The sequence below is a fragment of the Aythya marila genome, assembly GCF_965140915.1.
Source record: "Aythya marila genome assembly, chromosome: 4".
NCBI classification, from domain to species: domain Eukaryota; kingdom Metazoa; phylum Chordata; class Aves; order Anseriformes; family Anatidae; genus Aythya; species Aythya marila.
The window spans coordinates 27,713,472-27,857,650 of NC_139045.1; the positions used below are offsets into that span (position 1 = coordinate 27,713,472).

General features: G+C 38.8%; 4 protein-coding genes across 7 annotated transcripts; 1 reads left to right on the top strand and 3 right to left on the bottom strand.

The window, feature by feature from the left end:
• Positions 1-7,242: 7,242 nt before the first annotated feature.
• On the bottom strand, positions 7,243-14,787 carry MSMO1 (methylsterol monooxygenase 1). Of its 2 annotated transcripts, none has more exons than XM_082758736.1 (6): positions 14,653-14,787; positions 13,920-14,229; positions 12,713-12,861; positions 11,668-11,794; positions 9,756-9,910; positions 7,243-8,227 (listed from the first exon to the last, which is right to left on the bottom strand). In XM_082758736.1, the coding sequence occupies exons 2-6, from the start codon at positions 14,172-14,174 to the stop codon at positions 8,023-8,025; spliced, it is 891 nt and encodes a 296-aa protein (XP_082614862.1). In that variant the 5' UTR covers positions 14,175-14,229; positions 14,653-14,787; the 3' UTR covers positions 7,243-8,022. The 2 variants fall into 2 exon arrangements, with proteins under 2 accessions (XP_082614862.1, XP_082614863.1); XM_082758737.1 differs by lacking the exon at positions 14,653-14,787 and adding an exon at positions 14,598-14,650.
• A 607-nt stretch (positions 14,788-15,394) lies between these two features.
• KLHL2 (kelch like family member 2) lies at positions 15,395-72,927 on the bottom strand. 2 transcript variants are annotated; one of them, XM_082758739.1, is made up of 15 exons: positions 72,751-72,927; positions 70,408-70,533; positions 65,853-65,959; positions 61,276-61,397; positions 39,169-39,331; positions 27,869-27,978; positions 26,350-26,466; positions 25,237-25,386; positions 24,352-24,469; positions 23,541-23,738; positions 22,661-22,762; positions 21,611-21,739; positions 17,512-17,652; positions 17,195-17,338; positions 15,395-16,516 (listed from the first exon to the last, which is right to left on the bottom strand). In XM_082758739.1, the coding sequence occupies exons 1-15, from the start codon at positions 72,771-72,773 to the stop codon at positions 16,488-16,490; spliced, it is 1,779 nt and encodes a 592-aa protein (XP_082614865.1). In that variant the 5' UTR covers positions 72,774-72,927; the 3' UTR covers positions 15,395-16,487. The 2 variants fall into 2 exon arrangements, with proteins under 2 accessions (XP_082614865.1, XP_082614866.1); XM_082758740.1 differs by lacking the exons at positions 65,853-65,959; positions 72,751-72,927.
• Positions 72,928-83,105: 10,178 nt separating this feature from the next.
• On the top strand, positions 83,106-100,386 carry TMEM192 (transmembrane protein 192). Its single transcript, XM_082758874.1, has 6 exons — positions 83,106-83,180; positions 86,500-86,646; positions 90,478-90,742; positions 92,600-92,734; positions 96,962-97,064; positions 98,772-100,386. Exons 1-6 carry the CDS (start codon positions 83,148-83,150, stop codon positions 98,893-98,895), a joined length of 807 nt encoding a protein of 268 aa, XP_082615000.1. The 5' UTR covers positions 83,106-83,147; the 3' UTR covers positions 98,896-100,386.
• Positions 100,387-101,937: 1,551 nt separating this feature from the next.
• Positions 101,938-109,096, bottom strand: APELA (apelin receptor early endogenous ligand). 2 transcript variants are annotated; one of them, XM_082759136.1, is made up of 3 exons: positions 108,763-109,096; positions 108,410-108,522; positions 101,938-106,083 (listed from the first exon to the last, which is right to left on the bottom strand). In XM_082759136.1, the coding sequence occupies exons 1-2, from the start codon at positions 108,836-108,838 to the stop codon at positions 108,434-108,436; spliced, it is 165 nt and encodes a 54-aa protein (XP_082615262.1). In that variant the 5' UTR covers positions 108,839-109,096; the 3' UTR covers positions 101,938-106,083; positions 108,410-108,433. The 2 variants fall into 2 exon arrangements, with proteins under 2 accessions (XP_082615262.1, XP_082615261.1); XM_082759135.1 differs by having other exon boundaries at positions 102,203-106,106; positions 108,763-109,072.
• Between the last annotated feature and the right edge of the window lie 35,083 nt (positions 109,097-144,179).

The window sequence follows — 144,179 nt, forward strand, 5'->3', positions numbered from 1 at the left end:
CCTGGATTGCTCCATGGGGCTCTGGGGGAGCCGCTCGCAATAGAATCACAGGACCACAGAACCATTAAGGTTGGAAAAGCCCTCCAGGATCATCTGGTCCAACCATCACCCTACCACCACTGTCACCCACTAAACCATGTCCCCAACCACCACGTCCACCCTTTCCTTGAACACCCCCAGGGACAGTGACTCCACCACCTCCCTGGGCAACCCATCCCAGTGCCTGGCTGCTCTTTCTGAGAAGAAGTATCTCTTCATTTCCAAGCCGAACCTCTCCTGGTGCAACTTGAGGCCATTCCCTCTGGTCCTATCACTAGTTACCTGTGAGAACAGGCCAACCCCCAGTTCCCCACACTTTCCTTTCAGGTACTTATAAAGAGCCACCATCACCACATGCCACAGAGCTCCAATGCTGCAGGACAGCAGAAACCATCCATTTTTTTAACCTGCTTATACAAGTGTAGGCGTTTAGACTACATCAAAACTGCCCCAAAACAACAACCCATAAAAGAAAAATGCTAAAGAGCAATTTCCATAGCAGATTTGTTTTTAAAGGACACAAAGCCTTACTTGAAAATTTTCAGAGGTTCAAAATACTGAAGAGTTGAAAATCACACATCCAGCCCATCTCTAAAAAGAGAACCTCATCCCCAGTTTGACACCTCTTTTATCCCCACCTTCTAACTTAAAAGGGTGAGGCTGTGTAACATCCTTTTCCACTGAATCCATTCGCAGGCAGTTTTGGTAATAATCCTTTTTAACTCTATGGATATTATCCTGAATTACGGGTTGTCTAGTTCCAACCAAGATGATAATGGAAATAATATTTCTAGGAGAACATCTGCGTGGCCACTTGGCGATACCAGCTTGGAAACTCATCCTGCATCTGAAACTCACACCTAAAAATGCAATTACAATAAATAAATACTTGTATATCTAAATGTGTATATTCATATGCACTCAGTATGTTTCATTGCCCTGACTGTCAGCCCTGGGTTTTTCAATGTGTATCTTCCTAGCGAGAACCAAAAATCACCTCACCCAGTCCTTACCATCTTTCAAAGCCACCATGTTCAACTTCCCTGCCCTGTTTAATTCCAGGAGCACAACTGTGCACAAAAACACCTTCTGAGCAGTCCTTGGAGCCTTCAGCTCTCCTTTCTTACTGCTGGAAAACTGTGCGAGATGCCCATCATACCATATCGTGTTAGCGCTGGGTTTGTGACAACACAAATTCAAGCTCGCTTTAAGCGTTTTGCGGGATTTGGATGTAGAGACAACCCAGTATGTTGTTTCCTCACTCCACAATCTGTCTAGATCTAGAATCACTGAAAGCCATCCCTCTGACTTTCTCCTCCCAAGCAGCACAAGTTGCCTTACAAATTTGTTTTTGACTTCAGGCCACTTTAAAATTACATGCAAATGTGCAACACCCTCAGAGCTTCAAGATGAATTGCAAATACAGATAGCTGACAGAGCCTTCAAAAGATTTATACTCTTTATCTGTTTTGTGGGCTATGTACACTGCAGGCTAAATATTCTTTTCTCTGCCACTTTCCTTTATGCCTTATACATAAACAAATCTGCTGATGCTGTGCTTTTAGACTTACAGTGTCATTTCCTGGAGAACTTTCTGATCAGTCAAACAGAACTTAGTGCAGCGTAGCAACTCTCACTGGCTTCCCTTTGGATTTGTTCCCCCAAAATGCAATGTCAGTAGAAGACAGGAGTGGGCTCAGAAATCAGCTTTTTCTTCTAATCTATTCAAGCAGTGAATTCTACTACATCAAATTAGTATCATGACTAGACCTGAATGGGTTTACATTAATTTCCACGTTTGGTAACATTTCCCCTTCAAAAAACAAACAAACAAATCAGAGAATGAGTACTTATAAAAACACGTGCACATATACTTCTTTTGTAGAACAGGGCATCATATTTTATGAAATGTCATTTTGAGTTCACATGCAGAATTGAGTAGGAGGAATAAATTGATGTCTTCCACTCTATCCAACGTGTCCCCCCCACACACACATATTTTCCAGTTCAGAGACAATAAGCATCTTCACAGCCAATAGCCAAATTTATTTGTAGCGTGGAAAAAGGTTTTGCGCTTGCTTTAGTCTTAGAGGAATACTCTAACCACAAAGGCATTCCCAGGCTGTACTCATAACCAGGCTCCTGGGGCTGGCCTTGGTAAGTTACTAATACTCTTTAGAGCAGGGAACAGATCTCAAGGGCTCCCTGTCCAGAAAATCAGCAGATTTCAAATCAGTTTTACTTCTCCTTTATGTCTGTATATGACACTGAATAGTAGATTATATTTCATTAACAGATGCAGCCTAAATAATTTGGTAATGGTGAAAAAACTTCATTGCTATATATACATATATCTGTATATAGACATATCCATCCTTTCTTTTGGCTAAAACAAATTGGTGAATGTGATTCAGATTTTCAGGTATTTTTGACTTGCCTGAATAAGTTCTCTTCAGCAAATCATGACTCACCAGCAAGTATATAAATAAATGGTGTTAAAAATCTCCTCATGCTCACAGAGTTCTACTTACAAGACTTCAGCAACTGTGCTTTATTTCTGTGGCAACGTGCGAAGTCTGAGGCAATGATTTTATTTTCTAAACCCAAAATAGAACCCGAAAGCTGTGTACAGATTTTAAAATACACTAGGAATAGCAGAAATCCTAAAAACACCCTAAGATGGAGATCAGATGCTTACATTCTTAATAACAATGCTGTTAATAATGATTTTGTGGAAATACTCAGTATCTGGTTTATATTTGGACAGAAGTAAGAAGGTGCGTGAGGAAGACTCTTTTCTAGCATACAACAAAGTGAGTAGGATGCACATAACATGTAAGGGAGAAGCATGTTTGGAGTGAGACCGAATCACTAGCTGGTCTTTGATGAGTTCTTTCTTAGACGAGTTGCCTAATACTCAGTTATATCACATTCTGGATTCTTGGAAAAAGAAAGACTCATTAGAGTATTAACACTGAACAGCTATTCAGAAAGAACAGCTATAGGACATGTATGTCCTAAAAGATCAAGACAAATAACGAAAAGCTGCCAAGAGTTTCAATGGATCAAGACAATAATGATAGGAATAGAACAGTTCCAATCAATTTAAAAAAGGTTTCAGTCTTGATTACCAGGCAAATAGGTAGGGATAACTGAAGATGTAGAAGCTTTTATAAAACCTGTTTGGCAGCTGGCTGTACATACATATAGCTGACAGCGCTGGTCACTTGAAGGTATGCCTTCAAGGCAGCAGCTTTTATTACCAACCTCCAAATGTCTTCTACAACTCAGCTCTTCTATCTGCAAAACAGGGCTGAGAAATGGGACGTCATGGCTTCTGCAGTACTTTAAGAACAGGCTTAATACAAGGCAGGTCAACACAGATGTAAACACACATAAAAAGAATTTTTAAAAATCCAAATGTAGGAGCTACAGAGAAGGAATAAAATCACCTCCAAGTTATGTATTCCAAGACTGATGACTGACTCATTAACTGTCTCCACCTGTTAGGTGACTCACCCATTCTACTGAAACTCAGCCCTATCAGTTATTTAAGAGCTTACCATGCTTGCTGGGGCATGGAGTTGAACGCGCTATACGTGTAACAATTCTGGGCTGAGCCTTTTTATAAGCCACAACTTGAATTTCATACAAAATGGATCTGACACATACGTAGGGATACCTACACCACTGTCCAATTACTGCCCCATTTCGAATCACAGCAACAGCCTGCTTCTGGGATAATGCTAGGTTTTGACCACTGAAGTCCCGAGCTGTCTCTGATAGATCAGAGCTGTGCTGCCAAACACTCATACAGAGAACCTACCATGCAGCATCGTTTCAAGGGTACTCAGAACTGGCTGACAGCTTTGATTAAAAAAAAAAAAAAAAAAAGTGGTGAGTCATTATCTAATGGAGTGTTCTTCCACAGGGACCAGAATTTCAAGTCTGGGGTCTAATTTATTCAGTGGTTACATAAATATGAATCAGAAATGGTGAAATTTACAGATGGCCAAGGTCAGCAGAACAGTGACTAAGGATACAGCAGTGCTGGAAAGTGATTTAAATTACCTGGTAAGTCAAGCCTATTTAAATGAGCAATATTTCAGCACAGCAATTAGCAAATTACACTTCAGAACAAGAGATACAAAACACAGTTAGAGCACCCTGGCAAATGGTATTGGTAGGAGCACACAGAGATCACAACAGATGGGTAACTCACCTGCATTTTCCAGCACAGCGCTGTGGAATAGCTAATTTTATCTCTGAATGTTTCGACAGAAGCCCAGTGGTTGAGAAGAAGGATGCAATTATACCATCACGGTGGTATTAGTGAGAATTGAACCACCACCAGAACTGAGAGTCAAATTGGAAACAAGGTGTGGAAAACTCAGAGACAAAGCCACAGAAGAGAGGTGAGCAATAAGGGAAATGTCTTGCTGAGGACATGATGTAACTTGGTTAGTTAATGAGAATACAATTGAAAAGCAATTTGATAATTGTGTTCATCACCCTCGAGGACAGAAAATCAAGAGCCAATGGCAAGAAGTTGTCTCTTTCCTGGGCCTGCCAGTTACAGGCTTCAGTGGCTAAGGTTTACCAGTAGGCTAAAACTGACAGGGAGAGAGGCAGCACAAATGGGACACATATTTGGAGACAGTTATAATAGTAACTAATAACTATATTATATCTAATAACTATAATCTAATATCTAATAACTATAATAGTAACTAATAACTATAATAACAACTAATAACTATAGTTAGCAATAAATAGCTGTAGCCAGCCTGGAGATTTCACTGATACCATTTTTCAATATAAATTAGTGTTGAAAATCTATAAATATATCACTATTTTCTTTTAAATCATCTTGATTTAAAAGTCAGTGGTCATTAATTATAAACCAGGTGAGGAAAATAAAGTCTAACATTTACAAATATTGTACCTTATGGCAAGCTGTGCTGTAGCATAATGCAAGCTACCTTACTCCCATCAGCAGCAAACAGAGTTACTTCATTGTTGTGCAGTCCTAATCTTAACAGATCCTTCTCTCCAAGTATCCAAAAACCAAGCATTTACTTCTCATCACTCTCACAGAATTCAATTATTTATCACAGCTCGGAGGACGGTATGAGCTGTTACTTCTCACGGATAAGCCTTACTTAAACCAAGCTGGACTTCCAGGAAAAGATCAGGTTTTGAAAAATGTTGCTACCCTGCTTATTCTCCTTTGCTATCACTTTTAAGAGTTAAATCTGTCTCCTTGCTAAAGAGGATAAAGGAGACAACAGATTGTGTAAGGCTTTGTCAAGCCTTGTGAAGAGCCAAAAACTGTTCCCTGTATGTTGCTTCATTTTTTTTTTTTTTCCTACTGCACAAACTGTTAGTTTTCAGAACTGCACATACTAGTCTCCCACACTACATATGCAGGGGGAAAAAAAAAAAATCAGCAAATTCTTATTAAATAAAGGCATACACCCTCAAATATTTAATTACCTAACACCATTCTTGATAATGCACAGAAGATAAATAAGTTCATTTACTGGTGAGCATCATGTTCAGTACTAAATACAAGAAAGGTTCTGCATATGAAAAGGTGTGGTGCTAAAGGGAGAATGCAAGCCTATTTGAGTCCTGCAGCAAAACACACCCGTGGTTTTTGAGTGCAAATTCCTGTGTTGAGAGAGGTCCAGTAAGCACATTTTTTCCAAGTTGTTTTTTTTTTTTTAAACACAAGTTGCATAGTTCTCTAGGAATTCGTTAAAGAGAACCCAAGTAATCATATGCTTAAAATAATCCAAAACATAACCTATCAATGGGTATCAGAGAAAAATAGGAATCCCACTCACAAAAAAACAAAACAAACAAAACCAAGACATACACTGGCCAAACCTAAAGAGACTGTGTAAGTACTGTTACTGATGCTTTCATTACACTTGGAACTTTTTGAGGAATGTAATTTACAACTTCAGTTATCACAAAATTTTTACTGCTGTGATTGAGCTGTCCAACAGCTGATGAGACAAGCTTTTACAAGCAACTTTACCAGAGTATTTAAGCAACTGGCTAATAGTCATACATGGTGTGACAGCGTATGTACAGGCACAGACCAATGGGCTAAGAATCAATGAATAGATTCACGTACACAAGGAAAATCTGAAGCACTGAGAGCTCCTTGTATTTTTAGGGTAAGAGTTCAATACAGTAAGGCTAAGCATAGCTGCAGCTGCAGGATGAGAGTGGGAGTCGACAAAGGGGATAAAGGCAGTCTTTGAAACCAGATTAAAGAGGTTGCTTCCACCAAGGAGAGTTCAGGCTGGTAGTGCATATGGATTCAGGAAGTCTTAGGTCTGTGCTAAAAACTGAACAATACTGGGTTTTCAACTTTCACTCACCTGCCATGGCCAAGTATTTTTGCTTCCTTTCAGAAGAAAGGGGAGAAAGGGAGAACACCGTATCTCAGCAGGGACAAAGACAGAAGTAAAAGGTTGCATGTTTTTTAGTAAAAGGTTCCACAGAACAACACCCAGAAGAATAATCTGAACTACTCCTACACCTCAAGTATTATTTCAATCACTGTTTGAATGTCATTAATTTTTCTATTTTTTTGTTAGAAGCCTGATCTGATCTGCATTTCTATAGTTTTAACAAACTTCACAGGATTACAGAGGACTGTATGTGAAGCAGCATCAAGATTCAGGTGGTCTCGAGCATGGAAAAAAGCCTGCAAGCATCTCTGAAGAAATTATAGAGTAAATTAAATGACATTTGAAGTCTGAAAAGCATCTGACATTAAAATACAAAGTGCAAGATGTTTATAAGGCTTTAAACTCTTCTTAAATGCTTCCATGGTTGTTTCCTGTGCAACAGACATGTTTAGAGATTAGATTCAACAATATTAGAATACTGTTTCTATTACAACTTGAGTAGTAGATGTTAAGATATTGGTTTGTGAAAGCTATAGCTTAAGTTGAAAATGCACTTGTCCCAGAAGTTGTGGCTACACTGAATAGGTCCAAGTATTCAAGTCCCTCAAAACACAAACCAGCAGAACTTACAAGATGTTCTGTTTCCATTTCTTATTGCTGTCTCTGTGCAAGTTCCACCTGTAAACTACCTGTAGACTACGATAGAAATAATGCTTCCTTATTAGAGAGATCAACAAAGTAAAACACTATATCCTACATGTTCTTTGCCACAGTTTTGTATTAACATGAAAAGTATAATACACGTATCAAACCAAACCACATTTATTTCATCAGTCACAAGTGCAAATATAGCAACAAGTCAGTTCAGCAAATTACAACACAGAAAAGAATGTAATGTAAATGCTAAGTACACTGACAGAGCAACTTCCGAGAGCAGCAAAAACAGTTTGTTCAAATAAAAACTTCTATTCTCTTTATTTGTAATCTGAAAAAAACAGTAAGTCTACATCAGAAATGTCCGCTAACTCACGTTTTTATAGGTATTCTCGTATATACAGTTCGCATTATCCAGTGTGCAAACGGCCTGTCCAAGCTTCTTATTAACAGATGTTTTGGTTTAAAGCAAATTGGACCCAATATTTAAATAATATAGTGCTGATACCAGTAAATGTTCTATTTGATATTACAAATTTAAGTATCTATATTTTAAAAAATTAAGTTCAATTTTAGAGTACATGTACAGTTCTACCTGGAACCAAAGTGGCCAACGTTAAAGATAAAACTGAATAATTTTTGCAGAAAAAAATGGACAGACATGAGTCATTTCAGGTTTTTTTGCATCTTCTTTAAATCTGTAGTTAAAATATATGCAGTACTTACATATAAAATAGAAAGCATTCCCATTAGGAAGATACTGCAGTTTAATTAGCTTTTTTTCCCTACCACTTAGTAGCCAAGGAACATGATTTCTGCTTAATACCCGATCACTATTTTGCTTTAAAGAAAAGCAAAAGTTGACTACCAGTATTAGCATCAGGATTTTTACACTGGATTTTTAGTTGGCCTTCTTCCTCATGAGCTGCTGCTTCTTCTCTTTTTCTTTATAGGCAATGTATTGAGAGTCTGTGCCAAAGAGTCTGTCCCACCACGTGAAGGTTGAAGCATAATTGCCAATAAAGTTCATGTGATGGAAATCATGAAAACGGGCCCCAGCATAGAAAGGCACCAAATGAAGAGGGTTCAGTGGAACATCATAGCCACTATGGAGGGGAGAAGGAAAAAAAAAAAAAAAAAAGCAATTATAGTAAGGATTTTTTCCAGATCTAAACTACATAATATAGACACCAGCTTGTCCTTTCTCTAATATCAAAGAACTTTCATTTTATAAAGTCCTAAAGCAATCACGTGAACACTAGCTCAACAGGAAAACAAAATCCCCTCTTCTCTTAGGCAAATGCTTCTGTTAACTATCCCACAACAGCTTTGGCACTCAGTGACCTTTTTAGCTCATCTTTCTAAGCAACACAAAAAATTTAACCAAGACACCTAGGAGATCAGAGTGACTGAATTCCTGCTGGCTTAGTGAATTTAACTGGCTCAAGAGTGATGTTAGGAAGGCAGAACAAGAATCAAAATCTTAGCGACAGCAAGCTATAAACACCAATCAGCTCATCTGCTCAACAGCAGCTCAAATCATGTACAGTTGTAGTATTCCTGCTCTTAATCATTTTCTGCTTACTGCAAGTTGTTCGAGTGTTTAAAAACTCAAAATACAGAATTAAAAGATTATTAAAACCAGAAGAGTTTAATTTACAGGGATTTCAGGTCTTGCTTAGGAGTAATGGAAAGCATCTTACTACCACCTAGTGGGGAGAGCACGAGGCAATCTGTTATAAACACCTCATACGGACAACAAACCTAATTGTCAAAGACTCATACTTTGCACAAATTACTTCAGTATGTCACAACATACACTTCTCACTCTATGAGTGAGAAAATCCTAAAATGGCAATGATTTGTACAGTGAGCCAGTTATTAGCTCATGTTCCACAAAAACACTTGACACAGCTTACAATACGACGCTATAAGCTTCATAATGTATTTACAAGGTCAAGTGTGGTGCTAACATTTCAAAAGTGAACTCTTTCCTCTGGGACACAAAAAAGAAAAGGTCATTCATTTGCGGATTAACCCAACTAAGCCTTCTTGTGTTTGCATTACCATTTTGGAGCCAAATTTGAAATAAGTCAGTTTTACTACAGAAATAAGCAGTCTTACCCTTCACATCTACCATAAAGAAATAAATAAAAGGAGTTTTTTTGTTTTGCTTTGTTTTGTTGTTTTTTGTTTGTTTGTTTGTTTTGTGGTTTTATTTATTTATTTATTTATTTATTTTTACTTGTAAGATGGTCAGTTGTATAGCCTAAAGTTTCTCTCATCCAGAGACAAAGCACTAAAAATCTTTTGGCTGGAGCATCATGTTCTGTAATTGATTTCTGACATTCTAATATGCCTAAGATCAACCATACACCAAACATCTAGAACTAGACAGCCTGAGACACCTAGCTCCTGAAACCCTCCTCAGGATGATCTAACTAATGGTCTATAGTACTCTTTTAATCAACAAGATTTGCAGACAATGCTACCTCAAAAACAGTAGACCGTATAACTGTTCAGACTGTTATTCTGTGTACAATGCATAAAAGCATTTCAGTACAAAACAAACAGTAAAGCTTAAAAGAGACATGGGGAAAAGTAAAACTATTAAAAAAGCAATGAGGATTTCACCTGTGTACATCAATGGTTTCCATCAAGCGGCATATTACCCATGCCCAGAGAAGAATCACATGGTTGCAGAAAACAACAATTCCAATGAAGAAGCCAGTTCCGAGGATAAGCGTTTCCAGAGGATGTGCATATTCTGCTTGCATTCCAAAAGGAGACTACGAAACAATAACAGACAGTAAAACTGTCATCATCTTCCATTTTCCACACCCCCAAATCAGGATCACCACTCTGTGGTACTCTCCCCTCCCCATTACCCATCCCGCAGGACTCCAGAAGGAACAGCAGAATTATACTGTGGGAAAAGGAAATGGTCTGATTGAGCATGGGCCTTAACCCAAGTGTTCAGCTCCTTCCTTGTTGGCAAACCAGGAGAGCAGTATTCCAATGTAATGACTGTGATTCCAATGGTAGCAATTCCAACCACTTCACTATTACAGTCAAAAGCTTTTGTTTAGGCTTATCATGACCCCAGGCCGAAGAAAGAGTTATTTCAGGAATATTGAAGTGTTTGGCAAGCTCCCATCAGCTATGCTATGCATCCAGTCTTGGAAGCAGAACAAAGCAGAAGGAAGCCAAAATACTCTCAGCATCAGGATTCGCTTGGAAAGGTATTTAAAATATAAAAATTATATTATATATATATATATATAAAAAAAAATCTCTTTTAAATAAATTCCTATCATAGAAAATGTTATGAAATCTAAAAAACTTTTCTTATATATACACACCAGTCATTCCTATATTTGGTTTACCAGGAAAGAAATTCCACAGAGAGTTTTCAGCAGCGGAACAGATATAGAAATATAATAATTAAAAAACAAAAAAAAAGTCAAACTTACACCTTCAACATTAGGTTATTGGAAGAAAAAAATAATAAAGTCCACAATGTGGCTTAAGGATGGTTTAGAAGTAATCAGCTTTTATTTATCAGGGAAAGTTTTTTAGTGAAACAGCCATTAGCCTACAGATCACTTCTGTGGGAACTGCTGGACACACAAGAACACCAGCCAGAAACTGCTCCTGCTAGAAACCTGAGGGGCTGCCAAGAGAGAGAGAACAGTAGCTGCTGCTGCAGACATACATACACGGATGTGTCTGCTTGCACAAATCCATACCGAGCTTCTTTATTATGAGCAACCCATACAAAGCGTCCCAGACACAGCAGCCTGCAATTTACCTCAGGCACAGTATAGCTGATATGCTGAAACACAGCTCTGGGCAAACAGCAGCACTGAGCCCAGTGGTCCAGAAACAGTGCCACCGAAACAGAGAGGTATTAACTACACCGTGTAAGCTCAGCACAGTGCCACCTCCAGTCAAGCACGGCTCATTACCTTGTGCTCACTGTCAGCTTCAATGCCGGTAAATGCAGAACCACCCAAATACCTCTGTGCTGGGAGCACTGTGTTCTCAATGCATCATCACACAACTAACCATACTGCTTCCAGAGCTACGATCCTCACCCAGATCAAGTGCGCTGCCCAGGTGATGCGGGAACCCAAACAGTGCAGGAGCAGTGTGTGTGGACAGCATTCTGAGGGTTGCTGCACCCTGGATGATGCCCAAGGGGTGGAGAACTGACAAACAAAGCCAGAAACCTACCATCTCCTCCTCCCCTAACAAACAGGCTTATAATAGGTTTTTAAAAGCTTGCTTTCCCCCAGCTCAACAGATAGGATTCAACTTCAGTAAGAACTGAGTGCACCCTATCGTTCTCATAAATGAAATAAAATCACAGGAGGTGATTTCAGAAACAAAATGGATGACTGTTTTGACAAAGAGCTCAGGAAAAGACATCAATCTCCCTGTCAGAAGGATGTAAAACCCTTAAGTCTGCAACATAAACCCTTTAAACAAACTGTATAAATCTGCATATACTAAAAACAATTTAAAAAAATCAAGGAATACGTACTACAAACTCATGATGAACCTTATGGATGTACTTGTATATTCTCTTGTGATGCAACAATCTGTGCAGGAAGTAGTGCCAGGCGTCCTCAATCACTGCACATCCGAAACACTGGGCAAGCAGAACGTACCTTCAAAAAATAGAGAGGTATTAGCTGATACATACTAGCAGAGAGGTATTAGCTGATACATACTAGCAGAGAGGTATTATCTGATACATACTAGCAGAGAGGTATTATCTGATACATACTAGCAGATGCACAGTCTTGAAACATGAAACAGTTTAAACACTAATAGGGGTAAGAAACATTTATGCATGTTACTGACTAACAGTGCATTGATGCTACCTTTTTATATAAAAATACACGTTAGTCCTCTCACCTATCAGCTCATCTGTTGGCATGCTGGAGCTAACATGCAGCATAGCAAGCTGCCATTTCACTATTACACACATGGTCGGTAACAAAACTCCATGGTGTGTAGGTAATACCTAGATATAGAAACCATATTTTCTGTCTGGTGTAGACAGCTGATAACTCTAAAATGATTATAAAGAACTACTACAGGGGGGAAGGAGGGTATAACTTTTTTTTTTCTTTTCTTAAGTATCGAAACAGTATAGGACAAAAAAAGAGGAATGTGGAACAGGTTCCTCGCCCTGGAAGATTACACTGCTGCTATGAAATAAAACAGCATGGGGGGAAAGAAACACTGAGGAGGAATCACTGAGAATCAAAAAAAAAAAAAAAAAAAAAAAAAAAAAAGGCTAGATTAAGAAGTCGAACATTTACACCAAGCCATTATAAACCTTTCTTTGCTTCCATAAACCCCCCCCTAATTTCCTTTCCTCTCCAAACACCAGAACAATTTGGGGCCACTTAAAAAAAATCTACTAAGCTGTACAGCAGATAAGCCTGTGGAGTGATTAGCAAACACAGTTTGTTAGCCAAAAAAGTTGTGTTATCATCATGAACTTTATCACACAGTATTTGTTAAATATATAACTGTACTCCCCACTCAGCATGAATATAAGTGAAATATCCACCTACCATCTAGGCATTTGTTCCCATTCATATGGAATGTTAAAATACTCTGTGAAGTAATAGGTGCCACAAATTAGAGGAAGTTGAATGAAGAAGTGATTGAAGAGGAGCGTTTTGAAACACTTCCACTGTTTTTCCCATGTTTCTGGTTTATCCTAAAACAGAAAACAATCGTTTGTGTTAGGCACCTTTAATGTGTATAGCTGAACTGCTGCAAAAATTACTTCAGAGGCAGTTTCATTTCACCTTAACAGGTGAGTAGCAGGTCCTTCATAACACAGATAATACAAATTACATGGGATTACATTCAGATTCAAAGGCTCTCATTTTTCTAAGCAAACTTTTTGTAAAAAGTGTCTATTACCAGAAGCTGTCTTTGCCAGTCACCTCAAATTATTTTTGTTAGTTCAATATTTGTAATTAGCTAGAACATTTCAGATTCAAAAATTTAACACAAATATACATTAACTTTTCTTCTTCACGCCACAGAACTTATTTCCATAGCTTAAAGAATACAAAGATGAGTTGAAGACAAAAGCTTGTGAAGAAATACCCTGACATGAAAAAAGAGTTTTTGCAGGGAGACCTTTTACCAAGTATCACAGTAATTTCAGGAACGGATATTATTTCCTCTCCAATTAATATTAAAAAGAACCTGGGGAAGACAATCACCTTTAGATGCCAGATGCGCCTTTGCTTCTCATTAATAAGCAAAACCCAATTAAGAGCGTGCAGTCTGTTCTAGACTTTCTCCATCATTAAAACATTTCCAAGTCACAAACATGCGCTCTGACATATTTCAAAAGGCACACTTGTTAGCAAATAAGCACAACACACAACTCCTTTAAAATTCTAAGTCTCATCTCTACCAACAGATATTACAATCCCACTGTACCTTCCCCTGTTGAATTTGCTTGGGGAAAATTTGACTGGGTTACCACACAGACTGACATACCCTGTTCTCTCTACACCACCACAATGGACAGGTCACCCTCCCTAAAAAATATAAAAATAAAAAAAAAACTTTGCTTCTCCGAATCTCCTTATGTTCATCTCCTCACAAACAGTGCAATTTTTTGTCTCTCACTTCCAGGTTGCCCATAGTGATAGAGACAAACGTGTTCATACAAACTGGAAGCTAACTGCAGCCTATGCCCTACTTCACACACTCCACGAGAAATCAGGCAACGCGAAAACCACGGCCCTGCCTCACCTGTTGGATTTTATACTTCTGCATGTACGGTATAAACTGAAAGACAAATCCGGGCACGCAGAGCAAGAAGTACGAAGCCTCGTGAACTATGAGCGACCCCCAGGTGGCGATCTGGAACTTGGTGTAGTTGTCCAGCATGTAGTTCCACGCATTCTTGAAGGGCTGCTGCAGGGGGTTGTCGGGCAGGAAGGAGTCGATGTACTCCACCGCCAGGTAGGCAGAGTTGAGGATGTTCACGCTGTCGTTCGCTGCCATTGCTCAGGCACAGACCATCACAGTCGCCCTGCCCCCGCAGCTCTCGGCGAGCAACCTGCCAATTTGGAGGGGAGAGGCGCAGAGAGCGGTGAACCCCAGGGCAAAGCATTACCCGTTGATTACGGGTTAATCAACCGGGGGTGAGCGCGGGGAGGGGAGGGCAGGTTTGGGAGGCGACTGCCCCTCAGATTTCGGGATCTGAGCAAGGATGAGGGACGATCGGCGTTGTCGTCGCCCACGATTAACCAAGCGCTGTACCACAGCGGCGAGGAGAGCTCCAGACCGGGCTCACAAATGCCGCTATTCCCGGTCACCCCAGGCCGCAGGCAGGGGGCTCCCTGACACCCACCCACCCCAGCCGGGTCCCCTCATGCGATGCCCGGCGCCCGGCCCCCTCCGCCGCCCGCCCGCGGCCCCGCTCACCCGCAGCGGGACTCGAACCCGCGTGCCTCGGCCCCGCAGCCCCCCGGCCCCTCACCTGGGCGCCGCCGGCAGCAATAACAAGCGCCGCGCCCGCCGGCTCCTCAAGCGCGCCCGCCCATTGGCCGCGGCGTAACCGCCGGCGCGGCGCCCATTGGCTGGCCGGCGGCAGCGGCGGAGAGTCAGGCGTGAGGAGGGCCGGGACGCGGCCGCCGAGCGCGGGCAGCGATTGGCTGGAGGCGTGGAGTGAGGATAGTGAGACCGCGGCGCGCGGCCAATGAGGCGGGGGGGACGACGGGTGACGTCAACGACGTGATGGGGAGGAGACGGGGCCCGCTGCTGCGCAGAGGCGGGAGGGGCGGGGCGGGAGAGGCCACGCCCCCTTTTGGACAAGGCCACGCCCCCTGTGTAATGGCGCCTGGGGAGGCAGCGCCGGGGGAGGCTGAGGGGAGGCTGCGGGCACGGGCGGGGCTGGGAGCCGGCCCCGCGCCCCGCGGAGCAATGCAGGGGCGGAGGCTGCGCCACAGCCCCCGGGCGTAGGCGAGCAGCCGCTGGGCTCGTGCCTCAGCTGGCTCAGCCATCAGCCGGGTGGCACTGCGCACGTAGCGCCTCCTCCACAGGAGCTGACACGGGCCCGAAAGGGGCAAAACGTGGCAAAAACACAGCGTGCAGCACCAAGCAGCACCACACGCTAATGCCCCGCGATCCGCTCCGGTCACAGTGGTCTCCCCAGACCTCTCGTGGGGGAGAGCCGAGTGGTTGTGAGGCTCGTGGGGACAAAGAAAGCTTGAAGCAAAGTGTTGGCATTAGGAAACAAAATACAAATTTTTATTCGAAGAAAATATCTCGGATGTGACAATAACTTTGGTCATGGTAGAAGGAGGCCATCCAGGAACGAATCAAAGTCAGCTGCTCTGAAGAGCGTGGCCACATAACAGTATATGCAGATAGTAGGTAACAGAAGCTAAGGTTACACGCATAAATAGACCTTAGTACCATGCAAGTTTCAACTTAATTTCATACATTATAAATTTTCAGTTATTTTCATGCCAAATTGCCTTTTGCATAAAAAGTTAAGAAAAGTTACATTTAAAATGTGACCAAAATTGAACAGAAAAAAAAAATCGTAAGTACGACAACATTTTATTAAAAAGATCTTGAAATTACACCTGTTCAAGAATCAATAAGCCATCTCTGATCTCCTTCAGTGGGAATTAGTAGTGTTAAGCATTGTTAAATATCAAAAAATACAACTCTGTTTTACAACATAGTACCGGCATATTCAAAGTACTCTGCCAAATTTTAAATAATAAAATCAGGTTTTGAAGAACTTCAATAGAAAGCAACTTATGCTCACACATACATATGCACGTATTATAATTATGTAACAAAAGGTTTATAAAAGGAAACAAGTTTACCCCATGCCAGCTTGAATTACTGAGGTGGGATTTGATACCTAGTATGAAGACTGACGGTTCATTTCTTTAAATACATTTATTAGTCTCTGGAAAAAATAAGACAAAAATTTACTTTCACCAGAATACACACCATTCTTCACCGACGATCTGTTTCTCAGTCATGACTGACACAAGTCAGTCCTTATGAAAGTGGCTTTTGTGTTTGAAGACCTTGCAATAAAAAAAAAAAAAAAAATGGTCCACTAGACTTCAGAAAATTCAATCAGCTCCTGTTCAACCGCAGAATAATCCTACGCATTGCTTCTACCTAGAGTAATCTTCATCATCCGTCATCTGTAATTGTAGACAGTCACGTCTTCCACTGTGACTCAAGGTGCAGCTACAAGTAGAGAAGTGCTTAGATACTCAGTCACTTCAAATACACTTGTTGAAGACTGCTTCTAGTGCATAATCAAGTTGAAAATCCCTTTACTGATCATAATGGTTTGTCAATAACTGTAACACCTAGAGTGAAGAAAAAATAAGACATAAATCTTTAGGTAGTATTTTCATTGGAAAAAAAAAAAAAGTCAATTATATGCTGCAACTAGCATAGCATTGAAAAACAGCACATTGGCATCAAGTTTTCATATTTTCCATAATTTATCTGACAGCAAGTTGTCTGAATCAGTGCAGCATTTTTGAAAGTTTCTATGATTTGAAAAAAAAAAAAAAAAAAAAAAAAAAAATCAGCCATTGCTCAACTCTACTTACACTTACAGTTAATATATCTTTTACATGAATAACTCATGTGAGAGACTGCAGTTATTAAAGATTCCTGAAACAACCCTCATTTTTCTAAATAGCAAATCCCCACACAGAACTTCAGAATTGGACTCCCACAGAGTAAGACACAGTTGCAAAGCTCTTGTTTTAAGAAAAAAACTGGTCACACTACATTCTTCTTTCTGACTCATCACTTACGTGCTAAATCCCTCTTGAATACAGTTTAATACCTTTTTCATTTTAGTGAATAGTTATTTGAATTCAAAATTCAAAGTGAACCAGCAGATTCTTCATACCCATTCTAGTATCTTAGATTTTATTTTAGACAGTAGTTGGTTTGAAGATTTTGCCAAATATCGCAGCTACTCTTCAACATATTGTAAAAAGCCCATTTAAAGAACAAAGATTGTACATTACCTGCATAGCTCCTTCCCGTGCTCATACAAGATGATACAACTGTCCATTTATCAGTTGTTGGATTATAATATTCCACTGTTGATAAATTACAGGAACCATCATCTCCTCCAACTACATACAAGAGACCATTTACAGCACAAACACCTAAAGAAGACAAGAAACCAATTGTGAAAATTAATATTTGGTTTGTTCCCTTCATTGAATCATATTTCTATGCTGTGACATCATCAAAGCAGCAGAAATCCATTTAAAGGAAAAGGAACGTGCCATTCACACCAAATTATACCACTGGTATTTGAAGTAGTTGTTGTGTATACCTGCATTCCTTCTGCACATGTTCATATCTGCAACCTGCTTCCATGTACTGGTGACAGGATCAAACACTTCCACGCTTTTTCTTACCAAAGGACCATCATGACCACCTACTGCATACAATAAGTTGTTTAACACACCAACACCTGTAAATAAACAGTAGGACTCAAAATTAACTGGAGTATGGTTTGACTGATACAAAGAAGAAACAACAAATACATCCTCTAACATAAATCCCTCATCCAACATCAGGAACTATTTCAGAAGACATTTGAGAGAGGAAACATTAAAGCAAAGGACAGCAACTAAAGCAAGACACTGATAAAAATGTCCTGCATGCCCAATACAGTTGTAGCATACAATGACCAGAGCTGTTCTGCAACACAACATTTAGAAAACTTTGGACAAATAAATAAATAAATAAACAAATGTGCAGGAAAATTAGGACTGTTGAAATTTAGGACTAATTAGAAGTGACAGTAAATGACACAGTATGCTCGGGCAGCATATGGCAATTTGACAATATGATAAAGCATAAGTGAATTTTTAGAAAATAAGAGCTATACACTATGGAGGATAAAAACTGAATGCATAGACATTAAACAATAGGATTGTTTCCACTGAACTGCTGGAATACCTTATAAACACATATGAAACATATGTCAGTATTTTGGCATTAGAACTTGTGAGGAATGGACCACAAAGAGAATTAAATATTGCTATTATGAAAGCACACTGAAAAGTACATGTCCATATTTAAGATTATGAAACTCAAAGCATGAGACACAGATTTGTTAATTAGTTCTTAGAGGGCTCCATGGAAAGGGCACAAGTTACAATGTCTATTAAAAAGGAAAGGAAACAGCAAATATGAATAAAAAAAGATCAGTTAAGACTTTCTGAGAAAAAAAAAAAATACTGGGTTTAAAAAAAGTGTTCTGAGATCTTAAAGGCCAGGTGAAACATCTCTGAAAATATAACACTTAGACTGTGTTTACGGGCCATTCCTATATGGAAAGAGAAATGATTCCTGATGAAGTAAGAAAATTATGTTTTCTTACTAAAAGGAATGGTTTCAATAATTAGAAGAAAAGGGGAAGTGAACATGGAAGAATTAATTGGTACTACAAATCTGAAAAATAGCTTCTTAATATGACACTGATTTATAAATCACGCTATCTAAAGCTTCATCAGTGACATTCACTAGTGATATTTCCCTGTATCCATCCCAGTTAATTTAATTCCTCTGTGATTGCTATTATTTCTAGCTATCATGTCACAGAACAGTTTGACAGCTTTTCTTTCTCCCACTCTGATCTCACTTTATTCGACAGGATAATACAACATTCATCTTTTGTAGCATTAAACATTACAGAGATAGAAAGATAGCTTCGATTTTTAGTTTAAATGTGTGATGTGATATAGATCAAGTAGCTAAGTAAAAGAATGTGCTTCATTGTTATTTTTCCTCCCCATCTGTTTTTTGGGTTTTTGTATGTGTGTGGTTTTTTTTTTTTCTTTTTTCCCTGTATAATTACTGGCCTTCCTATTTAGTGTATATAGTTTTCCTTCTGCTACATTGCCATTTTTTATTTAGCAGTTCCTTATTTTTAGTAACATTCTTCATTTCTTGATTTCTTCATTCTCTCTTAATCCTACACCTGGGTTCCAAGTCCTACCTTATTTATTGCTCCTTCTGTCCGTACCTTCTTGTTGCTGTCTGAGTTCTGCTCTGTTCCTTTTCTTTCCTGTCCATTTTTTAGCCTTAGCTGTCTAATTCCTCCCAAATGGCCTATATCTGGATCTGAGGTTCCTCATCCCAGTGTGTTCCTATAAACAGACCTGTCCCCACACTGATCAACTGAGATGCAATTGGTACTAAAGAGTAACTTGGGGTTAACCTTTGAAGTTGCTTTTGAAAGAAGATGAAGCAGGAGGAACAGAAGAGATGGGTGTAAGTTCCTGGAGATGACCAGAGATCCATAGATTTAATGCAGGAAACAAAATTATCTTTAGCTGGTCCAACAGCAGGACTGCTGCCAGGTGAAACAGTCCTAGTGTTTTGAGATATCTGGTTGCTACAGCCAAGCTCAATCAACAGTCATGATTTTCACATTACCACCCCCTCCTCCCCCAAGTACAAATAAAATGTTCCATGTATTTAGCAGAGTGGCACTCTGAACATTGATTCTTTTCCTCAGTTATATGAATATGAAATAACTGACTAGATTTACCTTTTTCTTCTCTGTCTCTTTTTTAAACAGCAACAGAGCTGAGTAAACAACCAAGGTCCTGAACTGTAGGGCAAGTAAATGGGGGAGAGCAGCAGAAAGATCCCTGTAGTTATTGCATCTAAGGCACTACATTTTAGGCTTGTAGAATTAACATCAAAAAAAACAAAGTCAAATATCTAGACCTTTTTTTTTTCTTTTTTTTAAAGAGAGAGAAAACAGGGTTGCTGGCAAATTGCAAAATGAACCTTTGTCAGAACCAACCAACACTATTTGTCTTTACAATGATTCAAGTAATTTGCCCGTTTTATGTAAACATTTTCCTCAAAACTTGCCAATATTAGACAACTGCCTTACTGAAACCCTGGCTGTTTTTTAATCCAGCATTTATTAACAAGATAAACAAACTGAACTAGAAGTTTCAAAAGACAACCATGTTTTATTAAGATGCACTATATTGTGCTTCCTTTATTAATGGGATGTTTTGCATTTAAAAACAATCAAAATGTTAATTTTTAGCAATGAGACCTATCAGCTTGCTGATTTTGCAAGGATGTTAACTGAAATATCACCACCTAAGTATTTTCATTTTAGTAATGATGTTAATACTGTCATGTAAAACCTACTGAAATAATTTGGACTGACTTTAAACATTACTGCACAGATTAAAAACTATTCAGAGTTGATAAATAAAGAATAATGGGAGGCATTATTATAATGTAAAGCTGGGACAGCTATCAATCATGTACAGAGTGTACTGGAAGTTCCTCCAGTTTTATTTGTAGCAACATCTCTTTCAATTTTGAAGTACATTAACACAATCTGGTGATATTTGAAAGGTGTTGCTAAAAAGCACCACTGAGTACTTGGCAAAAAAAGCGATCTAAACAATTGAAAAAAATAAGTGTAGAAAAATATTACAATGCAACATGACTTGAAAAAGTTCATGTGAATGCATCTAGAGAAATAAATTCAGCAAGCTGAAAAAACCTGAAATACGAAAAGACAAATAGAGGACAGTGAACAGTAAATGCGACTTGAATCCCTAATAGATAATGAAAATGCTAATGTTGATTTGGAGCTCTGGAAACAACATTTCATTAAACAAGAGCAGAACATCACAGGCACTTTTGATGTCTCTGAAGAGAAATATGCATACTCATAATCCCAAGAGGGAAAAATATATAAAAATAAAGAAGGGATTTTTAAGATTATAAAGAAATAAATGGATATACCTTGGCTAAACGATAAGGAAGGATAACATGTAGTAGCCTATACATATCCAAAGGATGTAAACATCAGGTGATGAGAAGAATTACTGAAGATGAAACAAAGGGTACATAAGTGGAAGTAATAAGATGAAACCAGTAATACAAACTTAAGAATGAACAAGGACAAAATTTCCTGCAGTGAATCAGAATGCAAAACAAGTCCTCCAAGGAGATGGAAATCTAGTCACAATTCACATGTAAAGTCCACTACTAGAAAAATCAGACCTATACTGGCAAAGAGACATCTTTGAAGACATGATATTTTCTCATCCTGAACATCCAGATTTTGATAGTTCAGTATTTAGCAGATACTACATTGTTACAATCCATGCATGTTCATTTATAAGTTAACAACATCAGAAGGTATGGGAAGAAAAGGAATATTGAAAGAATGGGAAAGCAAGAAAAGATATCTACTATCAGCAAACTGAATCTTACTCTGTAGGAAGTTTTGTATTTATAACCTACAGTATATCAGCCATTTAAGGCTAGCACATTCCATTAAGCATCAGACTTTAGCTTACCTTTTACATTTTTAGATAAATTTTAAAACCACAAATCTGTTTCATTTTTACTATGATCACCGAGTCTTGTTCACCCACCTGCTCCACTCCGTCTAGTGCTCATTTCTGCAACATAGTTCCACTCATTTGTATTGGCATCATAGCATTCGACTGAACTAAGGCACTGACGTGATGCCCCATCGTAGCCCCCAACAGCATACAGTTTACCTAGAAGGGGAACCAACAGAAATCTGCAAATTTCTAACGCACACAGACTACTGTCACACATGCAGAGGGGAAATCATTGTTCTCTGAATTAGCTACTACTCAGTATTTGTCATCAATCAGTTATAGTGAGATTGTATTTTTGTTAGTTGTTTAGGATAGCACTCTATGGTTCTTGTCATTTTTAGGAGGCAAGAGGCAGCCTGTACCTTGCAAAAGCCAAGTGAGTCAAAAGATTTTGAATTGCCTAGCTGAAATGCAAAGGTACTTCTTTCTGTTTATAATTTAGTTGTTGTCCAAAGTCAAACTAATTCAAGTATGTCCAACATTGGAAGTTCACTGATAGGCTTCCTAGAAACGTCAAAAAATTTCCCATGAAAATTATCTGTACAGTTTGCATTTTCAGATGAGAAACAGCAGTGGTTCCTATGCAGTTAAAAAATACAACAGACCTAAAAATATTTCAGGACCTATTAGCCAGCCCATGCCTGCATTGTGCAAGTGATATCCAAGCTATTCACAACTAAGTTGCCCTTGAAAGTCAGCAGTTTTCGTGGCACTGTCCTTGACGTTGTTCTAGCATGTAACCAGCAAAGTCAGCCACAGATAACATAACTGACAACAGCACAGTGCTACATCACTATCAGGCTCTCTAGCTCTGCTGACATGCATACGTGGTTAGCACACTTTTTGTCAGTTGGCCTCTGACACACCTGACGCACAGTTCAAGCTCTGGAAAAAGATAAAGCACCTGTGCTAAAAGCTTGACAAAACAAAATAGAATGTTATGTATTTCTCCTACCATTTGAATGTCGAGGTTGAGTAGAAACCTAAATCTGAAGTACATTTTCTAAAATGGGGAAAGACAATAAGGTAAAGGATTGCATTTCTCTTCCTCCTTTTTAATGTAATTTGTCAACTTACCTCCAACAACACCTACTCCAACACTACTTCTTCTTGTGTTCATTGGAGCTACATGAAACCACTCATTAGTCTTTAAGTTGTAAACTTCGACTGACGATAAACCTATGAAAACAATATAACATTACTTGCTCCACAAATCTAGATGCAATGTACTGTCTACCTTCCAAAAAATTCATCATATCTGTAAATTCAAATTTTTTAGTTTTAAGAACTGTTAATTACTATGCAGAAGGCATAACATCTATCCTTTAGATAGTCAAATACAATCATACAGTCATCATAGTCCTGGTGTCTGAAAATGGGCAAATTAGTAAAAGCTTTTATGGTACTCTGAAAATATTCTCTCTTCTTTTTTTTTTCCTTTTTTTTTTTTTTTTTTTAATTTTTTTTAACTAAGTCACAACGCTCTCTCATACATGCATATGCTCATCAGTAATAGTTATTAAGGAAAAGGGTCATCTCTGCACAAAGGTTTAGTGCATCTGTGTATGTACATCTTCCCACAGTTTAAAGAACACTGTTCATAATCCTGTTTACACCATGTGAAAACAGAGAATCATACTTCATATGCAAACAGGACAAAAAAGACCAGAAAATTTTTCTGCTCACATGTTGCTTGAGGTAGGAACTTGGACTACTGAAAGGGAACTTGCCGAAGATTCACCAGTCATGATGCCTGATGCCTGAAGTCTTAGATTGGAGAAAACAGCCCACTGTTCAGTACTGGGTGGAAGGATATGACAACTAAGGCATGTTCCACACCACAAGGTGCTAGGCTACCCTCATGCTTGGTTTTCTCACTGCTAAGAGTCATTCAAATTTGATACAATTATTTTAACAGTAATGAAAAGTAATAGGCAGCGTATGAAGGCCGAAATACCTGTACTCCCATCAAATCCTCCCACAGCATAAAGAAGTCCATTTAATACAGCTGCTCCCAGTGTGCTTCTCCTGTCTTGCATATTAGCAACACTTGTCCACTGGTCCTTCACCGGATCATAGGAATCTACTGTGCGAACTCTCAAAGAACCATTGAAACCACCAACAGCATAAACCATGCCTCCCATGTACACCATTCCTAGAGAAGGAGAATGGTGAGGACAGTTAAGCATTTTTTTCTTTTTGTCAATTATTTTATTCCATACTATCTTAATCTTGCAGGTACCTGACACGATTTACAGTACTCACTACACAGGCTTTTGACAGTGTCATAAAGCCACACTCCCTTCAGATTAAGTACTACAAGTTCAGGTGGTTTTTTTGTTACTAATGTCTCATACTCCTGAAAACCATGCTTGCAGAATTTCTTCTTGATTAGGTATCTCAGCTATTTTAAGATTTTCACATTTTTAATATCAGGTGGTCACTTCTTCACATTCTTCATCTAATTTAATAATAAGGTATTTTAATAATAAAATTGCTCATTATTATAACACATTGATATTTTAGTACTTTTATCCCCTGTATCTATGGCAGGTAAAGAAGCAGTTTACTATAGATTACAGACTGAAACACAAATTAAGATCAAGTTTACAAACCTGTATAGATCCAGACTAGCAAATCTGTAATTTTAATTTGCAGGATGATCACTGAAGTCAAAACTTAGCCCTTGTCAAATAAATATCTTAATTAATGTTCTAAAGAACATGGGATGCTTTATATTGACGCCTTAATTCTGAAGCATTATGTACCTGCTCTACATCTTCTGGAAGGCAACTCGGCCACCTGATGCCAGCGTTCTTCTTTAAAATCATAGCATTCGACACTGCGAATCGCCTTTGGTGCCTGTCCTCCAACTACCATCATCAACTGAAAGGGAGATGATATTTGTTAATTATTTCCATATGTATGAGAGCACCTGAAAGATCAGAAGTTTTAAAAAGGAAAGGATGGTTCTTCTAAATAAGCAAGTTGAGTCTTGCAAAGTAGGCAACTCATTTTCTATTTTTTATTTTTATACAAGCCATTTGAAATTATTGTGTCTAGAGGAAATATTTGAGGTAGGAAAGCAGGAAGCAAGTAGAGGCTAGACAGACCTCCCATGAATGACGCAGATTATGCTATATCTTCGCATCCTAGTATGACTGCAGATATGAGAATTCACTATCTATGATATTCAATGTGAATATGCATCACAATATGTGAAAATCCATCACAATGGATTTGTGAATCCATTGTATGAATGTGAAAATCCATCACAGAACAGCCTTCTTTGGTTCCGTTGAGGTAAATGTGTTAAATCTGCTGAATGAAGTCTCTTAGTCCATTATTATAGTTGCCATAATACTACAACAAAACTTCTTGATCACTAGAAAGAAGACATTTGTTTTCTTCTAAAACGAAGAAAAGATCATACTTGGCAAATGAAATGAAATGAAATGAAATGAAATGAAATGAAATAAAATAAAATAAAATAAAATAAAATGCCACAACTCAGAAGCATCCATGATTTATTTTTTTTTTAATGTTTTTGTGACAAATAATTCTGATATGGGAATTTTTACTGAAATAAGTGATGGTAATGCTGTCATCAAATCTGTTGAAGTAGAGTTTAAAGAAATAAGTAAGTGTCTTACTTTTGGAAGGCTAGCAGGCGTTCTCAATTTTGTTCGAGTGCTTTTCATCAATGCTCGTTGCTCAGTTGGCAGCAAGTGATACTTCATAGCTTCAATGAGGTAATCTTTACAAGCGCTGCTGTTCTTAACCAGTATTTCCTCTTCAACTCTCTGTTTGTTAATAGAAGTTTAACAAGGTCTGAGCATGTTAAGAAGTAAAACACAAATCACAATCTGAAGTGTAATAAAGCCTTTATCACAGGAACAAATACATATCACTGAATTTTTAGAATGTAGTTTAACCACATTTAAACATGATTTTATGTGATGACAATATGCAGTCAAGAAATCAGGAGATGTAGACTCTCTTAATTAGTATGTGGAAGAAACAGTGTTAGACAACAATGAGACTGCTCACAATCAGACATGTTTCATGACTTTTCAAATACAAGACTGTACGGAACACTTGCAGGTAGGAGTGGAGGAGAGATTTTAACAAACCACTCCACAACAAAAAAGTGGAAGAAATTCATATCACAAAGATAGATTTCTAAAACTAAACACCTACCAACCATTCGATGTTAATGGTGAGCTGATTTTTTTATCTTAAATATTTGATCTAACACCAAAATAGTCAAAATGATGTCACAGAACTTTAAAAATAAAAATAAATAACAACCATTATATCTGAACCAGGTAAAGAAATGTTTACGCTGTCATTTAAGTCCTAACCAACTTAATAGATACAATTCTGAAATTTAAGTGTTGGATCAAACATCATGGTTGGACCAGATGATCCTGAACGTCTTTTCCAACCTTAATGATTCAATCCAATGATCATATTACAAATGAAATGTAACTTGACCTCAGCAAATTAGATCATCCAAATTACTAGTGTGCCATGACAAGGAGTCACCCGAACAAATTACATACATATGGCCTCCCCTGTTTGGCAATTCCCCGTTTGACTGTAAGAGTGCATGTGCACGCACATGTAGTGGTGGTTTCTTGTTTATTTTTACCATCAGTAACACAATACATTACACTGTTTAAATTTAAGAATATTCACCTGGCATTAAAAAAAATAAACAGAAATGTTCACATGCTCAAGAATCACTATTCCTTTTTGCTTACCTGAACTAAATATTCCCGGGAAAGCAAAGGCAGCCGAACGTGCTCCATCAGGCGTGCCATTAGCTCCTGCCTTACATCTTTGTCATGGTTTACCCATGCTATCACCGCTTCAAATACCTTCCAGAAAACAAACAAATGCGAGTCCCTTGACTTACAGATTCATGACTATGAAAATATCACCATGTCTTCAAAAATAGCTTTTACTTTACTACAATTCCTGATGTAATAAAAACAGCAGTTACAACTCCCGTTATTTGCATACTTATCCAATAAAAAGTTCTTAAGATGCATTAGGCAGTCTTTTTCTACACCACATCTCTAGTAGTGTTTCAAGGGTACTTGACAAAATGCACAAAACAAGTAATATATTAATACTGTAAATCCAATAAAAACTATGTAAATAAACGATAAAGCAGCAGAGATATTGTAACTCTCTTATTTTTCTTCCTGTCTTGGAGAATTGACATGCCACATCATCACCCAGATGACTGATCATCAAATCTTACCAGAAGAAGAGGTACCAAGCCTAGTTTCTCCTATATTGCACAACAGCTTATCATATGCTTTAGCATTAAAACTTTAATTATACTCCACAGAAGTAGCATTGCTTGTATCAGTCAGGCCCTTCAGAGTATTATGGGGACAGCAGTGTGACTTCACTAATTACAGGTTAAGCAGATCATTCTTAGATTCAGAGTTTCTCCAATGTATAAAGAAAAGAGTTCAGCATGAAACACCATCTAGCCATCAAATCAGTATTCAAACGTGCTTTTGAATACAGTTTAGGCTCATTTGAGCAGAGTCGGTACAGCTACATACTCCTTGGACAAAGGAAGACAGTGTATTTTTAATTTTAATATCTGGATTCAAAAGCTCAGAACAAATGCATCTACACAGAAAAATCATTAGAGGTTCAAGGATATCTGCTGGCCTCACTGAAGATGAGTTTCACAAATGAAATGATGAGATCTAGCTAAAGGCGAGCCAAGCCATATTCAAACTTAAGTTTGGCTATACCAAGCTACCTAGCCATCTCCTTCGCAACACATATTGTTCTGTTAATCTAAACAGCCCCATATATACAAGTGCCCATTTTTAATTCCTTTGTGGGACTGCTTACATGGAAGTTAGTAGAGTGCATATACTTGCTCTTCATACTACTAAGTTATTTATCCCTTGGTTTACCAAGGGATAAGTTGGTTAAACCTGTGACTTATATCATGTGTTCTCTGTTCTGCTGAAGCTGAGAGAGAACTTCCATTCAACTGAGCATCATTTTTTTTTTCACAGAACAGAGGATTATGTGATATAATACAGTTTTAGGATTTTTAAGAGTGGAGATTAGTTTTCAGCATCAAACTGACAACACTTTGGGGAAATAAATCCTTTAAATAAGCACAATACATGCTTAATTTCACCAAGGAAACAAAGAATGCATCCAGTCTACAGAACCAGTAGGAACAAGCTCACTCTCTTATACAAAAGGATAAAAAGAATACTGTGGAACAGGTGCTCTTACCTTCTCTTCTGAGGCAATTGTAAGCTTGTCGCTAGATATCAAACTGCACACCTGCTCCACACCCAGATTGAGGTATTCTTCACTGAGTACAACATCAGAAAAGTGCTGTTCTGTTTGGAGGAAAAAGAAAAGTACTCTTAACATACAGCACTATGTGTATACAAGAATGAACATTACAGCAGTAGAGGAAAAAGAGGAAAACAATTCAATATGCATGCTGTCTTGTCACATTAAGATGCAATACCTTAATACATTTTATATAGGTTAAAGCTTGGTCTTGAACACAGCATTTATATTTAAATATCAACTCAGAAGTCCCTGCCAACCTCAGCCATTCTTGGATTCTGTGAAGGTACTTTAAGAATGCAGGATGCTTCCAGATCATGAAGTCGAATTTTTCAGGGTACAACAGCTTTTTTGAACTTTAGTAAAGTTTATGAGCATAAAAAGATAAATCTAATGCAGCATGGCAACTCCTGTCCTCTATCTAGTTCCGCATCCTGTTCCTTCAAACAAGCAACATAAATTGCTTCAGACAAAAGTCCAAGAACACATATGAGAAGTATATATGGTAAGACCTCCTCTCATAATAGTCTCCCTATAATCATGACAAATTAGAGATTGGTAGTCAGAATGATGGTATTTTACCTCACCTGCACTTCACTAAACAATGAGTTTCAGTGAGATGCAATCCAGCCCCCCTGAACCTTGTTAAATACTTGACTTTAATACCTTTCTGCAGCAATAATCTCAGTTTCCTTCAACAAAAACCCACATGTAAACTTAATGCACAGTTTACCATTCATTAATCAGTCTTCAGTGAATATCACCGTGTTCTACTGCTGAACACAATGACAGGAAAAGCCACAACCTGTCTACTCAAAATCATTCATTATTCCTTTTTTCCTTCACCTCTATTTTAATTAGATAGTCCTCGCCTTTTCTCTTTTCCATCAGCTTTTCCATTCATGAAGACATAATCCCCACAAGTCCCTCCAGTTCTGCAACATTCTCTTATCATGAGACAGGTAGTACTTTCTGCAGCATTTCAAGCAATGGGAGAGAAAGGATGAGGAGAAATACTATCGAGTTTTGTAACACTACCCTTACTTTTCTACCCCTTACCAATCTTTATGTCCAACTCTCTGTTTTTCAGATGACAAATTTGCAGTTCATTGAGCTGAAGTAGAATTTTCTGAGATACACTTACTGAAAGAAATATCTGCTGAATTTTACTATTTGCACATTGCAAATAGAAATTGAAAACTAATTTGCATAAATTAAGCTTTATCATAAACTCCAAATTTTACGTGATGGTCCCAAAAAACAGCATATCTGACTGAACTCGGAAGCTGAGTTAAGAGGCAAGCAAAAAAGGGAAGCAAAACACATCCAAATCTCAGAAGCTTTATTCATCTTCCCTTGAGAAAGGGAACACTGCATCATATCCAACAAGATATGGTTCATAAACTAGAAATGCGTGGATAACTTCATATATACAAAAGCCTTCTATTTTAAAAGAGGATTTAGATTTATGACATGCTCTAACAAACAGGAAGAGATCCACTCCCTAACAAAAAGAGGGAAAGTTGAGAATCTACGTTTGTGGTATTACTTTTGTAAAGCTGAATTCTGTCTTCATGCTAGGAAGAGAACTGTAGGAGAAAATAAATAAATAAATAAATAAATAAATAAATAAGTACTTGAACAAAAACTAAGGGACTGTTTTAATGGATGCCAGCCTCTGTGCTTAAAGCATGAAATAAGGCATATGGCCAAGAGCTAAGAGATGAGAGGAGTGAAAAAAGGAGAAGCTAAAACAAACTACTCAGTCAATAGCTATAAGCTCAGGTTTTCAAGCAATACCTGGAAACAAATTCTCAGCTGAATGAAATTTAAAAAAAAAAAAAAAGGCGGGGGGGGTGAACAGGAGGGCAGACTGCAATATAAATTTTAGGCATCCAAAAAAAAAAAAAAAAAAAGAAGTGGGAGTGCAAATTGAAATCATTTGCCTCTTAAGAACCAGATTTCTTGTTGCCAAGGAGACCATCTTAACTGACTGATAGATAACCTTTTGGCAGAAGCCAATTGAAATTACAGCTAAATGGATTATTCAAAATAATAAGAAATGAAACAAGAACAAGGAAACTCAGAAACACCAATTAAATCTGCCAACAGCAATTTATCTAACACTGTTCAAGCACTGAAGAGGCTTTTTTTTTATTTATTTATACATACATAAAAATAATGCTTATGAAATTCAAACCTTTCTACTTCCCTTTAACAAGAAGGATATCAACATCTTATTTTGACATAATATGATTTGGTACTAGGAGTCATAAAAAAACCTTTATTTATATTTTTTTCCTATAAATTCTGAGAGAAAAACAGTATTAGGGGTATGTTTTTGCCTTCTGGATTAGGATTTGTCTTATCTCATCTTATTGCTAAAATTCTGAAAGATTAGATAACCTGAGATAATAACATCAAACATAATGAAACTTATGACATGACTGAACATTTCATGTATCTAACCCCTGCAAAATCTCAAACTATGTATGTTTTTTATTTGTCACAATGTACTACTTCATGAACATCCCTTAGATAAGCAGACAGAACTATCTGGCTGGAACTTTTCATAAGAGAAAAATATCTTCCCCCCCCCAAAGAATTTTCCACATAGCGTGCAGCTTTGACAAATTCATGCTGGAATCCTGCCTGACTTCTTGCCACTTTACCCAGATATTGAAGCCAGCTGGCTTGCGAATCAGGCAGCCTGGTAACAAGCTGTCTTAGGAGCTGCAGGGTCTTGGCTTCCAAATTCCCACTTTCTGAGCAAGTACAATTCTAATTTTTTATCCTCAAAACTTAAATCTGCCTTAAAAAAAATATCCCTTCCATTTTAGGAAGCTTCTAAAATATCTGTTCCAATAACATATGAAAACCAGATTTTCACATTTTCGCAACTGGTAGAAACAGTTTGTATCTGGATAGCTGACGATCTGTCCTCGTCTGACCTGTACCAGTAGGATGGGACTTCAGCTTCAGGGACATACTAAAAGGACAAAAAGGAAGTTCTTAAAAACACGAAAGGAGCTAGTAACAAAACGTTTGGAAATGCAATAAATGAAGGTATCTTGCAGAGCAAAGGAAGATAAAAGGAGCTATAAAAATACCACTTTTTGTTATTTTCCATCAGGGGTCTGGAGATGTGTATTCTACATACACACATCAGCAGTAAATGCTTGACCTACCTCTTCTGTCCAAAACATACATGGTCTGGTCTTGGTAGTACTACAGATATTGTCTGTCTTTGTATTTCTCAATCCCATAGGAAAGAATGCTGTATCTGAAGTTTGCACAGGACATTTCATACTACAAACGTTTGTGGATTAAATCACAAACACTACTTCTCTCATTTATATACCTACACTCAAACCTTACCTGGCTTAACTGCCTTTACTAAATGGAATAAACAGAGATGCACAAGTCTCTATTAGGTTCCCTCAGATAAAAAACCTTTCAGAGAATCTTGGTGGTAAAAAATAAAAGCCTGTAACCTATCTTCTACTTTGTTTTATGACAATGGCCTTTCTCAATGTTTGTCTCTCTTGTGTTGAAAACTGCTCCATTTATTTTCCATCAGCAATGGGCTTCAGCCATTTACTAATATCTTTTTGATGTGTTCCAGCAGTTGATGACACTCCAGAAAACTTTTTAATATTTTGTTCACTTCCAGAAATCTTCTCCCAAAGATCTTCCCAAAGAAGATGTGTTAGCACTACAAAAACACCTGTAATGTCCCAGAAACAGAGAAAAAATTATCAGTTCAAAAAGAAGCTTTTTTTTAAAAAACAGAGATGCAAAGTGTGGAACTCGGAACTGAGCCCTATGCTCACTTACAAGGACAATGATAATTTCTCAAGGAAATGAAACAAATAGTTTTTAAACTTGTTTTTTTTTTGGGGGGGGAATTGAAACAATGACTAAAATGTCGTATTTTTGGCTTGGGACAAAAGGTCTTTGCTAACGGCATAACATAAGGCAGTGGTCAAGAGTGCCTTATAACCAGCCTTATAGCAGAGGGGTAGACACAAGCTCTGCCAACTTAACTGGCAGAAGCTAAATGCTGCAGAAGCCAATTTTAAAAAATCTGATTTCCTTGTCAATTTTATGCTTAAATAACTGCCTTTTAGAAGGCCATGAAATTCATAGCAGCCAAGGTAACCGAAGCATAGCAACAGACGTTGCTACTCAGAATAGAATTGTAAGAAAGATTCTGCTAAATATGTCCTTTAAATCTCATGAGTACAAATGTACACTAGAATAGTCTGCAGAAGGCGCACGTACTTCCCAAATCCAGTCAGGGCTCAAAGTTTTAGCCAGAGCACCAGAACACCAAATGCAGCATCCCACAGTTAAGTACAATATAGCAATCCGTGCTGGTGCTAAGGTTCCCTACCAAAGGTTTCTGTGACCTCTCAGCATGATGCTAAAAGCCAAGCAGCGCTGGTCACCAAGAGACACTTCTTCCACAGAGAATCCAACCTTTCCAAACCCAGTGCGTCTATGCAATTAATGAAATTACATTTATCAACTTCGCCTGCAACGAAAATGCATTTCAAGAGCTAAGTTCTGTGTGAGAGCTCTAGTGCTGTGGTGCTACAGACCACATTTGTAGAGCTTCACAGAGTTAAGTGAAATATATTCATAGGATTACTGGAAATCCACTTTATCTTTTCACAAGATTACAGAAGACCTCTTCTAGCTAAAAGCATAATGAAACATTACAAAAAATTGAACAGAACAGAAATGTTTTTAGCATATACGATGACAATAAGCATTTCTTCTGCTTCAGAGTACCAGCTGGCTTGTGGGGCTGTCCCATTAGCCTTTCCAGTTTTATCCCTAAGTCTGGCATGACCTAGAGAGGTGTGGAGCTACATTTCCTCTCTCTCTTCACAGAATCACAGAATTTTCTAGGTTGGAAGAGACCTCAAGGTCATCGAGTCCAACCTCCAACCTAACGCTAACAGCCCTCCACTAAACCATATCCCTAAGCTCTACATCTAAACGTCTTTTGAAGACTTCCAAGGATGGTGACTCCACCACTTCCCTGGGCAGCCTGTTCCAATGCCTCACAACCCTTTCAGTGAAGAAGTTCTTCCTAACATCTAGCCTAAAACTCCCCTGGCTCAACTTAAACCCATTCCCCCTCGTCCTGTCACCAGGCACGTGGGAGAACAGGCCAACCCCCACCTCGCTACAGCCTCCCTTGAGGTACCTAAAAAGAGCGATAAGGTCGCCCCTGAGCCTCCTCTTCTCCAGGCTGAACAAGCCCAGCTCCCTCAGCCGCTCCTCGTAGGACTTGTTCTCCAGGCCCCTCACCAGCTTCGTCGCCCTTCTCTGCACCCGCTCAAGCACCTCGATGTCCTTCTTGTAGCGAGGGGCCCAAAACTGAACACAGTACTCGAGGTGCGGCCTCACCAGAGCTGAGTACAGGGGGACGATCACCTCCCTAGCCCTGCTGGTCACGCTGTTCCTAATACAAGCCAGGATGCCGTTGGCCTTCTTGGCCACCTGAGCACACTGCTGGCTCATATTCAGCCGACTGTCCACCATCACTCCCAGGTCCTTCTCTGCCTGGCAGCTCTCCAACCATTCCTCTCCCAGCCTGTAGCTCTGCTTGGGGTTATTGCGCCCCAGGTGCAGGACCCGGCACTTGGCCTTGTTAAACTTCATGCAGTTGACCTCAGCCCATCGGTCCAGCCTATCCAGATCCTCCTGCAGAGCTTTCCTACCCTCAAGCAGATCGACACACGCACCTAACTTGGTGTCATCTGCGAACTTACTGAGGGTGCACTCGGTGCCCTCGTCCAGATCATCGATGAAGATATTAAAGAGGACCGGCCCCAGCACCGAGCCCTGGGGGACGCCACTAGTGACTGGCCTCCAACTGGACTTGGCTCCATTCACCACGACTCTTTGGGCCCGGCTATCCAGCCAGTTTCTAACCCAACGAAGCGTGCGCCAGTCCAAGCCAAGAGCAGCCAGTTTCTTGAGGAGAATGCTGCGGGAGACGGTGTCAAAAGCCTTGCTGAAGTCAAGGTAGACCACATCCACAGCCTTTCCCTCATCCACCCAGCGCGTCACTCTGTCATAGAAGGAGATCAGGTTCGTCAGGCATGACCTGCCTTTCATAAAGCCATGCTGACTGGGCCTGATCGCCTGCTTCCCCTTCAAGTGCTGCATGATGACTCTCAGGAGGATCTGCTCCATGAGCTTTCCTGGCACTGAGGTCAAAAGATTGACCAATCTCAAGTCCAAGATGGCATAGCCCTTTTAATTCTATTCTCTTGTAGCTCTCTTCCATTTTAACTGTGGATTAATCATGTTCTTCCCTTAAGATTTTCTATTTAGCATTTCTACTGCTTATGTTACTTATGAAATTCCTGGAATCAAACCACTTTCCCTGATTAAAAAGCTTTACCAATCTATCTTGAGGTTATAATTAACATTTTGACAACTGTAAAACACACCACAGACAATTCTTAATTTGTGAGCATGCCCTAAGACTACCTAAGATATATCACAGGCTAAAACTGAGAACAGATGCTTACTAACAGCATTCGTGCCACATTCTCTTAGTAGAAATCTTCGCAAAAGAAAGATCTCAGCTTGATCTATTGCCCACCTGTGGAAAAGGTGCAAGACCCAGAGTAGGACTGCACTAGGGAACGTCACCAGAAGAGCTGGCATCTCAGAAAGTTTAATTGTAACAGAAGTCAACTCGAAATTGGCATGAAGTTCATACTATTTTCAGCTCTCTCAAGAGGCATCAGATACATATAAACGGCTTCCCTAAATTATGGAAATCCAGTAGTCTGCTACAGGAGGACCAACCCCACCACAGGACTATGAAGCTCCAATTTTAATGGAATTTGGGTTTCACTCCCACTGGAAGGAAGCTCCAGAGCATCTATAACTTATCTACGTTTGCATCAATTTGTTTTTATGCCATCATTGTCTATTAGCAGTGTCTAACTGCCTCTTTTTCCTAAATATAAAATAGCAAGTAAAACAAAGAGTGGAAGAAGTCAAAGAGCCAGGTGCTTTTCGTTTTCTATTTTCACTCTTCTTTCAATCGATCAGTCCCCTCTTCTGTATTTATTCTAGCTTCTCTAACCTGTAATCCTACAGTGTAGGCTCACAGGAGTTCAGCTGTCTATGACACAAGGTCTGATTCTGAAATGGCACAGCCACTTATCTTTGGCTTAGACTTCCAAGAAGAAAAGTCTTTAAGTTGTGAGAAAGAGCCTTGACAAAGTACACAGAGTTGCTCAAGAACAGAGGGAAAAAAAAGATGCTACATGTATGATGGCTATGATGGCATTTAGATGCTTGAGAATTCAAGAGGGAAAACATTAACCTAAAAAGGGATACAACTGTTTGTTGATAATTGAGGGTTACAAGTTGTACGTAATTCCCGTACTCTCAAACATGTATAACAAGTATTGCACTCATGGTCTCGCCAATGTCTTAGGTTTTATATTTTTATACAGTGATCTACGTAAATATTAACTTCAACTACTAAATTGAACAAAGGTAATTTAAAAGAGAAGCAGTTTAGCAGTTGTTAAGGCATAGTCGGAGTAGAAGTTGGAACAAAAAAAAATAAATAAAATTAAGCCACTGTTATATGAAACTGCATTCCCTGAAACATTAGCTATCTAAACTTTAGCTAATAAATGTAAGCCTGGATTCCTATTGCATAAAAGATCAAAAATATGACAGCCTTTTGCAGTTGATACGGTGTTACTCAAAGGCAGAAAAGATTTAATTAAAACCTTTTGCATAATAGTCTAAAACACAGTTATCACAGAAAGTACTGAGTTGCATCTACACTAGAACTTCTCTCCTAAGACATGCATCGCAAAATTTAGTCCTTTCAAAAGCAACCTGAATAGCTCTTGAATTGAGTTTTAAGGTTCTTTTGTATTTTTAATTGATATATAAATAATTTGAATACAATTTCACTGAGTTAAAATAATGAAATATTACCGAGCATGGCTGATTTGCATTCCTCAGTTTCACATTTAAGACAGCAACCAAGAATTCTCTCAATGGACACCTAATCATACTGCATTTATTTTTTCCTTAAATATCAATTCTTGATAGAGAAACTATAATCTTCTGAAAGTGAGGGCAAAAAAATCTATACTGGAAAACAGATTTTCTTGAAATTAAGGCAATTGTAAACATTCATCAAAATCATTCTTTTTATGAGGTCTAAAATTACTCATGACAATAAAAAGGCTATTATTTGGATCTGGACATCTGAATTAAGCACTTAGTACTCTATTCAAGGAAAATTGTCATTTTAAACTCTGTACTAAGTTGTTAATTTTGTTAATTTGTCATTGTATATTTCAGAAAAGCTATGAAAAGCAATATAGTCTTTTTTTTTTTTTTTTCTTCTCTGCAGCATTACCAGGATGATTTGTTGTTTTTTTTTTCCTTCTCCTTTCTGTACTGCTCTCATACTAAGTCTGACAGACTGCTAGGGATTAACGAAGGCAGGGCAGAAAGTGCCAGGCAATGAGGTATCTCACACCCTAACCATGCACAGTATATTATCTTAAGAGTAAGAACAGAAAGTGCATTGCTTTAAAATTCACCACACGGATACTGCAAAAACACAGTAGGAGTGGAGCTGGCAGCTCATGGTATGGACCAGCAGGACTCCAGGAATATGACTATAAAAAAGGAAACATATATGAGGAAAGTACTTTCTGGAGGAATCCAACAGAAATAGAAGATGGTTTTATTACAGAGGAAAGAGAAAGAAAGGTTAGTTCCAACCATAAAAGAAGTAGGAGAGAAATACAAGAGATACAAGTGGAGGTAGTGCTACTGAATTGGAAAAGGCAAGGGTGAGAGGTTGGAATTTTATCCGGAGGGGTGGGGAGAAGGAATACTGCAAAAGTAATACAATTATCTTAGCAGACAGAGAGGAAGTTGAGGCAGAGGTAGATTTGCATTGCAACAAATGAGAAATTTGACATAGTACAAATTTGGTGAGGAGGGAAGAAACAAAAAAAGGGAGTAAGTAACAGAGTAGTTGAGAGAAAATGGCAGGGGAGAGTTAAAGTTGTTAAGTTCACAAACCTGAATGACTAGGAGAACACTGAAGTCATCAGTGAGTGGAAGACAGGGGGAAGGGAAAGATATTTAGATGAAAAGCAATTCAATTTTGCTGAACCTGAAGTAGGAATGAAATATCCAAGAGACACTGAAAAGACAGGAAAAGATCTGTGACTGGACAGATAGAGGCATACCTGAGAACAACTCTCAACCTCTGACAATCCATGATTTCTGAGTTAGCAGCATATTCTAAAACAAATTTGTCCTATTCTTCGAATATTCACTCCTGTTGCTCTAATGAAAATATACTGCTTTGCTAGCTACTAAATTTTATCCCTATAAAAGGGTGTGTTTTTTTCACCATAAAAAGCTTCCATTAAAAATTAATTCTTCTGTGTAATGTCTTCAGTCTTTACTTAAACACCAAGACCCCAAGGCATTCTACAGTGCTACTTAAATGTAAAAAAAAAAAAAAAAAAAAAAAAAACACTTAAAAAAATGTTAAAACTGTTATGCTAAAAATTCACTGCTTTGTGCAAAGCTTATACAATGGCTTTAAGGATTTGTTTGTGGGTTTTTTTTAGTAATCTACATTATGCAACCTTTACTGGTGTCATAAGCAGTTAAACAAGGGAATCCAGGTGGATTAGATTATGTTAACAATTACTGATTTGGTAATACTTTCTCTGTATTATCACTTTCCAACAGCAGAAGATGTATTTGGAAAGTAAAGGAAAAAAAATGATTTTAGTCTTCACAGAGTCATAGAAATGCAAGCTACAAAGCACTTCAAATCATCTAGATTTGCACACAGGTGTGATCTAGATCAAACTAAATCTGATGTTGGTCTAACCAGTTCTTTATAGCTTTCCAACAGCAGAGAGCTCATAACTTCCATAGACAGCTTGCCTGATCAATGTTACTTTTACAATAAGATTTTTCTTAATGTATGAAACTACTTTAAGAATACCTCACAAATGAAGCTTACTCATTCTCATCTCTTTACGTACTGGAAGATTTGTGTTCCTTCTCATACTCCTAGCCTTTTAGTTTCTTGACTGAATGGACCCTTTTCTCTCACAGTCTTTGTCATAGGTCAGTCTGTTTTCTTAATATGTTCTTGTTAGACTTCTTTGGATTCACTTCAGCTTGTTTGCATCTGTCTTAAAGGTTGGTTCAGCATTTTTCCACCTGAGGCCTCACCAGCATCAAGAAAAAGGGAATAATTATTCTCCCTTGTCCCTGCAACAACACTTCTGTTAGTTCACCAAAGAATCAGAATTGCTTTTTTATTAACAACGGCAAGCAAAATGAGAACTTAATTTTGAAAATGTGAAGACTTGACATGAGCTAGTCCTCTCACAGATATGACAAACAGCCTTTAAGATGACAATAGCAATGTACTTTTAGTAATAAAATTAAGAATCTAAGAACATTTTTCAGCAAAGAATGAGAATCAATGACAAGTGTTCTTCAAAAGCAAGTAGAAATTAGACTAATAAAACATTTTGTTGGTTGAGCTATATTATTACTTCAAAGACATACCTCTATCCACGTTGTGTCAAGACAGAAGAATAAGATTACAGGTACCCTTTATAGTAGGAAATTTGAAGTTTTGGGCTAAGTAAATAGGATTCTCAAAAGACAAATTACTCAAGACATAATATTGGTATGATATGTTTCTTGACAGCGTCTACTTAGCCAGTAGAGTACAGGGGCTACGGATAGCTTTCCCCCATGCCCTCATCTTCTTTCTTCCCCCATGTTCTTCCAACAGTCCTGAAAATCATAGATGGAACTTTGGTTCTTGGCAATTGTTTCTCTAGTGCCAGAATTTTAGTTCTTCTTTCCTGCTTTCTCCCCTAAACTATGGTGCAAAATTTTAAGCAGGCTGGATTATTTCTGGGTTACAAATTGCATGGTCCTAATAGGCCATGAAAATACTGCCCCTATGTGCAGTTACTATAACCATGTTTCAGCCAGCAGACTTTCCTTCTCTGACAGACATTCATATCAAATGCACTCTTCAGAAGATGCATACCTGGATGAAATTCAATTTCCTTTGGGCAAGTGTGGGTGGATTGGTATGGAATCCGCATGTGTGTGTAACCCCCCACACAGATATCGATCTAACTTCTATGACAATGATAACTTGCCTGCATATGTGTTGGCCTTGTTCAAGAGATCTGTGCACGCATGCATGTCAGCAAAAGCACGAATTCCCAAGCAGTTGACAGGATGAAGCTGGGATTCCAAAAATTCACAGCAAGTCCTTTTCACATCTTGCAGTTGCAAGAGACCAGCTGCTGGGAGCAGTACCTGAAAGAAGCGACAGGTGTTTAATATCTCAGTTCAGTTCTGACTTGATACAAGAGTATTGGTCAACATTAATAAAAATAAAATAAATAAATAAAACAAAGAGAGGAAAATTTCAGAATCACAAGACTCAAGAACTTAAAATCCAACACCAAAATTATTCACGTCTCTGCAAATGCCATTTAAGATTTAAAATCATAAACATCTCTGTCACCATGTTCACTGGAAAATCATTCTATAGATTACAATTCTCACACATCATGTAAACCCTCCACAGTATTTACTCACAAGTTCCCTAGTTACTCTTCCCAACACTCCTCATTTGCACCTCACCTTCAACCCTTCAACATTGGGAGGGTTCACTTTCTTAAAACCAAAGTTTTCTAGACCATGATAGTATACTTGTTTGCATGCAAGCACGGGACATTGTCCACATTATTTATTTATTTAGCATCAATAATAAGCATATTTATGCAACTGATTCTAACAGGGACTCAATTCAGTTTTCAAGGAAGTCCAAAGAATGACAATTCTGGGATTTAAAAGTCTGAATATATAAAACATTTCACAGCTCACTGAAAGTCCATACCAGCAAATAACTAGTGTAAATGGTATATTTGTCCTTTCAACTTTCAGAAAGAAAGTGAAAAAGGAAGGAAGAATTTCAAGAACAGTACAGCATGCATTTTATTTGACCAGTAAAATTTAAACATCAGGTTTATATGAAATATAAGTAAAATTTCCCAGTGCTAACTACATCTTTTTCTTCATAATGCTTTTATTTTTGGTGCCTTTGACAGTTACTTTAACGTTATTTCTATGTTAGAACATTCAAATATGAAATTAATGTTAGTTTGCATCTTCAGTGGATGACAACAGGAGAGATTTGAACCCAAGTCTTGCAATTTTTTCTTACACACAGAGAAAACATATACTATAGGGTTGCATCAATAATAAGCCAGCAAAATATACACCAAAGACAATGGCTGCACTACTCTTGTTAAGTATTACTTTTTTTAAACAATTACCTGGATAGAATTAAAAAGAGTCAGGCAAGAACAAAACTGGATGATCAGGAAGAGAGCTGGAAGAGCAGGGTAAAGTAAAAAAGACCTGTGTAACTCATACTAAATGCAAGTGGCAGAATATACATATAAATTATTGCTCTTGGGAACAAGTTTTAATTTTAGTAACTGTCTGCAGAATCAACTATTTGCCATCATCAAGGACTATATGATAATCTTGCAAAACTGAAATCTGTTTTAATATTTTTTGCCGTTCCTCTCCCTTCAGCCTGCCATACATGAAGCTTGCTTGAAAACCATCTTTCTGTTCCACAAAGTATTAACCCCTAACTTGAAGCAATAACCTGCTATAGCCAAATGTGTAAAACAGGGGAGATCAATGTAGACTGCAAAAAGGAAGAATATCTTTAATGAAGTTTGCTTCAGGTATCAACTATTAACAAAAGAAATTAAGGCAAAAAAATGTGACTGCACTGATACACCACCAGAGGGTGGTGAGGCCTTGCAGAGAGATCTGGACAAATCAAGAGAGCTCGGACAATACCGACAGTATGAAGTTTAAAAAGAGCAAGTGCTGGATTCTGTACCCAGGAAGGGACAGCCCTGGCTATAAGTACAGAGTGGGGGATGAGAGGATGGAAAGCAGCCCTGAAGAGAGGGATCTGGGGATTTTGGTTGATAGCAAGTTGAATACGAGCCAGCAGTGTGCCCTGACAGGCAGGAGGGCCAGCTGTACCCTGGGGTACATCAGGCATGGCGCTGCTAGTGGGTCAAGGGAAGGAATTGTCCCACTCTGCTCCATGCTGGTGTGGCCTCATGCACTGTGTGCGGTTTTGAGTGCCACAACATCACATATAAAACTGTTAGAGAGTGCCAAAAGGAGGGCTACAAAGATAGTGAAAGGTCTTGGAGGGGAAGATGTATGAGGAGCAGCTGAGGTCCCTTTGTTTTTTCAGTCCAGAGCAGAGCAGGCTGAGGGGAGGCCTCATGGCAGCCTGCAGCTCCCTCACGAGGGGAATGGAGGGGCAGGCGCTGAGCTCTGCTCTCTGGGGACAGTGACAAGACCCGAGGGAATGGCATGGAGCTGGGACAGGGAAGTGGTGGAGTCACCATCCCTGGAAGTCTTCAAAAGACGCTTAGATGTAGAGCTTAGGGATATGGTTTAGTGGAGGGCTGTTAGCGTTAGGTTGGAGGTTGGACTCGATGACCTTGAGGTCTCTTCCAACCTAGAAATTCTGTGATTCTGTGAAATAACTCTGACATCAATTCCTGGCTGTGTAAGTGGATTTAGTAGAAAAATATATAGAATAATCAAATCAGTAAAAGAAATAGAAAGATGAAATTTGAGAATGTTATGCAGAAAATAATTTAGTATCTCTATGCATAGTCACACTGAAAAGCTTGCTTACTAATAAAAACAGGAAACAAATGCTACAAGAAAGTCTGTCTTAATTATGTGAAACTTAAGTCAGCCCTTAAATCATGGTAATTGAGTTTGTAAAGTTATAGATTTAAATACATTTTAGCTATCAGATGATGACATATTTTAGTCTATAAATACATGTATGTACATTCCACTAGTAAGAAGGGAAAGACAGACAAGGTGCATCAAATTCAGCCCCATTGAAATTATACATTGAGCTTTAGTTACTAGGCAACAAGAGCTGTGATAACATCCAGCTATTTCCTTTGGTACTACTGAACCCCTCAGCCTGTACAACCACCTGCATTTAAAACAGCTGCACTGCAGGTAGATTCACTCTGCTGAAGGCTACCAAGCTACCGGGGGGCAGGGGGGGAAACACTCCTCTACTCCTCTAAAACATACTAAAAATATATTAAAATTGCAGTATGGATTAAACTCAGCTGTTGCTCACTCTGAAGTAGTAGGTTATAGCTCAGCTTTATTTCCAAAAATAGCCAGTAGGGGGTACCCTAACTTTCCTGTAAAAGTCAAAAATACTTCAATATGCATACTGCTTCGTACTGCAAGAAACACAAGGGGAAAAAAATCCTTTCCAATGGCTTGTTCTATGAAAAAAAAAAATCTTGTCACAGTGGTTGCTTTTATAATCAGAATAACTGAATAGATTATTATTACAGATGGCAAATAAGAAATCATGTATTCTCTTCTTTGCATCAAAGTAGTAGTGATGAATCTTGGAATGACTGCTAGATTTTCTAGAGCATATCATTTAACCCTTATAAGCCTCTGATGACTTTCCTGATCATCTCCTGATTCTCCTTTCTGCAGAAACACTCCTGTTCCCAAGGCTATGTGTACGTGGCACTACAACCACTTTTCCAATTCCACTGAGATAACAAGGACTTTGACCAGGTAGTGTGTGGTATCCTGTGTATTCAAGAGAGATCCACGTAAGGCCCAAAACTTTGGTCCCTATTTTCACTGGAGTATTCAAGTACTTCAAAGTAACTCATCTATGTTATCAACCTGTTTTTGAGGCTGCTGCCCTCTCTTGTGGCCCTTCAGATACCTGCCAGGATTCTGATGAGGGCTGGAGTACACTGATGTTGCCTGCAGCAATTCTCCCTCATCTTTTTCCAGTTCACCCTCATGTGGCTGGATGTACTTACCTCATGTGACCAAAATACAAATCTATTGAGTTCTGAGATGAGGAGCAGCTCTTACAGGCAGGCATCCATCTAGTTATTTGTGACCTATCGATTCAAAAGGAACATATCTACAACAGTCTGGGAGATACAGCAGGGCTTGTGTGACTAGCCAACAAACCTCTACCATGGAAGAAGGCTCAGAGGAGATGGATAAGAGCAATGAGTTCAGCAAAGAATGCAAGGAATGACCGCCCAGTGCTGTTAAGCAAACTGAACTTATCTCAGCACAAGGTGGGGGTAACCTCTGTTTTCAGAGTACAGCTGTACCAGTAGGTCATCAAGTCATGTAAACAGCCTTCCTTGAGATAATTAGTAGAGAGCAATCCCTTTCCCAGCTAGACAGCCCGGCAAAGCAGAGGAAGTATACATGTAACTCATTCCAACTGTAATTATAAAAACTGCATAACCAAAAAAATAAAAGACCTCTGAAGAAAGCAATAGGCTCGAGCTGGCTTTAACCCCCGTATTCCTTCCTAGTGACTGGGGCAACCCGTCATGCTGTGCATGCGCATTAGGGAGACCAGTAATGGGAGTCACATTTGTACAGGGATCTAACTGTATACTGCAGTTGCTATATTGTACTTTTGTTCTGATTTCAGTATGCTGCTGTCTGTCTGCTAAATCAGTAGCACGATTAACCCCTCTCACATGGACTACCTTAAAGAACCTGGTCAGAGTACTGAGCTGTGACAGCCTTCCACACAGCTTTGGCGTGCCTCCACACCAGACAAGGGGGTTTGTCCTGCCTGAAAGCTGCTGGATGACTTATTACAGGCATCTCTTCACAGCATTTCCACTTCACGACATTCAGTGCTACGCTCCACTTCATGCAGCCCCCAGCTCCCAAAGTAACAAGCACAAGTTGGCACTGCTTTACGCAACAGGTGCCTTTAGTATCTGTCCTGCTAGGTGACAATGGAGGAACACTAGCTTACAGGAACAAGTCCAGAGGAAGGGGCCACCAAGACAACCAGGGGACTGGAGCATGTGGTATTACAAAGAGAGGCCACCAAGACGACCAGGGGACTGGAGCATGTGGTATTACAAAGAGAGGTTCTGAATTTGTTTAGCCATAAAGGAGAAGGTGGAGGGGGAGAGCTTATTACTGTCCAGAGCTGTTTAATGGAAGGGCAGAGAAAACAGAGCCAGGCTGTTCTTGAAGTTGCACAGCAATTGCACAAGAAGCAATACACGAGTGAGAAGTTATGAAAGTCTGATTAGAGAAAAGGAGTTAGGCTTTTTGTTTGTTAAGCCACAAGAGTGATTAAGCTCCAGGACAGGTCACCCCAACAAGCTGCAGAATTTCCATCCTTAGAGATACTCAAAATACAGTGGAAAGGTCCCTCTGCAATCTGCTTCAGCTGGACCTGCTTTATAAATAACAAAGTTCAATGCAAAGTGAAATTTAAATTGAATAAAGTTTTTGTTGTTGTTGGTTTTCCTCTCTCTGCTGGTTTAAATCAATTTGATACAATAATTGAGTAATTGGGCTTTTTTTTTTTTTTTTTTACCCAACCCATGCTCTTATCTTTGCATTCACCTTTCCAATAACAGATTATCCTGGCGTGCTGTGCTACCTGCAATAGAAAGATGCTTAAGACAAGATTTTTATCTTACTATTTTGAGATTTCCTGGAATTTCCTGGAGGTGTATTTCATGAATCCTTGCCTAAATTAAAACTGATACCTGACAATGATGCATTTAAAGAATATAATGCAGGTTTTGGGAACAAGATCGTATTCTTTTCACGGCATAAACAAAAAATTTCTCAGAACACTGTTTTGCAAACAAATAAGCCAAAAAAAATCAAACCAGCTTATGACTAGAGAAATGAACAGTGTGCTGTTTAAAAAAGAAAGAAAATATTTTTATAACATGCAGAGGAAAAAACACATCAGTAACATTAGGAAAGAGAATAACCTAGGAAAGCAAATTTTGTGGGGGGTTGGACCCGATGATCTTTCAAGGTCCCTTCCAACCCCTACAGTTCTGTGTGATTCTGTGTGTGAAATGCCTGAGAATCCAATCACAATACAATGCAACATACAAACACTCAAGACAGAGAGTTATATCCTTGTTAATTATAGATATTCCGTATTTCCAGTTCTGACATTAAAATGAAATCAAAGGGCAGCAGTTATGTTAATACAAGTCATAAAACAAATCTTGAGGAGATACAGTAAAATGTAACATGTATTTCTAGGGGTTAAATACCTATTTCAGCTAACTAAATTCCTGAACTTCCTGTTTGTGCCATGGCACAAGGAAGAATGAAATTAAGAGATTGGTCAGAGATCATCAAAATTAGCTGTTTATTATTATTATTCCTATCTCAATGCATCTGTAATATAATTTAAACTGTGGTTTGTAACAAATTAGTTAAATTTCTAGTGAAATAACTCTGTGCTGCATTGAAATTATGCTGCTTATGAGTATGTATATAAAACCACTAAAAGATACAAATATTTTAACACTTGCATCCGTGGGATAAAATGTAGAAGTTCCAATTTTAGGAAATTCAGCTCTGCTAGCATTTTTACAAGGACAAGATGTGCAAGTTAAATGTACTGTTCCAGTGTTAAAATACACACAAATCAGATGCTATACTGGATTTTAAAATGTCCATGAGCTGCAAGTTTAGAACATAATGCCATGCATCTTATAAAATATATCTTTAGAGTCTTTGAGTTTATAGGCTATTGTGCAGTGAAGACTTGGATGTGCAAATTTATCCTTTATCTTAATGAGCCCAATCCAATTAAAAATACAGGTGTGGGTGGCAGTTTTATAGCATCAGAGGAAGGAATCAGACTCTTAATTGAGATACAGTCCTGTTCCTTCACATTCCCTTAGTACTAGCTACATTATTGGCAGAGCACTTTCAGTTGAAAACAAGCAAACAATCAAGATAATGGCGTATTTTGAATGAACGAAATGATCTCTAAAAATACTAAGCAGCTCCTGACTTGGAAAGTAGTGTTAGAGATTAAAATGGAATGTAAAATAAAAGTAACTGCTTTACATACCTGCTATTTAACTAGCATCACTGTCTGTACTTAAGCATCCAAGACAGTTACAACCACATGCAGTTTACAGGAAGTATCTGATTTGCTCCAAAACTGACTTTAGAAGAGAAACCACTTGAGAAGATTAGTCTGAATTAAATACTAATTATTATTTAAAACATTTGTGGGGGGAGGCATTTTGTTTTGTTTTGTTTTGTTTTTTTGAGGGGTGTGGAAGTTTGGGGATGGATCTGGGAGGATGTTCTGGGTTGCAAAGTGCAGACACGATTCACAAACCAAACAAGGTGACGGAAGGGTCACTTTGATCAAGTAATGTACTATAATTAGTGGTGCCTATCTGATCTACAAGGGAGAATCATGCTGTCATGTTTGCCTTGAGGATTTTCCTGCATCACCTTTATCAGAACTGTGCCCAAACCACCACATAAAAACATATTTTGGCTTAAGTCTCAATGCAAGAGATAGTTATGATGGTTATTTTTGTTAACAGTGATGAGCTTAGTCTTTCATATCATCTTCTGTTAAAAGTTTCTCAAAATAGGGTAGCAATATTGTTCCACTTCAAGGGAAAAATTCTTGAACCTAAAATATTTTTAGTTAGAATTTCAGATTTTTCTTTCCCTCAGCCTCAGACCCCACTGACAGATACACTGCGCTTGGTTATAAAGAAAAGATCACTATGACAAACACTAAAAAAAATTCCCTAATTACATACATTTTCTTTTTACATTACAGGCAGACTGATTTGTAACACACAAGGCTTGTTCTCCTATCATAACTGAATATTTGCCAGCAACCTTGAAAGAGGAATCAAAACACCATTTCCAAACGCTAAAAAGCCTGGAAATAAACAGCAATGTAACTGGGATAGTAGATTATGAGCCTTTGCTTTCTCTATCTTCTCATTTTCTGGTACAGAAGATGTATCCATACCACTGATTTTTGTATTAATAGAAAACTAGGAAACTAAGACCAACAGAAATAGCACCAAGTAAAAATACTGTGCATGCATGGTGCTTATCTTTAGTACAAAAACTGAGACAAGAATAACATCTAATGTGCAATAAATGGCCCTTTCAGTAGATTCAAAAGATATTTGATTGCACTGAACTTTAAGCATTAGTTATATTTTTATATTTCGAGAACATCTTTTACTCATCATTTAGTTTCTTACAGCAGACTGTATTTATAATCTTCTAGAAATGTCACAGGGGAATACCTTCTCAAAAAGGAGTGTTTCAGTGACAAAATTCATAATCACTAATCTGGATGTTGTGCTTTTAAGATTCATGTATTTAGGGGACAGAATTCTCCAAGCAAATGACATCTCTAGCCTCCCATGCAAACTTTTTTTTTTTTTATATGAAGTTTTAATGCATGATTTTCATGATTTAAAGCATAATTAATTTCCAAAAACCCAAACATTTTCAAGAAAGTCTTTATTCCTGCCTCCACAGATTTCATCTTACATGTAGTAAGGCACTGTTGAACACACGTGCAAGTGAGAGAGGTCAAACATGCACTCTCTTCTGTAACTGGTTTCATTTACTCATAATAAGCACCTTGCATTTTGCATGGAGGTAAATGGGAACACATGCTTTCATTTGCATAGAACGCATTAAAGAATGAGCAATTGCCCTCTACTCTTCAAGTTGTCCAGGGCTGTCTTTCAAGTTTTGCAGCAGGTAGCTTTATTGTCATCATTGGAAATAGATACACAGGTGCCTATAGCAAAGGTCAGAGCTGAGATGAAAGAAGCTGCTTTCATTCAATGCAGCATAGAAGAACCTAACACAGCCTAGGAACATGATGATTTTGAAGATCATAGACACAGAGAAGTTGCACAAGCTGTTCTAAGAAAACAGTTTACATACAGAAGTTCTTATTCATTAATACCTAGTTAAAGGGCAACCACATTAGAGAGGCAGAATGAAGGCACCAAGTTCAAGAATCAGAAAACTTGTGATCTTGGTCCTGACTACTTCTGACCTACCTGGTTATCACATCTGTTTCCCTTCCACTCTGCAATACCCCTCACCTTTCTTCTTTTGGGCTACAGCAAACTTACAGATTGTTGCTATAATACTTGTTATAACAGAATCCCGATTCTAGCTGCCCATAAAACAAAGCTAAAATGTTTTTCAGGCTAACCTAAAACTTCACAATTTTGCAGCTAAATGGATGTTCAAATGATGGATAAAATTCCTGTCTTAAAAAGAAAAAGCAAGGTATCCCTCCCAAGTCTACTGCTTGAAAACATTATATATATATATATATATTTATATATATATATATAAACTCTCTAAGTTTCCTTCTGCATGCTCTTCCATTTGCATGTTCTTCCCACCCTACTTAAGACATTTTTAGAACACTAACATCTTTCTGGTGCAGAAGCTGAGCACTTTCATTCAGTTCCAAGCCCAATCTTACATCATGTTAACACAGAAAATACAGGGATAACTATATATTAGACCAAACAATAGTCCATTCATCCCAGATAAACTACGAACATCCATCTTCATCCACCATCTGAGCAAGGTGCATGAAACCCCACAGGCTGAAGTAAATCAGCAACAACAAAGAACATTTCCTTGAAACATAAGGAATAGCTTGTTCTTGAAGCACAAGGATACATCTCATCTTTTAGAACATTTTAAAGCCAGTATTTCTTGTTAAAGCCAAACTTCACTTGAGAAAAAACGGCAGCATTCAGTGCTTCCAGGAAAATAAACATAAGTGCTTCAATGGGACAAGAGCCTGGTTTTCCAAATTTGTAAGAACACAGTAAGAGATTGTGGTGGTGACTACAGTTCTTGGTGGTGTGTCAGGCACACAGGCTTCTTTTAAGATGAGGGGAGGAAGAGAAGATAAAGAGGAACAAATCGCAAAAATTTGTCCTTGTAACAATTTTTGTCTACCCCTGCCAAAGCAGTCAGGGATCTCACCCAGTCTCAGCTGCACAGGAAGCGAGTTTGGCAGCTGCCTCAAGACAGAACCTGTTATGTACTCCCTGCCTTCCCTGATACGTGGCTAAACCCAATATTAACGGGGCTGGAAAGCAGCACCATGCTGCTTTCCATCATCACTTCCCATCCCTTCCTCCCTCTCCTCTTTTTCCTTCCGAGGAAAAATGGAAGAGGAAACCTAGGAGGAAGGAGCGTAGAGCAGGTGAACCCAATGCAGAAGCAGACCTGCTATGCTCTCACCTAATTACACAAGGAAACTTCACCGATGAAAACACCAGCTTTGAAATACTATCAAATGGTAACCCAAGGTCCACAGGTAAGGTACATTATTTCCAAACCGACCAGTAGAGCCAGAAAACCACACCGCTCACATTCTGCATCTTAAGCAGCTCCTCTCGTATGCATTTTGCAGCAACAGGCTCCATCCATTAACCACCCGTTGTTTAAGCATGCCAAGTAATAATACGTTAAGCACGTTAAATAACAACAACACGTATACACACAAATGCTTTTGTGCATTCCTTGCTAGGTATGCTAAAGAAAAACTTGTTGCCTTTCAGCATAAGTAAGTAACTCATCCTTTTACCATTAAAAAGGATGAAGTGGAATCTTTGAAACAGATTTTGGAGGAAAAATACTGAGTCGTCCTTTAGTCATCTCACAGTCACACTAAAAAAGGCCCGAATTCTCTTCCTCTCCTAAATGATAGCTTTTCCGTGCCTTTAACAGCTTTTTAAGCCTAATGTGTTATTTCTGTCATATGTCAGACCATCCAGCAAAACATTACAGGTGAGAACACTGATTTATACGATGCACACAAGCTGCTACACCACTTTGTAAGCTTCTTTTTAAAGCCACTATTTCACAACGAGCAGAAGCTTTTCTGAAGTGGCTAGAGTATGCTGGTCTATTCCGGGAAAAGTTGTCAATGTAGAATACAGCAACATGTAGAAGTAATTCAAACTTCTCTTTCCATGCATTACCTTACACCTTCCAACATTTAATTTGGTCTGCCATCATGCTAGTCCAACATCTAGCTGAGCTAGAAAGAAGTGAAATCTGTTTTTGTCTGGTCTTGGAATATCTTTAAACCAGTTTATCATCTGCATCTTTTGCCTCTCTTAAAAAACAATTAAAAATCTATCCTTCTGTGGACACAATACAACCATTTTGATACAGTAAAAACCTAGTATTTATTCCTATCTCCTCCTGTGCTCCCTAGGGATTTTTGATCTATTTATTGCTCATCACATGACAATTTAGGAGGGACTACAACTAACCTGACTTTCAGATGCCTTTGAAGCAGTTATTTCAGGACCAGTCAAAGAACTCAAACCTCACAGGAGGTTTATAGGAGCTATGCACAACTCGGAATTTGAAAACACACATAGTTTGAAATTCCTTCATGTTACCTGACATTAAGCAAAAAAACACCTTGTAGTCCCTCTAATACTCGGGATCACTAGTGGCATTGTACTGATTTACTAAGACATGAACTGAAACTGTAATGAATAGCCAGCTAGAAAATAAAACATTTCTATGCAATCTCAGCCACCTCACTTTAGAGATTTTTCCTTATGGGTATGGCAAGAATTTTTTTTAGGTGTCTGTAAAATTATTTTTGTCCTAGTGACCTGATGTTCTTACTCATTTGCTTCATTCCCCACCTTCTGACCCATTCTCTCAACCTATCCTTGATCTGTAAGAGCATGCACCTTGCACAGTCCACTGGCATAACTGGGACTTTCTACCTTAATTAGTTCTTGGCACCTTGCTCATGCATGGCCCTGGCAGCCTACACACTTTCTAAATCACTCATTAAAGAAACAATATGCAGGAAATGAACAGCTGTTCTATTTAGAGCTGCAGTGCTGAGTAAAAGTGTTTTATTATTTTTATAATTTAAATAAAACATTCCTGTTTAAATCCCTCAGTAACTTCCCCTTCACCTCCCACAGGAATCAGAATCACATGCTTCTCAAAAACAGGATTACAGATCAGTATCTGCTCTATCATGTACTCCCTGTCTCAACCCCACTTCTGTCTCACCTCATCACCTCCTCCATGAGTTTCTGATTCATTCCTTGAATCCTACTTAGACCTTTCTGACAAAGCCAAGCTACAAGCCTCCTCATCTTCTCTGCCCAAAAATCTCTTTTCCAAATAAGCAGAAACAGGTGTTTTTTTTTCCCTGACCCTCAAAACACCTTCTGAAGAGAACAAAGATTTCAAGATAGGGAAACTCTGTGATTCAGCCAGTAAAATTGAAATAAGATTAAGATTTAAGATTCACCTTTATCTCTTGTGCTACATCTCAGTTCTGTTTGTCCCTTATGCGTTTCTTTTTCACAGCTACAAACTGTGATAAGACAGCTCTGATTTCCATCCAGGTTTCTCTTCATTCTTCTAAGGCTCATTCCCTTCTACCCACCCAATCTTCTTTATGAACAAAGTTCTGGGATCTCCCATTCAGCCAGATAATAGGAAAAAGAAAATGTTATAAAAAGATTCATTGGCTGGAGAATGCCAGCAAGATGTGAATAAAGCATTACTTAGAGAACAGAGAAATAGCAGAGGTATCTAGAGGAAATAAAGGTCAGAGATGTAAAAACATGAATATCTGAGGGAACAGCAGATGTCATACCAGTATAACACCTGCTTTTCCTGGTTCTCATGCTCCTGTCATCATTTATTTCTGTCTTAACCAAAGTTAAATCTGTACAGAAACAGCAGTTGCCTTCTCTACAAATTCCCTTTGCTCCTTCCCTCCTGGAACTTCAGCCTGTCATCCATAACTAATGAAACAAGGAGAGGGAACAGCAAAGAATGTTATCAATAAACGAAGAAGCAGGAATTATGAGCTGGGGGTGGGGGGGAGCACTTGTTGCACAAACTGGAATGTGGGAAGGTCTTCTCTAGGTCCAGCACCACAGTGCAGGAAGTGTTTGTTGCACAGTCGTGTACAGGAGACTTTGAGGGAATACAGTCCAACTGACGACAGAAGTGAGGAAAAGAAAGGGATCGAGGTGGTTTTGGAAAGAACAAATGAGACCCCCACTCATATGGGGCACGTAGGGAAAGCAAGGATCCTGGGCCAGGTACTAGATAGACCAAGTACCTTAGCACAGTTACTGGAGGGATGCACACACCTGTGAAGTTGTGTCCAAGGCTAGGGCTGCAGGCCTTGAGGCTCATGTGCCCAGGTGCCAGCACTTGGAAAGAGCCAGGATCCACCAGGGACAGCTACACTGAGTGTGTAAGCCAGCTGAGGGGTAAGGGTGCGTTTGTGTACACGTATATATGTGCCACTAACAGACCTTCACCCTTCGTCAGCCAAAGTTCTCCGTGGGTGAAGCTTTTGGTGCTGCCCGTGCTCGTGTGAATGCAAAATATTTCTGCCTGCATTCATTTCTGCAGTTGGCCACGCAGTATAGAAGTATGTCTGTATCAAAAAGACATGCTCAGCCTCCCTGCTGAGGGAGGCTTGACCCTGGGGACATGGAGGTGCAGCAGCCTTACTACCAGATTCAGCAGGCCCCAATACCTTCCTATTGCGAAGTACACAGTGTGCTATCCATCCTCCCATCACGTCACCAAGGGGAAAAAAAAGGAAATGTTTTAGCGGGACATCAAACATTTATCAGCATGGTGTGTGGCTCTGGGGCATACCTTCAGCCAAACCAAACACACCAGTTTTGCACTCTTAGAAAATAAAAAAAAAAAAAAAAACATAGGAAGGAGAGTGACAATATGTATACTGCAGAATAGATAGGGTTTATATAATAAATGAATACTGTGCACGAGAAACCAGGCAGCTTCTACTCTACACATACATAATAGTTAAAACCACAAAAGATATGCTATGGGAAAAAAAAATGTAGTCAAAACATACTATTCAGTACACATTTAAAAACTGACATAGAACAAAATATTAAGGTTCCCCACAAAGCTGTTTGCTCAGTATTTTACTCAGCACAAGACCACAGCTCTTTTATGCAGAGCTTACTCACTTAGAGCACAAATTAATGAAGCTTTTATTGGTAATAAGATACACCTGTAGAAAGATCACCATTCTCCTTTCCCTTCCCTCCTACACGCACTTTCTTGAAACATAGCCACATATGAGCAAGTGAAGAATGCATGGTAGGATTTTTTCACTGCAAAAATTAGCTCTTTTACTGCTGCCTAACTTGTGTTACAATACGTACAAACTCCAGAAATGTGCCTGTCCCTCCTCCAGCTAAGCCACATACTAGTTTTGCCTCCATATTATTAAAATCCTCAAAGCTTTTGTCACAAATACAAACAAAATGGGTCAAAAGAGGTAACCAGACAACTGCTTGAGGCATAACATCTAAAGTATGTATAAAAGCAAAATACAATGGTGCTGGTACACTTCTGAGACGGCCAAGACATTTAAAGAGGCATACTGTCAAGTCCAACATTAAATTCTTGCCCACTAAAATTTAAGGTTTCTATTAATAGATTTTGTAATGAAACTCATCACGTGGTTGGATCTAAATGCCTCTGTGCAGTGTAAGCTATCCCCTAATGTTATTAGAACTCTGCAGGCATAAAATAATAAAAATGAAAGTCTAGATTGTTACATAAAGAGAGGTTTCAATCCACTTCAAGATTAAGTGATTTTATAATTCAGTTTTAATCATGAAGTCATTAATTTTATAAAATATTTTAACTTGAACCACTTTGGTTACAACATTTTCTAAATTGCAAGAATTTCCAGAATTTAGTAGCAATACCATCACAGCCATGATAGTCAGAAAGACCAAAAGCCTGTTTATTTTTAAAGCTCTGTAAAATGATCCTATAAAGAATTCTATCTCTTCCTAAAGCTTCAATACTACTTGTGTCAAGTTCACCAACAAATAATATCTTTTGATACTCAATAGCTCTATTACATAAAACTCCATTTAAAAGAAAAATACTTTCAAGAATCAGTGGAGTTGCCTGCAACCACAAGAAAAAAAAAAGGGGGGGGAGCTTATTTATGGACAGAAAGCTCTAAGTCACCATTGAGGGAGTGTAAAAATGATGGTAAACTGAAATATCATGAGGAACAGCATAAAAAAGGTTTCAGGATCAAGTCAAGCCCAGCAAACACCCACTGGTGCAAGCTACGGAACCTGAGGGAGCTGAGGATCACAACTAGCTTTGCAATCCACTCAGAACCAAGCAGGATTGCAACCCATCACATCAAGGTTCAGTAGTTAGCACCTAGCCATTCATATTGCGTTGGTGGGATACAGGGGGAGGAGGGCTGGTTTCAAACATTTTACACAAATTATCACCTAAAAGATTGTTAAAGGAACACTAAAGATGTCTCATCATTCAAGAAGTTGAAAGAACCAGTCTAGATACCTTCTCCCTCTGTCCTTAAGATCTCAATATGTGCTGCTGTCCTTCAGCCTTCCCTTTTTCTTTCTTCCCAAAATGTTCTCCCAAGGGCAAAGCCCAAGAACTTGATGAAAGGAACAAGCAGTAAAGCTGGGTGACTCTGCACTCTAGGACACAACAGTCTTCAAATACCTGGGTGCTATTAAGAGAAATGTTTGGTATTGGCATTTCTGAAGTTTAGCCCTGATTCTAAGTTGATGGTCCAGTAGCTGAAGCAGTAGTTACAGACAACGGTGTTAATCGCACATATCTGACAGAGATATTTCATCTAAAAACAAAAATAACGCAACTCACAATTTAGTCAGAGCATTAACGCTTATGCTTGATGAGACGTGGTGTGCCTGCACCTCATTTATAAAAGCTGTATCTTGGAAAAAAATATCTCCTACCTACAGGAACTAACAGAAGAAGGGCCCAGGTATATGATTTAACACTTGGCCCTTCACGTTAGCTAAAATTTTCCACATGTACTTGCTGCAGGGGTGGGTTGCAACATTCAGGATGATTATCACATCTTTAACAGGTTAAAATATTAGAACAATATTTCATTTGTGCCAATTTGGGGCACCAGAGCACAGTACAAAAGACCACTTTTGTTTGGGTGGTGATGACAAGCCACACAGTGTGACAATTCCACATTTCATGTTATTTAACCATACATGGACGTAAAAAAACATTTTAGAGCAACACTATCAATTGTCATCAGCCAAATCTGTCCAAAATGTTATGTTTACAGCACATTCAATATCACTTCAGAAAAATAAACCTATATGAACAGCTTGAAAAATGGCTGTATAGTCTTAATGAACATTTGGCCTAACAGTCTGTCTAAAAAACTGTGTGCTGAGAGTTACTGTCAAGTCAAATCCCCAGCATAGGAAACACCAATTGACAGATTTCAGCTCAAAAGATGTTGCCAATGATACTTTACATTACAGTCAGAGATATTTCTATAAAAAAAAAAAAAAAAAATCTAATGTAACTACTGACAAAGAAATCAGTGTGATACTGCTTCACCTTTTCTGTTGCTATTTCAGGAGGGCATGAGAAACAGATTACTGTAAATGCACTCACTACACAAAATGTGTTCTTTACAAGGAAAAAAATCACTGTTTTATTCAATAGCAATAGTATTTTCTGACCAATAACTTCATTCTCATTTACAAGCACGCCAAACTTAGCAACAAGCCTCTTCAGAAAAGCCCTGCTGGCTCAGAAAGATGCTCGTGTGGCCCAGGATGCTGCTTCCAACAGCAGCAGCTAAACAAGAAGAATACACAGCCACAGGTTTGGCTGTGCTCTGTTCTCATCACAAAACATTCAAGTGGCATTGCTAGAAATGCTTTGGAAGCTAAACCAAGATCAAAAAGTTGATCAAAAAGGTACTGTGGAGAGAGACGTGATGGCACTGTCTTAAAAGATACATCTACTTGTATTCAATTGATAAATAATATAGCCAAGACTTCGAGGGGAAGTCCAAGTATTGCCTGAAGAATAATTTCGAAATGCTGTCACCAAGTAATTGTGGTCACCAAACAGAGGCAAATTGAGGTAAACAGAAAGCCTTTATCAACAGCCAGCCTGCAAACCTAGGCGATACCAAATTTAACCTGTGGTACAACAGTTTTATTAAGTTACACGCATCTGTTAGAAGACTGACTGTTTCGAGCCAGGAAATTTGCTATCATTACCCACACTGTCATCACCAAGCCGCACTATCTAGTGTATAACACTCTATTTGAAAACCATTCAGAGATTGCTGTTAATTCAGGATAAGCTTATCTTCAGCAGTACCACATTTCAGTGGTGTGCCTGACTGGGGAGGTGTTGGACCTATATAAATTGTTGGTCTTGGTGACATTCAGAGTGTTAATCACGACCTGTAGGGATTCACTTACAGCATGATCATCAAGATCACAATAATTCCCCTCCTTGCCTTTCTTAGGCTCCTAAACCAACTGCAGCATTTTTTTCCAGGCAACTCTTTCATAGGCTCTCTAAAGGAGAACAGCCAAGTTCCTGTGGAAGCAGTTTCAGCATTCCCTTGGCTCAAAGCAGTTACCATCACACGCATTTATATATATATAACTATATGTATGGCAATATATTTAAAACAGAACCTACCTTATGATAAGATTGAATGAAAGCTTCACAGCATTCAGTTCGGTAGAATGAATATTTCTTTTATCTCTCCCACCCACTTACACAGCAGCAGGCACACTTCCAGGACACAGAATGCATGTCTCTGTTCAAGCACCTAAATGAACTCTCTCCTCTTACGATGCCCAGTCATGAGTTTGTAAAGGACAGGCAGCCTTCAGTTCTAGAAAGGAAAAGTTTACCTCACCTAAACTGGAAAATCTGCTACTTTCAAAAGAAAACTGAATATAACCCTTTGGAAGGTAATGGGCATCCATTCATCTAATATGGGAAATGAGATGCTCCTCAGTATTCAAAGGGTATAATTTAATGGCAGGCTTTAGAAACTCTTCAAAAACATTCAAAGTTGGGTATCTAAAACAACTCTAATTTCAAGAAACATGCAGCATGTGTTTTATGCTCTAACATCACAATGCTGCTAACTTACAAAAAGACTGCTAGTTTAATCACCAGTTTGTATACACGGTATCTCGTTTGAGGATAAAGCTTGGTAAGCATCAAAATATACCCAGAAGTATTTTGACTCTGAGCTCAAATACAGAGACAGTCCTGCTCTGAAGCCCACTGGAATTTCAACTATACTAATTTGATCGGTAAGCACCCAAAGACTAGCAAATACAAAGTAGAGTAACACGAGTCTTACAAACTCTCTTATATTAAATCATTTTATATTTTGTTGAAGGTAGAACCACAAACAGCTGCTGTTGTGTAACTGATGTGCCATAATTTGTTGAACTGGTAATCCCATTGTGATTACATTGCCCAGAGAAGCTGTGGATGCCCCATCCCTGGAGGTGCTCAAGGCTAGGCTAGATGGGGCTTTGTGCAGCCTGGTCTGGTGGGAGGGGTCCCTGCCCATAGCTGGGGATTGGAACTGGATGGGCTTCAAGGTCCCTTCCAACCCAAGCCATTCTACGATCCTGAGCCCCCCTTTTGAATTAAAATCCAAAAAACTGGTGTATCTGTCCCTTAGTGGAAAGGGTACTGAAGGAGGGAATCCAAAACCATCAAAAAAAAACAGGTTTAAGGAAAAACACAATTTTGTGGGCCATTTGGATATTCTGGTAATTCTGGTAATACAGCAGTTTCAGAAGAAATGGTTAGTCCTGAAACAGAGATCATTTTTGCATGTCCAACCCACATAAAACTGTAGGTGATGCATCACAAACAGATCACTTCTAAATATAAAAATTTATTCTCAGTATTTTGACCCTGAGTTATCCTAATGTTCAGACGAACAAACAAGGAATGTAACACACTGCACAAAATTTTATTTTTGCCTTTCAGTCAGTACCCAGTAAAGATTAGGCACGGTAAAAGTAGTACTGTCCTTAGAGCACCTCAAGTGAAGTATGCTGGAAATTCTCATCACCATGCCCTAGGACACAATATGAAGGGACACATGCCTTATGCTTCAGATGGCAATCTGTGCACAAGCAGTTGAGAGTTATAAAGGAAACATACATCTATACTGTGTGTTCATGTATTGGCAATATATATTATTCAGGAAGATGTAATATGCAGGAATTTCTTCTTATGTTCCTGCCCTGATATATTTGTGCTCGGCTTACCCTAGGTGTAAGGCTGACTAAAGACATGCTGAAATGCATAGTGTGGGAGAGTTACTCATGCATGAGCTTCTTATAGTAACTAACTCCCCCACGTTGTGCACTGCATGTAGTTAGTACCTATATGGGAATTGAAAAAATTTCATGTGCAAGAAAGTAGATTTGCCTTCTGAAAACATTAAGTTTTATGATCCCTTCTTAAAACATGAGTATGTGCTACAGCATCAGGTCTGACAGTTAATGCCATTTCTGGGAAAAAAAGGAGAACAGAGTTGAGTATGTAAGAAAATGTGACATAATAAGTAAAAATGACAGAAACACTGGTATAGCATTATGCTAAGTGAGTGCCATTACTGAGGAACGATAAAATAAGTAACTTTAAATGAAGGACAAATCCTAGAATAAAATGGAGAACATACATCTTCTTCATATACCAGCTGTCTAACTGTTGGGGGTGTGGGGAAAACTGATTGACACTGAACTAAGAACTGCAGAAAAGAACAACTGTTTTCTTCTACATTTAACTTATGTCGGAAATAATAACCAGTGCTGAGGGCCTCCTCCAGTTTGATGCAGTAAGTGAATACATTTTTCTCCTCAGTCACTGATTACACCTGACTTTTCTAGGTCCTTCTTGCTCAAAAACATACAAGTGAGAACAAAACAGTGGGGAACAAAAAGAAGGGTTCTTACTTCGAAGTTTGAAAGAAGCGTTAAGGGACAACTCTCCTGTTCATGTCTAAATCAAGTAAGGTATTAATGAAAGAAGCTTCTCATTACTCGGCTGTTGACAAAGACCAGTGAGATTGGCTACCACTAAATATTCATAAATACACAGTGTAACTGTTTTAGTGCCAAATTCTGCTTAGCAATTCTGCATCACTTAGATGTGAAGTGTTCACACCCTTTTCAAACATCACCTATTAGAAATGAATTCAACACTAATTCTTACTACGTGTAACCCGAAAAGGCAGAGTAACACACTTGAAATCCCATGAAGGATATCAGAATGAGAATCATAAGCTGCTACCTCTAAGCTGAAGCCCCAGTCAAGCACATTAGCAAAAATACAAAGTGAGGCATGGCATCTTAGGCTATCATGGAACTATATTTTCAACAAAATAAATTCTGAACCAATACCTTCAAGCAATACATTTAGAAACAAAATTGAGCACTAAAGCATGTAACATGTTTATGGAGAGAATACAACTTCAAGTGAAGCCTGCGAGCCTGTGCTAGGATTCAAAGTTTTCAGAAATTCACAGTTTTCCCACCTTGACTTTCAAACTTGAGGAAAAAGACTTGCTTCAGTGTATTGGTGTTTTGCCATTGTGTTTGTTCCTGCCATAATGCAAATAAACAGTACATGCTAGCACTAATAAAACAAAGATGATGAAGGTGACACAGGAAGTTTTACATTCATTACAATATTACAAGTATATTTGATACCAACATTAAAACGCAACTATATTGCCATAAATCCAAATTCACTTAAAAGCTTGACTGTCTTCCCAGTACTTAAGTAACCACAAACTTGTAATATCCCTCACCGCACCATATTATTTATTTTACCAACCTCAAAATCATTATTTATCTTCAAGGAGCAGATAATCTGAAGCTATGAAAATAAAAGCCATATCAGACTTACGAGTTTTAAACCAGGAGGTTTCTGGTCTTGAATGGGTCTTGTATGAGAAAGAAAGAGAATGCTGGCTTTTATTCCCCATGAACAAAGAAGAGCTATCATTGACAGTATCAGGTTAAACTGCCTCCTCCTAAGCAATACCTACAGCCAGAACACAGTAGGTTGCCTCTGAAATGCAGTGTGATGTTACACACCAGAAGTACCAGATTACGGCCATTAAGATGTGCCAGCAAGACAGAATATTCTGCTTTAAGGATAAAAAGCCAGCAAGATCAAGCCCAGAAGATCTACTCAGCAACCTCTGACACCTTTGGATCTCGCTCAGGGTAAAATAGGTTTGTACAAACACTGGATGGGCAAGACACAGCATAATTTCAGAAAGATTTTTCACTACATATAGCCATCATCAGATCAAAAGTAAACAGTTCTTTAAGAAGGTAACAAGTTAACCTTATGGTATGATCGAATACTTAGAAGGCTTAGGAGTAGGATATTTTGAGTTAGTAGTATGAAATCCCATTTCTATGTCTTCAGTCAAGCACAGGTATAACTAGCAGTGACTCCATCTGCTTCGGCAGCCAAGAAGCTATTTATTTCAGCCTAATGCCCACTAAAAAACAGTAATTTCAGAATGCACAATCACAATAGAAGTTTTCAATGGCAAATATAGCAACATTATTCATGCCCTGCAAGAGCAACAAAATGACTGCTAGCATTGAACAGAAGCAGAAACACGGGCATAGAAGCAACAAGAAAAACAGAAAAATTAAGTATGTCACCTGTTATGTAACTACTTTTAAACTTACCAAAAAATCTAAGCTGAATCTCAGAAGGTAGTGGAAGTAAAATCTACCTTGTCTTCAGGATCTGTGGTTAGAAAACATAAGCTCTGTTTTTCTAAGCTTATGTTTGTTCAATTCTAATTGAAGTTTTAGCTTTTGGCACAGCTGAATAGAAAAACTGATTAGCTCTACTTGTGTGGGATGGGCAAAAGCCTTCATGCTAGATATTGGTTGATTTAAAAAAATAATCAGAACAAGCTAAAAATTCCTGCATGACAGGCCATTGGCAAGGTACAGGATTGAGCAGGAAAGAATAATTTATTCTGAAGGCTAGCCAAAAAAAAATCTGACAAACGGAACACTAATTGGACTACATGTTTTACATTTAAGAACAAATCTACCTCTGTTTATGTAAACCACACTAAAGTATCAGAGAGAGGCTGGTACAGAGGTGGCTGACAGCATTAATTTTTAGGCTGAGTAGACCATCTATATTATTGTATTACATGAGGTTTGGTTGTTAAGCCCATTAAAGTCAACAGACTTCATTTATTTCAATGGTCTTTCAATGTGAACCAGAATTTAAACAGTACGACTTTATAGGCACAGGGTCTGAAAAACTTCTGGTTTGCAGAAGAGATTTCCCTCAGAGTTGAACCACACTGGCAAACTAAATGATTCTGTGGATTACACCTCTGTGGTTGTAGAAAATATACTCACTCTTACCTGCACGTTTTCTTCTGTAACTTGGATTTCAGCAGTGTAAATATAATCAATAAGCATCCTGAGGGTCCAACCATCAACTTCCTTTATTCGAACTCTCTTTGCTCGGCTTTCACTCATCTCACCTACAAATACAGTTTGGTAGTCAAACAAATTAGGTAGAAACACAGGTCAAATTTAATAGCTTAATAGTAATTACTCCTGCCTACAACAGAAATGCTTGTGTATCATCAGTTGTAACAATAAAGCAACTTTAAGAATTCAATTTTCCCTCCCTTCCTCTCTCCAAAGAGAAACGAAGTCTGCTGTTACCATCACGTGAATGCTACCTGGGTTAAGGCTTTTACTACTGCTAACCTATTTTTACCAGTATACAATATCAGTAAAATGTTGTTTTCAAACCTAAGTAAGACCCTTCGATTCAAACACATACAAAAACATTTTGCTGGCAAAGCAATCCATTATATACACTTGCTTTATTAACTTCTTAATTGAAGGAGCATACCAAATGCAGTCTGGGGTCATTTTACTTAAAAAAGAAAAATTCTATCCCCACAGAAAAATTAACATACGTACTTGGGTTGCCTACTTATTATTCCTTCTGCTATAGATCTGATTTAAGAATTAAAACTCAAACTAAGATAAAATGGAAAGCAAGGGAAAACTTGTTAGATCTTGTTTTGTGGAGGCTGACATGCTGGCTGTATGCCATTGCTGATCTTCATAGAAAGTCCTGCAAATAGCTTCCACCTTCTAAAATATGATGTTTCTCAAAATGCAACATTTTGTTTGCATCCAAAGTAATTGCCTAAGGATACATTTTGAAGAAAGGACTATACCTTCTCTGTGGGTACCAACCACACATCTGGGCATCTCAGACCTTTAACCCTTTATTGCACCAAATTGCACTGAGAAGTGAAATATGAACTACGCTGGTGACGTTGATAGATATACATAAACTCTCACTTTGGAAAAGTATATCCCTAACTCTGGATATATCCATTTGTTCTTCTACATTGGATAAGTTTTTATTTTTTTCCCCATAACATCTAGATAAAAGGGAATTGATGAGTGATTTAACCTACACAACCACAGAGCAGACAGTGGGGAAAAGAACCATAAGATGCTCATCACTGCTGATACTTCTTGAGGAAGTACACTCGTTTTCATTGTTTCTTACCCTATGTCCTCTAGGATCGATGACAGGCAGTGCACTTTACCCAGAGTATCACTAAGAAATCTGTTACTGTTATTCATGATGTTTTTTAAGCTCAAGGCTAAGGAATTTATTTTAAACCAACTAAAGTTGGTAGGCAGTGCAGAAGACCACCTACAGCAATGTACTACTATTTAATGTCAGCACCAGTTTCTAGCATTCTGGAAAGCCCTGATAATGAACCACAAGAAAAAGAGCAAAATCCAGCTCCTATAGACTTCTTCCACCCCCCTCTTCTGAAACATTTCCCTACACCTGTGAAAGATGATAGTAGCGTGTTCTTTGCAGGACCCTGAGTTCCAAGTTTAAACTTCTTTGACAAAGATTAAGCCTATTGATCTTCAGAGCATGCATGCAGCAAGTTATTTGTTATGCAAGCTGCTGTGGAGGTGGTCCCTTGGGAAAATCATGTGTGTGGGAGAGCAGAGTTGGATATTCTGCAAGCACATTGGTTTTGTTTTCAGATTTTGTGTAAAGGTTTCTGAAACGATGGATAGGCATCTTCTCAGTTTAACAATACTACCCAGTACCTACAAGAAAAAAGGAGGCTTCTACTTTGCATGCTAAAAGGAGATGCAGTCTTACTACGATGCTGAGAATGAGTCCTCATGATCCAGACTTGGTTTGACAGACCATATGCAGAAAACCATCAACTCACTTCCTAGGCATTCTCAGTCTAGAATTCAGCCTTCTGAAGCACTTGTGTCACAGACAGCTGCTCCATAATACCCTCATAGAGTTGTTAGTGACATGGAAAGGACAGTGCTGGGCTGCTCCAACCTCCCAAACAGGAGCAGCAGAGCAATTGGGGAGCTCAAGTTACTAAAGGCTAACTAAAATCTAATATGGTTAGCTCACAACAGTAATGTAAGGAAGGTGTGGGGTTTTGTTTTGGTTTTGTTTGTTTGTTTTAGTTAAAAAAACAACAATTGTACATTTGGAGAACACAAACAAAAAGAGCAGGTAAGCGCCTAAGAATAAATAATTCTCTCTACACATAGGCTGTGGCAAAAACAGAAAATAAACTCAGGTCACCCACTGAAGTGCCCCTTCACTGATGTTTCATAATTCTTTCCTCTAATCATTTAGGCATATTTGATTCAGGATCACGATAAATATTTCTGAAGAATTTCACTGAAGAATTCACAAATAACTATTCCTGATAACATACACCTGGATGGTTAATTTTTCTTCCCCATTTGCCCTTACTTACAAGATAAGTGTTACTAACTTACTAAATTTTGTAACTTTAAAAGGCAGTAACTTTTTCTTCTGGATATTTAATTGGGTTAGTTCTATTAGAAGTGCAAACAGGGAAAAAAGAAGTCAGAGGTTTTGAGCACAGTTAATGCTAAACCCTACGCTGAACAGCCATGAGTACCTAATGACTCAGAGAAAGATGGAAGTAACCTGCAAATATGTGCCTAAATATAAACTTCTAATTCCTAGTCAAGAACAAGTAACCCTGTAGCTGGTTAAGGGATCAAATGTACTTATTTGAACTTCCAGGTTACTGGATCAGAATACCTGAGAAGCGTGAATCGCAGAATTCACAGAGATAATTATCAGGATTATTTTTGTGAAGAACAGCTGAAATATACTGACAAGACACTTGGTCCTTGCTGAGAACAGCATGTAACGGTAGTATAAAATCTGTGGATAAGTTCTGAAGCCACACATGAACTCTATTTAAACTCCCACTGATGTGGTTCACCAACTATACAAACACTGCCCCAGATGCGTGGGTTAGAACGTCCCTACCCTTTCCTCAAGTGAGCATTCCCACCTCCCACTCCACAGGGGGTCAATGAAGACCTATGTCTGAAAACATAAAACAAGCAAAACTTCAAGAGGGAGTGAAGTAAGGGAAGAAACCATGATTTCAGTGATTCCGCTTGGAGAGAGGCCATGGACACTGCTGCGCTGGCAGCAGAAATGCACTCAGAAACAAGCAGAAATGTCTTAACCAGGCCGCTGTATGCCATGGAAAGCAGGAAACAAACCTGTACTATGAGTAAAGAATATTTTCAATGTGACAGTCAACAATAATTAATCTTTAATGCAGAACTAATTTAAGAGTCTTGTGTTTCTCCATTACTTGGGTGATGAACTGTAAATCTGTTTTCATTTTAAATTTAAAGAAATCAGTGAAGTTAAGAAGGAATGTGTTAGTCACCTGGAATATCTGTCTCAACTATATACAAAAACTTGAAGAATGATTAGAAGAACAGCTACTTAAGTGGAAGCTTTGTGATGTTTTATACACAACTTGAAAGCGTTTCTTTCTGCTCGTAGTGACTCCTCTCCCAGCTTTGGTTGTTTCATAACATTTGTGTACAGAATCAAAACTATCCTGAACTCTATACTTATTCAGTTTCAGTAAAGTGCTTGCTAATAATCAGCTGTTTCCCCAGGACACAACAGTATTTCAAATTATATCAGTCTTCCAGTTACATACAATTAGGGTTATTAAAACTCCATTTTGCTTGCATACTAGCATGCCAAGAGTCACGTTTTTTTACTCCATTTGACCTGGTGCTCTGAAGTAATACATTGCAGAGAACTCTTTTAATTTCAAATAGGCAACATTAAGGACCAAACCAGCACAAGATTTGAGAAGGAATAGAGAAAACTTTCAAAATTAAATTTAACAAGCATTTAGTAGCATTCTGTCTTTGACTTCAAGTTTTACATGATCTCAATGTGATTTATAACCGTCACGGAATTAAACCCACAGTACAGGAATTCAGCTGTAGGGTACTATGAATCCAACTCTATTTTAGCTTAGCAAGCCTTCTGGCATTCCTATTGTAGCAACAACTCAATCAGCACGGAGCAAGCAGAGGCAGAATCAAGCCTGCACAGAAAAGTTGTGGCAATGATGCAGAGTACATCTGTCACAGAGAATTATCCTAAGTGGACTGAAACATGCACTCCAGCTACAGGCAGCCAAAGCCACAGAAAGCTTTCTTATCTACTAACAGCCTAGAATACTCATGAACTGAAGAACGCAGCAATGGTAGTTGTTAAAGGACATAATTTACTTCAGAATTCACATGAAAGTTGTTTTAATCTTCTTTTGTACAGGTAAAATGATTAGTCTTCAAGAGTATAACAACTCTACTATTTCCAGCTTACTTAAGTTACTCAAATTAGTTTAAATAAAGGACGCTTTAAAAATTATTTGCCATGCTACCAGAGGTTTAATTGCCACTATGTCCTCAGATTGCAAATAAATTCATAGAAAGTTTCTATTATCTTAACTAAAAATAAAATGAGATCCTAAAAGGCAAAAGTTATTTAATTTTGTGCATTATACAATTGGATTGGATTAAAACATAGTAAATATTGAAACATTTGGTACCTGTAAACATGGCATGGAAGTAGGGACTGCAGGCGGCTAGCACAACTCTATGCGCTGCAATTTCCATGTCTTCAGCTACTATCGTCACATCACACAGCAAGTTTTGACTATTTAGAAATATCAGAGAAAGTAATTTCACATATGCGAACCATAGTAGGAAAGCACAAAATAACACGATTTCTCCCTCCATGCCCTCAAAAAGAGGCAGGCAGACAATGTTGATGAAGCATTGTTTTTAGATGTGCTATAAAACCTCATGGCGATTACTCAATAGGATTACAGATGGTGCTTGGGTACACAGAACTTTACAAAAGCAAACAACTGAATTGTGATTTCTTCCAAAGATATTATGTTTTCTGCACTGAATAACAGAAATTCATATCAGCCCGATTTATAAGCCTTCTCCCTTGAAATCTGGGCTTCTTTGGATACCTGTAAACAATTTGACATACAAAAACTAAAAAATTGAGGTAAAAAATAAGACTTTACAGATAACACATAATCCAAACTTTAGTTTTGATGCCTATGTCACATTATACTGGAAGCTCATGCCTACTTAATTGTTCAAAATCAGTACCCAATCATCTCTATATTTACCGCTTTCCATGCATTTTTCAGACATAGTTCTTGTATACAATAGCAATTATTTTTTTACTCAACCTAGTTTAGAATGTATTGTGTTTAATTTCTTGTCTTGCCTGACTCTACCTCCATTACATCCATTTGCTTTCTTGTCCTTTACAATCACAATCTGCATCTCCTCTCTCTTCTGTTGCAATAAAGTAGTATCTCATTGAGAGCCGTTCCCAGCACAGATATTTCCAACACAGTTTACAACTATCGGATATACCTCTTCCAGTTAAATCCACCACCAAGTGTACTCTTCTTTATCTGATTTTCTTGATGGAATGACAAAAAACACCAAAAGCCTGAAACTCCCCAGCATCTAAACAGTCTAAGTCAAAGACACCTTTTCTTCCCTTCCTATTCCAGCAGTCTCTCACTACAAGTAGCATATAACTGACAAAACTCAGAGCTAGAGCAACAAGTAATCAAGGATGGGGGAGACAAGTACATTTTAACAGCTCATATTATTAGGGACAGGGTTAGAGCTGTGTGTCAGTCCAGCAGTCCTTATTCTCAGTACTTTTGAAAACAAAACTTTTTACCTTTCCTGAACATAAATCGCAACCAGAAGGCAGACTTTCTCGTGGTCTGCAATTACCACACAGAGTAGCAGCACAGATGGGGTGAGGAGTTGCATTTTTCCTCTTACAGAGAATTAGAGCTGTCAGCCAAACTGCTCAGATATTGACCTTGGTCCCAAGAAAACACCATAGCTACCCAGCCACTGCAACCATCCAATTTCTTTAAGCACAGCCTCAAGAAAGAAGGCCTAGTGCAGGTTACACACCAAAAATTCTGGCAGCCACAACTAGCCTTTGGTGTCATACAGTAAACCAAGCACCAGCTAAATATATATATATTTTTTTCCTCTTTCAGCTCACAATGCCTACAGCAATCATCTAAGCCTCCTAAGTTTAGTGTGCAGTATGGTTATTATAAAAAAAAAAAAAAGTCATATAATGTAAGGTAATGGCCATATCCAGATGAACCAGAGGAGCTTGAGAGAAATCATTACATTTATTATACAAAAATTGACACTGAAAGCTACAAATAAGAGGTCATTAGTTACCAAAGCCAAATTACCAATTTTTTGAGATTCTTGCACTTATCCTGACAACAACAAGAAAAGGTTTTATCCTTAGCTGCACAGAAATACCCAAGCTATCTGTGAAGCCAGAAGCAACAGAATTACATCAGTGCAAAACTGCAGCCAGTTAACAACATTGTACAATATAGACAAAGCAACTTAGGGGTAGTCCAGATTCATCCCTAGCTTGGAACTGCATTAGATGAACATGCAATTAGGTGAACATGAACATTGCGTGAACGCTACTACAAGCTGGCAAGCAACATAAACCACTAAACAAAGAAACAAGCTATGAACTTAGTTCACGTGCTCCAGTGCAAGCATCCTGTGGCTCCAACACCAACTCAGCACATCCATTTCACCAGGACACACTAACTTATTTTAGAAAAGCTTTCCTTTTGAAGCAATATTATAACAAGTTTCTTGTATAGACTAACCAAACAATCATAGCTATGGTGCTACACCATAGATGAAAAGAGAAAATGATAAATGGAAAAAAATAAGAATAGATTTTAAAATAACTACTGTTTACTAACTTGCTGGTTATTCTGGTTTATATGGAGGAAGGTCGTTACAAACATCTTCAAAAGATTTTGTTCAAGTCTTGTTTGTAAGAATGAGAATTTAAATAAACATAGGCAAGGTCAGATACTATTGTCATAAAAGCAAGTTATAATGAAGAGTGAAGATAGACATTAGAGGTTAATTTCTTCGTGTGTCAAGAACTAATTAGCTATCCTAATGATCCCTCTGACTCAGTGCTGAGGTGATGGTGAGTAATGAAATGACAAAAATTACCAAGGACAAAATTATTCAAGTTTGTCAAAATTTGAAGGCACAGAAAAATCCTCTTAGGGGCAAATAGAACTGGGTAACTTGGCAGCAGCCAAAAAAAAAATAATAGGAACTCATCGACTTGAACATTCCAAACACAACACATTTCAGACACTTGAGCAGATGATTTGTTCACTAGTTATCTACTTTCTGGAGAGTACACCTCCAGCAAATACCTTCTTGTGCTACACTAATGAAAAGAACTGAGATAGAATCCACTATAAGTAGTCAACAAAATCAAAAATATCATTTACTTGATTAATGCAAGGTCTTCATTTAGAGCAACAAAGTCTGAAACATACCTAAAATATTTCAGCTGATTATTTCAAATTGAAATACATGCAAAAATTAATGTTTATAATCTCATCTAATTAGCACTTACCATTTTAAAAGCCATGCTAAGCTTAAACAGTAAACATCGCTGCATCAACTACCTTATTTAATAAGAACTACAGTTAAGGTTTGCATGGCACTGCTCCTGTTCAAACTTCAACTATTTATATATGTAGGAAAATTGCTCAAATTGCTTCTACTGCAATCCCAATTGAAGTAACCATGGAAATGAAAGTATATTCTGAAAATAATCCATGCCCTTCAACAATGCACTCTGCTGGAAGACCATGCATATTTTACTTGCAAGGCGACAAAATGCAGGTAACATTTCTCCCTGCTCAAATTGCCGTATGCTAAGATTCATTCTCAGAAATTGGTCTTCGTTTAAACTCTTACTCATTGTTAGGAAGTCAGGGGCCAGTGACTCTAGCTAGGCTCTATTGCGCTCCTCAGGACAGTGAATGTGGTTTCTGGGATCCTTGGAAAAGCCAAGAATGCCTAAGTAAGGTGAAGCAACAAACAACGGTGTTTCCAGCATAATTAGGCTGTAACATACTAGAAAAACAGCCTCTGCTTTTATCCCATTATCCTCAACTATGGAAGTCTTGGAGGTGGCTTCAAATCATTTATAGCCAATGTGTGATTTTCTCCAATCTTCCAGTACTGTCACAGATAGATAAATACATTGATCGTATCCCAGTATCTACCACAGTATTAAAGACTTACCCATACAGATCAAAGATCTGAAGATCAAAGGCAGTGGAACACTTTAATACGGTATCAGTTACTGCCGTTGTCTAAGGTGAAGCCTCTCCAACTGTTAATGTCATATGGGAAATAACAATCGGCTACAGGATTTTAACACCCTCTGCTATTGTCTATGCTGCAGAAACATTTTATTTATTTAATTTCTCTATTGTTGCTGTTAGCTATAAAGCTGAACTGTCAGTGATAGTTGTGAGTCCTAATTACCAGAGCTCAGTTGTGAGCTCTAATTACCAGCTGTCACAGTTTTCAACACCATCTCACCTACTCATATGTAGAAAATAAATCAATATGGGTGCTAAGAACAGCGTTAGCACCAGTCCTCCGGTTTTGCTGAAATTGATGGTGGTATCACTCATGGTCTTATAAAACTTATCAAGTGACTTCCAACATTTGACTTGGGAGTTCATAAATTGTTCCTATGGAAGCATGCAAAAGAAAGATACTTAAGCAAAGAAAGCCTACTGTCAGTTAGCTTTACATTGGTTAGACTGTGACCTACGTCTCTGGATTAGAAAATTTTAACATTTTTCTAGCTCGTAGACCTTTACAAAAGTCAACAACAGACATGAAGAGCCTTGGCCTCAATTCATAAAGTCACTTCAAATCTACCTGGGACCAGCTACTTAAAAGACAGGATCAGTAGGTGTAACTCCTTAAATACATCCTCTATGCATTTTTCAAGCCTCAGAAACCCAGTTCGATTAACCTACGAAAAGCAGAAACATACTGTACCCATTACAGCTATTATCATGTGACTATCATTCATCTGTCACTTCATTGTATATCTAATCTTCCCCATCAGCTACTCTTCTGAAATTGCTCATTCCATTTTTAGAACTTAATAAATGTAATTGAAACTAAAGCTGTATTACAGACTCCAGGCAGGTGTATACAGTGAAGTAATACCTTCTTAATTCATTCATAACTTTAAAAGCTTTCTTCATGTGCCACGGATTCACTGTAACAGGACAGTGAATTTCAGTGTTATCATCTTTCAGATCCAAGGGCTTCTGATGGCAAAGTTTGGTGCATCTGAAAGAAAAAAATAAAAAGTAAAAAGGTTAATACTTCTTTCTACACCCCCATATCATCACTCTGGTTTTGCCACCTTTATTTTTGGAAGGGAGTGAATGGGACTTGCAGCTCAGCTTATTCTTTACTCCAGGTAATTTTAGTTTCCCTTTTACCAGCAGCATATGGTAGGAGGAGAAGTAGGTAGAATTCCCTAGGAGCAACGAGTTGGTGACCAACACTAGCAAGTTTGACAGAGGCAGTCAGAGCTAACAATAAGCTGCATTACAGAAAACACAAACAATGCCCTAGAATAAAATATACTCTGAAACAAGGGGAGAAGCAGTAGCAGCTCTGCAACTACTAGCCTAGTGCCAGTACAGACGGATGGCAGAACACATCACCCATCACCTCAGTCTCTCAACACCTTCACCGCCTGCCAAAACAGAGCACAGCTCTGCCCTTCCACCAGGACCTCGCTTACAGGTTCATGCAGCTTCCAGGTCATCTCCTCTGACAGGAAGGCCACATGACGACTCCTTTAATTCTTTGGGCTTTCCCTAGCAGCAGCATGAAACATAAATGAAAGTGACAAAAATTGGTTGGTTTTGCTTATCCACTCAATCTACTGAAAAGCAAAAGTGACCAATCTTAGATTTTCTCACTCTCAAAAACCCACACAAAATAGCGAGAGAAAAACTGAGCAGTGTGAAGAATCATTAGCTCCATCCACAATGAACTCTTTATATGAGAAACGCCTCAGTTCTACAGGCAGTTCGTTCTGTAGCAAAATGGTTACGTATACCTCTCAGTCACTACCACTGTCTAAGCAGCAAGTGGATTCTTCAAGCCAAGCCAATGAGTTCCGCATTCACAACCACAACACTACCTTTACCAGATAAATTTGATCATTGTTCTACTTGGAAAATCCTTAGCATCAGTGATGCATTCACCTATACTGACAGAACTCCATTCCTGAACCTCCAAACTAGAAATAAGCAAAATATACTGGGCGCTAAAGTCCCTTGGTAGGGCAACTGACCCTGGAACATCAGAGATCTGATGTGAAATAAAAACCCAACTTGTTCGCTTGCTTGGAGTAAGAATAGTCAAACTGAGCATACAGATAGGCTCCCAGAAACCCAACCTCCCTTCCACCATACCTGAAACTTTTTACTTGGGCACGTCTAAGGAAGCTTTACAGAAAACTTCACGGATAATTGATTTAAGATTTTCACTTGTACCCCTGTATGCGGTGCTCTGCAACAGCTTGTAAAGCAAAGTCGCGGGCTCTAATTCTCATCATCCCAAACCTAGCTACTAATTTTGGAGCAAAAGAGCACCAAAGCGCATCAGGCAGTAACAGACAGCTACCAAGTGAGGCCCATCTGCGGGGCTCCAGCTGACAGTGGCTGCACTGCACCACGAAGCCGGTAAGAATTAAGTCTGAAGCTCATGGACGCGACAGGACTCGGGACTGCGAGGAGCCCAGCAGCAGGGAGCAGCTCTGCATCGCTCGGGAAAAAGAAATCAGGGGAGACGCTACAGCACGCACACACATGTTGCTGTGCGGAGCATCCATCCCATCTAACGCACTTCTTCAGGCAGAGCATTGACGGAATTCACCCCAAAACCGACAGGGAGGACGGGTGACATCAGGAGGCATCCACACCCCGCCGGCTGCCCGCGACCTGCTTTAATTAACGCAGCCAGACACCAAGCCCCCCGCGGCGGCGCCGAGCGAGCCGGGAGGGCCGGGGCCGTCCCCGCAGAGCCCTGCGACAGCCCCGGAGCCCTCCGCCCAGCCGGGGACGGGGCTTTAGGGGCGGCGGGGCCGGGGGCAGCGCCTCCACACCGGCACCCGGGGCCGGCGGCTGGCCCGGGGCAATGCGGCGGGGAGCGGGCAGGGGCGGGATGCGGTGCGCCGCTGCCTCCGAAGGGGAAAAAAGGGGGAAAAAAGGAAAACAAAAAAAAAAAAAAGAGAAAAAAAAAAAAGAGAGAGAGAGAGAGAGAGAGAGAGAGAGAAATAAATGAAAGAAAAAAGAAAAAGGGGAGGGGAGGAAAAAAGGAAAAAAAAAATAAAAAGGGGGGTAGGGGAGGGGTGAGGAAAGGGGGGAAAAAGGGGGGAAAAGGGAAAAAATAAAATCCGGCCGCTGCACGCCGTGAAGCTCCCGGGGCGCCGCGATGCCCGCAGCCTCCAGCCCCCTCCCCGCGCCCCCCGCCCCGTCCCGCACTCACACGGGCGGCAGCAGCATCTCCATGGCGGCTCGTCCCGGGCTGGCTGCGGCTGCGGCGAGCGGCCGCCAGCACCATGCCAGCCGCTGCCCGGCCCGGCCCCTGTCCCCGTTCCTGCTCCTGCTCCTGCCCCTGCCCCTGCCCCTGCCCCTGCCCCTGTCCCGGCACCGGGTGCGGCCGGCGGAGCCCCGCTGCCTGCGGCCCGCCGGGAGCCGCCGGCGCTGCCGCTTCCGGGGCCGCCACACGGCGCCTGCGTGCTGCGGGGGGAGGAGGAGGAGGAGGAGGAAGGGCAGGAGGAGGGGCTGGTGGTGCCGGTCACTTGCCCTCAGTCCTGTGGAGGAGGTCGCTGCGCTTCAGCTTCTGTGAGGTGCTTCTCAGCCCTCAGGGGAAAGCTGCGTGCTGCCCCAGTGCTCCATTTCTGGCAGCGAGAGGAGCTTGAGGGCAGCGCGTTTCAAGCAAAGCAGAAAATGGCAGGTGCTTTCTGGGCGAAGGATGTTGCATGTGAATACCTGAAGTCTTCGCCAACGTGTCTAATGAAATCACGCTACTAAAACTAAACGCATTTTAATTTTTTTGCTTAATGTTTGCAAATCTCCAGTAATATTCCCCTCTAGGAAAAGGCAGCTTTAGTTTCCTCCTCAAGTTCTCTCAGTTGATGTTCAATTTGGGAACACTTCAGAAAATTTTGAATGGGGTTCCACTGGAGACTTTTCTAAATGAAATTATCACAGCGCCTGTTTTTTTTATGAAGTCTGTGCTTCGCATCCGCTGAATTAGTCTGTTCTCAATAAACAATCAGGTTTCACTCTGGGTTGTACTGGAGAAGATGAGCTACTGGTTAAAGATTTCATAGAAACACCAAAACCTGCTTGCGTGGCAGTCTGCCCCACAGGGACTGGCCTGCAAAAAAGCATTCTCAAATGAGGCTTTAAAAGTATTCCTCTCAGACTGCTCCACGGCGCATGGTATAGATGGTTGAGGTCTGAGTGCATCAGCAGGTCTGGCCGTGGTGGGTTGGGTAGTGCTGATCACTGTCACGTCATCTCTTCAGGATTCTTCATCGCAGGGTAAACTTGTGCACTGTTATTTCACGAGGCAAGTGTCCTGTGACCTATCTTACCAGTAATAGACTGCACTGTGGTGAAGGATCCCCATTAGACTATGAAGTCATTGTGAACTTCTCTGGAACCTAACGAGGAAACATTTCTGTACATTACTTGCACAAGCACATAGGCAACTACAGATTCTGCCACTTGTTAACACAGCAGAACTATTCAGTAGTATTCATTCTTAAGCGAACATAAAGCATTTCCAAACTGATTTTTGTCATCTTCTTGCAGAGTTCTTTGGCTTTTGAGCCAAATGTTTTATGTGAGCTGAAGTTACCTTTGATGCAGAACATCAAAAAGAAACAAAAATAGGACAGGGATCTATTTTTTCCTAAACTTTGTCTTTGTACTTCAGTAATCTTGAAAGGAATCATACACAGCTGTAACAGAAATGATAGTATCCAAAATACATTATGTGGTTATGGCAAAACAACTGAGATACCTAACCATGAGAAAAGACATTTGAATACAATATTTGGATTTTTATGGGATTACACCTGATCCAATCCCCCTTCTGCTCTGAAAAGAACTTTTAGAGAAAAAAAAATATATTAATAAAAAAATATATTTAAATATAAGCAGGAGTGTATGTGTAGTTTAGAAAGGAAATAATCTAAGTTTCTTGACTATCATAAAAACAGCTGCCATTTTTGTTTATGCAGCAGCAATTCAAATCACTGCATTTACTGAGAAAATTCACTGCTGTGGCTATGTCTGCCCCTGTAACAACAGTTGCACCCTTCCCACTTGTTTTACAGTACAATGCTAAGGAATGCTGCCAATGCTTAGTAATAACTGCACACTTCTTCAAATACATTGACACTGGAAGTGCTTTACTGATAAAGAAATACAGATGCTACACATCAGCAAAGTACATCCACTGAAAATGAAGCTATACTTACAAAGCTCTGCTTTCTAGCAAGATAGTTCCACAAGTTACAGACACCTACAAATGACAAGCAGTCTTGGTAAAAGTCGAAATATCTGCACATACATATGCCATCCTATCAGCATTTTTAAGGGATCACATGCCATGCTGGCATGGTCATGCTAGAAGAAATCTCTGTTAGGTTTAGTCACAGAGAACACTGAAATAAGCCCTTAGTAGTATTTTTAATTGACAAACCCAGGTTAAGAAGACCTTTTCCAAAAAGGGACTGTATATGTATGTAAGAACATTTTTAAGATATTAGAAGTCACAACTCCTAACAGTTTTGGCAGAATACTTGTGAGAAGATACATGATGGAAAATGCTACTAAGGCTGGGATTCATTTAGTGAAAAAGGAAGAGAAAAGAAAAGGGCTAGAACTGGCTTAAATACCTGTCTGAATTGCTTCTGTTGCAAACAGGGGAAAAAAAAAAACAAAAAAAAAAAAAACACCACAGGCCCATCCTCACTTCCTTATCTGCTGGGTTGTTCACTACATTTGTATCTTACTGAATTTAGTTGTAGGTAATTTCTATATAAAAATTAAAATAAATTGTTTTTAATCCAAAAATCTTTCAGGGTACATATCTTTTTTCTTTTTTTTTTTTCTTTTTTTTTCTTTTTTCCCTGTGCTTTTCACCTGCAGTAAGATTACCATCCTGCAGCAGAATTCTCTATAAGCAAGAGCCCTGAATCTATATAGATCCACCAGGATTTATGTGCAATTCGTGACAGGACTTGAGGTCAACACAGACATCACCCATTACCGCATTCTTTTGTCTAAGATCCTAGCACTAACATCGCCATTAAATAATCTTACTCTTACTCTAGTATAAGAGATGATTTTCCAGAAGAATGCAATATTTAACATTTCAGAGGAACACTGAAATAAAGACATGAATGCACTTGAGAAGTTTTACGCTGGAAAGTAATGTGAAAATGAAAAGCAAGAAAGTGCATGCAGCAGAGCAAGGCACCAGATTGCAGAAGAATATGTATCGGAGAGTAGGCAGAGAGAGAAAAAGTAAAATGTGTCAGCTGGAAATGTGAAATAAGGAATAGCAAAGCAGCTGCTATCAAAAATAAACTGTACTGTGACCAGTCAGTTAAATATGATTAAATGTGGATAAAAATATTTAGTCTTTTCTCACATTATTCTTTCATGTAAGCAATTGCAGGAGCACCAAAAATGATGCATACTGAATGAAAACAGGTGAAGAATAATATTTATTCTGTAAAGTTCATGGATCTTATAACTATGATGAAAATTATTAACTACAAACTGGCTTTTCAGTTTTTAAAACCAGCCATGGTGTAATTCCCCAGAAGACTTGATATAACACATGTTCTAGTAAACACTCTTTAAGTACTCCAGCCCTAGTTTTGGAAAAGAGCAAACAGTAAGAAGCTTCTGAGTTCTACACAATGGAGAAGTTAGGCACTTGTGGTCAGTGCTGAACAGTACAGTGTTCTTGGTAAATTACATGTCCATTTCAGTGCCATGGGAAAAAGGAAGTCCTAGTTCAAGCAAGCATTACAAAAGAAATTAAGTGTAGGTCATTGCTTTGGATTGTATTAGTACTGCAGATTACTCAGGCCCAAATCTTGATGAGCAGGTCTGGGGCCCAGTGCTGCAAAGGTTTGTGTTTCACTTGCAATGTATCCCTGAGATGTCTATGAAAGAGGTGATCCAGCTCTTACTCTCATGCTTGTAGACTTGAGTTGCTTCATCTGCATTGGATAAGGCAATTGTATCTATATTCAGTGTGCTCGGTACACTGAAACACACCTAAAATTACTAGATTTCAGCTTGTGATCCCTTGGACATGATGCAAAGGTAGCAGTGGAAAACTACAGCAGGGATTTCACAGGGAAAGCTGAACCATTCCCATCTTCATCAGCCCATACGTGAGTCAGGCAGAGCTGATGCTCCACCCTTCAACACAGAGTTACACCTTACTGAAATAAATCCTATACAGTTTTTGTGAACAGACTACACACACATACACAGCACACACACACAAAAGGGATTTACAAGATCCAGTTCTCAGCAAATTGTATTTACAAGATCCAGTTCTCAGCAAATTGCTGTAGCGAGGTGGGGGTTGGCCTATTCTCCCACGTGCCTGGTGACAGGACAAGGGGGAATGGGTTTAAGTTGAGCCAGGGGAGTTTTAGGTTAGATGTTAGGAAGAACTTCTTCACTGAAAGGGTTGTGAGGCACTGGAACAGGCTGCCCAGGGAAGTGGTGGAGTCACCATCCCTGGAAGTCTTCAAAAGACGCTTAGATGTAGAGCTTAGGGATATGGTTTAGTGGAGGGCTGTTAGCGTTAGGTTGGAGGTTGGACTCGATGATCTTGAGGTCTCTTCCAACCTAGAAAATTCTGTGATTCTGTGATTCTGTATATCACGTGGATAAGCAGAACGGTCACAGTAGCCTGCCTTTTTGTTCTGAGATTTCATCCCAGTCAGGTGTTGTTTTTTTATGATCGTTTTATTAAAAAAAAAAAAAAAGAAAGAAAGAAAAGTGTAGAGTATTGCTATGTTTGTTCGCACTTGTTTAACATGTCAAAACATTATTTTATTGCAGAATGAAGCAAAAGTATTCTTCTACATAGATAATAGCCGTAAGGTATTGTACTTCACTTACCAGATGCAAGTCCATCAAAGTCAGCATACTTCTTTTCCATCATAATTATTCCCCACTGTAACAGCAGTGTTATAAGGTAGTCCTAACCAATTCAACCAACTGTTAGACAGAGAGAATTTCTGAGAAGAAAACAGGAACAGCGAATGAAATAAATTAAAATTACATTAAATCAATTGTTATACTGCCATCTAGTGCATACTGAATGTTCGCCTATACAGAGAAATGCTATTGATTTCATAGAAGCACAGAATATCCCAAGTTGGAAGAGACTCACAAGGGTCATTGAGTCAAACTGACTCCACACAGGATTACCTTATTACACCTTAAATCTGAGAGAGCTATCCTCCTGAGAGCTTCTTGAACTCCTGCAGGCTCGGTGCTGTGACCGCTGCCCTGGGGAGCCTGCTCCAGTGCCCGACCACCCCTCAAGTTCAATAGTTCATGGTACCTACGATTGGCCTATAGCAAAAGAAGAGTTAAACTCACCGATTTGAATGTAGTCATGCATATAGTGAGCTTACCTGAGAACAGTAATTGGGAGCAATTTGAACTGTGAAAAGTGACAGAGTACACTGAAAGAATAAATTTGAATATATACTGTTTCATATGCATATGAATAAGACTGGAGGAACGGTACCCGTGGAGGGGCATTCAGCAAATGAAAAACAGTGTAGATGGGGAAGGAGCAGGTGGGATATAGTTCACACATTGTACAAATTCTTTTGTTGTACAAAGAAACAATGAAATCAAAGGCATTGAAATGTTAAAAGATGAGCTCAGGGATTTTGCACAGACAGGTTGTTCATAGAAAGTGAAAACCGTATCATGCTGCTGTGCAGGAAATTGAGTAAACCATTGCTTCGAATAATCTTACTTTTGGTGTAAGAAAGACAAAGAGTGACTGAAAATTCATTGCAAAGATTTAAGGAAAGAGCTCAGGATCAGTACACTTAACTATGCAACATGTCTAGTAAAATTGGACTTGTATTACATTAAATAAAAAATGAAGGGGAAATTTAAGTCAAAGTATGAAAAGGTTTAGTTAAATAATTCTGGTACAAGCATATGCTCAGCCAATGAGTAGTGTTCCTGGAGTACAATTTTCAGCGGCATCAGGAAAAGTCTCTTGCCAATTTTTCTGTGCAAAAGAAGAACATTGTGATCCAGGCTAATGTACTGGAGGGAAAAATGGGTATCCTCAGAATCTAAAATATTCAAAAGACTACCTTTATCAGAATGCTAATATTTAGCCATACAGCCTAAAACTTTAGTTTATACAAGCTAGTTCCTGACAAGTTCATTTGATGATTTTCAGATAAAATATTTGGAAAGGTGGAAAAAAATGTGGAAAACAAAATCTGTTTTTCCTTGAAATTTCATCTCTATCTTTATTTTAATTTTATCAGCAGTTTTCTTGAGTCAAATTATCTCAGATATTCCTTGTTTCCAGGAAAATCCTAGACTCCATATAACCTAAACCCAAATATTTTCACAAATAGCTCTGCATTTCACTTTCCCTATATAGTTCAGGTAAACGCTTGTTGCACCCTGCAAATTAGGTGTTTGCTTAAGTCCTAAATCATTTAAAACAACTCACCTTAATTTAATAAGATACATTGTTGTACTCAGTTTCGAAGTTTCATTTATACTTCTTGCATATATTTCTAAAAAAAAATGTGAAATCAAAAGTTGTATACCTTCATTAACCTCAAGTTATTTCCTTTTGAATGCAGCTGGAAATTCAGTAGAATTTAAAAAAAAGGTAAGCAAGTATGTGCATTCTGTTCTTCGCAATTCTTTTATTTACTGCTACGCTATATCCTCTGTCTCATCTGCATCAAGCAGTCCAAATTCTCTTTCTACAGATTTAATAACTTTTCTCTACCTGTTTTCATCAGTCCTATCTCTGAACTCCTTCACTGACACACGGGACAATTTGCTAAATAATTTGTACTAATAAAATAGCAGAATTATGCAGTGGCCCCAGTAAGCCTCCAGCATTCAAATTTGTATACTAATTTATGAAAGATTAAAAGAGTTTTTATTAAAACTAGTGTTCAATAGCTTGTATTGAAAAGTCACAGAAATTTTTATAGTTTTTTTATTTATGAAGTCAAAGCTTCGTAGCAAGTGTCAATTTTTGATTAGATGATTGTGCCATGTATACAGTCCACAAAAAGCTTCAATGAAATACAGTTTGCATTGTATGAAAAACAGAAACTACACACTGGGGAGAAGGGTTCCTTTTATGTGTATTCAGTGGTCCATTGTTTTTTTAATCTCCGTGGGATTTTAAAAATTTACAGACACTAGAAATAAAACAAGTACCTGTGAAGTGTCTGTAATTTGAGGTTAGAATATAGACCTCACTTACTGAGTATGACTGTCAGGACTGTCACAACCAATTCATGCAAATACAATTGTCCGTACTGTTATTTTTACAATTTCACTTCCCATTTCTATTTTTATTCAATCTAGAACGTTTCACAAGCCCATATTCTCAGAGCAGAGACTTTTTTACACTGAGCTGAATGCAGTTTAAGTACTAATTGCACCTGCAATATGAATAAGAAACAGTAATAATAATTACACCTCATAGCTTCATGTGAAAAGGTTGTGAGCTTACTCCTGTTTCCATTCATGCCAAATTTCAACTAAAACTGAAAGAAAAGTAGATGTTAGACCTCTTTGTGAGGATACAATTGAAAAAGCTAATCCCCAAATATTGTAATTATTACTGATATGAAAAAGGTTATGCCTAAGTATAGGATTTAATCCTAGGTGTCTAGTCTATGCTAGCTTTCCTTAAAAGCTGTCTGCAAATAAGGTTAACATAGTATGGCATTATTGGGCCATACCACATCTTTTTCCTTACCTGTAATATAAGAATGTGGCATATCTCAATCTGTTTAGACTCCCCAACAATGTATCTGCCCTCAGGAGGGGACTTCCAAGTCAGGTGCACGAAAATGACCATGTCTGCTGCACAGATAAAAAATGTAGTTTCTTGAGATGGTGTTTCCGAATGATTAATCAAGTCCCTGATTCTAGCCTTCGAAAAACTGTTCTAAATCACTTAATGCTTTTGATTAATATCTTTCCCCCATACTTTTTCACCTCATATATCATCCTTGCCAAATTCAGAATCCAACCTCTCCTCCCCCCCCCCCAAAAAAAAAAAAAAGAAAAAAACATATGTGCACGTAAGCAAGCAAGCAAAATGTGGGGAGATAAATGTGCCGTTGAATACTTTATTTGGTTGTAAATGAAAGCAATGGTAGCTAAGCAACACAAGATGATGTGTCACTACTTTTTATTTAAAATGAAACTTTTTTGATTTCTTCAAAAAAGTTTAATGATATTTTAATTAAAAAAAACTCTACTCTGAAGTATTTTTTTAATATAGATGTATTTATAGTCAGAAAATATTCTAGCTGTTGTCATTAACCGGCACTCGCTACCTTCTTGGCTATGTGACTCGGTACAGTATGCCCGCCAGCATTTCTGTTTATTCCAGAACAGATATGTTAACCAGAGCACTGACAATGTTGTTCCTTGCACATCAACCAAAAGGTAAACACTTCATGCTTTTCAAGCTGAGCACAAGCTTAGCAGCATTATCCAAGGAAGATATATGCAAAGAATAGGGAGGCTCTGGCAGTCACACAAACCCTTGTAAAAATTGCACCATCAAGTTTCAGACTGATCTACTGAAATATACTTAAAGTAGGTGGTCGTTAGATCAGTTTAGATGTAGACCACACTGGACAAGCTAACTTCTTCTCAAGGCAGAACACCTTTATAGAAGTAACATCAGTTACTTGAACAGCAACCAGCGAATTGTGGCTTCACTTCAGTTTCACAGAAAAGGTCCCGTGACTGCTGATCAGTAGGATTTGTTTTCTTGAGAGGAAGGAAAAAAGAGGAAGCACAATAAGGAACACAAATAAAGAACATTCGGGTAGAGCAGGTGGCACTGAGCAGACATATCACAGGACCTGGTTTCTTACTGAAACCAGGTTACAGCTTTCACAGAATCACAGAATAGCTTGGGTTGGAAGGGACCTTACAGCTCATCCAATTCCAACACCCTGCTATGGGCAGGGACACCTTCCACCAGACCAGGTTGCCAAAAGCCCCAGCCAGCCAGGCCTTGAGCACCTCCACGGACATGGGGCATTCACACCTTCTCTGGGCAACCTGTTCTAGTGCCTCACCACTCTCAGAGTAAAGAATTTCTTCCTTATGTGTAATCTAAATCAACCCTCTTTTAGTTCAAAGCTATTCCCCCTTGTCCTATCACTACCCTGCCTGACCAAGAGTCTCTCCCCAGCTTTCCTGTAGGCCCCCTTTATGCACTGGAAAGTCTCCCCACAGCCTTTTCTTCTCCAGGCTGAACAACCTCAGCTCCCTCAGCCTGTCTTTGTCCAATGGCCTCCAATAAGCTCAAGGCTCAGGGATGGTCAAATAAAGCAAAGAGAAGGTTAAGAAACACGAGCAGATGAACAGAGCACAAGAGATAATAAACGCGCCACTTTGTAAACTCCTATCACTCACACACATGAATACTGCAGCCAGTTCTGATCCTTCGTTTCAGAAAGGATATAACTGAAAAAGGTCAGAGAAGCTAACAAAGGTTATCAAAAGCTGGGATAACCTCTGTATGAATAATAACTAAACAGTCCAGGAGTACTCAGCATACAAAAGGCTGGCACAGAGTAGTAAGACAGAGATCCATGAGATTAGTACAGATACCATGAGTGGCCATTGCCTTTCCGTGTGGAAGAACAAAGAATTATAAAATGAAATTAGCATTGGGCAGGTTTTAAAGAAAATATTTTTCTTCACAAGATTCACAACCATGCTAGAAACATCATTCACCAAGTCCTTATGCTAAAGCACAGTCTGTAGGGGCAACTGGGCAAATCCACTGAAGAGAAATCCACTAGAAAAAAATTAAGAGGATCCCCTCCTCGGGAAGTCCCTGTAACACAAGCATTCTGCACAGCAAGCCGTGCTGCATTTATTCCCATGCCTTCTTCTGGACACCTGCTGTTTTTCACTCTTATGGACAAGAAGGGTACAGGAACAAACTGCAGGGCTGGACTCTGCCTCTGTGGGACCACTCTCACTAACATCCCAGATTCTGTTCTCTGCAAATTCCCTTCTCATCAGCCACATCCACCCTGAGGGAAGAGGAACTGCTCCGACAGGGGAAAAGCATGTCCTGCACTTGCAGTGCCACCAGCCTTTCCCTTCCTACAGTGCCACCAGGGCACGGGGGGCACCACCTCTGGGCCTGCTCTCATTAATCACAGAACCATTAAGGCTGGAAAAGCCCTCCAAGATCATCTGGTCCAACCGTTCCCCTAGCACAACTCCCCTGGCACAACTTGAGGTCACTCCCTCTAGTCCTATGTGAGAAGAGACCGATCCCCAGCTCCCCACACCTTCCTTTCAGGTAGCTGCAGAGAGCAATAAGGTCTACCCTGAGCCTCCTCTTCCCCAGTCTAAACAACCCCACTTCCCTCAGCCGCTCCCCATGTGACTTGTGCCCCCGTCCCTTCACCGGCTTTTAGCCCGGCATGGGACGACGGGGGCCGGGCCCGGGACACTGCGGCTCCTCCCCGGGGCGTGCCGGGGGCCGGGCCCTGCGCCCAGGCGCGGGGCGCTGCTTAAAGGCGGCGGGGCGAGGCGGGGTGGGGCGCCGAGATGGCGGCCAGGCGGCAGTCGGAGCTGGACAACGTGAGTGCGGGGCGGCTGGGGGGCACCGCCAGTGCGCAGCGGCGGCTGTCGCTGGGGGCGAGCGCTGCGCGGGTTCCCCCTTCTTCTCCCTCCCCCTCTTTGTTTATTTTTGCCTTCAGCCAGCGCTTCGGGCCTCCTCTTCCTCCCCGCTTTGGTCGGGGGGCGGCAGTTGCCGGCTGGGAAGCAGGAGCCCCCCGCCGAGCAGCGGGGGCACGGAGCCGCGGCGGGGTGCGGGCGGCTGCTGGGAGCGGGGCGGCTCCTCCCAGCCCCGGGCAGCCGCCTGCAGCCTGTCCCCGCTGCCTGGGTATGCCGGGTGGGGCTTCGGCTCAGCCCGGTGAGGCTGGTGCTCGCTCTAATTCGGGCGCTTCCTGGGTTTTTTGAAGGGGAGGAAATGCTCACACGCTGCTCCCGTCCTCCCCGCGCTGCCCGGAGGTCATGCTGCCGAGTGCTTCCTCATGGTGGCCCCGTTTCGGTGGGTGGGAGCTGGGACCGGCTCACACGAGCTCTGATGGAGCTCCTAAAGCTCCGCCACTGTGTTTTGGAAACGAGGAGTTCACCTGCCCCCGGCAGGCAGAGGATGTTGTCCCACCGAAGGACGCTCCCTGCCTGCTGGGGGAGTGTGCTGTTAGCTCCCCTGGGTGCTCAGGAGGAATGAGGCTGCATGGCCTGGCCACTGGAGTGCCTGTCCTGTGGCTTGCTTTCAGGCTTTAAAATTACACGTGGAGATGCAGCCCAGAGCTTTCTTGTACTCCTACTTCTCAGTTTTATATTAATAACAAGAAAAGAGCAATAGCATGTATAAATGCTTAGGTCTGCAGTGTAAGGCCATCTTACCAGGTGGGTGTTCCAGCAAGGGTTGCTCATGGTTGAAGGCTGGGTAATCAGGAGGCTGAGATGGGTGAGGAGAAGCCTGGTTGCTCACCTTCAGTTGTGGGAGTGTGGCACGCGCTGTACTAAAATAAAACTGACTGCTGGCTGAGATAATGCTGGGTGGCTATCTCCTTTGTTGCAGGCAGCTGTCCATAGGTGAAACAACACCAGGGAGCCAGTCTGGGCTGTTGTGGTTAATGTGAAGTGTGAACCTACATAATGCAGTGAGTCAGGAATTGACTGGTAGGTTGGGCTCAGAGTTAAAGTAAATGGGGTTACATCAGGCTTGTTGCTAGTGGGGTCCCCCAAGGCTCTATTTTAGGGCCAGTTCTTGGCAATGTTTTTGTAAGTGATCTGACACAGGAGCCAAAGGCACACTGAGTTTGCAGATGACACTAAACTGGGAGGAGCTCTTAAATCCCTCAATGGTAGAGAGGCATTGCAGAGAAGTCTCTACAAATTAGAGTACTGAGAAATCACTAGCACTGTGAAATTCAACAAGAGCAAGTGGCAGATTCCCCACCTGGTATGGGGTAATTGTGGCTACATGTACAGACTGGGGGACAAGAGGCTGGAGAGCAGCCCCACAGAAAGGGTTTGAGGGAAGGGATTGTCCCACTCTGTGCTGCTGTGGCCTCACCTTGAGTACTGTGTGCAGGTTTGGGCACCACAGTATAAGAAGGACATAAATGTACTGGAGAATGTTCAAAAGAGGGCTGTGAGGATAGTGAAAGGTCTGGAGGGGAAGATATATGAGGAACAGCTGAGGTCCTTTGGTGTCTTCAGAGCAGGCTGAGGGGAAGCCTTATGGCGGCCTGCAGCTTCCTCAGGAGGGGAGCGGAGGGGCAGGCGCTGAGCTCTGCTCTCTGGGGACAGTGACAGGACCCAAGGGAATGACATGGAGCTGGGTCAGGCTGGGTGTTCGGGAAAGACTCTTCACTGAGAGGGTGGTCAGGTATGGGGACAGGCTTGTCAGGATGTGGTCATGGTACCAAGCCTGCCCAGCCCAGTTGAGGAAGTGCTTGGACAATGTTCTCAGACATATGATCTGATTTTTTTGAGTGGTTCTTTGGGGAATTTGAGTCCATCAAGTTGGACTCTGATCTTTGTGAGTGTCTTCCAACCTGAGTTATTCTGTTTTCTGTTTTTTCTATTTTAACAACTCATCTCTCTTCTCATTCTAGTATCAAGGAGAATATGCTCATTTTTCTTGATAAACTACTGTCTATCATGGCAATGAGGACTCCTCAATTTAACTGATATCCCAATGGACTCTGACATGTCTTTCTGAATACTGGGATCTCTGGAGTGGGGTGGGTAGAGGGGCTTGCAGCAGAAAGCAAGGTTCTGTAGTGTCCTCAATGACTGGATTCTGGCTGTTGATCATCTCTGAATGTCTGTGCTATAATGCCATCACAAGCAGGTGTTACTCTGTTCTGTGTACTTCATTCTGGGCTGTAGTTACTATCACTTCAGAGAAGAGTAGTCAAAACTTGATCCGGAATCTTGAGTGGTTTATCTGTTAAATCAAACAAGTTATAGCATGGGAGATGACAATGCTAAGAGGGGTAACCTGAGCAGTTTGAGTTGCTGGCAAGCTTGTCATTTGTTCAGCATGCCTGTGCACAGTCAGCTTCAGATGTACTGAGTGACTGAGTTCTAGCCTGGAATGGACAGAGATCGCACTGGGGCAAGTTTCTTGTCCATGAGAGACGACCTTCTCTCTGCTCAAGCTTAACTATAGCTTTAAAAAAAAGGTACTACAGGAAAATTACATAGCTGAGACATGTAAGCTGAATGTGGAGAAAAAGAAAGCCACAAATACGCAGCACCAATGTGACAAGTAAAGGCCGCATGTGCTATACTGAAAGCAGCATCTTGTCCAGCCCCTAGTGGCATCTTCCATCTAAATGGCTTTTTCTTTCCTGGATTCAACTTGAACTATTGCTGAGATGTAAGCAGTGAGATGTACTGAGTGTCAGTGGCTGGCTGTCTTCAAATTGAGATTACATCTGTTGCTGGTACACTGCATTTGTCCTTGTTGTTCCCTCAAACTTGTCTGGACAAAGACAAGAATAACAGACTTGTGAAGTACCTGTATAAGATAAATGAAATGGGCTTTAACTGTCATTTCTTCGACCTTCCCATGTGAATGTACTATATTTGTGGCCTCACTTGAGAATGATGCTGAAATATTTTTAATGTTTTAAAGGCTAAACCCCCTCAAGACCGAGGGCAATGCTGGGAGGTATGTTGGTGTCAGATTCCTCAGGGATTGAATAGCTACCACAGAAAGATGTGAAGAGTTTGCTTAGAACATAAGAGCATATCTCTTGAAATACTGATCTTGTTTGCTTTTCAAAGATGGACTTGCTAACAAGAAATTTCTGTAAATTTATAATTATTTTAGAACTTACCTGTTTTTACTTCTTCCCTCTCTCTGTTCCAGGGGTCCTTGGAAATAACACAGAGTTTAGAAGATGATCCTCTTCTGGACGCACCTCTTACTTTGTCTCATACACTGCATTCACAACTGAGGCCAAGATTTCATGCTATCCCAGCAGTTTTCCTTGCCAATTTTTTGTTGCTAATACATGTAAGTTAAATAGCCATGGCTTTCTTATGAAGACGTACTCTTTATTCTGAATTGTTACTCTTCATGTGGACAGAATTCTTCCAAGACTTTAATAGGCTTTTCTTTCCAACCAAGCAAAACCTTCCAGTGAATTTTGATAGTGTGTATGCTACATGATACTTGACGAATTTTAATTCCAATTTGTTTGTCAGTGCTAACATACTGCAGCATATCTTTTTAGAAAGAAAAGCCTTTTAAATAATGGCTGTTCTATGCTGTTGGAAATGTACTTTTAAAATACTATTGATTCATAAGTGCTTAAGACTAGATATAGACAGCTAAGATCAGGTTTATGCCACTGCCTTTTGGAGGATGAACTTAATTTCACAGGGAAGACTTAAGGTATTTCTTTACATGGTAACCAAGCAAGTCAAGCTGGAGTTGCTCCAGGGTTTTTAGGTGGTAATGAATAAAGGATAAAGGAATCCATGTTATTTCCTGCCCTGACTGACCTTTGGAGGCTAAAGTGGAAGAGCACAAAGCAAAATCTTATATCTAACAGCATGAAGGTGATGCTGAGGCTGGTAGACAAATAGAGACTCCTGCACAGTGGTGAGTTTATCCTTCAAAAGCTGTAGATGTGTATTACTGCTTATGAGCATATAGAAACTAAATGTGAAGAAGAGCAGGTAGAGAGCTCAAGCCATAAGAGCTAACTGAAATGGTACTTGCATAGCATAATGCCACTAATGTAGACATAAAGATGGTCCATACATAAAGCCAGGGTACTCAAGATGTGATTTTTTGTTTTTTTCATAATTGAAAGTATGCTATGCTCAGTACTCTGCAAAATGTTCTCTGCTATAACTTCAAGTTCATCTCAGCCTCTGAGGTTTCTTTAGGCAGCTGTGTAAAGCCATTCAAACAATATGCCCTGGCCTCTTAACTTAAGATGTAAAAATCTCCTGTCTGCCAAGCAGTCTTAGGAAAGGCCACTACTGCAGTTCTGCTGAACAGACTGCAAAACCTTCCAATGGAAACTGAGTATCCAGCCATATTTACTTTGCCTACCAGGGCATCACTCTGGTATCCATCCCTCTTCACTTCTCGTTATGAAGGTAGACACTGCTACTGGTGGTAGAGCAGTAACTTTCCACTGAACCTTGGGACTGCTGATGTATACTGACATAACTGATGTAGCCAAACATCAGTCACTCTGACCCTAGAAAAATGCTGCCTCTTCTGTACCCATCACTACTTTCTCTCTCTGCAAGTAGAGAGAAGTAAAGGCAGGGTGAAGAGTCCTGTCAACATGTCATCTTCTAGATGAAGTCTTGCTGCTATTTCTGAACCTGACAAAGTAGCAAGCTGGTCCTTGGAGCAAAATGAAAATAACTTTTTCTGTTGGTGCAATACAGGAATATGAAATTGCTGTATGAAATTACACCCTTGAAATGGTGCTGTTTCTTGCTGAAAAGAAGCATGTTGATGGATGGAGAAAACAAGCTTATGGGATTTTTTTTCCTTCCCCTGTGCTTCTGTGTAAGTGTATAAACTGTGGAATATGAAGAATGTTAGGTTAGCTTCCAACAGATGGCCAACTCAAGCAGCAGGTATCCTGGAGAAGGTAACTCCAGGATATGAGTATGTATGAGGAAGAGTTGTAATGCGTCTCTAATTCATTTTTTCCTTCTCCCTTCTGTGCCAAGAAATTGACTTATGCAGCAAATGGCTCCTTCAGTGCAGTTGCTTAGTTGCATTAAATTCTGGAGTATCCTTATGCTGGTGTGTGGATGGGCTGGGTGTTTGAGTGGCTTTTGCCAAGCCTTGCTTTTCTTGACTTCTGGTTCCTGTCAAGAGACTCTGCAGAACAGTGTAACACACACAGGCTAGAAATAATTCCTTTGTATTAACACCCTGTTTTTCTTCTGCTTATGTACATGCATAAAGCTGAGCTTCTTGAATACTACTTTCTAAGAATATTTTTCTGTATATAAAATTTCTCTGACCTGTGGTGAAAAACCTGTTGTTGGACTACCCTGGAATGTAAGCAGGTTGTCATCAATAAATGCCACTTGTAAAGCAAGTTGTCAACTTCCTCATATGTGCATTGCCATAGTAGATTAATAAAGCTGTTAACTGTATCACTAAACTTAATATAGCCATTTGCTGTACTGACATACATCCCTGATGCTGGGAGGGAGTTGAACTAGATGTGTTGCTGTTGTAAAATGGCAAATCTAACAGTAAATGGTATGATTTAAGTGAGTTAGCTGAGTTATCCTTAGCTTTGTAAGAAAAGGGAATGGTTAAATCATACCTTAAATTTTACATTGGTAACCATCCTCCTATTTCATTTCCCAGTTGCGTTACTTATCCCATTTTCAAGGAAACTTTCTGAATTTAATGTGTTTGAAGTAATATCCTTATGGATAATATAGGCTCTTTACTTTCCTTTTCTTTCCTTTTCTTTCACCTTTACCCTACCCATCCTCTGATATGGTGTTGCTTTTATGAACTAATGATTGTGTGCAAATTGTTCCCTCCCCTTTCTTGCCTCCTTAGCCTCTCCATCACTTACTGCATTCACCACTCAAGCAAGCTAAGGGCAATTCACATCAGTAGTGATGTAATGGTTCTAAAAGATCACTTTCTGTGAACTTCTTAAGGTGCTTGGGAAATGACAAAATAGCAAAATGAGTTCAAGGGAGTAGGAAAGGAGTGTGGGTTCTTGAATATCCATGGAGTTGAATACAGATAAACTCATGAAACAAAGAAGCTTTGAAAATAACATTCCTTCATCTTCAGTCCTGTTCTTGATGAGGTATAGTGTACAGAACCTTGGAAGCTCATTTTAAGCTAAGAGTATTAGGGGTATTAAAGCTTTGTAGGTGTAAGTAAAGTGGTCTTTGCTGTATATAGAAGCTTTCAATTTTCTTGTGTTGATTTTTTTTTCAGTTTTAATGTACTCCTTATTGACAATGAAACAGTATGGGAAAGTGCCATATTGTTCAGTGAAAGAAAACGATGGATGTCATTTTCTATGACGAAACATTCTGCAAGGATCTAAAAAAAATCAATAAAACTGTCCCTGTGTGCTTACAGATACCTGCAGCTAATCTGCACTAAATATTGCCTTCTAGTTGGCCAAAGGATTGCATATGCTGCTCTTAAGTGCTGAAGCTGGAAGCTTGCTAAAAAGTCTAGAAGACAAGAAAAGTTGTAATGTCACTAGCCTGGTCATTCTGATATATATAAATTGAGCAAAATGGTAAAATCTGGTAGTAGTGATTCTTCAGTGTATTTACTAGCTCACAGAGGTATCTACCTGGTGTTGATGACTTGCACTGTAAGGTAGAATGTTTGTTTCACTTTAATGTTAACCTAGAGCTTCTCAAATGGATTTATGCAACTTAATCTTGACTTAACAAAATGTTTAACTCCCTCTGTTTTTGGAGAAAGAAGTGTAGATGTCCAGTAAGATATGAGACAGTCCTAGAGAGCAGTAACAACTACAAATGAGCAAGGTGAAAAACTTTTGAGTACATCAATTTCCCCTTAAAGGAAAAGACCCATTAAAAAGTGTCCAGGAATCGAATTAACTTACTTTGAAAGGGTTACTTATATAGCAGTATAATCAATTTGGAGGAAATGCTGAGAACAGTTTTCAACTTCGTTCAACTCTGCTCACACTCAATCATGAGTGTTACTAGAGTGATATGTAGTCATTGTGGTAAGAGCATCTAATGTTTCTAATTTTAATAAAATCAATTCAGAAAGTCATGCACAATTACATAAGTCTCTTTTTATAGTCAGATGTTGACTAGAGTTTTTTCTTCCTTTCTCTTCCAGGTTGCTTTTGTTGTTCTAGCGTTTTTAGCAGCTATGTTTTGTTCTTACCCCAATCCAAACCAGGATAAGTGCCCTGGAAACTATACTCACCCACTTAAAGTGCAGACTGTCATAATCATTGCAAAAGTAATTCTGTGGATTCTGCATGTGTTTTTTGAGCGATATATCCACCACCACCACAGTAAAGTCAGAAGCAGAGGTTACTTCTCAATATATCGATCAACAAGAAATCTAAAAAGGCTTCCGCTTGTGATACACTCTACAGGTAAAGTCAACTTGTTTTAATGTTCTTTTGCAAAGCCTTAAGTTTTGATATGAGGAAAACAGAACAGTTATTTAATATATCTTGAGAAATTGTTAAAAACCTGTCTATGAGCATTTGTAAATGCTATTTCAGTCAGATGGGCTTTCTGAAGGACAGAACGAGGACTGTTCTGTCCTGCCAGATGCGTGTTGTAAAGAACATAAGTGCCCAAAAGTGTGAGGCTGAGTAAGCCATCTAGTGATTTGTAGTTTTCAGCCACAAAATACTCAGCCAGCAAGGTCTCTGGCTGCTAGTGATGGCAGTTTGCATACTGATTTATCTAGTTGGGTAAGTGGCAAGACTGCTAATCTGTTAATCCTTCTGAGGAGTGTACTTTGCTTTTCAAGCTGTGTTTTAAGTAGAAATGGGTGGATCACATGTTGCTCAACATCTGTCTCAAACTAGTCAAACAATTTCCTAATCTTCAACAGGGCTCTAACATTTCACTGTACTTCCTACTACTTTTTTCTGTTTGAATAGTGTGTGATGTATGGTAGTGTTTTATCTCCATATATTCCATGCTATACTGCTGGCCAGTGAAGTTGAAAGATATTTCAGCAATTAGCTGTTCTTGTGTCTCCAAAAAAAAAAAACTGCAATAAATTGAAGTGTCTGCCTAATTTGAGGGGCTTTTTCACATGTAAGTGGTAGGGGAAAAGGAAAGAATGGTCTTTCACAGTATGTTTGTCTCTTATCTGTAAATCTGAATAACTAGAGTAAACTTTTCACCTGCCTTGATAAACTGCGGTACTACTGCTCTAGCTTTCTTTCCACCCAGTCACTAAAAGATCATCTAGTCACCTTGAGTGCAAAACTTCAGGCTATGGCCACTAGGTAGAGCTCTGAAGATAAAAGATCTTTTTGGAGCACTGAAAAGATCAGGCTACAGCAGGCTTAAGGATGTTTCAAAACAGTAAAAGGACTGTTGTACCTGCTGAAATCTGGATTGTTAAACTCAAATGCCCTGCTTCCTATCCTAGGTTGAGTCTGTGTCTCTTCTGTACCAGCTGTGGGCAAGTGTAAAAGTTCAGGTGTGATCAGATCTATGTTTTGAACTTCTTATGTAAATCACTTCTAGATCAGAAGCTGTTGAGCATTATTACTGTGAACTTCCTGCTGTGCTAACTGCTGCTGCTATCACTTCCATCCTGACAGTTCAGTTACCTAATGTAGTACAAAAGAACTTGAGTTCCCTAAACACTTCAATGCTCTTAATAAATGTAATGCTTTATCCAGACTGGTTATAGCATTTCTATGGGGGAGGGAGGGGGAACCTTTTTATATTCTGCATTGTATGTATGCTGCACTGTATGAGAAGAGGGGCTTTAAAGAATTCAGAACAATTGTTAAGTCTATAGCTAAATGCTTATCATCCTTGACTAATTGTATGCAGTTTAAATTTCTTTAACCTGCCACTGTTAAAGTAATAGCCAGACAACTGGAAGCCTGTGCAGATATCTCCTTGTATAAGGAAGGGGTTAGCAGTTGTAGTTTCTTTTTTTCGGCTTCATATTTAAATACACTGAAGGAAAACACTACTCTTTTTGAATTATGACTGGTGTTACCTTCTAGGAATTGAGGGGAAAAAATATCATCTTGAAGCAATTTTGAGGATGGATAGTAGCTACAAGGTTAGGAACTGTTTAAGTGAACACATATTGTCTATTAGGTGTGCCTAGTCCATTTCTTCACCATTCTTTTAACTTGGAAAAATCAATAAGAACTCATTCTATACCATTACAGTCAAATGCTGAAAGAAAACTTCATTTTGTTGCCAGCAATTGTGATCTTGTATCAAATATAACACTTGTTTTCTAGGTAATGCAGCCCTGCTTTTGATTCTGTCAACCCAGCATTCCTTTCCTGATCACAGTAAAGTGTACCTGTATCTTATCTTGGGAGTCCTCGGTGTGGAGCTGATTAGTTCACTGACCTGCTTGGTAATTTACACAGGTGAGATGAGTTTTGCCTTATTGAGTGAGGAGTGCTATAATGGCTACTGAGCTCTTTTGTTTGCCCTCAGAGTAGTGCAGCTGGGGGTACTACAGGATGTTTAACTGCAACTATAAATACAACATGATTTTGTACCTGTAGAGGAACCAAGGCAAATTCAAAACAAATGTGTAGGTTGTCAGGCTTGGTGTGGTTTTGTGGTGGTGTTAACAAAAGCTCTGATAGTTTAAAGCTGTTGATCCAGTTAAGTGGCAATAAAAACAATTGTTGCAAGAGAGATCTGTGAGCAGGATTGTTAGTTTGGGAGTGTGTCCTCAAATGCATTTGTTGTGAGCTGTGAAGCAGTGAGAGATGGCTTTATCAGATCTAGGATTTACAGGTGGAACTCACAGGATTGATAGTATGGTGTGCCTTCAACTACAGACTTCTAATTCTATATTACCTTCTATTACCTTCTTTTCCTCTTGATATGGTCTTACCTCAGAAGCTGCAGTTTCTCTGTCATTAAGAGTGAAGAATTCCCTCTGTTTTTAAAATATAGTGGCTCTTAAAATATTTGCTAATGCTAAAATACAACACTGCATAAAACTGATGCACTGCTTTGTGCTGTCCCTGTCTTGTAAGGCTGTCTGGTTTTAGGTTTGGTGTAAAGCTTAGCAAGACTTGATAAGCTTCCTTCTATCAAACTACAGTAGTAGTACTACGTAAAATGCTAGTTGATAAGTGTTTTAAACAAATGGTTTTCTAATCTCATTTTAAAAGCTACATGGGTTTATGGGTCATGGGAGCTTAAATAGAAATAGCTGCATTGAAAACACTGGAGAAGGTACATAACAGTGAAAATGGAGTTATCCCTTTTTTTCTTCAAAAAACAAAGTGCGTACTGCAATGTGTCTGACAGGACATTCTGGGTCTTGAGTTGAATGGTTTGTTTTCCTGCTTCTGAGGTGCTGCTTTTTACTTACAGCTACAAACCAAGGGGATGACAGTTTAGTTTAAATAGCCTCAGTAGCACTGGTTTCTCCAGTGGAAGGAAAAAAGATGAGCAAAACTTTGCTCCTGACTTTTAATCAAATAGTAGGAAGGTAGAAATACCTGGAAACACCACCTTCAGGACTGCATGCAGCTTAAAGGAAAAATATTTCTACAGTCATCAGTGTTTGTCATAATCTGACTTCTTTCTGGTTCTGTTATATACAGATTTAGAATAGTTTTTTTTTTTTTTGTAGAGAAGTTTTGATGTGTTCTTACTGATGCGGTTGATGCAAATACTGCCAAATGGCTTGGTCATCTGGGACATAAAACTAGTCTTGACTCTTCCTGGCACAATATTGAAGTCAAAACTCAGCAAGAAGTATGGTTGCAGCTCTAGACTACATATCTCTTCCGTAAGAGTGGAGAGGCCTGAAGGCATGTAGTCGTGTGAGGCTTTGCTCATTTAGATGGGCAAAAGAAGAATGAAGAGAGCAGTGAGGAAACATGAGCACAGCTATCCTAGAGAGCTATTCCAAGAATGCTGGAAATCGTCCTGCCTTAGCATAAGCATACTTACTTTGCTGGGAAACTCCAAGTAGAGATAAGCTACAAAACTTCAATGGAACTTCAGGAACTCCAGTGAGAAACAGTATTTCTTACCAAGGCCTGTTGTAGTTCAGAGGTATATTATGTGTCTCTTATGTTATTAAAATAGAGTAAGTCAAGGTCAAATTCCTTGTAAGTAGGTCTGAGACCAGAGTTTCTAAGAGCTCTCAAATGACCTGTCACGAGGTGGGTTATCTCCTCTAGCTTGTACTACCAGTGCTTGTAAAATCCATTACCAACTTATACCAGGAAGATGCAGGGTGTGATGTTGTTTTCCAGAGCAATGAGCTGAAGGAGGCTTGAACCAAGGCAAAGGAGGGACAGAGCTGCAGCACAAGCAGGGAGCGAACTGTCCCTTCTGGCAACAGCTACCTTCCTTCCTTAGCAGCCCCAGAAGAATAGTCTATGCATCATTCTCTAAAGCTTGATTGCTGTACAAAGCAAAGGTTATCTTATATAACTAGAGGTTAAGTTATATAAACAAATTTATGTAACTTGCCTCAAAATGGGGAAAACTTCTCTAATCAAACTAGATCGCCTGTTTTAGTGGGTGGTATGACTTGTTTTCCATCCCAACACATGTTGAGGTAAGCTAATGGACTGCCTGCATGTCTCTTGCAGGCTGCAATGGTTGTTATTAGTGTTTTGGCTTTAACCTTTTAGGCATCAAGCTAAAACTCTCCTAATGTACACAAAAGTATTCAGTTTTTCGAAGACTGTTGTAACTGATGCACTTCTACCTCTCAGAGCAGCCTGTGACAGGAAAAGTGAAGCCTCCTTTGTAGGATATTTAAGGACAGTCCCCTGCTGTGTTGGAGTGCCTCTCTAAGGCAAGCACTTAGCAGATACCGCTTACTGTTAAGATGGTATCACTAATGTAACTCTGCAGCTCAAGGAGCAACCCTGGGGATATTAAGGTGACTCCACTATGAACTCATAATAATCAACCCTTTTTTGTGTTGGTATATTGCTGAGTTTTTTCTCTTCTGTGGATTCATTTTTTCTTTACTAGTGAGGTGTAAACAGTTACCTGTAGAATCTTATAATGACTTCATTTTGTTAAAGTATTACTATATTCAATGTCTAACAAATGAAAGTTGCATGGAATACCTGACTGTGAATTGTATAAATCACAAAAGAGCTCCAACAAGCGAGAAGTCTCTAGAATTACAATGGCCTGTGAAATATAACTGCCATTCTTAAAACATCCTCAGTCAGCAGTGTGTGCCCACATAAATGCAGGATCCAGAGGTGAGGGATCAAATCTACATGGAATTGCTAGGATTATCCTATAACAGACTTGACATACATAAGTCCTTCAAGTGAGGTAAATGTGCCTGGAATGAAGTATGATATAGATAGCTCTAAATATCAATGTAATATCTTAAGTTCCTGATAGGGCAGAGTTGAATGTTCAAAGGTTTACTAAATATGTATTTAATGACTTCCCTGCATATTTCTAATATCACTTTAATAAAAGACTAACATTCCCACAAATAAAGTATGTTGGAAATTCCTCATCTATTCCTTTGTGGTTTTATTTGTCAAGGAATACAGTCAAAGAAATAACTAACCTTTGAGCCCAACTTGTAGCTAACCTCTGGAGGGTCTTAGCATTGTTTTAGGAGGGTGGCCTATAGTAAAGCCTGTAATATTATTGATGTGTAAGGACAGCCTTTCTCTGCTGTAGCGTGGATTTCTCATGGAGACAGACTGTTTTTTGTTTTTTTTTTTTTTAGTGCTATTAGGGGCACTTGTGAAGCTATACATCTAACTATGTAGTTGAAAATATGTAATCTGGATCTCTGTGGTACATTCCCTTCCTTAATCAGGAGCCGATACTGAATAACTTTAAATATTTCCAGCTTCCTTCCACAAATAATGCAGAGGGTTCCTGCAGCTTCTCCTGTCCCCTTTGTGCATCTGTTAAATTTAGTCTTAAATTTTATTCACAGATGCTGAGGAGTGACTTGGTTTTGATAACCTCAACATTGTGAGGCTCACAATATGAAGCTGATCAAAGAGCCACTCTGTTTCAAATACTTAATAGATTTCTGTACCAAGTCTGCCCTAGTTTTAGAGCATGCAGACAAGCTGCGGCTTCATTGCAGGTAGTCTAGTTAAAATAATATTTATGAGAGCTCAAAATAGAAGTTCTGACCCAGATATGGTATAAAAACTTTCTACTATTTTTATTGCACATTGCTTGATTTGTGACCTGAATTTGGAGATCAAATCTGAAGTTCCCTCTCAGAGGAAGGTAGTTTTTTTTTTTTCCTTCCCTTAGGTGATGCACAGTACTTTACAAGCTAAGCGGCATGTTCAGGTTTACCTATTCAGGTCTTCACTCAGTCTTTTGAGTGGCAGGACTGAAAAAAAGGTGTGTGTGGGGGTGGAAGTAAAAAAAAAAAAAAAAAAAAACACTGATTTGTAATCCCAGCTATACCAGAGAACGAGTAGAGATTAGGTTCTGCTTTTACTTCCACTTCTCCCTAATCCCATGACTGTCTAATTGGCTTTCCATCTCCTATTCTAAGGTGAGCATATGTTCATCTGTTACGGATTTGTTTTTAACTTGAAGCCTGGTGATAAAACTTTTTGGTGGTGGTAGTTTTCTAATACTTTATGAAACTTTTTTTTTTGCAGTGAAAATAAGCAACTTCAATCGTGCAAAGCCCAGACCTGACATAATTGAAGAAGAAAAGATGTATGCTTACCCTAGTCACATTACTTCCGAAGTTGGATTCAGGTAAGACTTCACTGTATTAATTTTGCAATGCATTCAACTATGGTATGTAGTCAACACTGACTAGTGTAATTTTATTACTGCATGTAGAAATACTTGTATAGCTTTCAATTTGTCAACCAAAACAGATAAGTGAAGCTTCTTCAGAAACTTCTTTGAGGCAAGAAAATAAATTGTGGGCAGTTGATAGATGAAGAAGGAAACTTCGCAGTTCTGTCCTGTGTCAGCAGTTAAACATGAAATTCTAGCAAGGGATTTGGAATATATTTCTAGTTTGCAAAGTAATTATTATTGTGGTTGAGTCACTTGGGAGAAAGATGGTGAATGCATTAGCCACACTCACAAGTACTGAGACCGTCCTTTGTGTACTTCCTCGTGGCTTGAATGTCTTTCAGTTGCCCAAATGAGACAGATAATGACAACAAAGTCAGCAAAGTAAACTTGGATTTCTATATTTGCATTTATTTTGAAGCTTCCTAATAAAACATGACTTTTGTATGCCTCAGTGAAAAATAGAAGTGCAGAATTCTAGGGATGCTGATATTTCAACACTTCCCCAGGTGTTGCAAACAGGCTGTACATGCTCTTAAGGAACTTGGAATTAAACATCTAGGATACAGGAAGGATTTTGAGTTGTGTTGGTATTTTGATACAATGTCTGACTTGCATATTGATATCAACATCATGGTGAATGCATGGGGGACCTCATTCCTTTTTCATTCAGCTTTTCCCCTGAGAAATCCTCAAGTGCCCAGAAAACAACTTTGCAACAATGACCAGCTGAGGAAAAGACTCTGATCTCCTGATTAAAGAGTGCAAACTTCCTGTGAGAACTGATTGCAAAATAGTTATTTTAATTCAGGTCTATACAACTCTGACTCTCTTCCCCTGGAGAGTTAAGGTCTATTGAAAAGTGAATCCTGTCAGCCCTTCGGTTGACCTTGAATGCTTTTTTAATACTATGACCTCCATCACCTAAGCTACTGACCAGGAGCTGTTCTGGTGCTTTAAGTTGGTAATGCAGGTTACTAGTTAGGATTGCAAGTTTTGTCAAAGACTTTTTTTCCCAGCTTGACCACAGTAGGTTTTTAATTCAACTTAAGTCTTTTTCCACTTAAGTTGTTATTGAGTACTTCATAAGAACTATGATTAAGGGCAGTGTTACTCCATAAAGTGCTGCAAGGCTGGGGAGCAACTTCCTAAGTTCTGGGATGCTCACCTGTGTGCTAAGAGCAGACTTCCAAGTCAGTCAGCAGCAAATGGTGAGTGAGGGAAGGCAGGAGTATTTGCCAAAACTTCAGCACTTGTTCTTTCTGTTCTAAGTTTCTAATGTCAGGTTTGACAATTCTATACTTCATAAACAGAAGAGGTGGCATGGCTTTCTTAGTGAGCTAGACTACATGCTATAATTGTACTAACCTAAGTTGGTTAAAATGAGTAAGCAGCCTTATTTTTCCTCTAACTGCCTTGCAGGAAATATGTTAATATTACTTATGCAAACATGTTATTAAACTTAGCCAAATCTTTTTCTCACTTATCCAAAAACAAGGTTAGATGGATTGCTTCTTCCCTGAGAAGCAGTCAAGATTAACAGGAATAAAACTGAAGAGAGCAGCTTGTTACAGTATTGGTTAACTGGCAGTGACCTTTCACCTATCAGAAAGCTACTATCTCTTACTGAAACCTGTATTTACTATTTTGTTCTTTAAGGGAAAATTCAAGTTTAGAAGAGATAGTTGAGAAGCAAGGAGATGTAATAGAGTATCTTCAGCGACACAACGCACTACTCAGCAAGAGACTACTGGCGCTAACATCTCAGCAAATAAAAAGTTAAACATTTGGAAAACTGCTGTTGGAGCACAAGAGGGAATATGAGGCAATGCAATATCCAAACTGTTTCATACAGATGAGTCTTCAGTCATCTTTCACACTTCTATTTTGAAGTTAAACTGGAAGCATGAGCTCTGCGTATGCTGTAAGCCTGTTACAGTGGGATATTCTGGCTTTCACATCAGTTCTGAAAAAGATCTGGAGCTTAAAGGATTTTTAAATCCTAATAGGTTACAGTTGCACTTGATGTAATGGTTTAACTTCTTTCAGTTGTTGCTATTTTGCCCTGCTGTAATCTTGAAGTACTCTATTTCTAGAATACAAACTTGTTCTCAAGGAGAAGGTAACTTTGCAGAGGATGTCTACATGGTTTGGAGTACTGAAGTTGGGGACAAGACATGTTCTTTTTGCTGAATTCCATTACTTCCAGTGTTAGAATTGGTATACTTCATTCTGTACAAAATAGGTATTTGCTTTCTAGATCTGCCCCCTTTTCTCCTCTGCCAAGAAAAGGCATGAATTGTTGCTCATGCCAGCAGTGAAACTTGGCATCCTGTTAAGAAAAACAAAGGCACTGAGTGCCCTAAAATGGTATATTTCACATGTGGTACAAAATAAGGTTATGATAAGCAATCTGAGCAGATGTTCAGAATGTTGGCTTTAAATCCCCCAAGAGGTGTCTTAAGGGCTGCTGACATTCTTTTTACTGAGATTCTGTGTCAGCAAAGACTAAACAGATTCTTGTTCCGTCTTCTCTGCCTACCGATCTAACACAAATACTTGAAGCAAGCTCTCAGTGACCTGGTAAGCAATTTGTGTTGAGTGGAGTCTTAAGTTAGTTCCTGTACAAGATGCTATCAGAATTGCACTTAGACTTGCTCTACATTGTGATTCTTCAAAAATGACAGCATCTTAATGAAAATGCTGCAGTGTGTATGTGGGTGGTTTAAAAAAAAAAAGTCTTCTGGAAGTTGGAGAAACAAGAATCTGCAGATCTACTAGCATGGATTTATTGGGAAGGGTGGTAAAAGAACCATTCTCTTCCAGGTACTACTTTGTCTACCAATGTAGACTAAGCATTATTTTAGAAGCCAATATCTATGGGAAGACAGGGTAATCACTGGTGAAAACTCAGAAGAATGTTTTCATGGGAAGTGGTCTTGTGGTTGAATGGGAGTGGGAGGGAAGACAATCTTTCTATTTTGGTACTGGGGCACAACTTCAGAAATAATTGTTCAGTGTGTAACAAATATGGAGGTTGATGAAAAATTGGGGATTTTGCTGCTATCCAACACTAAACTGTTCCCCTTAATTGTTGTTGGTTTTTCGTTTTTGAAAATAAAACCAGGATTTTATAATAACCATGTGAGGGATACAAATGTCTTTGGTTTTAGAACTCAGGTTTTGATATGTTTGTGTGTAATGATTTATGTAACTTCTATGAAAAGCAGTGAAATGTGAAGTTCATGCACAATAAATGCAACTAAGGAAAAGTGTGAAATCTGTCATTATTAAAATCCTATTTTCAAGACCCTGGAATACTATTCTGAACAATTGTAAGTTGCAGAGACAAAAGCACTTTAATGTGGAGCTCTAAATGAATCAAGGCTGAGATGTCTGAACCTGATTTGTATATTACTTCCCCTCTTTCTTGAGGGCAGGGAGGCTATCAATAGGATATAAAGAGTTCTAAGAAAAGCTGAGAAACCAGTAAGCCTGATGTCTGCATGCCACTGAAGTGAATGAGAACTTGAGAAAGAATTAGGGGACACAGGTCAGCATACCTTACAGAAAAGGGAAATCCTGCTTTACAAAAAGCCATTACCTTCTATAAGGTAAATTAAGCTCAGGGAGTGGCAGTGATAATATGCTTGGATTTCTAAAAGAAACACTGGGGGGAAGGTAAGGACAAGAATAATGTTTGAAGGAAAAGAGTGAAATAAACTAGTGACTAATAAAATGATGGATGAAAATACAGACAGCTCTCTAAATTTTCCTATACATTTAGGATGACAAGTGAGCAACTGTTTTAAATTGTGCAATGACTTTGAGATCCTGATAGTTTGTTTTTATTCTTTTAAGATGCTGTGGAGCAGATCATCTTGAGAGCCATCGCACAGCACACACAGGAATATAGGACAATGAAGTGATCAAAAACCTCCATGGGCTCATGAAGGACAGGTCCTGCCCAACTAGCTTCGTCTGCTGTGACAAGATGACCTACTTAGTGGATAAGGGAGAAACTGTAGATGTTGTCTACTTGGATTTTGGTTAAGTGTTTGACACAGTCTCTTGACACCATCTCCCATGGCATTCTCCTGGAGAAGCTGGCTGCTAGACAAGGGTATGGTTGGGTGGGCTGTGAGAGTCCTAGTGAGTGGAATTCAATCCAGTTAGTGGCTGGTCACCCGTAGTGTTCCTCAGGGCTCAGTATTGGGCCCAGTTCTGTTTAGCATTTTTCTTTATCATTGATCTGGACGAGGGGATTGGTGTCCTCTGCAAGCAGCCTGAGGATGCACTCAAGTTGGTGGGATTGGTGGTCGGCCTGAGGGTAGGAAGGCTCTTGGGGAGGGATTGGGGTAGGCTGGGCTGATGGGCTGCATCCACTTGTTTGACATTCAGTAAGGTAGGTGCCAGGTCCTGGCTGGAAAGCTGCCAGCAAAATGGGACCAGCAGAAAGGGGCTGGTCAACAGCCAGATGAATGTGAACCCACAGTGTGGCCAAGGCCCAGTGGTAACCTGGCCTGTATCAAAAGTATTATGGTCAGCAGGATGAGGGAAGTGATTGTTCCTCTGTACTTGGCTCTAGTGCAGCAGCTGAGGGGATGGGGGCTGCAGTGAGGAGGACATCAGTCACTTGTCAGTAGGACAGCAGGGATGTGGTGGAGTCACCATCTCAGGAGGGGTGTGGAGGTGGCACTGGCGGACGTGGTTTATTGATGGGACCTGGCAGGTCAGGGTGGTGCTGGGTGACCCTGAGGACCCTTCGCCACCCCATGGCAGCTAAGCCCCTGTCTGCCGCCAGAGACTAAGGGGCACCTCCTGCCCTGGTGCCAGGGCTGCCACGGGGCACACCGGGTGTTATAGGCACTGCTAGGCTGCAGTGCCTGCGGGTGGCCAGGGGCCTGCTGGATACTGAGGTGGCAAATGCCAGCTCACTGCTGCACTGGGGCACAGGTGGTTATCCCCATGGCTTTGCAGGAAAGCCACCTGTAGGTTTGGGAGGCTTGAGAAGTATTTCCTACTGCCCAGCATAAGGTTCAGGGCTGCCCCAAAATGGTCACATCATGGGAGTTTTAAAAATCTCTGAATGGGATGCTGGTGTGGGCTAAGTACCTTGTATACGTCAAAGAGACGTGGCGAGGATCTCTTGTGAATGCGTCGTATGCAAGGTAAAGGCTCTCAGCGTTTGTGTTTTCTCAGTAGCTCATTGTGGAAATTACTCTGGGCAAACACCTCCCTGTATCTCACCTCACAAAGGAAATCACTGACTCCAAAAAACTTCGGAATTTTCATCTTTTAAGGCTCTGTTCAAATATACAGCAAGCAGGCTTACCCTATGGAAAGTCACTGTTTATCAAAAAAAGGAAAGTGGTGTCAAGGCACAAAGGCATGTGGGTAGACAACGATCTGACCTTGAGATGGCTTGAGACATAAAAAAGCATCATCAGCACTGGAATTTGTTAGGCTTTTAGGCATCATTACTAACTAAAGACAGGCTGTGATCTTTGTGCTGCTGGAGTTGTTTCCCACTTTGCATAAATATTTTGCTAGCTGATGGCTAGCAAGAAAGATAAAGGCCATCTACAGCAGTAAGAGATCAGTATGCTAATTGCACTTGTCTGATGGTATTCAGACACTTGGAACTTACTTACCATGCTAATGCTTCTCCCGATTGACATTGATACAAATCTTGCGTGACCCTTAACAAAATATGGCTTTGTGTGTCCAGATATGGAGGTATTTATAGCATATGTATGTGGCGTAAGGGAAATATTTCCAGTCTTTATTCTTCTATAATTTCCTTTTTTCCATTCTGGAAAGGGAAGAGGTGAATTGTTTATTATCCTTTGGGAACACACTAATCTGCTGTTTCTCACAACAGGCTTACATTTACCTCCATTTCCTGTTGACCTGCTGTTACATCATTTTACTTTTCATGGTAAAATAGCCAATATAATGTAAAGATTTAATGAAATTGAGTTTCAAATAAAATTCTAATTTTTCCCATGTAACTGCAAAACAAGGAATTAGTTCCAAGTTTCAGAAACTCGCATTTGGCTTTGTGAGTTTGAGGGCAAAACATAACTTCTGATCAGGTCTTTTGATCGTTAGATTACATCCATGTGAACCTCAGTTCTGACTTTCAACAGTGATTTGCACTCAAATTTCTTTTAAACATACACCCACACATGCACGCAGAGAATCCAATCAGTTCAGCTGTTGTAGCACCGTGTCTACATACTGCATGTTTATACATCTAATCACCCTGTTATGCAAAGCTGTTTTTACCAGATTAAGCTTATGTTGCACAAATCAAATGCAAAAATTTCAACAAAGTCAAGGGCAAATCCAACTCAGCTGAAAACGAGGTCCTGTGAAGCCCTGCTCCCACCGAGGTTAATGACAACACAATAATGTGCAACACAATAATGTGGCAGCACCACTTGCCACTTAATTCTACTGTGCAAGACATGTAGCACTTGGAAATTTATTTATAGTTTCTGACCTGTAAAGGAAGAAATCACTGCTACGCTTTAGACTAATTCTGGACTCTCTTTTTGTCCTGAAATAAGGTCCTTTACTTTAATTAGTGAGGTTTCAAGACCCAGCACTTTGAACTAATTAAAAATCTTGCTTATTTTAGACATAGAGACAATGCAGTCTGGATTCTACTGTAATATGGTATTGTGTCACATCATTACATTAAACAATAGTTATTTTAAATTAAGTTGTTTTTATATGGCTTTTATCAGAATTCAGTACTTCTAGAAAGATAGAAAATGTGAGAAAAATGCTTACACGAATAAGTACTATTTATCAGAAATTGAGTAAGAAAAGGTTTTTACACACTGATCCCATATGAATTTACAGTGAAACTAGACAAACTTTCAATTTTCTTTAAAAGCATCACCTTTGACATCTTAAGAATGTTGTAGTTTATTTAAAATGATACATCATTATTTGAAGTGCATATTTTTTTACAAAATATACAATTAATTATCTGGTTTATAAACATATCTATCAAATATCACCATCAATGTCTGTTTCAAAGAAAATGTTATCAGGATGTCTAAAAAGAACAGGCATTTAAGATAATTTTGTAGGGACTGACATCGAGCTTCTTAGGATACTTTGTTACTTGTTTTATTTATTTTTATATTTGTAAAGGTACATGCATATATAACCCTCTGATAGATACTTTTTTATGACTTCATCAAAGTTAATTGAATGATTATCCTTATATAAAAAATCCAGTGCCACACTATATCCATATACTCATTTTTAAGACATAACTGTTAAATAGTTACTTTCAAGATTTCTTGCTTTTCCATAGTCTTTGCCTTTATTTCTAACCAGAGATAGCCGTGGATACAAATGAATGCTAAGTTAAACAGCTAATTTTGATTTTCCAAAACTCCAGAAGAGGGTGATTATAAACTTTTTTTTTTTAAATATAAGAGAAATTTGAAACTCTGTCATGTTTTGCACGTTTGAATCTGATTATGGTTTCAAATTCTTAGAGATGAAGAGTTACATGTGGACACTCGTAAAGTTTCAGCTACCTGATTTTCAAGATTGCTGGAACTTTCACTTATTAGAAATTGTTTTATGAGACAGAACTCTAATACTGAATTTAAATCATTACACTGCTCATTTTCACTCATCTTTATAACAATTCCCTCTATTTACAAAACTTTTGACATTTAAAGACACAAAAAAATCTGGGTATGACTTTGTTTTGCTTTATATGTAGTTTGCAATTTCTGATTATATTAAAAGTTGTCGAGTTTATCTTTAAAAACAAAAAGAAAAATAAAAGCTAAGTGTATTCTTGACCTTCCTTACTGAAAAGAACAGCCTGTTTTTCTGCTTTAAGTTCTCATTCATTGTAGTGTTATGTTCCAAGTGTTCCATTCATTTTAATTACAGGAATAACGTACTACAGAACACTGGGGTTGACCAGACAAAGGTTTCTTTTCAATGGTCTATTTTTATGCTCTATTTATAAAACTGTCATGGGTATTTTAGGAAAACTACTACAAAGCATATAGATCTACATTAACTGAATTTTCAAATCTGTTTTAGCTCTCTGGTCTGACGGACCAGTTTAAGAAAACAAATGATAGGCTTTGCAGTAACAGCTCATTAGACAGAAGGATGGGCTTGACCTTAAGGCCTGACATGGGAGATTTGAGTTATCAGTTTTGCAGTAGGTTTTGCATGACCCCTGGCTAATCTCTTATCTCAGTGTGCCTCAATTCTCTACCTACAGAATGAGGGATAATACCCCCTTTACTTTCTAACTCTTCACTGGGGTATCGCTTGCTATACGTGAAGCTGGTAGGACCAGAAGCATGGTGCTGACTTTGATACTATTACAGTAGCACATACTACATTACTATTACGACAAATCCATAAAGATGAAAATGTAGGTGTTAAAACATATATATATTTATCATTAATATATGAAATTATTAACTGAAAATGGACTTTCACAGTTCTTTGCTTAAGTCTTGATATCACACTAAATATTGCCTTGCATGCACAGTCAACAGCATGTCTGAATTCTCTCAGTCTTAACAGCACAGACCATGAAGAACCCCCCTTGGACAAAGCCTTCTCAACATCATGGGAAATCCATTTCAGGTATCAGATGTTTGATTTGGTCTTTAACTTCCACGGATCGTTATGAGATTCAAAGAATTTGTATGAAATGTTTCAACCAGGTAGATTCCATGTACATCTTCCCATCACCATTTCTCCCTCCCCCCACTTCTGTGATGTGAGTCATGGGTCTTTGTTCCAGGTCTTGCAGAATGTGGCATACAGGACTGTTGAAAATGTTCATTTCAGATGGACTGCCTCAAAACAGGATTGTTGTGGCTGTATCAGGTCAGCTGTTGTTGAGTTGTACTTACAACTAACTTCTCTAATCAGTTTAGTTGTTGCAGCTTCCACCTTCAAAACACTGAAAAGCCCATTATGAAATTACTGGGGAAAAAAAAAAAAAAAGAAAGAGAAAGAAATAGCTATTTATGAGAGATTTAGTAATCCAATATCTTATTCGAAATACAATATATTATTTATGAAATACATAGCTGAAATCTGAGGAAATTCCTCTTAACTGGGAAACTTAAGCCAAAAGATTTTATTTTTTTTCCATCTGTTTGTCCTAATTTTTCTGTATGTAAATGATGAATAATCAAGTTCAATGGCTTCATCACTTCAAATGTTGTGATAAAGAGAGGCTGCTACGTTCATCCCAGTTTCCAACTACCTGTTGAAATTCAGGATTAAGGGTCCATCCTGTTTGCATCTGCAAATAGCTTTATCCATATGTACAACTCCATTGAGATCAATAAGATTACTTGAGTGAGTCGAGTTACCCAGGCATGTAAATATTTGCTGAATTAGGACTAAAACTGGAAGGGAATGTAAACGTAGATGGTAAATCCTACTTAAGATAAAGGAGCTGAGCACCCACAATGCTGACTGGAGTTAACAGAGTTAGTTCAGGTGCCTGTCACCCCCTACTCCCCAGTCAAGCTTTAGGGATTTTTAAACAATTTTATAAAACAGAATTCTCTTTAACTAAATGCCTACAAAGTATATTATGTATTAATAACTACACTGTTCTGCTTCATCTTTGACTTTTGTTACAAGCAATCAGCTCCCTACGTAAAAGAAGACAACTATGAAAATAGCTTTTAGATTGATATTCTCTTGGGAAAACAAATCCAGTGTAAATGCATATGTATCATGCAACTAATGCGGTCTCAAACAAAGTGCATTATATAACGTTTCAGAGAACATTAGAAAAAGTGTAAGTGTTCTCCAGGCAGACAATCCCCAAACTACTGACAGTTGAACTGCAAGAAGGGAGGTTAAATTACTCTTTTTAGAAACTGAAGCAAGCCATTCAGAAGTCATTCAAGAAATCCCTGAACCTAAATTCCACTGTCCCTGTCATTCAGCTCATTTAGTTTCTGCATGCCAAGTGAATTGATCTGATTATCCGTCTTTTTAGATTTATATTTAAATTGATGAGGGAATCTCATTTAATTTGCCTCTTGTTGAAATTAACAAGTGATGAGAGAGGGCATTCAGTAGTAAAGCATCCTCCTTGCACATCCCTCTCTACTTGTAGTTCTGCCATTGAGTCTGCAGCAAGACTGAGTGAGATTAAACCTAAGATAAGGTAAACTTTCCTGGGTCTCTGAAATTTGTCAGTTTAACATCCCATATGTACTTTCCATGTGTTTATAGGACAACACTATACAGTGCAATGGTATCTTTATGAATGGTTTATGAATGGGGAGGGCTACAGCCTCTTTAAGCGAGGCAGTTTCTGCATTGACAGAGATTCTTGGTGTTAGCATTGTTAAAAGTTTGACTTTGGTCTTCTTTTCACTGTTAACTGCTTAGTAAATCGAAACATCTTGGCTCCACAGAGCACAGGTTGTGCCATCATTTATGATGCTCTCGAGCCTGGGGCTACATTATTTTGATATAGAAGGAGTTTAGAAGATGCAAAACTATTGACTGCATGTTTTATTCATCCTTAAATTGCAAGAGCGCCTCGGTTTCCTTTTGATGCCTTGCCTATTTGCATATGCTACCTGTGTGCTTCTACAGGCACTTACTATTTGAATGTATATGCCCTCATCAGCTATAAAGCATTAATGTTTTGCACTTGTATAGCCTTTCAACCGAGGATCTCAAAGCCTTTCACTGACGAGAATTACAGTCCCCTTTGAAGTGGGTAAGTGCCACTACCTTCATGTTACTGACAGCACTCACTGGCTAGAAAGCCCAGCCGCCTCCTGCTCCAGCCAGGGCTCTGCGCCTCCCTGGGGGCCGTTACGCCTCAGTTTACCTCACAGGCGCCAGTGCTCGCCCTGCGCCTCCCTCCGGCTCGCCCTGTGCCTCCCTGAGGGCTGTTTTGCCTCAGTTTACCTCACAGACCCGTGCTTGGTGCTGGGCGCAGGGCTTGTGAGGCCACGTCCCTGGCAGGGTTGGGCTCCCGCCAGCGGCTCTGGGCGAAGCGCACGTACCCCGCGCCTCGCCAAAGCCCTATTTTCGGCACAAATCCCTCGAGCCCGGGGACCAGACGAAACCAAGCCTGTGGTTTGGTTAGTATAAACGCGCCCTAAAGTGTCTGGAAACGTAGGTGCAATTAGCAAACGCGCTTACTCTGCCGAGCGCTGGCCGCAACCCACACGGCTTTTCCACAGAAGTGCCGCGCGGGGGCCGGTGCCTGCGCCCGGCCGTGCTAGCGACCACACACGCCTTACCTTGCCCGGGCTCGGCCGGGGGGCTCAGGGGAAGGGCACCCGGGAGTGCAGCGGCATGCAGCGCCGGTGGGAGCAGCCGTGCCGGTGGAGCTTCCTGCGCAGGGCCAGGTTGGCTGCGGGAGAAGGAGGCAGAGAGAGTCAGGGAGTCCCCGGTTGCAAAAGGGGCGCCCCGTCCCGTCCCGTCCCCCCGGCCGGGACCCGCTCCCTCGCAGCCCCCTTATCGCCCCGGCTGCTTTCGGGGTGCCGGGCTCCGGGAGCGGGTTAGCGGCACCTGCCTCCCCGGCCGGCCGGCAGAAGGACGTGGGGGGACCGAGGGGAAGAGGAGCGAGAAGGCGCGCCGAGGGGCTGCTTACCTGGCCTCTGGCCGGCGGCGGGCAGGAGGCTGGCCAGCAGCAGGACGACGAGGCACAGCAGCTTCTGGAGCCTCATCCCCGCGGCCCCTGGTACCGAGGGGTGCCGGGCAGCAGAGGGCAGGGAGAGCAGCGCCCTGGGTCCGGCCGTCTCACATAGCGCGGGGCAGCCCGCTCCCCAGCCGGGTTAACGGCCACACGGGACGGCCGGTGCCTCCCTCTGCCTTGCCTTGCCTCCCTCCTCTTCTTTTTTTCCTTTCCTTTTTTTTTTTTTTCCCTGTCACTCCCCCTTATTTTCCATAAGCAAACAATGCGGGGATGAAAAGCCCGTGTAAACAGCAGCTCCCGTCAATGCGTTCGGGGCAAGGAGCCTCCCGAACAATGCGCCCGCTCCCCTTTAAATTCAACCCAGCCACGGAAAAAAAAAAAAAATAAAAAAAATATGCAAAACGAGACCCGCTCTGCCCTCCCCCATTTGCAACTGTTTAAACTTCGCATTGCCCATGCTGGCCCCACATGCAGAAAGCCCCGGTGGGGGCAGGAAGCGGCCCCCGGGGCCCCCCGACCCTGACGGGCGTCCCCGGCTTGGGCAGGGCCGGGCTGAGCCCCGCCGCCCTCAAGTAGCTGCGAAGCGGCGCCTATTCTGGGTGGAATTGCTCGCAGTTAAGGCTAATGGGGGCCCTTTGTGCCAGCAAGCGTTTCTAAAGGCTCAGAATATTCTGGAATTAATTTGTGAGCTTGGGGGGGTCGGTGTTTTTTTTTTTGTTTTTCACAGAGTGGGGTAAAAGGGGGAGGGGGAATTGCTGCCGTGTGACAGGCACAACAAAGTGACGTTGGGGGAAGCTTAGGTAGGACTTAAGGTGTACAGAACCCCGCCTGTACCTTGCGGTATGTTTTTAGGAGATGATAGGGACAGCTAACTTCAACTTTCACAGCCTGCGCTGACAAGAGGTGCTGTGAGAAGATGCCGGTGCAGGTACGCACCCTGAGGGGATGGACGTGAGGAGATGGACAAAACCTCACAAACAGTATTACAGAAGCGACGGGTTTGAAGTCTGGTGAATTACTGGCATCAGTGACAAATTGACCGATCCCGTTCTTTTTTAGTTTGTTTCTTTTTTTTTCAACCTGAAGGTTTCTTGGGAGCGTACACCACCCAGTGATGTTACAAATGAGAATTTGTGCCTTAGGGGACCAGGATCGTGGTCCGAAATAGACAGGATAGAGTAAGCTTCTGCACATATGAACTGCTGTTGTTAGTAGAAAAGTATCATCTGAAGTGGTTTAAAGTTCTAAAGAATTAAATATCTACTTTTAAATTCATGTACCCCAGTATTTTGTCCCCATTACAGGTTTTCCCATTTTCTTTAAAAGCCTGTTTAACTCGATAGCAAATTCTACTCCCTCCTCTTCCAGAGTTTTACATCATTACAGGGTTGCTTGATGTGTCTAGGTAAAGTATGTGAGTATGGACTAAAAGACAACTTGCAACTTTAATGCATAGAGCAAATAGTTACTAGATGTTATTTTGAACTTCTGTAATCATTTAAAATTGTATTTAAAATGATTGCTGAGGAAGAGTACCAAGGGAGATCCTTTTCTTATTGATCACATTGGTCTGTCATAAACAGCACGTGTTGCCCAGTGTTCATTCAAGTTGGTATGTTGTCTGTCCAATCTCTGGCTTTTATACCAAACTTCTAATTAATATTTATGCTTTGATTTCTTTGCTGAAGTCAGAGTCCTGTGGTGCCAGTGACAGATTTGTCCTAAAGTATGTTTGTGTCTCAAATACGAAGGTGATGGAGAGGGAACTGAGACAGTGGAGAAGCAGTGTGTTTGGGTCACCCAGCGAGTTTGTGACAGTCGGAGTTGCATCCTCAATATCCTAAACCTCACTCCACTGGGCTGCTGTTAGGGACACATCACCACAAATTAGGACATGCTGACCACCTCTTTCATACGGCCCTGTAAATGATGATGACTTCCAATCACCATTGAGCTATATTAGATTCAGACTCATAACCTTAAAGTGAAAGGTAGTAAAGACTTCAAAGTGATAGGGACTCTGTAAATAGTTAAAATGGTAAAAAGAATGCATAGACCATTGCCAGTCCCTCAGGCTGTCTAGGCCTCTTCTACACCTGTATTTGTCGAAGTTTACAGACATTCTGAGGAGACAGCATTTACAAGGATTTGAATAAAATATGATACTTATGTGCAATATTTATTTATTTATTTTTAACCTTAGTTTAGTATGATGTATTCATTCTGCAGCTACTCTGTGCAAAAGCTTACAGAGATTTATTTGAATAATAAAGTCCAAGTCACTATAGCATGTGCATCACAGGCTCCTTGTAATTCTGATGTAAGTTAGAAGTGGTTTTTGGATGCTTACCTGCTGAAGCAATTTCTAAAATGTATTATAGCCTCACTTTAGAATTAGTTGTTCTTTTGGTTTCCTTCAGGTACTTACTTTAATATTGCATACTACAACTTGAAATTAGGACAACCAGACGATATGTAGTAATGTATTATTTCAGCCTTTTTTTGCTCTGTGTTTTTGTTGTTGTTGTTTTCTGTATCTGTGTTGTTGTTGATGGGTTTTGTTTGTTTTGTTTTGTTTAATTGGCTTAAGAGGAAAGGCAATGTAAAGTACAAAGGAAATCTGGAGGTCTGTATATAGTGCTTCATGAATTGGAACAGGTAGTTCTTTGAGCCAAAAGCTGCCCTTCTCTTCTGTAATCTGAATGAAACACGTGAAAAGGATGATGATTTAATCAGGATAGGATTAAATATAGGATTTATAAGCTATATTGCTGCTATTTTTCCAGATGGCACTGTATTCCCTCCCTGCACTTTGGTAGGATCAAAATAGTCAAACTGTCAGATTGCTTCCAGAAAGTGAAAAACACAGGCAGTACTTAACAGAAATTATTTCAAAAGTTACAACAAGATTTTGGACATGAAATTTTTTCCTTTCCTGGACATCAAATATTAATGAGAAGCAGGACATAGGGCATTGTCTTTTAGTTAAGACTGTATGACACATTTCAGTAACTCATATTCAGTGTCTTATCACTTCACAGGGTATATACATTGTTCTACATGACATTTTCCATACAGTTACAGCCTATTTATTAATTTTGGGGAAAAAATCATTTGATATCATGCACCATTTCTAAGAATAAGATTGGGAGAAATAAAAGAAAAGTTAAAGTATCTAATTATCAGGTTATCTTGTCAAATATAAAAATGTATTTGGTGATAACTTAAGCGAGAGCTAGTGATGTTATGTTCTGAAGTCAAATTTTGTGGTGGAAATGGAAAGCGATGGAGCATAGATACTTTTTTACAGAAAGATGCCTTCTTTTGAAGACAGATGGTGTATATGACAAAAGTTATATTGAAAGATGAAATAGTGGGCAGGAGCTGGAAAATTGATAGGCAAAGATGTATGATAACAGGAGAAAAAGATAATTGGGTACTCCCTTGTAAGGACTAAGGGAGCATTCCCTATTGGACTGGTAGTTGAACTCCATTTTTGAATCCTACCTTTCCTTTTAAGGCTGGCACATAACTACATACTCCAGTGAAAGATAAGGTGTCTTGCTAATCTTTGAGAACAGCTTTTGAGTATTATCAGGATAAAATGTTAAATAAAGCTTATCAGGAATTAATTGTTATATACGGTAATGCTGGTTTCAGTCTCACTATCTCAGTTTTTCTGCTTGGAATAACATATCTTTCTATCGTAAAGATGCAATAAAAATACAACAATCATTGTAAATCTCTATTGTGCTTGCAGTGCTGCGCAAAGACATGAAGAATGCTCAGCAGATTGATGATAAAAATGAAAACTCTTATTTATTTTGACTTAGAACTGTCAGATAAGATTTAATGTCAGAGTTTCTAATCAAATTTTCTACCTTTGTATTCCCCAGATTCATCTATCCTGCTGATCCTGAGGAATTATTCCACTAACAGACAAGATCAGGATAGAACACCGACTTCAGAACTACTTGGTAATCCAAATTATTAAGTCTAGTGACAAATGTCATTAGGCTAAATTCTAGAGTTTTCTTAGTTCCTTTATATTATGTTGTGAGATAGTATATGAGCTATGCAACAAATAAAAGAAAAAAAATAACAGGAGTTGCTGTTTGAGGGGAAAAAAAATGTTGGCAAAAAAAAATGCTCAAAGGGATAAATTTTGAAATGTTGCTTAAGTATTTCTAATGCTTTTTTTTTTTTTTTTTTTTTTTTTTTCTCCACCATGAATGTCATTGGGTTTATTATCTCATGGTTTTATTGGGTCTATGTGCCAGCCACTGATATAGAGGATAGTTGGTATGTGTTTTTTTTTTCAGACCAGGGTGTAGAATCAGAAGCCACACATAGTGTTTGCCTCCTTCCTTGACTGTAATTGTGAAGACTACTTTTTCTAGACAAAACTCATCAGCTTGAGAATTATGATTTCATGAGAATATGATGCACTTTCTGTCATGATTTTAACCTGTGCTTGGAAACTAAATCCCACTCAAAAATTAAAACTCATTCATTCTCTTTTGCATTTTATGCTTTTTCTTGGGGGGGGGGGAACAACAACAACAAACAGTTTCCCTGACTTTTTGTGCTCAGCTGCATTTCCTGCTTGAAGGGTGCCAGTGCTCCGGAAGGAGATGGTGTGTGAGCTGTTCATCAAGCAGAAGGAATGCTTACCAGTTGGGGCCGTAACCCGACACTGGAGACAGATGTGCTCAAGGAAAGGAAATGGGGGATGGCTCAGATTAGGTTAAACCAGTTTCTCTTTTTTGAGAGAGGTTTTCCACATAAATTGCAGAGATGCATAATTTAGAATGTACCTTTTCTTTAATTTTAAACTGGAAAGAAAATTTGATTTGTCCATGACCTTCTGGGTTTTCCTTCAGTACAATTAAAAGAATAGAATTAAAAGAATAATAATAAAAAAGAAGAACATCCTCTGGTAGATTTCAGTCATCCTCACTTCTATTGTGTATCGAGGATCTATTTAATTTAATACAATGAAAGTAATACCAGCCATGCACCTGAATACTCATGAAGTCCCTCCCAGACAAATAATGCTTTTATCAATTACATATGGAGATGTATTGGTGGGTTTCCTTTTTTTTTTTTTTTTTTTTTTTTCTTTAAAAAACATGTATATATATGAGCTTGAAGTTAAATTTATTTTTCAGTTGCTTTCCAGGCTTAGCAAACAAATTTGATTCTAAGATTCATCTCAGAAATATATATATATACATTTAACAGGAAAGCGAACAGGCAAACTTTCAGGAAGCAGTGCCTCTGATCCAACCTAGAGTGACCACATGTTCTGTTTCAGCCCTGAGCAGCAACTGATCAGTCAGGTTCTTTTCTGGCATGAGTCATAATTTCAGATCTTTTTTTTTTTTTAACTTAAGGAGACATTTATGTTGCCTTAAATTAACGATATTCAAGAAAAAATGCAATGCTTGTACAGCACAAGTTTCTGTAATTAATTTTTATTTGCCATTTTACATTCAAATATGTAACTGCCTTACTTATTTGGACCCTTCATGCCCTAGGATTCAGCAGGGGAAGTCTTTAAAAAGCTATTTTTCATGTTATAATGAAAACTCTCATAACTGATCATGTAAATAAGCAGAACAAGGTTACCTTTCTGCTACAGCTTCTAACATATGCATTTAGGAAGGAGAGGCGCTTATTACAGAATTTAATACACGTTAGGGATTATATTTGCTATGAAAATTTCAGAAAAGAAACGTAGATATATTCTTTTCCCAAACTCGTAAGTTTTAGAGGTTCACATGCGATTGGAAAATAATGATTTTTATCAAAATGTATCCATTTACTTCTACAGATTTCGGTAAGTTTTTCAGAGAGAAAGATTTAATTTCCTGGAGATAGTTTTCTTCATAATTGATCTTCTGTTTTGAATCTGGGCAGCCAGTAGCCAGATACTTTAACGTGAATTTTTATGATGATTAGATGAGTAACTGCTTGAGAGAGAATTTCAAATGACTCTCCAGCTCTTCGCACATTTATACTTCTGACTTTGGATAGTAAATTTCCTTGCAGTTTCAGTAGAATTTTTCCGCGTTGCCTGCAATTTATCATTAGGGATATGGTGTCACATAAAGCTGCTCTGCAGTAAGAAAAAGCTCATCTTCTCATAAGGGGGTCTGCTGTGGTGTTTTACTATTGTGTATAGTTGTCTTTGTTAATCTCCTATTAACCCTCTGCAACCCTAGTCACTGCCGTGGGGAAATGTGCACTTTATGCATGAGTTTTCCCACGAGGGTTTGGACCTTTCTAGTGTAATCCTTTGAACTTTGCCTCCTGGAAAAAAGATTGCAGCTCTGTCTTGCCCTTCAGCACCAGCTAGACTGTGGTCTTTTTATAATTTTCCTGTCTGATTTGTTTCTTTATCTGCTGTGGTCAGAAAGGTTAGCCTTCCTCTTGCTCACACAACTGGTAAGAAGTGCAAAGGCAGAGAAGGTATGTATGATTTTCTGCTTTTCCAACCTTCGTGCAAGCTGAGAAGCAGGAATTCCAAGCTTATATCCAAATAAAAAACATCAACAAATGGAAAAGAACAAAGGCAAAAAAGTCAAAAGCTTTTGTTTAGGAAAATATTTAATTCCTATGTTGTTTGTCCCTTGACTGCTCTGTAGGAAATGATAATATTTTCCAGTTGCATAGTACATAGCTGTATTTATTTCAGTGTTTTGCAGTACTTGGTTTTAATTAGGATACTAGCACTTATGTGGTAATTAGCCTCAGGTATTTTTTTTAGCTGTTATAGGTATTGTACACTTCTAATAACAGGTTTTCCAAGGGACAAGTTTTATGCTTACTTGTGAAACTTGTCTATACCAGCATTTATTTATTTTTAATTACATACACTGTATAATTCATTTAGTGTACAGTAGTAACACAGTCTGCCCAACTGAAAAGACTGCTCCAAAGAAGCTGTCAGTACTTAAACTGTTGCACTTAAACTGTTGCACTAGCCAGATGACCTCTTTGATCAGTGCTTGCCATGGATCTTGCACACTAATAATCCTACCATTTCTCCCCTTGCACTGATACGGAAGTGGGAAATTTTAAGGAAAAAGCCTACTACAAGACAGAGCATTGTAACCTGTTACCCCCTTCTAATCCCATAAAGTGATTACTGGCTGTACAACACCTATAGCTCTACCAAATAAGGTCGAGTCAGTTTTTTAATGGGTGAGTGTTATCTCTACCAATGGAAAGACCTAAGACTGAATTAGCAGGGATGATGTAGTAGAAATGTTTGTAATGCTTGGCATTAGGTTCGGGGTACAATGTAAGAATATCCCATAGAAGTTGAAGCAGATATGTTTCAACAATGTCTGGCAATATTTTTGGAGGTTATTTTGCAAGTTTTGAAAAGTGATGATGATTTGTACAGTTTTTACTTCTGCAATATTGGTATGTATTAAATAATAATAATACTTTATGTGAATAAAAGGTGCAGAACAAAGCTGCAAGTAAATTGAGTTGATCTTAGTGTTCACTACAAGGATTCTTGCATTAAGCACTCAAAGGAGATCTTGAGATTCCAGGCTCACCAAAATTCTGTAATCAACTCTGTGTTCACTCAGAAATAGATGAATCCAGGAAACAAAACGGCAGGGGAAAAAAAAAAAAAAAAAAAGAAACACAACACAAACAAAACCAAACCTCAGACAAAACATGTACTTCGTGGAAAAGAGGTTACGTTAGGTTATATGCATAACTTAGGCTACTGTCAGGAAGTGCAGTTCATGAGGTGCATTGCATCACAGCACTCAGTAAACTCAGTTGAATTTGGCAATGTTTTTATTTGCGTTTGAGTCTAGTAAATACTTTCAGCCTGCAATTTTCTACAAAATAGCCATCAAAATCTCTGTTAACAGAGACCATGAGAAACTCTTTCTTATAATATCTGTTATTCTCTAAAGCCTATTTTACAAAAGGAGATGGTGTCCTTTCCCTTTCTAACTTGTTCCTTGCTGTGCCCTTTGAATCCTTTAAAAACACAAAGGTGATGTTAGTATGGATACAGGGGTGAAGATACTAATGCATCAGATCTGCAGAATCTGCTTCTTTTTGAATAATTCTTCATTTAGGAGGTAATTGCTTCTGTGTGCTTGTGTGTCTAGTTCTTCCTAATTTGGGGACCAGTGATGGTAATATGCATATTCAGTACTTGATTGATAGTTTAGGTAGTAGCATTGGCATTACATTTCAGATTGGATATAATGAGTCGTAAGAGTATGTAGCAGGATGAATATATCCTAGCAAAGATGTTAGTTGATCAATTTCAGCTTTTTTCCTTCAAGCTGATACAAATATATATATGTATACAGGGCCAAGGAGTAATTAACAATTTCCTCAAATTTCATTACTATGTAAGCTTGTCTAAAAAATCTTTAATTTCTCTTAGCTTTGATTAGTGGACCGATTGATACTGTTGTGTTGCTCAATTGTAAGAGGTTGTGTAAGACAGTTGTATTTGTTTTTGTTTTTTTTTTTTTGTTTGTTTTTATACACTTAGTTTCTCACAAAAAATAAACTTGATGGAAATGCTCATGAAAATAGCTATGTATTATTTAAGTGCTTTGAAGAAGAGCTGTACACTGAAAAAATGGAAAGTAATTGTAGAAGTATGTCCCACTGAGGTTTAACTTTTAGTGCACCTTTGAAAGCTGGCCTTCACATTTGGGTGCTATTTTGCATATATATGCATATTTAAGGTACTTCTTGCCTTTTTATTTTTTCTTCAGTGAACCACTAAGGTAAGGAGTGGATAGGTAGCAGTGGGCTTACAGGATATAATGTGATTTGCACCTTTGTAGTTAAGATAATAAATTGGCTTAACAGTTTTCCATCATGATACATGCTGGGAGGAAAAATACCAACATGACCGTCATAGCTCAAGCACGTATTACAGCTGATAGGTAGTAAAGCACAGTTTTACTTTCTGCAGTGAGCAAATTAAATAGGGAAAGCAGTAAGACTCCTCTGGCTAGCTCAGAGCCCTTCCATGTTCAGCGGGCGTGAAGGTTGCTGCACAATGTTCTGGCTGCCACAGCTGCCTGGGGCTGCTTTAGCCCTTGCCTTACTTAGTTTTAGGTTAAACTGTCTTCAGAAGTCTCTAGGGAGCTGCCATTGCAACAGACAGGATTAATGGGATGCAGGAATCCAGGCTTGTTTCTGTCAAGGAAGTTGAGTGGGCAGGGAAGTGGCAGAGGCAGCTAGCAGTAGTTAGGCCATTTCTGCACTGTGTGCCTCTCCAGCTGCCTCACAGTGGCTTAGTAACTTTCCCTCTCCCCTGTTCCCTCTTGTGTTGTCGCACTGCTACAAGGCTGCCATGGCAAAGATTCACTGAATGTACTATTACACAACATCATCCTTACAAAGCCATCTTTTGAAGAATTTTGACCCTGGGTTCAATATGGCTGCAATCACTTGCAGTATTTGTTTCCCTTTTATAGTTTTTGTAACGAAAGAAAGAAACCCCAAGTGTTTGCACTTCTGTCTCATATTCTAGATGGAGATTGCATTCACAGACTTGTTCCTTATCTTCAGAAGATTTCAGTGATTTCCAGCGCTGACAGCCCGGGGAGCTCTCAGCACTCTGATACTGCAGAGGTTGAGAGCTGCCAGTCTGCACTTCATAGATGGAGCCTTGGAGGCGCTGGGCTTTATTTGTTTGTGCTTCACTGCCTGTGACACTGGCAAGTGCCTCTTGGTGTCCCAACTGTTTGAGAGGAGGTGGCCAGAGTTGTGGGCCACCACTGGCCAGGCCTTTCTTGCAGCCTTTTTCTAGTTGATTTCACACTCAGGAGCAGTCAAGATGGGAAATGCCAGCTGGATTAAATGTTTTTATGCCAGCAGCATCTTGGTTCTGCAGTCTTTCTGGAGGAGCCCACTGACTTCCCATCATGGAGGTGCACTTTTCACACCATGTGGGAAGAATACTGTAGCCTGAAGATCGGGAGCAGCTGAGAACAGGTTACAAGCTCCACAGGTTGTTCTGGCAGACAGAAAACGGCCTGTAGATTGTAGCCTGGACAACCGGAAGGCTCTATTTCAACTGGAGACCACAGTTCAGAACAGATTTACAGAATGAGCTTCGGTGGTGCTCTTCACAAGACTGTGATCACTGCAGTGCTTTACCTATACCAGGTTCAGGTGTGTGAGCTCAAGTAACCGCAGCTTTGTAGCTGTCAGGAGGAAATAGCCATGCTCCTGCGTATTTGCTCAAGTCCTCTGATGCGTTTATGATCTGTGCTTAGGGCCGTGCTGCCATGGTGACAGAGAAGCCCTTCCTGAGCTAGCTGATTTAAGACCATCATTGAATTGGCACTAACTTCATCCTGATTAAACAACATGAAATGCTGTGTATTTAGAGAGTTAAATAAATTATATGAGGGCTTTATACACATGTGTTAATGTAAGTACATTCTACTTGAAGATCACCAGCCACGGCTTTTATTCTTCTGAATTGTCTATTGACCATCACCAGCATGTAGCAGAATAATTAGTCCATGTCCATTCATATATGATAATTCATAGAGTTTCTATATGAATTATCTGACTAACATCAGGTTTTCATGACTTTAAACACAACACTAGATGTATCAAATCTGTTTTACAATGCAAACAGAAATCAACTGCAGTCATCTTTCAAAGGCACAAACCAAACATGCCATTCTTTGTCACAGTTTTTAAAGAATAGTGTGCATTTACTAGGACTTCCTATTTTAATCCCAACAGCCAGAAACTCATTTTATGGCTTTATTAACAAAGGTAATACTGTAGAATTTCCTCAGTATGCATCAGGTATAACTGACTTGTTAAAGTCATGTTTATACTGCAGAAATACTTCTTTCACTTCGGCTTGTCATAAAAGATCTAAGAGGAACCCAAATAGAAGGTTGAGGCTTATTAGATTCTAAAATAAGCTTCAGTGACTTAGAGTGTCAAACTTGCAGAAAAGTGACTACACTTTTATGTAGAATTTTCCTACAGGTTGTACAGATTGTGAGCAGAATTTAGCAGCTTACTGCTAGCTGGTTGAAATACATTATTTTCAGTGTTCGTTACACTTGTTACACATTAACTAACAGTGTGCTAACAGCTAAGTAAATGTTTGGCAACTGATTAAGAACTTAAAATGAGGTTGTAACATACCAAGAGGTTTTGAGGGCTTACAATTCCCGTGTGTCTCAGTGAGTATTGTAGCTACTAAGCATTCTTCACAGCTTGTAGGCTCTGATGCAGCAGTGCACTTGAATGTATGCCTATCTTTAGCCAATAATCAGATCTATCAGCTCCACTAAGGCTTAAAATCAACTCCATTTGCTTAAAATTATGTGAAGGAATGAAAACTTTGCTGGGCCAAAGTGTCATGGAATAACTAAGGAGGTGTTCAGAAAGTTTTAGTGTGACCAGCTGGAAGACTGTTGAAAACATCTGTATCCAGCATGCTAAGCTGCTGCTCTTTAGTTTAAGGGATCAGCAACAGCAACTGATTTCCTCTATGAAAAGTGTATTCTGTTTGATTGCCACTCGTGAGAAGTTCATAAATACATTTGATGTACTCGTGTTTTGTCCTTACCTAGATAAATGCATACATCACGTCAATCACATCCTTATGGTTGAGGTAATGCGTACAGAACCAGGAAAGTGATGCTGTTAGGCCAATAGGCATATTTGTTACCATGGCAAGTTTAATTAAAAGTCACTTATTCCCCCGCCCCAGCCTGATAATTCAGGGGGGATAGTTTATATTCACCTCGCATTGTCTCTAGTAGTTTGGGTATAATTTGGATCAATGGATTGATGGCATTGCAGTAGCCACTAACTGAAGTGGCACGGTAAGTAGAAATGTGTAGAAGAAAATAATTACTTTCTTCAGTGAGATAGGGAAAATATCTTCTGATGTATTTCATTGTAAGTACGGAAGAAGATCTCAAAGTCTTTGCATTTTACTCTGAAAAATTGATGACCAATACTTAATGTTGATCAAATTGTAAAAAAAAAAAAATATGAAAATGTGAGTTATTTGGACATTCCTATGAGGTCCCTCTCCTTGTGAGTGATAGATGCCCCTAATTAATACTGGTATAAAACCTGGAAAAGGAAAAGTATTTTCTTGAGTCTTAGCTGAAATACTGTTGGTTTATTCAGAGTTTCACTATCTCATTGGTTATCAAACAGGAAATCCTGACTTTGCTTTGCTGCCCCTGAAAGGCAGTCTTATCAACCAGCCATTCTTTACATTTGGCTCACCTAAGGTTCTTCCACTTGTAGTATCTCACAAAGCGATTAGCTCTGAAAGAAGCAGGTGGAGCCAGCCTGTGTTTAGCACTCTTAAACATGGTTGGATATTTTATTTGTGTGAAGACAGAAAAGATTAATCTCAACTCACAGGGGCTGATAAAAAAAGTGGCCTGGTTTCCAGTTTGCTCAGGATTCCACTTACAGAAAATACAATCCCCGCACAGAAGGGACCTTGCCTTCAGTTATGTCAGAACAGTGTTTAGCAATGCTATCAGCTTTATCAGAATGGTAGTGATACTACTAGGCATACAAAACTCAGTTCAAGAATTAAACATCTTCAACTGCAATGACTTTGGAAACGTGCTGTTTGTTTTTATTTTTTTTGAGTGTTTTGTTGGTTTGTTTTTGTGAAGAAAAAAAGAATTGTCTTCAGTGAAGGGTTCTTTTTTATAGATTTTGTTAGAAATCATCTTTCAGTGAAGACACAGAAGAGTAGAAAAAATTAAAATCTCCTTTGACTTAAAAATACTGCTTACCAACAAAATAGTTTAAAAGAAAACACCCAGCTACCATTTCTTATAACTAATTTCTCCCAGGTTCAACATGCCATATTGACAGCTGTGATGTACTGCAGCTTTGAAGGACCAAGATGTGGCTAAATTCTCGTAATAATTTGGTTGGGGGGTTATTAGGTGTATTTTGATATTTTTTAGTTGATTGTAGCTATGATTCATATATAAAGGCCAGCAGAAACAGAAATAAATCAAATGACCATATTGATTTGTATGATACATATGATGAAATAGATCATATAAACTTTTATTCACTGATTGCTGTACAGCTATCCCCATCTTTGAAGGAAGATTTGGAAACATTTGGAGAATTGTGATTTTTAACAATAAATGCCTGTTTTATTTGATGCTTCTAAATTTAAAAGAATCTTACTTCTCTAAGATGACATAGCTGTTTACCCATTAACTGGGCAGCTAAGATCCAGTTCACGACAAATTCTCACAGCAAAATTGCTCATTTGACTTCTTTTTTTTTTTTCTTCTTCTTGATTTTTGCCCTATGTAGCCTTAACCTCGTGGATGTATGTGGGTTACAGAATGAATTTGCTTCTGCTTTCAGTTTATCCTGTGCATGTTTCTAGGCGATGAAAAGAGATCTTTTGAAAATTTCTTGCTCCTTTCTTTTTTGTTAAGCGATCAAATGCACACCCCAATGCTGACAGAATGCTTTTGTGTCCCTGGCGTGGACACAGAATTTATACAGCCTTATAAATCTTGGCTTTATGGGACTATGTGTCTTACAAACTAGATGAAGAGTGTTCCTTTTGCATTGGGTTTGTTAATGCTGAAGAACAATGATATTGTCTTCCTCTAATCTCTTGTCTACCCTTTGGTAAAAAAGATTTAATAGATTAATCACATGCATACCAAATATCTTCACTTTCAAAGTCAGTGCAAGCTGACACCTGTATTGTCTTGAATTAAAAATAAGACAGTGTTTCAGAGAAAAGAAATAAGGGGGAAAAGCTTGGTAGCATAACTTATAAAGAAAGTTGTATTGTGTTTAACAGTAAACTTTGAAAGGTCTTGGCAGTGTTTATGTTTGTAAATGTCAGAGGAGTTATAGACAGTTATCCTTAAGGTAAATATATATATAGACAGTTACATTTTCTAAAAACATTTAAGAGCTTTTTGGAAACATTTCTGTTTGTTTATTTTTGATTTTGTATCAAGGGGAGCCTAAATTTCTAATACTTTGATTTTTTTGTCTTCCCAAAATTGGATATAGTTTTCAAATTTTGATTTTACCCAGATCAATTTAGGTCATCCTCATTGGAGAAAAAGTTTATCCAAATCAAAATATACTTGTTCTCTATTTTGGGGAAGAACTAGAAGAACTGGGGCATCCACTTGCTTTAGCTCTAGATAAAAACTTTATTCATCTAGAATTAACTTTGTCTGACAAACTGGGGGATCCCAGCATTGCATATGGAAGAGAGCAGCCCAGTTAATCAAGGACAACTCTTTTCTATTCAATACATGTCACCTTATTTGTAAAAAAAAAAATAGATTTAAAGTTAGTGTTTGGCAGAAATTGACGTCTGAACACCTAACCATCAAGACACATAGTAAAAGACCTTTCTAGTATTCTTTATTGAATCATCCACAAAGTGCCAGAGGTGAGCTACCTGGCACATCCCCTCAACCCCCAGCTCAAAACTTGAAAAAAAAAAAAAAAAAAAAAAAAAAAAAAAAAAAGTGTATGCTATTACTGTGTAAATTGAAGGTTAGGAAAAAATAAAAACATTAAACCAAACAACAAAACATGTAAAAGAAGCAAGGCTTTTATTAGAATCAAACAAACAGACAAAAATCAACAACAACAATAACAAAAATAGCCAAGGAAGTGTTGGAAGTGTTTAAGTTCAATCTGTCAATAAATCTTTCATGAATATTTATTTAAAAATAGGTATTTGTTTTCATTTTTTAGTCACATTTAAAAAATAAGCTTGCTACAATACTGTTTTGGTTTTGATTGCTCTCACACCTGGAGAATGTGTTAATTTGCTGTGGTCCTCATTTATACACAGGAGTTGTGCTGACAATTCATCTACATCCTGCTGTAAATTGGCACTACTCCTTTATATAACAATAACAGATGATTTAATGTTTTCTCATAGCAGCTTAAGGCTGATTGGCTACTACTTGATGTAATTTCATATACTTTGCTTTTCATTAGGCTTTGGTTTTGTCCCATTTGCTAGCCCTTGGCTATGCAAACTCAGAAATTGTCTCTTTAGGAGAGGTACCAGTTGTCACAGCAACCATGCTTACTAACATAGCAGTGGTCCATCTAGTCACGCAGTCATCAGAAGTTAATCCTAGCTCAGGAAGAAGCAGGAAAGAAGCAATCAATTTATATTAGCTGTACAGGCACCACAATGCCCGTGGATCAGTGCCTCTTGCTGTAGGCACTGTACGGAACCAAAGCTGGAGCCACCCTAAAACCCACTGTGTAAGTACAGCCTTATTGTGGCTGGGGGTGGTCTTAAGACAACATTTAGAGGGAGAGTTTCTCTCTTTATTTTTATATATATTATACGTGTGTTTATTTATTTATTTACTTATTTATTTATTATATTAACCCATTCTTTGAGAAAAATAGATGAGTTTTCAGGCACATCAGCCCTACTTCAGGTCTACAATAGAAATCAAAATGTTCAGTATTAGGAATGCAGTAGAAATATTGGTTTTATAGCACATTAAAATTTCCCCATACATTTTATGATCATCTAATGGTTTTGGATTTTGGTCTCTGTCCCACAAGAACTAATAATCTTCAACTCTCTCCTGTTACCAATAACCTTTTTTTATACTTATTCCAACTTTTTTATTCTCTGATTGTCTAATTCATTGACATGATTAATATAAGTTTAAAGGAAATTATTCCCAGTCTGACTTCTGATTCAAACATGCCATAAAGCTGTCTGTTTTTCCCATATATATATATCAGCCTAATAAAAGGTATCATTCTTGCCTAAATCCTAATCTTTTTATATGGGAAGTGTAAGAAACTGGAGACAGATGATAAAACAATATCAGGAGGTTTAAAGGACAGTGACTACTTGTCTGTTTTTTTTTTTTTTTTTTTCCCCTGTCAATTTTCAACCTTCTCGATGTGTTTTGGGTGAAAAATGCAACAAAACTACAAAACTAGATTCTGTGTTTTGCCAGTGAAAGTTTGTTTTAAATAGCATGAGTTATAGCTCTCAAAGCACCAACAGTTTGTTTGGCATTTTCTAAAACAAATGTAAACAAAAACATAGACAGTGATTTCTGTATCATTAGTCCTGTTAAGTAACTACAGTGCCTTAAAATGGTGCATTACAAAATAGAGCACCTGCATTCATGACTATCAGGGCACATTTGCTGTGGTGTAGCAATTATGTAAGCCCTATCAAAGACAGATGAAGAGATTTTTATTTTATAATAAAAATAATTTGGATCAAGAGCTCTTGACAAGGTCACAATTCCTGTTTTTATTAAGCAGCCCCTTTATTTATATATTTTATATAAATACAGTATATTTATATTAAAAAAAATATGTATTATTTATAGGCTTTTACTGCTGAATCTTGCAGTACAGCTCCTAGGTTTACTCGTAAGATTCACTGTTCATCTGTAAGTAAATGAGATCACACAGAGGCAGCTGTAAGGACCAGGATGGGTGGCTGCAGCCATGGCACACAGGACTGACTGCACAGACATCTTGTCCTTCATGCTGGTCCTTCTTCAGGAGCTACTTAAGCACCTTGAGCTAGAAATGCCCTCAGGAAAAGAGGTAGGGGAATTCAAGCTTCCCTGGCTTCCAGACCACGGAATCCTCAGTTAAATAGATAAGGGCTTTTCCTAATCTACCATCACTATCTCTGTCTGATGTCTTCCATTTTACTGTTTTGTTTTGTTTTGGTACCCCCCCCCCCCCCCCCATAAGGCTTTCTCCCCTGCCTCCTTCATTGTCCTCAGGAGTTGTCTGTTTTGCTAGCTCTTTCTGAACAGCTAATGCCAGCTCAGCTTTTTACCCTGCATCATCCTGTGATGCATAGGGCATCACTCCGTGGTTCATATCCTGAAAGCAGTATAGCTTGGGTTATACTGGCTCTGCTTTCAAGTGAATAAACCTTACCACTCAGCCATGCAGACATGACCTCACTGCTTTTAGTTCAAGAGCTTGCTTGATCATACCTGGGCTGGATACTTCTGTGTGGTGCTCCACAGTGCAGGGCAAACTTACTTTTAGCTGCAGAGATCATGTTCTATCCTTCAGCCTTTTCTCAGCTGCTGTCACTTAGATTCATTCCCCCCGAATGTCATCGTAAAGAACACTGTTACCCTTCTAATGTGGCTGCAGCTTTATCAGCAGAGAAATATTTTCTACTGACTTTGCTGTTTCTCTATACTGTAAGGTAGCTATTTTGATAAAAAGAGACATGATCAATCAAAATGAAATGTAGTGGTAAAGTTTGGGCTAGATGTTGGTAAATTTTAGCAGTATCTGCTGAACAACTTTCTAAGCAACTCTTGTAAGGTTATGTCTAAGTATCTGAGATAATCAAAATTATGGCAAAAACGACTGTATAAAGCAGCCTTGTAGTCATTGTCCATGCCAATAAACAAAATGCTTTCTCCAGAACTATTTTTCAAGTAGGATGTAAATTTGTGTCTGTTCCCTGAGCAGTTCTGTGTGTTTGGTTGTATATTTTAAGTTTTAGCTGGTTTTGATACCCTTTAAGCATAAGAATCTTACTTGATCATGGCTGTCTGATAGGACAAAAATTGTGAGAGCATCGTTACCGTTGTCTGGACTTCAGGTTACTAAGACCGGAATGCATACAATTCCATCTCTTCTGTATTTCATGTGATTGGAGCCTAAAATGTTCTGGATGCTTTTGTTCCTAGTCCACACAACTCACATCAGTCTGTTGGTCAGTACAAAAGAGGAGTGGAAGCTTGACATCATAGGGATAGATATAAAATCCATATTTCTCCAGTCAAGTAGTTTCAAATCTTTTCATATAAGGTTGAGGAGTCCAAAGAATCCTTATCAGTGACCCAATGAAAGAAGAACAGCCCTAATGTCTGTCTGAAGTCCATTATACAGAACTAAAATGACTGAAATACTTTAAGGAGATGAAAAATATCAAAAAAATTGTCATTCACTTTGTTGCAAGATGAGCAAAGGAAAGTAAAATATCATCTAGTAATGGTGTATTAGAAGGCCTAGAATGCTGGTGACAGTTTTTTCTTGGTGCATTAATCAGCATGCAAACAAATCAAAGTATCAAGTGAATATAAACTTCACAATAATTTGTTGTTTCTTATTACATGTGAATATGAAAGGTGAAATTCACCAGAAGTGTTGACATAGGAGTAATTGCATTAAGTTAAAAGATGTGTTGGTAGCCTCATAATTTTCTCTAATTGTATTTAGTGAGGACTTCCAGCTCATTGCCTTAAAGGTGGTCTGAAAAGTAGATTTTAGGAACAACTATTGAAAATTATGGTCTGCACCAGCAGTAAAACTGAGTTAAATGAAACAGTTTTGTTTTTTATTTTTATTTTTTTTTAATTTTTCCTTTCTGCTAATTGTATTTTAAATGCACCATACATTATATATTTAAAAAGGAAGCTGTCAGATACAGGCTGCCCTAGATAGAAATGTTCATATAGAAAAGGCCTGAAAACAAATACAAACAATTATTTCATACATACTTCATTTCTATTACGCTATTCGGAATATGGTTAGGTGTAGCTCTTAGCTTCCATGTTAGAGTATCTGTAGCTGGCAGATTTTAAACATGTAGCAAGAGTGTCCTGAATGGTCCTGTGAGTAAAAAAGTCATCACAACGGTCATTACTGGTAAATTATTTGTTTTAATAAAGCAGCTGCACAGCTCAAATTACTTGTCAAATTCTTATATTTGTAATGCTGGGGACCAAAGGGAGTTAGCTACGTTTTTATGTTTTTCAAAATCCTTAGTATCAAGCTGTCCAATACTATAATTCATTTTGATTTTTGTATTCTATTCTTATAAAACACTGTGATTTCTAACCATAACTTAGAGCATGAGAAGAAGTCACTGTTGTGTGAAATTGAAAATTTCCACAAATGATGAAGTTGGCACTCAGTGCAGAGAGGAGATACAATGGACAAGGTGTTTGATATCAAAAGCATTGCAAAAGCTTTCAGTGTTGCCTGAAAGGCTGTGTAGATTCAGAACGAGAGTCTTAAATGTTCATATTAGTATAACAGGTTCTTCTGAGTGAGGCTTTAGATCCTAAGCATCCATGTGGCAAAAAAGTGAGTGAACAATTTATTGCAAATAACATATCACTAATGCTGGGATTTTTTCTGTGGTTGCTAATACTTTTGTTATTTGACCAAGGGACTTTAAAGAACATGCTTTATTTGCTTGAAAATTCTCAAGTATTTTATTTATGTATGGAAACAGGATTAAATTCAGCCGGTTATGCTATGGTTACAGGTTGGAGCAACAAATTGTGCTGGCAAGTTGTTGGACGAGCCTTACTGCTCTTGTGAAAAACCAATTGTCTGTTTGACAGTTCGTGAAGAATTTTCATCTTGACTGGGAAGCAGTTGTTTTACTCATATGAAATGAGTAAGATGACAACAGAAAAATCTAAAGCTGATCCGTATTACCCTACAGCAGTATTTTTATAAAAGATATAAAAGGGAAATGAAGTATTTTTGTCTTAGAAAGGCTTACATTTCACCTTGGAAGCTGAAGAGTCTTCTGATAGATACCTCTTGAACTTTTCTCTCACATAAGTTAAGCCTTTGTCAAGTCACCTTCACACCTGCCAGCTCCTAAAAGTTTATTTCATGAGAAGGTCATGAGTGGTCAGCTTGTCTGTTTAATTCATATTGATAAATTCCAATCTCCACTGACCCTCCCTAAGCAAAGACCTTGATATGCAGAACCTTTCAGCCATGCAATGCAATAGCTGCTGCTATCTGCATGATAAAAGAGATTGTTTTCCAGACCTCACAGGTTTCATACTGGATGAGGATAACCTCATCACAACATGTGATTAGATAAAACTTCTCCTTTGAGAATGCTTTTTAGTGAATAGTGCCTAACTCCATCTCCTACTGTGCAAACTGAGTGATAAGGTTAGTAGAAATTGTCTGCCATAGCTAGGCGTGTATTAAACTGTATAGTTATATACGGATAGTTTGTCTGGCACGGAAACAACTTGGCACTGAACAACCTGCACTCACACTGCCAAGTTCACCATCCAAACCAGAATGGCTGCACCGAGGCTGCAGTCTCAGACTCATGCCACTTTCCATAAAACGCCTGGATATTGTTGGGGAATAATAGCACAGGCCAGAAGTGTGACAGAGTCCATGCTAACAGGATAATGATATAGGGCAGTTCCTGTTCAATTTACTACTATCCTTGTTTGGACAGTGCTCTCAGACATGTGGCCTGGTATTTGGGTGGTCCTGTGGGGAGCCAAGAGACGGACTTCATGATGCTTGGGGGTCCCTTCCAGCTGAGGATATTCTGTGATTCTATGATGTAGCCCACTTGTTGTTGTTAAATAGCTTCCATGTTCCCCTGTTAGGGAACTTTGTGACCATAGATTATTAATATTAATAATTAATATTAAAAAACAAAAACAACCACTAGTGTTCCTAGGTTTTAATGTTTTGAATGCAACAAATGAAGTGCAGCAACAACAACAACAACAAAAAACCCCAAGCCCATAGACAACAACACACCAGAAAATTCCTATCAATCATGAACATTTAACATTAAAAGTTAAAGTTTTGAGGTCTGTTGTCACCAGCATATGCTGGCTTGTCTTGTAGACCTCTCAGTCTATGTGTCTGGCCTGCATGTAATATAATATTCTCTGAGATGTTCAGGTTTTTTTTTGTTTGTTTTGTTTTTGTTCTAAGGCAATTTCTGGTAGCTCTGAGTGAGGGGTGATAGTCTCTGTGAACTGCAATGTGGATTTTGACAAACTCAGAAAAGAAAAAATGAATTTGGGCCACCTTAGAGCTTCAGTGAGCTGTGAGTTGAATGATACTGTTATGTCTTCTTGAGTGTATTGGCATCTTGAAATGGTGGCTCAGATGCCTCTTAACATCTTCGTTTAAGCGTATGGTGTGTAATTTACCTGAAGGGAAGAATGTAAGTAGAACTGGCATTCTAGTATAAGCCATGTTCACGTGTTCTGGAATACATGGACATAAAAAGAAGTTGGAGTCTAGTAGTGGTCTTCTGTAACACAGGAAGCTCATTTTTTTCACCTTGCAGCATGCAAGCAAATGAAAAGATGTTGGGAATGCTGAAAAATGAGGGACAGAAACATTAGATGAACATACACAATATGTTCAACACAAAAGTGCAGAATTTATACCTACGTACATCATATTAACAGGACAATTTGGCCATATCCCCAGAATGAATTCCACACTCCTGTGTTCACCATTCAGGGGCTGAAGGAGAAATAAATAAATCACTGTAATCTCAAAATTCTTTATCATTATTATTATTACTATATTTTAATATTTATTAATATTCTATTTTGTAATGAAATATAAGTTTTTGTTTGTTTGTTTTTAATTTCAGCTTTTCATATGCCCCACACAGCTGTCCTATAAAGCAGAAAATTTATTAGTGCATTGGAAGAAATTGCTGAATAAAATCCAACTTCATTTGATTTCGATGATGAATAAATCCAACTTCATTGGATTTCTAGTATACAGAAGACAAATATTCATAGGACACAGGTTGACAACGAAGTCCATTAGTCTGCTAATGCAAAGGACACAAACCTAAGAAATTGTTGGTGGACTTGAACAATCCCATTATGTAGGCTGGTATTACTGAGCAGGAGCTTATTAGGTGTTTCTTCAATTCAGTAATAAAAAATACAAAGCATAAACAGAAAGTCGTGTTGCTGAAGAGTGCTTGGTATTGTCAACTCTTTTTATTTGTTAGTGAGGTTCAGAAAAGGCAAAAAAAAGTTTTAACTATTTATATAACCATCAAGGCTTTTTGCCAAAACCTTAATCAAAACAAACAAACAAACAACAACAAAGAAAAAAAAAACAACAAAACAACAACAACAACAACAAAACAGCTTTCCATTAAATTATGTTAGTATTGTATGAAAGTTTTATTATATCAGGATCCTAAATTTACTGCCAGTAGAAAGAGGTGAATCTGGAGAGGGTGATAATAGACAGAACAACAACAACAGATAGATGTACAAATTGTGCAATTCATTTGCATTTGCTTCTGTGCATTTGCTTTTTTTCCTCAATAAGGGAAAAGATGCTTTTTAGATGCTTTTTAGCATCTTTTAGCATCTTTTTAGCATCTTTTCCTATGAACAGCCCAGGCTGGATGAAATATGTAGGTAAATGGCAGTGTGGCACTGTTCCATGCTAACATGCAGATGTAGAGGAATAAGCTCTGTAGTTTCATACCCGTACAACAACACTTTACATTCTAAAAGTTACGTCTAACCTCACTTCCTGGGCCAGATGGAGAACTTGTCTGCAGTAATCTGCAGGTCTCATCCTACCTGTTTGCTCAGGGATGTTTTGTGAAAAAACATGAAGGAATGAAGGGCAGGGCCGGTGTGTGTCTATCTTTTATATTTTTGTTGAGTCATTTCACTACGTGGACACATGATGGCTTTTGAACATCCCTAAGGTGAAAGACTCCACAACCTGCAAATCTGTCTGTGTAGCCTGTACCCTCACCATCAAAAAGCCCCAGTGAGGATCCTGGCTTAGTGAAATATTCTAATCTCTCTTTACTCCCCATATTCATATAAATTACCTGTTTCTGAGTCCCTTCTTTAGGAAATACCTTTCTTATCAACTTTCCCTCCCTCTCCTTCTCTTCCCTTCTTTTCCCTCCCCTCTACTACTTCTTCCTGTTAAAGATACTAGCTCTATTTCCATTCAGATATGCACTGATACACATCTAGACCCTTGAGTGATTCTTCTCAACTTGCCTTTAGCTTTGAAATCTTCTATTTCTGTAGAAAAGCTTGAGTTACCAAAAACTCAACTAATTCTTCCAGCTGTTCCATTAGTCCTATAAAGATCTACTTTCTACCTGTATATGTTGTCTGAAACAGTGGCAACCATTGCCTGGCACAGCTCCCAAAACAGAACTGGTACAAGTATTGTTCCGTCAAATGCACTGTCAAAAATGGAAATCCATGTTAAACACTGTAGATATCGATACTGTAATTTTGAATCTAAATCAGAAGGTGTTTCAGTAACCAGTGAAGACCAGAATATTTTCCTGGTTTTGGAGCTGTCAGAATTACTGAGTTAATATTCGACTGTGTCCTTAGCAAGAAGGGCAGTCAGACATGAACTTGCTTTAAACAAGTAAGTGAGAAGTTTTGGTAATAAACTGATGTGTGAATATCAGTATTGGTACAACTTATCTGTTTCTGATATATAAGCACTGTGAGGTGTAAGTATGCCCGTGTGATAGTATGCTATTCAGGACTGCTTCAGACCTTTGCTCTCCTACGTGCCCTCTCTCTTCTCTTGTTCCTGTTAAACTTTTCCTAGCTCCGTGTAGTTTCTCTCTAAGCTTCAGTACAACCTACTCAGTCTGTCCTGACCTGAGTAATGTTCCTGAGTAATGTTGTGAAATAATAAATAAGCCCAACATTCCTCTTCAGCCTATTGTCATTCTTGCCCTTCCCCAGCTGTCCAATTTCTGCTGAAAATAACATTTTTTCTCTGCCTTCAACACTCCTATCTCCTTGCATTATGTATTAATCATCTTTATTATCAGCTTATGTAGTGCTGTAAAAACTGTTCCCACTGAAGTTAAATGCTATTTGTTCTTTTTTCTATTTTCTATTTTATGTTTTATTTTTTATTTTATTTATTTGTTTAGTTTGTGGAAAAATGCAACTTTCTGCAAGTTTAAATGAAGCTCAGTTTCCAGGTGTGTCTTACCACCCACATTACACTGCTGAGTTCTTTTGCCAGAGAGGACCACAGAACCCTGTAATAATGCATATTAAGGAGGATCTTTGCTCTGGAGCTTTCTGTGGGTTGTTTTTTTTTTTTTTGCTCCCTCACTACTACATGTTATAATACTAACCAGAGTGTCAGGCAGCATATGTTGCTGACGCAGTGGCAGCAGGGCAGATCCCTTTGCTTCATTCAGTGGTGCTGGCAGGCCACCAGCATGCTCCCTCAGGAGCTGCAGGGCAGGGAAGTCAAACCTGAGCTGGATGAACGCTGGAATTCACTGAAGCGCCTCAGTTCCAGGAGCTAAAAGATAGAGCTGCTTTATTAAGAAAGGGTGACTTCAAGAATACTCCATCAAATAAATCAAAAGGGTTGAAGTCAGCTTGCTACTGGAATTCGTTGGGTGCCTTGTCTTTGGGAGGTGGAAGTCTCTGCTGCCTAGCAAGAGCCTCTGAAAAGAGGAAAATCTAAGGTGAAAAGCTCTGACAAGAATTAATTAAGAAATATTTTTAGTCTAATTTTGAGCCGGGCCTGGTGGTTTTTGCTCAGTTTTGCTTTGTTATGTTCTGTTTAGGATCCTTTAGGATCCTTTGGGAAGGGGAAGGAATTTGGTAGGGCTTAGCTGTAGTGGCAGGCTGTCACAGCAGCCGGTTATGCTGGAGGTAACTGGTAACCACCGACTGGCTCTGGGGAAGGGCAGGTGAGGGGAGTAGGAGCACAGCGGGCCACAGAAGGTGTTGTAAAGGTTGGCTTACCACAGGCGGTTGCTTCAAGGTCCCTGGCCAATTAAAAACAAATGTGAGCAGTGGAGGAGTGTTATTTATAAATAAACATAGTCACATTAATCTGTGAAACTGCTCAACTTCAAGGCCATGCACATCAGGATAAGCTTACAGGATCAAGGGCAGCATTGTTCTTTGTCCTGTTTTTCGGTTACTGCTTGGTTGGGAGCTATTACATTCTCATCACTGAGGCCGACAAAGACGGTTGAGGCAAAACATTACATACTTTTTTTTTTCTTTTATTTTTTTATGGAGTACTGCAATTTTGAGACCTCTTAGATTCCTTCATATCATATTGTTAATAATTCACAGAAGCTAGGAGTGTGTTTAGTGCTTTGTGAATATATATGGAGACAATATTTTGCCCTGAAATTCTTGGTCTGTCAAAATTAAGAGTTACAGTTCAACATACTCAGAAGTTGGTTTGATGTCTTAAAAGCAAACCTTAAAATCTCATTACATCACAAATCAATGCCTGTTTGAGCTGAATGGCTGGAACTGGAGGTAGTTCAGAACAACCTTTTGTCCTTAGCCAGAAGAAGGTCAGAACTTGCCTGAAAGTAAAATGAATACATCTTCAGAAATACCTCAGCATGCCAGGAGTGCTGAATTGCTCAGGCTCTGACCTTTTTTTCACTGTAGGCAATCCACATGATACCAGTTTCTGGAAACTGCTGTTATATTATGGCTTTTTAATGTGATTGCATTTTATTTCTGTTTCACAACTCACTGAAGTTTGGGATTTTTTTAATGGCCACCAGTTCAGGGAATAGGACAGTCGCAGATGAAAGACAAGGACTCTTCAAAAAGAAGTGGGAAAAGCGTTTCACCAAAAGTTAACCACTCAAAATCGAAGACTGGTAGAAATCACCATGATTTCAGTCATGAGGATGCAGCACTGTTATCACAGCTTGGGAGCTGCCCAGCTCGAGTGGAGCTATCATTGCTCTCAGACTTCAATGCAGTTGCCATCATGGTAGGACTGGCTGCTGAAGAGAGATCAGTTCAAGCACATGCTTAACTGCTTTGCTGTGTGAGAACTTTTGGTCTGAATCTGCAGAGAACTAGTTGAGAAATGCCATTTAATTTCCACTGCCCTTCTTCTGTCCTCCCCCACTTACCAAATGTAGGAGAGATATTTTGGAGGAAGAAGAAAAGCATAGTAAGATAAGAGAGGCTGTGAATGCAAGACATAAAAAATTAACCCTTTGATGAAATGAGATAACTAAAAGCACCTACAGATACATTTGTGCCAAAAACAGGAGGAAGCCTAATCTTCTGAAAAAAAAAAAAAAGAGCAGAGAATTTGATGAGCACTAGAGAACAAAGGGATGTCATACCTCCTTCAAGCACCAAGCTTGCTGTGCTATGAATGAGTGCAGTGGGACTTTCCTAAGCATGCAGAATATATTCATCAATAGCTTCTTAATAATAAAAAAAAAAATGTCATATCTTTCTCAGTTTCTCTCTCTCTCTTTTTTTTTTTTTTTGTAGTATTTTTTTTTCTCACTAGAATTTCCATGTTTTTAGTGTTGCTGAACTTGTGTTCTTGAACTTGCCGAGCTTGGATTTTGTTCATATGACAAAAAGGGAAGCTATTTTGTTTGCTACTTGTGCTTTCTTCAGTGCTGATGGTGCTGGTAATAACGGCACCACTGTCAAGAAACTGTTATGCCTGGCTGAGACTAGTGAAAAGCAAACCAAAGAGGCATAACATTTTCCTATTGCATGTGTTTATGAACAACTGTTTAGCTAAAAGTGGCAGTACAAAAGCTCTCATTGAAGACTTACTTTAGAAAAAATCTAAGAACCTGGGGAGACAGCATAAGAGCCAAATCGGAAAGGAAAAGAAGGCTTAAGCATGTAAGTGTCATTTAAGTGATGTAATGAAGAGGGGTACTTCTTGTCCTAACCAATTAAAAGAAATCCATTGTAATAGGTTCCTTAGTACAAGTTAGTGATTAGTGACTGATAAAAAGGATAGACAAGTAAAAATCCTTCTGTGTCCTTGCTGTATTTCCTTTCTCTTTATTATCTTCTAAACTTTGTATCCTTTTCTTCCTTTCCTAATCCCTCTATCCATAATTATTTTTATATTTCTGTTTTATACTTCTTTTTTTTTTGCCTCATGTTGTGTCTCCAGCTCTCATCCTCCTTCCAGAGTCTATTTCTCTAATCACACACTCGTTTTCTTACTGTTTGCCATAACTCAGTTTGCAAATGCCGAGGCCCCATTGGCTACGCTGATGGTAGCTTATACGATCTACTATATACTACTCTTATACTATCTCCAGTAGCTCAGCTTCAGGGTCTTGAAAAGAGAATTAGAAACAAATATCAGAGTTTGTGCCAGTGTTGGCATTTAGCTATGCAGATATTTCAATTTAATTCAGTGTTCATTCTTCAAGGTCATGTGCTATCATTCAACAATGAGCAGTGTTATAATTATTGTGGAGGGAAGTTTGAAGAATGCTGAGGAGGAGCTAACTTTTGATAGTTTTGTTTTGAAGTTAGGTCAGTCCCTGACTTTTTGCCTTCACCAAAAAGTACTCAAACTCAAAAATAAGCTTAAATGAAACAACTGCTGACTGAATGGTAGCTACTTAAATATTAGCAAATTTTGTTGAAAACCATACATAAAACAGATGTAATTTATAACAGTTTGAGACATCTTAATAAACACAATATTGAAGGATATAACAACTGTATGGCTCATGACTTTTTCATATATAAAAATACATTATTTTACATTGTCTTGCACTATCAGTCTGGATTTTTAGAAAGAAGACATAGTATTAACCTATGCTATCATTCAAGCTATACTTAATAATAAACTGATATATATTTAAACTAAACTGATAAAGCTTGCTTACAGTACTTAAAAGAACGGAAAAAAAAAATCCATACTTTTTACTACAGTGTTCTAATAAAATACAATGACAAAAATGGAGTAGTAATGAAAGGCTGAGAAAATTATCCAAAAATTCATTAGGGTTATTCTAATGTAAGATAAATATTTTTACTAAATACATAAAACAGCAAAACCCACTCTATCAGCTCCAGAAATATTAGAAATATTACTAAATGTTAAATGCAATGCATCCTTGTTGATTGCTTCCTCTATGCAGAGTAGGGAGTCAGTATGTTTTCCTCCAAAAGAATAGTATTTTTATTATCTACATTTAGACAATGGAAAACTAATGACATAGGAACTATGACTAATAATATAAAATGCCTGCTGAAGCCTCAGAAGTGCAATAAATTCATAGGAGTGTTCACCACCATGTGTGCAGTGATTGCACATTGCAGAAGATGGACTTTCAATTCAGAACATTTATTAGCTCAGGTTTTAAACATTAATCAGGCATAGTTGAGAAGGTGTTTCTGTGGATTTTTGTGTTATCATTGACATTAACACGATCATTCAATCTGAGATCTTTCTTCAGTAGTAGTCTTAATACCAAGCACAGAATGTTGGGTTTGAAAATTGCCTTTTTACTTTGCTCCTAGTCTTCAATAATAAGGCAGAAAATATGACAAAAATGGTTGCTTTGTCCTACTTCATAATATCTACTCTCATGTTTTCTTCTCTTTCCAGCTACTGCAGAACAAGTTAATTGCTAAAGTCACCATCCTATCCCCTGTGGAACTAAATTTTTGTGCTACCTTTTAGGCTGTTTTCTAAAAGCTTAATTAAACTGTCAGTTGATGCTGAATATACCAGTGGTGTTTCAAACTGAAGCCTGAGATTCTGTTGTCATCTGAGCATTACAAAGCTTTCTGTTTTTTTTTTTTTTTTTTTTTTTTTGCTATTCTGCTTTTTATATGTGGTATTTGAACTGCTAGTTCCATTCTTGTTGATTAATAGGGTGTAAATAGTGTCTGAAAAAAAGAGAGTTCAAAACTTGTGATAAAAGCCTTTATGCTGCTTGTAACACATGCACGCAAACCTTAGGTATTTACTCTTCACACTGTAGCCTTCTCTACAAGTCCCAGGAACCCAACAAAAGGCCCAGCTGAATAAATGCAGAGGAGAAAATCAAACTTAGGTTCATATATAATGTCATAAAAAGATAATACTACATTAGACATAATGTTTTCTCTTAGATTCTGTCACAAAATAGGTTTATTGCATGTCAAACCATTCACAGTCATTCTCAAAACTTTAAAAAGCTTGCATCCATACTTTCTATGTACTATAGCTGTGGTGGTTAAACTTTGTAGGGTGCAGACAGGAGGGAGGTAGCCTGCCTGCTTTGTGGTTTATTATGAGTTCTTACATGGCTTAATAAATTGATAAAGTAAAATAATAATAGTAGTTAAAAAAAAAAAAGAAAAAAGAATTATTGGGTACCCAAAAACATCTATTCATATCACAGCCTTTTTGTGAATACAAAAATAATTTTGTAAATATATTTTCCTTACCTTCACAGTCCTTGAAATCAGACACCAGAATGCTGTGTTGTTAGCATTGCACTTTTTTATTTTTAGAGCTGAGGAAATAACATCATAAAATTTGTATCTGTATTATTGCCATTCAATTCTGCTAATCTGTCTTAACAGGTCTATAAATAACACCATTCTGTTTCCCTTTAAAATTAAAAAAAAAAAAAAAAAAAAAAGAACAAATTGAAAAAGAGTGAGGGAAAGTGTGCAAATATCTTCTCCCTGGGCCTTGACCTCCTCCATCTATCATACCAGAGCAGGTAGATAAGGGAGGTGCATATGAAAGCAACCATTCTAAGTGACTATATGGTAAATCAACTTGTAGATCAAGCCTTGACTGGTGCTGATATGAACAGAGATCACAGGTGAACTGTGTGCTACAGGTCCTTAATTTTCTCATCTTCCCAGGGTATCTAGAGACAGGCAAGATGAAAATCTTCCACAGCGTAGTCCTGTCTGCATGAGCAGTTATTCAGACCCCTATCACCAGCCAGTATGCAGTTGAGTTACTCTTCTGTAGTGTTCTCAAGTCATAGTATTTCACTCCAAATAATCCTTTTCTTGAGAAAAAGCACAGAGGCATAGACCCAATGGTTGAAGCACTACATTTTTATCGATTATAATTTCAGCTATTATTTTATGCAAGTGTAAATTGTTAACAGTCTATGCTATTTCCATATTTTCCATTGTAATGGATAGTTAAATGGTACATCTCATAAAAGAAAGATAAATTATTAAGATGGCAAGGACATTTCTTTGACACAAAGCTAAAAACTTTCTGTACTTTTTTTTTTTTTTTTTGTGCAATATTATAACAGTATGACCTTTACTAAAGTCATCATCCTATTATAAAAATGAACAAACACAGATAGAAATAAAGACAATTTCTTACCAACAAACCTTTTCACCCAGAAAAAAATGTCAGTTTTGCATGCTTTTATACAAAAAAAAAACAAAAACAAAACAAACAAACAAACAAACAAACAAAAATTTAACCCAGTTGAAGTAAGTGATCATACCTTTTAATCTAATAAATGACTTTGTATTAGAGAACTCATGAAGAAGACAATGGATAGTTGAAAAAATTAGGAAATTTGCATCAGTAGTCTTAAAATCTAAATCCACAATATTTGCCCGAAAGGAATATGCAAGTAAAGTTTTAGTCTTTCAGTGTGACTTCTTCCAGGCCTAATCTGAGTTTGATTCTGTAGTGTCAGAGTATGCAAGACAGAGTAGAACATCAAATTTTTGGGCCAAGTATTTTGGCTTAAATTTAATAAAGCATACAAGCGTATTAAACTTCAACCATTTGCATAGCTACACTAAGTATACGTTCATGAAATCACAGTGTCCAGCTGTTGAACTTGAGTTTTGTATCAGGAGTGCACTTCTGAAGCAAACATTCCAATCATTCCCATTTCTTGTGGTTTACTTCATGTCATGAGGCAGCATCAGAAATTGTAAAGTGGATTCTTTTTGGACTGATTATGAACTGAATACAGATGATGAAGTCAATGGGCATTCAACACTCAGGAACTGGTAAGAGCCAGCCTTTGTAAACACTCCTGAAACACTCCAGTTGTGTGGATGCTGTGTTCTCAACACCAACTGTTTTGCCCTACAAGAATTCTGTTGGACTGCAGTACTTGCTACTGTAGGTACATCTTGAGTTTGTCTTTTGAGTTAGAACTTAGTCTTAAGTCTTACTCTCAGCCTGGTTCTCTGTATTTCAGGAGGACATTTTCCTTTCTAGTTCAGGGCATGTCAAGAATGACCCTCAGAGAAATTTGGAAAGTAGCAAAGAGTCAAGGTACATTATAGAAAGCGATAAGCAAAACCCAACAGGAGTGAATTTTTCTTCTTCATTAACATAGTTGCATGGTAGTGTGTGTGTTATCCTGGAATGGGAAGGCATGTTGTAACAGAATCTAAAGCACAGGTTTGGAAGCAGAACCGGAAAGGTCATGGTACAGAAGTTAATATTTCTATCAAATCCTAATATTGCTTGAGGTTTCAAAAAATAGTCTATTAAGGGATTATTTAAAACAGCTAACGAAATCTGATACTGACATGTTTTAAGAACTTTGTTAATAACTAATTTTGCCCTTATGAAAGACATTACATACCTTAAATGTTCTCCACAATAGTGCCATAAAAAGTAGGTGAGACTTGTAATATGGACCCTTTTAAGTAACTACAACATACGTTTTAGTGGATTTTCACTCCTGATTTTGATCCTTCAAAAATGAGGAATACATGGTGTTCCTTGGAAACTTCTTCTCTTAATTAAGTATTTCATTTTAAAAAAAGATATGTTTTATCACCAGTTTAAAACTTACTGATTTTCCATTGCTAATTTTGCATCTTAGATGATGTATTTATACAGAATATTTACTTTATAATATTTACTTTATAATTGGTCTGCTTTTACAACCTCAAAAAGTGCAGTGTGTAAGGTTAGAGACAATGACAGTGTCAATATAGGTGTGTGTGAGTGTGTGTGTGGACTTGGTGTTGAATGGCTTCAATATCACTGTACTTCATGAGGATTATTAGCAAATGAACGAGAATACATCCTTAATTCTTTCATTTTAAATGTAGGTGAATTTTTATGTTTTTAATATTACCTTTCTTTAGAATATATAAATATGTACTTCCATGAACTTTCATCTGCAAATTACATTTGTACTTACATAGTAAGTACAAGGTTTAGATGTAAGCCATAAGCCAAAGAACACTGTATAGCTAACCCTCCCATACCCAATAACACACTCAGACTAGTGTCTGAGTTTGTTTCTTAGCTGAATTAGAAAAATACACTATTTATGTCTAACCTTTTTCTGTTTTGTGACTTTTTCTTTCTTCTATGTTGTATTACAGTGTCATCCTTGAAGATACTGTTGGTGGAATTAATCGCTTCTCCATATACCAGAGCACTGACATCCTGAATTTGTTACATCAAAGGATATTGACTGAGAAGACAAATAATTAAATGACCCGTAACACAGGTAAATGATACTCTTGGGATCAAAGGAATCCCCTATGAATACTGTGTGCTGCTCTGTTCTGCCAGTCCTAGAAAGCGTCATTTGGTTGCAGTGGTTGTAGCAAGGTAGCTTTTGTCAATCCTTCAAAGTGAGGCTTTTCTAAACAGGATCTTCCTGTTTGTTTTTCTTGTTTGCTAATTGATCATAAAATACAAAGATGAATCTTAAGACTTGGTCACACATTGATTCATATAACATGTCTGCTTGCAGGCTAGGCTTCTGAACCACTTTCAAATGAAAGAGAAGACTAGTAGTCTGTTTTGGAAATGGGTAGAGATGGCTGACTAAGAACTGGCGGGTGCAAGACAATACTTTGCAAAAGATATTACCTTTAAATCTTTAAATAAAGATCTTATTTTACTGCCAATGTTAGTATTTTACATTTTGTAAGCTTTGAATGAGGTTGGATATTTCATTGTTGTAAAGGTCTACAGGAGTATTAGAAAACAAATAATATCTGTACTGTGAAGCAGTCATGCTACAGCTTCTCTTATTATGATGAATAAGAGCTGCTCTCCTCCAGTAAAATAATTTGAAATATATGTATGTATGTGTGTGTGTGATATAATATTTAGAAGAACAATAAGTTAGAGGTATTCAATTTGTCTAGAAGCTGATGGCTGGATCACCAGCTAGTAAAAATTTGCATAATGTTATTGAGAATCAGAAATATTACAGAATAACTCACTACTAAGAATCAAAACCTGAATATGTTGCAAGATAAATATAAATATTTCCATTCCAAAGGAAGCAGAAGTCTATAGAAGTCTATTCACTTCACTTTAAGAATAAAAAAATAAATAAATAATAATCTCACATGGATTTGAACCTCTAGGTTACTATATACAAATCCTGTACCGCTGCAATGGTAATCCGGCATGATTAGTCCTTTATGCAGTTTTATGTAAAATAATTGTTTACACATTATTCTTCTTCTTCCTATTTTTTATTATTTCACTCAAGTTCATAGCACAGATTCAAAATTTTGGTAAGGTGCTTTCCATTACTTTTTAAAATTAACTTTTTTTTTTTTAAATTAAAGCAAAATGGTGCTTTGCTTACTCTGAATAACCTGCTAAAGCTTTGCAAGGAGAACAACAGTCAGCAGGAACTACAAATACCAATCAGTGCAAAAATAGGATGTTCTTTGGGTAGAACTAAGAAGCAATAGCCACTAAGTCTCAAAATAAGAAAATAATTACTTCACCTGTACAGTAGTGTCTTTACTGGAAAGGATTACTTCCCCTTTGGTGTTACCCTTCTGGGAATTTTTAATAAAAAATGAATTAACTTCAGTCCTGAGGATATAGCCATTAGACAGACTCAGCAAGTTACTCCTGAAATTACAGTTCCTCTTCCCTAACTTGTGCTGTGAGCAGGAATGGGCTATTAAGTTTAAGTTGTCCTCTAACTAACAGTATTTTTTTTTCCTTAGTTTGATAGAACCACATTTACATTATAGGAAAGATTCATCTAATCCAAGGATCTTTACTTGTGCTCTCTACAGCTGGAAAACTTTACCATAGAAGCAATAGTACCAGGACTGGCAGGGAAGGAGAATACTCAAGAAGAACAGAAATTACATGCAGGAGATTTACAGCTATTCAGGGTGAAAGATGCTGTGTTGTCTTCTTACAGAACATCCTAAAATGTGAGTAGAACAATAACTCTGAATTGTGGATAATACTAGAACAGTGCACAGAATTTTAATCTGGTATAACTACATGTCATTAGTAAAAGGCCTTCCTCGTTACTGTGTGTGCATGGTTGCTTCCTGTCTCTTACTGGTTAGGTGAGTAACTAGGTGATGATTGTATGATACCTTCAATGCTCCAGTGGTTTTTACAACTGCAGACCATTAAAATTCGTTTTGTTGTAATTGGGCAATAATGTAAGAAGCAATTTTACCTCTGTACCTTAGTAGTTGCCAACATTTCTCTGAAAGACAGTCTTTGCCCATACAGGAAGGTTAAACTGATATGCTATGAAACATTTTCAAAGTAATACAACTCCCATGCAGATATTCTTACTTCATAGTAGTTTCTCCACAGTTCAGTTTAAACATGTTTGCAGTCAAATTCTTAATTAAGAAAGATCTGAAGTATATGATGATCAGTTCAGAGGATCTCTTTGTGTGGAAATTTCTTTGCTGTTATTTGTAGTTGGTTTTTGTGTTAAAAGAGCCCACAAGGCAAAATCGAAATTAATCTTTACGTAATAGCAGCTTCTGCTTGCTGTAGCAACTTCAGGAGTATGAAGAACAGAGTACTTTATCACACTTCTTTTTAGGGGGGAGGAGGGATTTCAGGGCAACATTTTACTCTCTATACCATGCTTAGATAATATCCAATCCTGGTGCACTCTCCCCTTTATAAATCTTTATAAAGCTGTTCCTCACTGAGCATATAAGGTGCAACACAGGAATTGAAAATGAAAACAGGAATTTCTCACTTGCTGTGAATATACTTTTTTAATTATTATTATTTTTATTTTTTTATTCCATAATTTAATTACTAAGTATGACATTTTTAATACACTTTTTGTGCTGGGAGGTTGGTCCCATATATCTTGTATTAGTCAAAGGACTGGAAAACTCACTGTAGTTTAGAATGTATGTAGAAACCTGGACTGTAATTCATGACAAGAACTGAAAGTGTGTGTTTGACTTGGATCTTCTAAGACACAATTCTGAGTTCTTAAGTGCTCTTTTATGTTTGTGTCAATGCTGAATGTTTTTTCCCCAGATATATATCAATAAACACATGAGTTATTTTGAATGAGAAAACTGGGTGAGGAACAGCAGTTTCTTTTTTAATCAAAATAAGTGCTTTGCAGGTTAAATAGCTTCAAACCAATGTTTTGAATAAACAATTAAATTAATTAAAAACCAAGGAAACTCCATTTGCTGTTACTTTCAAATAAAAAGTGCCAAAATCTGGATCCGCATCAGGTTCATTCATTCCAGAATGACTTGTACACAACTCATGAAATCACAAATGTCTAATCACAAATGTCTGTTTTCTCTTAAAAAGACACACAAAGAATAAAGTGATTATTTCATATATGTTCTTTCTTTATTGTAGTAAGTTATTAAAATAGTAGACCTTTATAATGTCACTCACCTGTTTTGTGAGTGCTTTATTTACTATATTATATGTTATACAACTTCTCTGAACACATACTTAAAAAATAGTTCAATGTGTAAAAACAAGGCAGGATATCTTTTCAGCAAACACTCTATATTTTGATATTTTAA

What these genes read in the sequence shown, in the direction of transcription:
- MSMO1 (XM_082758736.1), bottom strand. Translation starts at nt 14,174, where the DNA reads ATGGCAGCGAACGACAGCGTGAACATCCTCAACTCTGCCTACCTGGCG. An exon ending in AGAAGTATAAAATCCAACAG is followed by an intron (nt 12,862 to 13,919) that starts GTGAGGCAGGGC and finishes TTTCTGTTTTAG; the next exon opens with GATAAACCAGAAACATGGGA. An exon ending in AGGTTCATCATGAGTTTGTA is followed by an intron (nt 9,911 to 11,667) that starts GTACGTATTCCT and finishes ATTGTTTCGTAG; the next exon opens with TCTCCTTTTGGAATGCAAGC.
- APELA (XM_082759136.1), bottom strand. Translation starts at nt 108,838, where the DNA reads ATGAGGCTCCAGAAGCTGCTGTGCCTCGTCGTCCTGCTGCTGGCCAGC. An exon ending in CGCCGCCGGCCAGAGGCCAG is followed by an intron (nt 108,523 to 108,762) that starts GTAAGCAGCCCC and finishes CTTCTCCCGCAG; the next exon opens with CCAACCTGGCCCTGCGCAGG.
- KLHL2 (XM_082758739.1), bottom strand. Translation starts at nt 72,773, where the DNA reads ATGGAGATGCTGCTGCCGCCCGT. An exon ending in TTACAGAAGAAAACGTGCAG is followed by an intron (nt 39,332 to 61,275) that starts GTAAGAGTGAGT and finishes CGCTTCTTTCAG; the next exon opens with GTACTGCTCCCAGCAGCTGG. An exon ending in CACTAGACGGAGTGGAGCAG is followed by an intron (nt 17,653 to 21,610) that starts GTGGGTGAACAA and finishes GTTTATTTACAG; the next exon opens with GTGTTGGTGTGTTAAACAAC.
- TMEM192 (XM_082758874.1), top strand. Translation starts at nt 83,148, where the DNA reads ATGGCGGCCAGGCGGCAGTCGGAGCTGGACAAC. An exon ending in ATTTTTTGTTGCTAATACAT is followed by an intron (nt 86,647 to 90,477) that starts GTAAGTTAAATA and finishes TTTCTCTTCCAG; the next exon opens with GTTGCTTTTGTTGTTCTAGC. An exon ending in CTGCTTGGTAATTTACACAG is followed by an intron (nt 92,735 to 96,961) that starts GTGAGATGAGTT and finishes TTTTTTTTGCAG; the next exon opens with TGAAAATAAGCAACTTCAAT.